Source organism: Stegodyphus dumicola, chromosome 3 (genome assembly GCF_044657685.1).
Source record: "Stegodyphus dumicola isolate Sdum_Otavi_A_Nest chromosome 3, ASM4465768v1".
Taxonomy (NCBI): Eukaryota; Metazoa; Arthropoda; class Arachnida; order Araneae; family Eresidae; genus Stegodyphus; species Stegodyphus dumicola.
Genome location: NC_140770.1, coordinates 191,590,955 through 191,735,133, shown reverse-complemented (window position 1 = coordinate 191,735,133; position 144,179 = coordinate 191,590,955). Strand labels below are relative to the sequence as shown.

Sequence of the window (144,179 nt, the reverse complement as noted above, 5' to 3'; positions counted from 1 at the left end):
CAATCAGGTAGTAAAGATCAAACTGTATGGCAAAAAGAGGATTTAGCTTCTGTTGATTTCTTTTTTATTCCAGTTCTTGTAAAAAATAATCATTGGGTTTTACTGGTAGCAAGAATTAAAGATAAAATGTTTCAATTTTATGATCCGCTTGGTTTTAACTCAGTTCAAAATTCAGTATCTTCATTAATTCAGCTGTGGCAAAAAGTCATAAATAGTATTTTAAACATTAGTGATAGTTGGTGTGTTTCATTTCCAAGTCACACTGTTCAAAATGATGGTACGAATTGTGGTGTATTTATATGCTATTTTGTGCATCAACTTAGCCGACATTTGGATATTGATCAGCCTTTTAATACATATGATTTCAGAAAGTTTATTTACACTAGTTTAGGTGGGAAGATAAATGAAGGAAATAAGTTTGCATGTTTTAATGATAAGAAACAGAAGACCAAGATTTTTGAGTTTTTATTCCTACACCAAAGTACATTAGTCAGGTTATATGGTTTCATCTTACACAATTTTAATCTGTTTCATTTTTTAATACCTTCATTATGTTGAAATAACAGTGGCTTTCTGAAGCTTGCCAAAATCTTCTGCAGGTCATGATTTAAAATGTTTAATGATTTTTTTAGTACAATTTAATATTCATGTAATAAAGTTTGTTTTAAGAAAATTTATTTTTGCTTTATTTGTATAAAAATACTGTGTCTGTATAAAAAAAACCATGAATCTGTTTAACCATAGTTCTATTGTTTGTAACCTTTGTTTATAAAATTTTAATTTTTTGTAATTTTTTGCCAAGCCATTGGAAATGATAAAAAAAATTTAAAGATTGAAAACTCAAGTAAATGGATGTGTCTGAGATAATGAGAGCTAAAGTTTTAACTAGTCTGGTTTTGAATGATATATTTAGTATATTTGTTTTTTAAAAATTTTAATTCTCTTGTAGTATTAAATTTATGTAAGTGATGTATTTTATCCTGTTTTTCATATTCAAAATAATTAATATGTCCTAAACTTATCTTTTTATTAGTATTTTATATCATATAAGTAAACACTTTTTAAAAAATTTAAACAGCTTAATTTTTTTTTTCTGAAACTTTCATTGTAATCCATCTCATGAAGTTAGTTTATTATAGGCCTTTAACAAACATTTTTACTTTGGCTAGCTACAAACTTTACTTTTAAAACCTAAATTATAGTAATTATGTAGAACTGAATGTAAAAATTAAAAGTTTTGGGGAACCATTATGGTAACGAGCTGACACAGTACCTCCTGGGTGGCCTGGAAACCTGTGTATTTTTATGCTATGCTATTTCTAAATATTAAATTTTGTAAGATCTATCTACTTTTCTACATACACTGACTTAGATCCTACGATGAACCTGGCAAATTGTCACAGGTGTGAAATAAATACCAGCACGCTAGAGGGGTGCAAAATAACCCTTTATTCACCTTCTAAAACTGGGCCGAAATTCTCATAATATAGACTTCAGACCGGCGTGATCCGAAACAGTTTTGCCTCCTCTTTGAAATTTCCTAATGAGAAAAGTCGTTAGTCCCCCCCCCCTATGGATACAGTAAAATTTACATGTTTGTCGGACGCTGTCCCATAGTAGATGAGTTGCTAGATTTGTGATTTTTTCAATATTTATTTTGCTTTCATTTAAATGAAGTTCTAAATAAATATGCAGTACTGGATGCATATCTAGTGCACTATTTATTTAGAACAAAATGTATGCAATGTTTATATTTCACTCACTATTTCTGATCAATCTCGTAAATAATTTGTGAATTTTTTAACTTTGTTTTCACTCTTCATTTATATTCGTGTATTTTCGTATTAGAAATAAGAAAACAAGAGAAAAATTTAACAAAACATAATAAATACAAACTAGCTTTGTAAGTCTGCAGGCTGGAATGTGATTTTTAATAACATATTTTCGTTAACAAAATAATGGTAATGACTAATTTAATGAAATAATAATAATAATATTTATTACCATTAGACGATTAGAATGAGATTCAATACAATTAGATTTTGAGATGAACTTACAGCAATAATAAAGCTTTATATAACAACTTTAAATCTGCTTTTTTTCGATAATTTTGTTATTATAAATCACAGAATTCTAATCAGTGTGATACTAAACGGATGAGGCCAAAAGGCTTACTCGAGTGACCGCGAAATTACGAAACGTGTGCTAGGCTAGCGAAACACGCTCTGAATAAACTGATATAATCACACATTTAAATAGCACTTCACTTAATTTTAAATTTATGTCCTGGAGAGAATGTGAAGGGAAATTTGAGAAGTTGAGAACAGGAAAACTTAAAATAAATATGTTATGCAAATTAAGAAAAACCATACAATTTGATACATTCAAAATTTTATATATTGAAATTTAATAATTAAATTGCTGTGATGAATCTTGTTTCGATTTCATATTTAGGCCTTGATGTCTGTCAGTGTCGGGACTGTTTCTAATGTTAATAATTTTAAAGTCTCCTAAAACTAGTTTAAATTTTTGTTTCAGGAGGGATTTTTTTTATAATCAATTTCTTTTTCTCTGCTGACATTTTTTTATTATTAATATTGAAATAAGAGCTTACATGATGTTTTTGTGTCTGTTTAAAGATATAAATGTAAATTAATTTACGTAGATTTCAATATAGTTTTGACCATATTTCATGAAATCCCAATGGCACTTGTTTTTATGATTGTCTATGTAGTACATTTGGATAGCTTTCAAAAAATAAGTGCTTTTAGGATATTTTCAGATTTCCCTTTTGTGAAAATTAGGACATCTTAGTTCTATGTCTGGTGTCTGTACCCTCCTTAGGATAGCAAGTTCACCTATGCTCAGTTTTGCTTTATTATAGTTTTTCTTGATTGTTATTTTATCATCTGTTGATTATTATATGAAATAAAAATATTTTTTTAATATAATGATATTTGTCAAACATCAGTTACACATGTGTATTTATTAGTAACAACTGTGTTTTATAATGAAATTTTGGTACTGTTTTGTTACCGGGACTGGATTCAGAAATGTACATACATTCATGTTTACATATATATATATATGCATACATGAACACATACATTTCTGAATCTGATCCTGATAACAGAACAGTACCGAAATTTTTGAAGGAATTGATTTTAACAAATGATAGACAAAAAAATATGTTAGTTTTTGCATGGGGTGAAAACAAAAAATGGAAATGTGTAATCACTACTTTCAATTAAAGTAGCACAAGGGAAACACTACATTTCAAGACATAAAAGAAATGGTAAGATTTATTTCATAATTATATTATGTTTTGAAAAATTACATAATTTTTTTTTTTTTTTTTTTTGACATTCTGACAAGGAATTGCAGATATTCCATTTTAAGTGAAGACAGTTTTTTTAAGATTGCTTGGATGTGATTTGCTGTAGATCTTTGAAAACCCTTTGGTAACAGCTGTTCTGACAAGAGAGATTGGATTAATGTGAAGGTGCTAAGATTCTTGGTGTAATGAAATGAATGGCTCAGGACATTATTAAGTAAGGAATAATTTTTGTTGTACTAAACAAGAGTCGCAATGTCCGAGTCTAGTTATGAAGAAAAAGTGAATCCTGTTGCAACTGTCGAATGTCGTATTGGTGATCAATATGATATTAATAGCCAGTCATCTAATTCGTGTAAAAGGTACAATGATGGCTTGCTGGTATGTGGCTGAACAGCTGCAACTAATCACATTTCCCTGCTTTCCAGTTGCAAATTGCTGTTCTACAACAAGGTAGTGAAATAGCATCTAATGGAAAATATTTGTAGGAATTAATAAATCTCAAAATGTCTGGCATACTTTATGTATAATCTAGCAAATCACAATACATGCTTTTGATCAATTTGCATTAAAATCTGTCTTGTTCATTCACAAATGGTACATAATTTTTCCTTTTATTTCTTTCCTTTCTCTTTGAATAATTTTCCTCCTAAATTAATTAATTTTCTTGTTTTTAGAGCAGAAAATGCCTTAACTAACTACTCATTTTCCTATGCTATTATTTTTTGAAAGAACTGTTAGTTTTCCATCATTTGTTGAAAATCGTGAATATTTTTTTATTGGCTTCACAAAACTGCATTCTTCTGAGGCTTTATATATTGGGATGCACTGATACGCACCGGAGGAAAAGTTTCCCAAATTATTTTCATATTTGTAATGTAGTATAGTTAGACAGCTGCTGATAATTTATTGAAATATTGGGGAAAACAGCCTTAATTCATCTGCAAAATCTGATACATTTTGGTGCTATGTTTTTGTTTTTTGTCTTTTATGACCAGGGTTTAGTTTCTAAAATGCCGAAGCCCTATGCAAGACCATCAGGAAAGAGGAACAAAAGTAAATAAATAAATAAAATGGCTATGAGAAACTTTAATAATTTAAAAACCTAAGTAGTTATAATAATAATATAAAATAGCCTGGATAAGCTGGACCCAACCAGAATTTTTGGTTATAAACTTCGATAGAAAAACTATAAATAGTTTTGTGGAAATAATCCACGCCTCTCACCTGCACATCCATGTCCATATTATTTGTCTATATCAAATTTGCGGCTCCGGGTGGTAAGAGTGGGATGACAACTATAATGAGTCTTACATCAGGAAGCAGGCAGATGAATTAGACTACAGACAGTACCTTACCAAATATGTAACACAACACAAACATTATAAATAAATAATGGAGTGTGGACTGCCAGAAAAACAAAACGATAGATTACTGTACTGGTTTGCAAGATAGCAGATAGTAGTGAATAAGGTAAATTATTAGTAGTAGTACTAGCAGAGCTACCCGTTCTGAGAATGGATTTTATAGTATTCATCTTTAAAAGTTTTTTTTAAGTATATATATATTTCATAAAAGTATTGCTTCTTTTAATCTGGTTACAATAACTCCTTGTAAACTACATTTGTAATATGTTCTTTTGAATCTACGGGCAATGCGATTTTTAAATTGTATCTATTTCTTACTCTACTTAATGTGACAAAAGGTTCAGCTAAGTGTATACCTACAGTTTTTTGAATGATTGTCCTTGTGCTTTAAGTGTAGTCATAGCAAATGCTGGTATAATTATTATTATTATTATTTTTAAGAATACTGTTTATTTTTATATATATTTTTACAATAAAAATTAAAATTTTGTTTCATTTGTTATCGCTCCTCCTTGGATCTGCCAGTGCCAAGGGGCCCCCTAGATCCTCTGCGCACAGCGCCGGAAATGAGCTTAAACCAGCACTGAAATGTACAGAGATGAATTAAAATTTAATAAGCAATTTTTAATATAATTTTATTGCTAAAAATAAAATTTTCGAGACCATATTTCTACTGAAATTATTGTTCAGTTACATAGAAGTGCCGGAGCGTTCTTATTTAGGACTCCGGTGCGCTCCGTCTAGAATTATGATTCATCTCAAAAAACCAAGCTTATACAATTTTAGGTCTGTTTATGACTATATACTGTTGGTTAGTTGGTGGATATTTTGGCACATGACTATAATGGGCCAAAAGCATGATAATCTATTCTCTCCTTTAGAAATGGTATGAAATTATAAAAATCAGCTAACACATGTTGAAAATGCATTATGTAATGAGAAAAATGCAAAACAACATAAAAGCAACAAAATAATGAAACGCCTCATAGTAAAACCGTGATGTGAAGGGATGCATAAAATTCACAAGATCAAATAAAATATAAAGCCAAGTAAAATCTCTAATTATTAAAGTACATTAAAACGCTTTACAACCACTTCAGATTAAGGAATAAAACCAGTCTCCCTTAAAAACTTAAATGGATTAATATCTGTTTATTGTTTTCATTAAAGTTAGGGAGAAAACATGAAACCAGTACCTTTAGTGCGGGCAGTAATCACTTCCCAAATCTATGATTTTCTGCCAAAGTTTTGGTAGTTTTTCGGCATAGAAACTTGTTGGCCAAGAATCCAAAAAACATCACCCTCATTTCAGACGTCCTGTACCGAATGGAAGATAGCACCAGCAAGATGTAACTGCAGATGTGAAAAAAGGTAGAAATCCGAAGCAGCAATGTCAGGGCTATATGGGGTGTGTGACAAAAGATTCCATTCGAGTCCTTAAAGAGTCCAGTCAGTGAAAGCAAACACATGTGGTCTTGTATTATCTTGATGGAACATTACCTCTTTGCTCCGGAAATCAATTCAACGTTTGCCCTTAATAGCAGCGTCAACACAGACTAGCATCTCGCTCTTTATCTTTTTCCAGATACATATTGCAGATAATACCCCGGCAATCCCATCAGATACAAAGCATTATCTTTTTGTTAGCCAAATTGCTCTTTGCGATGCTGCCGATGGGCTCGTCGGGTGCAGACCAACCCCTCTTTTTGGCCTGTGTTGTTGAAGTCCACTTTTCATGACAAGTGATGATCCGGTACAGAATTTTATCCTTGCATTGATATTCGAGCAGATTAGTGCAGGCCCAAACACGTCCGTCCTTATCTGCTTGAATCATCTCATGTGGCACCCAGCGATTCAACTTTAACGTCAAGTGTATGAGATGCATACTGCGATCAATGGACATGGCACTAACTCATTAACAAGCTCTCAATTGGTTGCATACTGCACTTCTTCCACATACTCTCGCAGGCGGACCTCATCAACATCAGTAGGCCGACTCGAATGCTCTGCCTCTTGAATGTCGTAATGCTTGTTTTTGAAATTTCGATACCAAACCTTCACCAGCACCAGATTTAGATTTGACGAGAGCCTAAGCTATTTGAAATATGGGGCCCTTTATGAGGGATATCAGTCAATTTTTTTATATGGGATATGCTACAATATTTCGGAGGGCCCTAAGCTATGTTCACCTTATACATAAATCCGGCACTGACCTTAACAATGTCAAACATTAGTAGTACCTAAAGCTATACGAGGTTCGAATCCCGCGAATGGGCTGGCTGCATGGGTGTTTTCGCGGTTTTCCCCATGTGTAACATGTTTACGAGACAGTTTCCCTTAGAAAGTCCTCCACGAAGGCATTCCTCCCCTTAGGCAGATAGCCCTCGAGGCTTTGCCATAGTCACACACACACCTAAAGCTATACACACGATTTGGTGACATTCTGTAGCTGACTTTTTGTAATAAAACTGGAAGTAAATGATAGTTTAAATCTCGTAGCGTGATAGTTCCATTTCAGACATCTTGTACATATAATAATAATGATATTTTTTTTACAAATTTCACAATATAGTGTTCTAAAGCAAGTCTCTTCCTTTCAAACGCCAAAAATTGTTTGACAAAATATGATTCAACACGTCAACGCGAACTATTTGCTCAAACGATATTTGCGGTGGCAGGAAATTTTCGTGAGACCCGATTGGTTTTCCAATTAAAAGTCGAGAGAAGTACCTGAAAAAGTGAAATAGTATTTCCTGAAGTCTATCAAAACGTGAGCATTTCTAACAAAATCTGTCATACAGAACATTAACTCCGATTCGGGCAACATTACCTGGCTGCTTCTAGAGCGCCTTAACATGATACAGAGGCCTTCCTCAGTTGACTGCGCTGGCGGGGCGCCAACCCACCGAACAGCCCGCAGGGACTTCTCATGTTCATCGCCATAATCCATCACACTGAGGGCTACGCGGGGAGCCTCCCCCCCCCCTCGGCACAGCACTCAAAATCTACATGAGAGCGCCCCCACAGCAAAGTACGACAGTACCAGTACGGTCCCTGCCAAGCCCGCGCCTACCATAGGATGGACCTGTGGTTCTAGTCCTGTGAAGTCTGATTATTTACCCAACAAATCGAAGCTGGCAGGACACAAGTCCAGCCAGTGGTCTGGGAGAACCCCGGGTCTCCTCCCATAAATGGTCGGTTCCGGAAATTCCCACCAGTCGATCCCCTGGGATTGGTTGCTTAGCGTCATTAGCCTATACGAGCAAAGGCTTGGACCAAGGCACAGCATAGTTTCCAGCGGGACCACGAGGAGGCTGACGCTAAGCTGTGGGAGACGCAAGCAGGCAAGCCTAAAGCCATTCCCACAGTCCCCGCCCATCGATCAAACGCCAGGTCTCCTGCCTTCCGCCACTGCCTACGACGATCTCAAGCGCACGGTTCACACCGCCTACAGTGGTGTCCAGCCGGTTTTGGACATTTGTCCTCGGGAGGCCAATCGCCACCCGCCAGTCATATAGGACAGATTAATATTACAACTGGAATATACTGGTTCACTATCCGCTTTTAAGAGATAATTGTGCGTAATTTGGAAGTGACCGTTTGTCAGACAGGTTCAAATGACTTCCTCCTACTCTGATTCCTAATATTTAATTCTAGGCATTATGCTTCTAATTTTATTATTCACTTGCAGGTCCTTGCCATAGACTCAGGATTTTACCCTTGATAATCACTTTAATATTTCTCAAAGTAACAAGCTGATTTAAACAGTCCCACGGCAGATTTTGCTGTGATATCTGCCAGTTCGTTACCCGTTATCTGTATGTGTCCAAGAACCCAGCAGTAAAGGATCTCATACTCACGGCTTATTAAGTTTTCAGGTAGTCAATAACACTTCTGTCACCATCGGTTTCTGGGTCTAGAGAAACTTTGAAAAGCTTTTTGTGCACTTAACAAATCGGTGTAAGTTGTACAGACATTAGGTTATTTCGAAGCAAGAGACAAGAAAAATGAGCAATGCTCTAGCCGGGACTCAAACCAAGGAATGATAGAAAGGCCGGAGAAATAACTTTATAAACTTTTTTTGGCTTAGATGAATATTTAACAGCGTCATACACCGAATTATTTAAGTTCGTAATACCGATACGTAAGTATCAAAGTAAATATACGAAGTAACTTGAATGTATTGTAATACCGATACATTCAAGTTACTTCAGCTTTAAATAGTCAGCAAGCACATTGCAGCCTTCTTTTCTCTACGTGACGTCGAAACGCAAATGATGCTTCCACATGACCTGCTGTTTTGTTGCCATTAATGTATATTGGAATGTAATTGCAGTGTTCGTTCCTTGTTCATAGAAAAGCTATTTGTAAGCTAACTCGTTCGTGTTTCTGTTATCATAATCGTAAAAGTTTCTATGAGCCGAATTTCTGGACCATCTCACGGTAGGATATCACGTCATTCTGCTCGGGGCACGGTTATTCACATCAAGCACTGAATATTTTTCTATCAAAGGCTCAGCTCTTGCAGGGAACGTAGGAATGCAGAGAGGCCGTGCTGCAAATAATAAGCTATAGCAGTCATCAAGAGTACTCAGACAAGGATGTTTAGGTTGCGACATTATACGAAACTAGTGATGAAGGGTCAATTGTTCACGTTTTAATTTAAACGATGATTCTAAGCAATAAATATACTGTTTTTATACAGGAGATATTCTAAAGGCTCTAGGGCAAATCCGCAGAGCTCAATGATGAATCGAATCAAGTTTCAATAATACAGAAGTCTCTACCGAATCATTAACTTCTGAGCCAGTCTAGACATCCCTGGTGGCTCTTGAGGCATCAACCACTAGGAGTTTTGACCTCTAGTTGGCGTTGTGCTCTGAGGCCTTTGGCTAGAAATAGAAGGATAAACGCTTTTGCGCGACTTAGATTAGTATCTAGATTAAGACACTGTATTCTAGCGATGAGGATTGAAAATTATATGCAAAGTATATAAATGCGCTAACACTAGAATAATAAAATGTGTTGAGAGTAATAATATGGGTTGAAGTAAGGTACAAACAAAGACCTAATCACGTTTTATCGGGAGTCCAGTCTAGAGCGGATGAATGGCCTATATATGCGGACAATGATCCCATCCTCTGCACCCCAAAAGGAGTTCGCCAGGACCTTTGAGAAGGTAAAAGTTCTGAAATGTTTCTTCCTCAGGTACATCATTCGTGGAAGGAAAGTAAGTTTCCGATTGAACAATCACTCCTAGGAATTTCCCTTCGGGCGTAGTTGGAATTAATGACCCTTCAAGTTAAATCTCAGGATGCAGATTTCCCTTTCTGCAAAAGTGCTTGTGACAGCCTTCCGTTTTGAAGACGCAAATCCATTTTTCTTTGACTATATCTGGATCTTATTAATAGTGATCCGTAATTGCCTCTCCACATATCTCATATCTGCCCCTTGGTAACTTGAAGATTGTCAATGTACAATTATCCTGAAACAGTAAGAGGAAGTTCCTTTAAGATACGGTTTATTTTTAGCGTGATTAAGATAACACTCAAAACACACCCATGAGCAAACCTCGTCTTGTTCAAAGTTATACAAAAAAAAAAAAAAAAAAAAAAAAAACAGAGCCAATTCTAACTTGAAAACTTCTAGCCTTAAAAAAATTTTGAGTGAAAATTGGAATGTTTTCCACGTCACAGAGCATTTATTTAATTACGGATAAAAGTTAACAGACTAAATAGATATATAACAGTTGTTTAGCGGCTCCTCGCGCTAGATAAACACAAGGAAATTTTTCATTTTTTTATACAGTCACTTCTTGCCCTCACGGAATCAGAACAAAATCGGAAGTCGATAGCCTCCACCTTCGCATAGTGTCTATCCTTGTCTGTCTCAGGTACGCAGGCGATGATCTGCCTATCATGTTGTTGGCTGCAGAACTTAGCGTTCTTACACACACACATTAAAAACAGTGTCACTTTCTGAAGATTTCCTGATGGATTACTAATTATCAGAAACTGCAGTTTATTTTTTATTCTTGTCAGAATTTGCATTTGTCTTAACTTTTATAGAAATAGGACAATTTTCATTTTGTTCATTTGTTTGTGTATTAGAAGCCATATTTAGTGAAATAAAAGATTCAGCCCCGGCAGCAGCCCAGCCCACCACAGAGTCCAACATAGGGATGCAAATTCCTGCAACAGGGTGAACTGACTTTATACGCAATCTGAAGCCCCACAGTAAGCTTTCCAAAAAAGCGGAAACACCCGAAACCACTGATACCAAGGACTAGTGACCAACCGACTGACACTACAGGGGACAGCTAAGAGCCTCCTGTTTAATTATATAAGCTCCTGCTTGTTTCTTCTGGCCTGTAAGGCAATATACCGGTCATCTGCGGGTGTGGCTCCTCGTGGACGACCACTACTAAACCCCCGGATAGCTGTTCTTGTAGTTTGAAATTGTCTCCAAAGTCGTGAAACGATGCTGTGAGCAATTCCGAACTCTGCAGCCACACTTGTCACACTGCGGCCTTCCTCCAACTTCCCAATGTTCGACCTCGGGTAAAAGCATCCAGATGTCGTCTAACAGATTGATTATTCGCCATTTCTCGCTGAGGCAGCAACTCGGTGTGATTTTAACTGCTATACGGCGTGCAATCTCTTTGCCAGAAATACTGATCTTACACCGACAACATGCTGTATAATACTCAGACACTTCCCCATTACGTCTACCTGCATATCTGCGCATGTGCTACCATACATCACCTTACTTAATCTCCTGATTGGTCTTTCTGTCCGCTCTGCCTCTTCGTTCAGCTGATATGCTAATTTTTCAACTTCGTCCTTAATTTTTGCACACCAGTGTACACAAAGCATCCTATGACTCTAAGCCTGCAGAGTATCCTATGATGGTATTGACAGTTCAAGAACACTGGCTACTTATATAAAGGCAAGAACCCCAGATGGCCAGTCATTTCCAATGAAATAGTGCAAAAATTTAGTTTCACATATAAATTAGTACCTGAGCTATAGGAAACTTGCATTAGCCCCTTATTAAATTTATATCTAAGCTATAATAGATACAACTTATTCTTTTTGTTTAGACTCAGAAAATGCTGCTGCTGAATCTACACATGCATGTATGTGGTTAACATTCATACCTATTTTTTTAAAACTATTTGAAGAAAGATTTAATTGCAGTTTGTTCACATACAGCTGGTGTGACATTAAGAAGGAAAAACAGTAGCTGTAATCAAACTTTTAGATATTTTTCTTAATATTGTAATTTATTACTGTATACTGCTTAGCTTCTTATTTACAGTAGTATCACAAGATTCAGTAAGCAAAACCATTAAAGAAATCATTTTGAAATATTTCTTGATACATTATATGCATTTTATCGCCAATCAATGAGATTAACCCTCCAAAATCAATGAGATTAACCTGAGACTGGTAATGGTAAACATATTGAAATATTTAAAAGTTGATATTTTGTGATTTATTGGTAAAAGATATTACGTTTTTCTCATTCATATACAATTATTAGTATTTTCTGTTTTTGTAAAAAATATAACAGTTCATTAGAATTGCATAAGTTGTTTATATAGAATAAAATGCAAACTCTTTGTCAAGTTTTTCATAGCTCACCACTGCATGTAATCCACAAACAGGATAGGTCTACAAATTACATTAGTAGCAAATATGTGTTCTATAACCAAACATAGGGAAGATTTTGCAATGTTGATTACAACTAAAACCATATTATTTACAGATGCTGCAATATAAATTTTGCAATCGTATGCATGGAAGACAATTCTTCCACTATCTAGTGGTGAAGCATTTGTTGGATAGGTACGTTTGTGTACTGGACATGGAAAATTGTCATGCTGTTACTGAATAGAAATTATATTTACTTGAACATTTTATATGCCATTTCACTGATAAAGGTACATGGGTCCTTTTTTTCTACAGAAACACTGTAAAAGGTATGTCAGATTTTAATACGTTATAGTTGTTATTTCTCTAAATGAAATATGATTCAGAAAAATACACATTTCCTCTCTGAAAACTGTTGTATTACCTAATAATAAATTTCTATCTTTTTTTTGGATTGATCAATATCAGAAGATGACTCAATGTTGTTCAGATGACCATGAGATCATTGACCATACACTCCGTAATCTTTTGCTTTTGGAATGTGCTTTAGACTATATTTATATGCTCCTATTGCTAATAATATCAAAACTCCAAGACTGCATTATAGCTCCTTTGATGACCATCAGCAGGGAAATTTTACTATGTTTGTGAATAGAATTGTGATACCCGGTCGATATGTGTCCTGTACCAACAGGAACACACAATGACCTTTATGGTATTATGTCAAATTTGATGAACTTTTATTTCATTTCATGTAGTAATCATTTTTTATCTGTAATATGTTACAGAATAAAACATTTTAAAACTTACAAATCATGTAATATCTGTATATTTATTAATTTCATTGTACTATAGCTCACTGTATGACTCCCTCTTGAATTTTTGTAGTAATTTAATTGATTTGATTAAAAAAACTGCACCAAATCACAAGGCAAAAATAAAATCCAAATATTGTAATCTGTTTTAGCAGAGTGAATGTACCAAGAAAACAGATAATTCACCCATTTAAATTTTTCATTCAACTCATTTAAGAAATGAAATACGCTCTTAAGTTTGTGTACGATAATTTTAATATTCAATCCTCATACCTTACCTGATTTCACAAAGTAGTTTCAATCTGAAGTATACATGGCTAATCATAATTTATCAACAATTCATATAAAAGAAAATAAAAATAGCAAATTATGTATCATATTAAATACATTTAGTGCAACTTTTTGAGTGAATTTGACATCTCGTGTAATTACTCATCCGTTTCCAATTCATCAGATCTGTTTTACTTTTCGTTTCGGAACCAGACAGCAAATTTCATTTTGTGAAACCACCAAGTCATTTATCTGAACATGATCAACCATTGACTACTTTTTGAAAATAAATAAATAAATAAACTAAAAGCTTTCAGATTTTATATTATGCCCTGAGGTTTTTTTTTTTTTTTTTTTTTTTAACATTTTGTGTTATCTTTATTTATTAAATATCATGTTCTTCACACTTAAATCATAAAATTCAATTCAACAGCAATATCACAAATATTTAAAAGAGCATGTCTTTTGAATTCCCAGTACACAGTCTCGCACATTGGAGATAAAAATGTTCCTCCTCCCATACAGAGTTGCTATTGCTCACTTTGAAATCATTGAGTTTCTTAATCAAAGACTTATAAATGCGTTACAAGATATGAAATAGATAATAAAACAAATTCCAAATTAGGGCTTCCAGATGCCCATATTCTAATGGAGACATACATTATTCAAAATTTGATGGCCCTAAACACAGTTGTTTTATCACAACATGAGAAACATACATACATTTATGCAGATTCTTCATTATTTAACTTCTTTAAATATAAAACTCTAATATTTGGTGGCAACAATTGAAAAAGTGATTCACCATTTATAATGAATCAACGCAAAGTGCCAAAACAAAATTAATAGCCTTTCTGGGCAAATTGCCCCTTTGAGCTAAAAAGATTATCTTCAAGAAAGCTGAAAATAAAAAAGCAGGAAAAAAAAGAATGGCCCACTTTGAGAACAGCACATGACACTTTAGGAGACATTAATTTTTCCTCCCAAAGATCCATCCTTTAAGGAGTTGGGAAAAAAAAAAAAAAAAAAAAAAGAGGAGGAAAAATATTTAAAATAGAAAGCAGATGTCAAATTAAGCATAGCAATGCATATCATAAAGATGAGGTAAATAAAGGTACAGTGAGGACTATACATGCTCTTAATAGAAAAGAAAATAATTATTGATAAAATATTGTAAGCAAAAGCTACAATATCATTTCATCAGAAGTACAGGCAGTTATATAAAGCATCGGTTAGAGTAGACTGAAGGGTACCCCTTGTATTATTGCGAAGATGTTGTTTCATTTATTGCCAAGTTGTTGTTTCATTTATGTTGATTGCTGAGTAGTTGAATGTTCTGTACATCCGTAAATATACTCAGTCAGTAAATAAAGTCAAGGGAGTGTTAACAATGCCAAGTTTCTGCAATTCTCTGGTGATTTTTTAAGTGAAAATAGGTCAACGTGTTCATGGATAAAGAAAGTCAAGGCAGTGCACAATGCCTAGTTTGTGCAATTCTGTGATGTTTTTTTCCATTAACAAATGTATTTGTTATACCAATGTTTTATTATAACTCTCTTGTTCTGATCATAATTTGTAATTTTTCGTGTCGCATTTATGTAGGTCAATGTGCACAAACTCGGTATCCATGTGCCGCCAAAAATCACCAATGGGTACTCGTAAATATACTTTTACCAAAACATCACTGTGCAAGTAGTAATACTTTATTGATTATGCCAAAGCATTCAACTAGTTGATTTATACATGTATAATGGAGAGAAAATTTATGTGAAGAGGTCCTTTGCGAATGATTAGCATACTTGATATAAAATAAAATAATGGCTGATAATAGAACATCACTAATAGCACATTTCCTTAGATAACCACTCCCATAATACAAATCTATTTAAGTAAGAGGTTATTACTTTGGAAAGTTCGATTGCATTTTCTACAAAAAAAGCACACACTGTTTTGCATATCATTACATTCGTCCATATCTGTGTTGATAGCAAAAACTGAATCATAATATTAAATGATGAGAAATATGCCCAAGGAAATTGCAATACAGTTTAACTAAATAAATGGTTGTATAATAGAAATATAAAATTGCATGTTTCCACAGGACTTTTATTAAGAAATAAGAGCTAAAAATTCAATAATAGTGGAGAGCATGCAGTTGTCATGAAAAATTTCATTCATACACAGTTTATGAGCACTGGGTGAGACAGTTTTGAGAAATAATAAGTAAGAAAGTTTTCTCATCATCATATTCAAAGACATTTTTTTCATATTTTGTACTTGGATCTGTTTGGGAAAGTGACTGATTTTGCCATCAGTAAAAGTTATCCTGCTTAAAACAGTTTATTATTGTGTTTTCTGAAACATGGTTTCAAAATATGTATTTAGAAGATGCAGAAAATACACCAAGGAGGTTAGTCCTTATTAATTCATTTGCACTTTCATCCAAATTTTCCACATTATGAAGAATACGGCTCACCTCACGAAGATCATATTCTTTCATCGCTCTATAAAAATTCCTTAATCGCAAACTGGAATAACAGATATCATGTTTTCTGCAAGGAATAAAATTCCAAATTTTCCTCATTATGAAGAATACAGCTCACCTCACGAAGATCATATTCTTTCATTGCTCTATAATAATTCTCTGATCACAAACTTGAATAATAGATATCATGTTTTTTGCAAGGAATAAAACTTCGGCATACTTTATGAAGTATGTTTTGTGACATGCAGTTGTGAATCAGATCAAAGGTAAAATTCTTTTCATCTTACAATTTCTAAATTCATTCATTAAAAATTTCTGTTATCATCTACACCATACGTTATTTTTTCATAATTTCAAATTCATCAAGAAAAAAATCAAATACATTGCAACATTTTGCTCACATTAAATGACATAATAATTACAACAAACGATGAGTTAATTTCCCATGTTTCTGCACAAGTGCCGATGGAACATTGACATTTTGATACACTTAAAAACTCGCAAAACATTAGAATAAATTTTTATTTCAGAGGCAGAAACAATTTAAAAAATCATCACATCTGAAATTTAGTGTCATTCACTTCACAAATGATGTTAAATTATGCGAAAGCACAGTCATTTTACGATTAACTAAATTATCAACAGAAAAAATGCGTTCAAAATTCAGTATTAAAATAGTATTTTTATAATTAAACAGTTTCAGTGCTTTCGTAAGAGGAAAAAAAACTCAGTTTTGTATCCCTGATGGTAATAGTTTTAAATCAATATGCACAAAATTTATTCATACCACTAAAAAAAATTATATGAAGTGCTAACAGAGATATTAAAAATTGAAATTGTTTTGTTCTTTTATTTATAACACGTTTAGCAGGAAATAAATGTTAATTCAAAGAACACTGCAATGGAAGTTCTCACATGTCCTATCTAACTTTTGTCAGTGATTTTAACTGAATTATCACCAGAAGAAATTTATTAATAAGCGAACACTACAACAACGAATATCTAAGATATTCTTTGACTACAACAACGTTTGCACCCTAACAAGAAATCTTCGATGTTTGTTTACATCGCACGATAAATTGTTAATCTTTGCCATAATTCACCGCGAAACATGATAAAAAGCCAAATATTGTAACCCATCCAGAAGCCCGTGACGTCACGGTAAACTTTTCCGTACACCTTTGGCGTGTGTCTGTACATAATTGTGACGGACTAGTCAACAAAACCCCATCTAGACTAAATAACAATCCTAAAAAATAAGCTCTTAATCAGAATAAACAGTCTTTCTCTAATTTTCAACATTTCTAATACTGCTATGATAAATTCTTCAAACACTACCGTAAATGAATTTATGGCAGTGATTATGAAATGAGTAATGAAATTTACAAAAGGTTAATATTTTAAATTACAAAATATAATATTAATGTATTAAACATTAATATTTTTAGTAGTTAGTTAATATTTATATTATATTAGTACTTAGCTAATATTTTAAATTTACAAAAGTTAATTTTTATGTTATGAATAATGAAATTTACAAGAGGTTCGTAAATGCATTTCAAACCAGCAGTATATGTTACTTTAGTTTCTTAGATTCTGTTATTAAAAGAAAATAATAATAAAAAAAAATATTTCAAAGTAAAGAAAATCAAATTAAATTATAATGAACAAGTTTTGGAGCAGTCTTAGAAATACTTTTTATGATTAAATTTTGTAAATGGTAAAAATATTAAGAAGTGTTTAATCCCTAAATTAGTAAACAAGTAATTTATGTTTATAATTTAAAAGCTAAAATTAAATTATCATAATGAGTAAATTTTGTACCAATGGTAACAATAATGATGATTTCTCTGAAAAATTCGAACAGTCATTGGAATCCACTAGTGTTGGAGTGATAAGCCACTGAACAGTGGTAGTTCAGGCTCGTTATATGGGAGTTTTTGTGGTTTTTCATACATGTAATGTGAATCTGAGCCAGTTCCTCTTAAGAAGTACTTTATGAAGGCATCCTTCTTCTGCTAGCCAGCGTATATATTTATTTTATATTCATAATCCTCTCTTATTTTCTTATTTCTTAATTCTAAATCTTACTTCTGAAGTGAAGAAGTGTTGCATCTATAGGTCGAAAAATATGGTCAATATGTTTGCAAAATCCTGTTCAGTTTTGGACAGCATTTAAATAAAATAAATAATTTGTATATGATGCAAACAAAAATGCATTACACTATTTCATGTAGTGAATAATTAATCAGGGCACAAAGTGTAATGTAACATTCTTTATATTGTAACCAGTTATTTTATGCTTGGGATCTTTACTATCAATTTCCTCCATCTATTTTCCCACCAGAATCTAAATGAAGTTTTTAGTTTGTAAAACAAACCGTGTTTTGCCTTTCGAGACCACGTTACTAGGTTGCTAGATAAGATAAGATTTGTAGTCTTCAGTCTTGCATTGTAATTACTGATAGTTGAATTCCATGCTGGTTAAGTTTTTAACCAACTCTGCATTAAATTGATTTATTTGAATTTAAATTTTACATTTGAACTTAATTGTTATCATAAGTTATCTTGCCACAAGTGGTTGACTGAGTTGTAAGCACAAAGTGTGCCTTCTGTTCTGTACATCTAAACTTTATAAAAGATAAAAGTATATCCTTAATAAGAATATATCTAAACTTTATAATAATAACATTTAAAGACATTGAAATCAGTATCTAAGTGCTTGCCTTGTAGTCAAATTTTTATATATAAATTGTACTCTTACATTTATTATAGAGTTTTTATTACAAAAAATTCAGATTTCTGTTAAATAAAATGTTTAAGTAATGTAGAAAATTGGCATAAAATTTAAAATAAAAAGTCGACTGTTATGTCAACATACTATTAATAAAAGTAATAATACTCAATGAAGGTTATTCATATACAGCTATTAGGTTGTAAGATTTACAAAATTTGAGAACTGTAAATTATAAGCAATATATTCCATAATCTAAGTAACATTATATTTTTTATAGTCAGTCAAATTATAAAAATGTTATAAAAGCAATAATTTTGGTCCTGATTTGAACCTATGAATTCATGCAATTATGTATCCCTTTAGTTCTAATATGAGGCAAAAAAGTATTTTTAGACCATGGTAATTTTGATCTCCTTAGCAAAGGAAACACAAAGAGTTTACCTCATGCTACTGAAAATGTTTTTTTTTGGGGGGGGGTAGAGTTTATAATAATATGCAGAGTTGACATATGAAAAAATTTCAAGACTCGTGTGATGTAATATTAAAAGCATCAGTTTTAACTATCAAATTTTAGCTTTTTTAAAAATATTTTAAATGTTGTGCTTTCCTAACACAAACGTGACTTTAAGAAAAACATGTAATTTATCCCTCCTGCCATCAAAGCTCCGATACCTACCAAATTCGTTAAAGTTATGTGGACAGAAATGGCGGCATGTTTTTCAGCTCAGTATTTAGGGTTACCAAGGTTATCATAATTTTACATTTATCGCTCCAAAATGTTGCCAAACAAATTTCTCGCCAAAAAGGACTAATACTAAAGCTGTGCCGAAGATTAGGTAAGTTAGTATTGTTACGAATTTGGTATTTAAAAAGCTAATATTAGTTCAATTATAAATTAATTGGTTTTATTTCTCGCGCAGTGCAGCGCGTGACGTATATTAAAAGAAGAAAGCTAAGCCAGAAAATTAAAAATACAAGAGCGCGTGCATTAAATAAATAAATATCTCTTTTTGATTTCGAGAAAGTACTGGAAAATTCTAGCGCGTGATTTTAAAATCTTATAAAAGGAGGAAAACATCTCAGTTTGTAGTAGTTGCTTAGTTTGTTGTTGTTTAGAAAACTACTGTTGTTGATTGTAGCGAATTCGCGGATTAGCGTTCTTTAGCTGTTTTGAATTACGTTCTATTGGATATTTGAGTAGTTAAAAGATAACTACTGTGAGATATTGTAATACTGCATGATAATTTGAGAAAATTTAAGCATTTTTGTTGTGATAATAATGAATTTTTGTTCATTTTTCATCGGACTTGTGCATTCATTTCATAACGAACCCGTACGCACGCAACAATTTTTGGTGTCAGAAGTGGGATTTGAATGCCAATAACAAGAGCGATGGATTCTTCCATCAAATGATGACTGCATTTGCTGCTTTCCAAGAAAAGATGGAAGGAGCCGTCAACTCCGTTAAAGAAGAAATTAAAGGCGAGATGAAATTGGGCCAAGAATCCGTTAAGGAAGAAATGAAGGCCATTCAAACTGGTCAATTAACTTTTAAAGACGAAATAAAAGTTGTTAAGGAATCTGTTAAAGAAGAAATAAAAGCTGTTCAAGTCAAGATTGAAGAAAGTCAATGCGAAATGAAAAGAGAAATTGCCTGCATAATAGAAACCAAATTCGATGCTATGGAACGCAGAATAGATGTGGTTGAGAATAAAGTGGGACAAATTGAGGAAAATGTTTCTTCTGCTAAAGAAGAAATAGAAGAAAGAGTTTGTTCCGTTCAGAAACAAATCGAACAACAAATTGATGGCCGGGTTTGTGCGGTTGCCAAAGAACTGGAAACTTTAAAGAAATTCGTAGCGACGGCTGGGAGTAAGAGTGATGATTTTAAATTCTTACCGATGCCTGCTCGTCCATCTCAGAAGCTATCCACATATGATGGGAAGACATCCTGGCAAGTGTATAAGACCCAGTTTTCTATCGTGGCGGATGCGAATGGATGGGATTCCCAAGCTAAGGCCTGTCATCTCGCCGCTTCTCTGAGAGCAGACGCAGCGGATATCCTGCAGACGCTTCCCGAAAACAAAAGGTTAGATTTCGAAGCTCTGTCCGGCGCCTTGGAGCTGCGCTTTGGCGAGAAATGTTTAAAAGACTACAGCAGGCTTCAATTAAAATCCCGTCAACAGAAGCCCACCGAATCACTTCAGGAGCTCGCCACGGATGTTGAAAGGCCTTTTCGGAGTGCCCGACAGAAACAAGGGAAATCCTGTCCCTGCAATATTTCATCGATGGGATCCGGGATCCCGAAATACAGAAGGCCCTACGAATGGCAGATGTAAAGGATGTAAAAAGCGCTCTGTTGTACGCCGTGAAATTGGAGGCAGCCCAGCAGGCAACTCTTAGAGATCGCTACCCAGTCAGAGCTGTGCGAGTCCACGACCCAGGGGACCAATTGATGGTTCGTTTAGATGATTTATCCAGACAAGGCGATGCTTTGATACGGAGTAGCAGTGAGAACAAAGTGGCTGTAAGATGTTGGAGATGTGGTTCTGAAGGTCACCTACGACGGCATTGCAGAACACCCCAGGGCACGGATAATAAAACGGATGAGTTGACAAGACCAGTGAATGCTTTAAGACGGAATAGTGGTAAAACAAAACCGACCCTAAAGTGCTGGAATTGCGGTGTTGAAGGCCACCTACGAAGGAACTGCAGAACTCCCCAGAGCACGGAAAATAAGGCATACGATTTAAACAGACAATTAAATGCCACGGGAAGGAAAAGGACTGACAAGAAACCAAAGTGCTGGAACTGTGGAGCTGAAGGCCACGTACGAAAGAATTGCAGAACACCCCAGGGTACGAAAATTGAGACAATTTCTGAGCAACGACGCAGGAAACAAATTAATGACCATATCAAGGAACGGAGGTTGCCAGATAATGAAAAACCCTGTTTTAAAGCGCTTAAAATCTCTATAGTGAGTGGCAACAATAACGGACTGTCCATCAATGGGAATATCGATGGGGTTCCTTGCAATATGATCATTGACACAGGAGCTAATGTTACCATCATTAGGAAAGATTTAGCTGAACAGTTTAAAGATAAACTTATTTGGACGCCATCCTGTGTTACCCTTCAGACTGCGTCTGGTGACAAGATCGACATAACTGGGAAGTTAAACGTAAACATCACGTTTGGAAGTGCCGCCTACCATCACACGGCATATGTGGCGGATATTACAGATCCATGCATACTCGGATTGGACTTTTTAAGGAAATACAATTTTTCCTTAGATTTCAAAAACAATAAGCTGCTTTCAGCATCTGATGGCATGACTATCCATCCTCAAAAGGGATCCTCGCCTGGAAATGTCGACGCCTTGTCCGAAAGATCGAGCTCGGGAAGCTGCCGAAATCATACCAGGGTCGAAAAGAAACTCAAGACTACCAGCTATTCTCCATCCCAGAAGCTCTTCGGTCGAGACCTTCGTCTGCCTTGTGACCGCCTGTTTAGTCGCCCTACGGATGCGCCTTCATCGCCTGAGGAACACATCCAAGATGCCCAGGCCCGGTTTGAGGGGATGCACCGTTCTGCACGAAAGCGAGTCAACTTGGCGACGGAGAAAATGAAGACCAGATGCGACACAAGAGCTACTAGACAGAGATCCAACAAAGGAGACAAGGTGTGGTTGTGGAACCCAATTCAACGAAAAGGACTGAGTCCTAAATTACAGTCACCTTCGGATGGTCCATATATAGTGCTGAACACGAATGATGTCGTGGTTCGGATTCGTAAGTCTTCGAACTCTAAACCTAAAGTCGTTCATTACGACAGGTTAGCTCATTACTATGGCCATAGTACATAATGTAAATAATTGTAAATAGTATCAGACCATGGTCCTTTTTTGTTTTTAAATGTGTATTTGATTTGATTTGTATTTAGTATTTGATTTGAATTTGATAGCATTTGATTTGTTTTATGTATTGCATTTATTGTTCATGTTGTTTATTATTGTAATGAAATGCTTATTAATGCATTTATGCCACAGTTGTAAGTTTAGCTTCCTGTCCAGGGATTGTACTGCCCGGGACGTGCAGTCCTTGGGAAGGGGGCAGTGTTACGAATTTGGTATTTAAAAAGCTAATATTAGTTCAATTATAAATTAATTGGTTTTATTTCTCGCGCAGTGCAGCGCGTGACGTATATTAAAAGAAGAAAGCTAAGCCAGAAAATTAAAAATACAAGAGCGCGTGCATTAAATAAATAAATATCTCTTTTTGATTTCGAGAAAGTACTGGAAAATTCTAGCGCGTGATTTTAAAATCTTATAAAAGGAGGAAAACATCTCAGTTTGTAGTAGTTGCTTAGTTTGTTGTTGTTTAGAAAACTACTGTTGTTGATTGTAGCGAATTCGCGGATTAGCGTTCTTTAGCTGTTTTGAATTACGTTCTATTGGATATTTGAGTAGTTAAAAGATAACTACTGTGAGATATTGTAATACTGCATGATAATTTGAGAAAATTTAAGCATTTTTGTTGTGATAATAATAAATTTTTGTTCATTTTTCAACGGACTTGTGCATTCATTTCGTAACGAACCCGTACGCACGCAACAGTATTTTTAATTATTTGAGGATATTATTTTTATGCATTGTTCTAAATGTAAGGAGTAAATACTAAATTAATATGGTATTATTGGAAAATTGTTATTAGCAATGATTTAGTTTAAAGTAATTAGGATTGTGAGCTAATTTTTATTAATTTAATGTATGTGCTTATTTAAAGTAGTGTTTTTAAATTTAATTATATTTTAATTAAATGATAGTCATTTTGTGAATTATATGTTTGTAGCAATTTGGTTTATGTTTCAATGGAAGTAAACGTGCATGGAAATAATTTAAATATTTGACACTAAGTGTTTGCAACCATTTTTAATGTTTGCGTTATAAATTCGTTGGTGACGTTTATAATAGATAATTTAGAGGTAAAAGTTTTTGGATATTTTATTTATTTTATACGTGCAAATGTTTATCCTTGGAAAGGGTATATACTTTTTCGCGATCAGGTAATTTCATATATGTCCTTTTTACCGAATTTAAAGATTCACAAAATTTTCATGCATTTTTCTAATTTATGAGAAAAAAGCAGTGTGCATGGATATAGTGAAGAGTGTGCGCAATGCCATTTTTGTGCAATTCTGGGATGTTTTTTTAAGTAAAAATAACGTGTAAATGGTTTAATTATATTTTAATTAAATGATAATTATTTTGTGAATTATATGTTTGTAGCAATTTGGTATACGCTTCAGTGGAAGTAAACGTGCATGGAAATAATTTAAATATTTGACACTAAGTATTTGTAACCATTTTTAATGTTAGCGTTATAAATTCGTTGGTGAGGTTTATAATAGACAATTAAGAGGTAAAAGTTTTTGGATATTTTATTTATATTGTACGTGGAAATGTTCATCTTTGGAAAGGGTATATACTTTTTCGCGATCAGGTAATTTCATATATGTGCTTTTTATCATCCGTGAACCTTTAGGTTCCTTTCGAAGGGCTCCCGGACTGAAGAGTCCCTATCCCTATCGACGCTGAATCACTTTTCGATTGCTGGAAGCATAAGTGAGTTCCGGCAGAATGTCAATAAGCAAAAATATGTCAGTAAGCAAGAAATATGGCATAGAGTCCAGTCGATGATGAGGTGGCGATACTTGCACTTGGGGAGAAGTAACCGGAGGGTATTTCCCAGGAATCAGGTCGATGCGATGAGAGAAACAAAGTTGAAGGCGGTGTCGATGGGCGGAGAGAAGGCTGGAGGTGGTGGAGAATCGTCAGGTCACGTGGTATGGAGTAGCCAGTGGTTGAGAAAGTGATTTTTTGTAAGAGAGCTGAGGGGCCTCATGCAAGCAGTGTATTTGTATTTAGAAATATATTTTCAATATTATTATATTATATTATATATATATTTTCAATTAGTTAAAGATATTTGCTTCTTCGCACATGTTAAATAATATGAGTAGCTTTTCCATGGGTGTATCAGCTGATTTGAGTTGATCTATATTATTTTTAAGAATTGAGAAGAATTTAAATATGTTGCTGTTTCCGAAAATGTTGTTTAGTTCTTTTAACGTGGAAAATATGTCTGTGAAAGTGTTGGTGTTAGGTGTAGTGTTGGTATTCTGGTTTCTAGTGCCTTGTGTGTTGTTTGATATAACTTGTGCGTATGTTCTGCCTTGTGTATATGTAGGTGCTTGCGAAGTAGTGTTTTTTGGGGTGAAAGTGTAATTTGGTGAGCTGTTGGTGTTTTTGTTTTTGGGGAATTTCTCGCAACCGCGATAAGAAGCTGGGTGATTTTTGTGGCAGTTTGCACAGATGGGATTGTCAATTTTTCCTTGTGTAGAGCAGTCTGTGGTTTTATGTTGTTGTGCGCATTTAACACACCTAGGTAGAAAGAAGCAATTGTCTGATGAGTGGTTAAAGCGTTGACAGTTGTGGCATTGTGGTGTAATGTTTTTGTTTATGTATTTTTCAACTGTAATGATGAACATACCTAGGTGTCTTTCACTGTAGATTTTGTCAATGTTGGGTGTCTGCATAAGTTGTATCTGAAATAGTGGCATGGGTTGTTTAGTTTTAAATCTTGTGAGCTGAACTACTTTATGTACTGTGTATCCTAGGTTTGTAAGTTCTGTGGATATTTCATGTGTGTCTGTGGTGATGGGATCCTTGACTACTTTAACTGGTCGTTTATGTTTAGGTGTAATGACATAGTGTTCGATATTGTGTTTTTGTAGGTCTGTGGTCGTCTCTTGTTGAGGGTAGTAATTTTAGGTATTCGCCACTGATTTTGCCATAGAAAGTAGCTTGTGTAAGTGTTGTGAGTTTTTTTGATGTATTGGTTGTGTGTGGCGCCATCTGTCGGCTTAACCATAATCGGTGTAGGTGTACTGTAATTTGGGAGTCTTGCATTTGGTGATTGTGTGCTATTAATTTGTTGTGGGGGTTGAGTAATGTGAGTGTTAGGTTGCGAGAGTGCTGTGAAGCTGTTTTGGGTGGGAATAGTGCTTGGTGGAATATTTACGGGGACCTTAGCAGTTTTAAGTGGTTTTTGAAATCCTTCCGAGTCATCTTCGCTGTCTGAGGTGTCACGTGGTTTGCGTTTCTGTTGTGCTATTGGCTGTGTAATGCTTGCATGGGAAAGAGCAAATTTCAACTTACCCCTCAGCAATTCTATCTTTTTCTTCTTGGTTTCCATTTCCTTTCTCACAATGTCCGTATGGTAGTCTCTGTCAGTAACTGGTCTACCAGCTGAGAGTATATCGTGGAATTCTTTTACTGTCGCTAATCGCTCTTCTGTTTCCTGTAGTTCCCATCGTATCGCCGCGATTTCTTGTTCCGTAAAAACATGTTCAGTATTCTGGTCCATATCAGTGGCCGCCGTATTCGAGCTGTCCGAGACCGGATCCTTGTCTTTATCGGGTGGAACCGCTTCATTACGAGGAGTCTGCTTAATACGTGCCATGACGACGACGACAAAGTAACGCTTTCGTTAAAACGAAAAAATGTGCTTTTTACGGAGTGCAAAGATTCACAAAATTTTCCTGCAAATTTTTAATTTATGAGAAAATAGCAGTGTAGATGGATAAAGTTAAGAGTGTGCGCAATGCCATTTTTGTGCAATTCTGGGATGTTTTTATAAGTAAAAATAAGTCGACGTGTACATGGTTACTGTGTATGTGCGATTCTGAAAAATGCGGCAAGGAGTTTGCGATTCTGTACTTTTCCCCAATTTTGCAGTTAATATTTGTCCTGATTAAGCAGTTTTGTTCCATAAAATTCCTAGCATAATTCGGCTAGCAGATTGTTGGAAAAGTGTTGAGTAAATAAAAAGAAAAAAAAACATGTCTTAAAAAAAAAAAAAAAAAAAAAAAAAAAAATAGAAAGTTGCTGTAGCAGAGTTGGTCGCCAAAAAATCGCCAAGTTACCATAATCCAAAGATTAACCATATTTTAATCTAATTAAACGTTGGCACGTTTTTATAGCGGTGCTTTTATTATTATTTTTTTTTTTTTTTGCTATATGAAAGTAATAATAGCCTTACTTTAGTATTTTATACTCATAGTAAATGCATTTATTTACACTTGCCTGCCATCTTAAAAAACATTTTCAACAAAAAAATTAATCCATTACTTTTAACGATATTTAATTTTTTTTTAAGTTTCGAATACTTTACTATGCGTAAAAACAGCGTTTTTCAAGATGGCTGACGATTGTAAAAATCGCGCCAACAATTACGCCAACGTAAATCGCCAAAAATCCGTGCAACCGTCTACCAAAGTAGCACCCTAATCCTATATGCAGATAGCAATATTTAAATATATTTTATCTGAGTGATGTTTTCTTATTGAAGAAAAAGGAAGTTTGCAATTATGTAAAAGAATACATTTTCAGACTATAAACTTAACAGTGTTAGCAAGTACTAATTTACTAAGTTCTCTTTAAGTAAATGAGCATCTTTTCAGAACTTAAATAACACAATTACTAAGTAAAGTTTTATACTCCAAGATACCACACCTTGTTTGAATTTGCAAATATTCTTAATTTACCAACTTTTATCATATTGCTAGCTGATATGTAAGCATACAGTGTATTACAGTCAAAAGTCGTTAATTCGGACACCCATAATCCGGACCTCAAAGCTACAAACTTTCTGCGCATGCGTCGCGTTGACGCATGCGCGTAAGACCTTTACCGCTGCGAATTTGCGTGTGCGCGCGCGCGCAAAATACGTTTACGAATGCGCGTTTAATGTATAACGGACGGGATAAACTAAGCTAAAATTATCTATTTCAGTTAATGTTGCAGATTGCGTTGTTCCTTAATCTTCGAATTGGATCCGGATTATTATTTTTTGCAGACTGTTAGAGCAATTTTATAAAAGTAAGCTTGAACTTTCGAATATGTCAAATAAAATTTCCGATATATATTTACTAATATGTAAAGGATATACAAAGCGAAAGTATCTTTCGGAATCCATTAAACAAAAAATGGAATTGCTGCAAAAAATGGATAAAGGCATATTCTTTGTTTATCTAAACTTTAACGTTTGTTTATCTAAACTTTGTTTATCTTTAACGCCGCGGCGGCGTGCAATGAATTGGAAGTTGATTTGTCAGCACTATCCTTATCTTAAGGGCAGATGTTTTTATTTTATTTGGCTTATAATTGCCTACTCAATGTAGTATTTCATCTCGATGTACTCCGTCTTTGATATGATTTAAATCAAATGCCTCGTCATTATAATTCGCTTCCGATAGCGAAGAAAGTGACATAGGTTATTGAAAACGAAAAAATTTCGATTGACAAATTAGTCGGTATTCTCGACACAGCAATTATAGGACTTGAACAGCGGAACTTTGTAACTGAACAAGAAATTATGTCTGTTTATAGAATTAAAGAGAATGTATTGTCACATAAAAAACGAAGCAACTGAAACAACTTACATTGAAAGAAATGTTTAATAAAGTAAACAAATAAATATTAAGCTTTTTTTTGTAAATTTTGATACCCTTTAGATCATAATTGTTCTTTATTTCGTAAATTACGGTTTCATATTTTTACTTTTATAATTTCTGCATGCCATTTTACCAGATTTAAACTGATGATCTATAATCCGGAAAAATCGATAATCCGGAATCGCCGAAGTCCCGACGAGTCCGGATTAACGACTTTTGACTGTATATATTTTGAGAGAACATTACTATGTTTATCTCATCACATCCTTTCAGAATCTCTAACACCTTTTTATTAAGCCAATGCTAAAACTTCCTCCTTCAACTACTTAGTGCACAAAGTCAATTTTCCGCAAGCAATTCATTTGCAATTTGCCTTTTAGACATACTAACTGAAGGTTCCGGGGCAACAATAAATAAAAATTAACACATAAAAACCCAATAAAAATAAATTTTGTAGTAGTTCTTTAATAACTAATGCTAAATCACATAGTATTCCAATAAGATCTACATAAACTCCTAAAAAGAGTTCCGGCATGAAATCAAAGAAATAGTATAATGGGCAAAAAGACGACACCTTGTGATGCACAACATTATTTTGCTGAACGTCCACCAAAGAACGTCTATGTAAAGAAGGAAAGGTTCCACAGACGTAATGTAAACCAGTTTGCTCTTATGCCATTATAAAGCAGAGGAAAAATTTCACCAAGGGATTTGGCATGTATAAACAGTACATATTCTTTGGTTCCACACTGTAGTGTCACTGTCTGCCTCTTTAGGCTTAGCAATTAATGTGCAAAATGAAGCACAAAATAAAAATATAGGCAGAAGCATAGCACAAAAGCACTGTAATGATACAAAGTACTTGAGCACGGACTAGAAAAACCAACTGAAGCTCTAAAAAAAGCTTTTAAATTAAAATATACACATTTATAAAATTGCTAAAAACATAAACGTGGAAATGAATTAAAAAATATTTGCTAAAATATACACATCACTATTCGAAATAGTAAATATATACTACATTACTTCAAAATTACGTAAAACTATATATACCATAAAAATGGTCATTTACCAAGAAACGAAAAAAAAAAAAAAAAAAAAAAAAAAAAAAAAAAAAATTTAGAGCAGACCAAAGATGAACCAGAACAGGCTTGTACACATGCAGAATTCCTGTATATGTAAAAATATGGCATCATACTACACTAAAAGGAATTTATCTGTGCCTGTAGGTGTGCAATTTTAACCCTTCATATAGTAAAACTGCACTTAAATTTGTCAGATTTTTATTTAAATTCCATACACACTAAAAAACTATGCACTGACATTTGGTCTCGATATACTTTTATTTAGGGCACTCCACACTTGAGAGTGCTTTTATCAAGTTAATGATGCAATACATTTTATAATAGATAAATATAATTAGAAGTTGGTACATTAATTATTAATAATTCTAAATATTAATTGTAATGACAACTTCATATAAAAATTTAAAAGCCAAATTAAATTTAAAAAACCTGGTTTAAATAAATAAATAAAATACGAGTATATAAACACATCATTATTTTTCCTTTAAAAAAAATTTTTTTTTGTTTACGTTTTAAATATACTGGAGGCCGTAAATTTATTGAAATTCTTTATTAGCTTATTCACAAGATTCATAAATATATTTTATAACATTACTCTAATTACTAATATGAGCACATTAGTTACCTGAACTGAATTACCAAAAGACTCAACATCCATAAATTAAAAACACATTAAAAGGTACTAAAATTTGAACACATTCATTTTGATCTCTTTCAATACTGACAAAAAAAAAAACCTTCTTTAGAATAAAGTATATTTGAAAGTATTTATTTTACACACCATGATATATTTTGATTAATGTAATATGATCATAATAATTTATTTATTCTAATACATCCTTTCTAAAAAGATCTGTTGGAATTTTAAGAAATTTTCCATGAATTTTATTTTTACTTTTGCAAAATTAGAGAAGAAAATCATAAATATCCAATGACTGGCTAAAGTAAATTATGTGATATATTACTCATATGACACATATAACACCGTAAACCTAGAATTTTCAAATGTTATGATTATATTAATTTTCAGAACATATTCATTCCTTTAAGTACTCTTAAAAGAACCAACTGTATCTTAACACATTAAAAATGCATTTTTGTAATATGCTATGGTTTCCTATGTTTTTAGAATTTTATAATATTTATTTACTAGACCATTTAAAGAAAACCTACCATATGCTCGACAACTTTTAGAAAGTCAGGGATGCTTTTTGTTTGCTAAAAAATTATATATTCAATCTATTAAAGAGCTCTCAGATGCTCCACATGATACAGTGATCTGTGAAATCTAACAAAATACCATATCATAAATTCCAGATAAAGCATGGATGCTTATAATAGTGTCTTTGCAAAAAAATATCAAGTCTTTTTGAGAAGTCAATGGTAGGAGGAGAGGGTTATAATATAAGATCCTCAGATTCCTTCCTTTGAAGTCTATTCAACTTTTGTTGTCATAATTTGCTTTCGGACTACATAAAAAATATCCACACTATGAATACTAACAAAAATATAAAGAAAACTTTAAATCAAATAAAAACTAATATAGCAAACATAATTTTCAAATTAAAGTATTATCATCAAAGAAACAGACCATAAATTTGACAAGACTTTCAAATCTTAAGACGATTGCCATTTCAATACATGAAAAATTTACTCAATTAAGTAAAATTTTATGACAAAGTAATTTTATAACAATTTTGGATGCAGTGAATATAAGTATATAACAATTGTTCATTTTATTCTTACATGTACAACAACAACAACAACAAAATTTGAAGGCTTTCAGATTTTATATTACATACAAAGAGATGTTTTTTCATTTACACACACATACAAGTAATGCTCCTTTGAGCTAAATATATTTAAAAACAGCACATCTTTTGAATTTTTGATAGATAATGTTGTCTGCTGAAGATAAAAATGTTTTACTCCTTGCCACTGCTCACTTTCAAATTTTTGAGTTTCTTAATAAAAAATTTGTTAAAGTTTTACAAAATATGAAATAGAAAATAAAACAAATTTAAAATTCAGGCTTAAGGGCGTCCATATTCAGGTGGAGGATTATTCAAAATTTGATGACTCTAGGTACTGCTGTTTTTTCACAATGCAAGAAACATACATACATTCATGCAGAATCTTCATCATTTAATTTCTTTAAATATATTAAAGGGCAATAATATTTGGTGCCAACAATTTGAAATGTGATTCAATGCTTTTAGTGATTTGATGAATAATTTTGATATGTTACATATATGTCATAAGATATGTTACATACATGTTATAAAATTTGCAATGATAATTTTAGTTTAAACATTTTAATGAAATACTATAGATCAGTGGCATTCAAACTTTAGGGTAGCGCAACCCCAGTTGAACCTTAGTTATATACAATCAATTTAGATATTTTAGGTTTTTTATTCATCTTGCGACCTTTTTGCAATTTGAATACCATTGCTATAGACTATACAACAAACATATGTATATACACAGAAGTAAATGAATGTTAGTTAAAAAAATGATAATATTTTACAAAAAACATATATTTTAAAAGAGGATTACAAAATACAACAAAAATTTTCAATTACAACATAACAAGAAACAATAAAAGGGAATTTGTAATTATTACATGCATAAAATTTTTTTCATTTATCTGTTTTAAAAACATGCTAAAAATTTACCCCATTTTAAAAATATTTGATCTCAATCAACCTATCTAACTCTATAAAGTAATTAATGTTAACTTTTTAGCACATGGTTCAGAATGTTCTGAAACTTCTTCCTGGCACCTTCTTTTAGAACTACTAGATGCCAATACTTTATCTTTTGAAGGATTATCACAATCTGCTTTAGTTTCACAAGGAAAGAAGTCAGTCATCTGTAGGTTCAGAAATAAAAACAGATTAAAGAAGAAAAAGAATAAATTTCATAGATATGTGTTTAGTAAGAACTTGCATTATATCTTCAACAAATGAATCTACTTTCAGAAAATGCCAAAACTTGAATAAAATATATAGCTCAACTTAATACTAAGGGTAATAATATAAATGGGATTTATAAAATGGGGGTTTTCAATGAGAATATGAATAGAAATGAATAAAGAAATTATAAGAATAAAATATGCTTCAATATATTTCAAGAAAATCTTTCATTAAGTAACAGTTGAACAATAACAAAGAATTTAAAAAAAAAAAAAAAGTTTAATGGATAATTTGGTTATTTTAAATTTAGAGTCTTGAATTTCTGAAGAAAATAAAATGATCTTTACAAGGTAGCTTTGTAAAAATACTAACACGTTTGGATGTTTTCAACACGTTCATATGTTTTGTTTATAAGTCATTTAAAATATTACTAATTTCAAAAGTCAACATGACAGGAATATCAGAAACTTTTAAACAGGATAGATTGTTAGGAGAAATACTGAATTAGTTAAAACTTCTTAATCTATGAAAGCATGGTGAGAGGGTAATCACACTGCAATGAAAAGGCAGAGCATATGGAAATTGTTTTGATTATGAATGGATGGCACTAACATCACACATTAAACGTGACATGCATTTTCCTTTCTCCAGACACCCTACTACATTTATAGTTCGATTTTAGATGCCAATTGAATAGGAACAATTGAGTTCCCCTACATTAGTTAAATTCTTTTATTATAATCTTTTGATTCTACTCAATTATTTTTAAGGATTTTTAGGGCTGAACTGTTTATAAATATAATTATGGATTATGAAAATATTAGATGTCTTCTATTCAACCTACACATGTTGATCTTCCTAATTGAATTTGAACAGAGTAAGAGTTGATAATGAACTTCAACAGCTCAAGTAGTACACTGTTTTAAATATTTCAGTTATTCATACATATTAAGGTTACAATTATGCACCTTCTTAGATTAAGATTATAGTTGCATTGTAGCTTCTTAGATTTAAAGGTCTATACTGATTTAATGTTTGTTAATTTGGAGAAGTATTAGTAAAGAATCAGCAAGCGAGCCCGTCAGACAAGCAGCCACAGTAAAATTTATAAGTTCTGTGAACCCCTGAAAAGAATGAAATCAGTTCATTCTTTCCAATTCATAAATTATTTTTACAACAGCCATTCATAACAACCAATTTGTAAATAATTTTTTCCTTGCCAAACCAGGAAACAGAAACTTTTGACACTTCAGGTTAATATACATACGACATCGCAATTCAAATTTAATGCAATATAACAACATTTTCTCAATATTAGCAAAAGAACTAATGTAGCAACAACATATTGTGTCAGTTATACTAACCTGAAACAAAAACGTTGCCAAGAGCAACTATTTATTTAAAATGCTGAATTAACGAAAAATTGTCGACAAACAATGACATCACATGCAGTCGCATGCTTTCTTCAACATCAAAATATGATCTTATAAAACATGTTTAACATTTGGCAATGCTATTTTTATTTCCTATTTTGTAAAACTTTAAAAATTTTTTATTAAAAAACTCCATGATTTGAAAGCAAGCAATGGCAACACTTTTTTAAATAAAGCAGATTTTTATCTCATGAGTGTGAGACTGATTCCACTTAAAAATATGAGGACGAAATTTCAGTTTTTAATTAATATTCTTGGCTGATTAAAGTCGTAAAAAGATGGAAAGGGCTTCCCACAAATTTTTGGAATCTGGTGTACCTCTCTCGAAACTGAACTCCCAACAGTTCCGGAGGAGATAATGTCACAAACAGTTGTGCGCAGATTTTAATAGCATAGATGACTACAATTTTAGCACTCTCAGAAAGAAGAGAGCTGATAGAGAAAACCTCTACATACCACTTTTTTCAATAACACCAATAACAACCTTTACATACTCCTTCTTTTGGACATCAGACTGCCTGCCAGAAATGATTTACATTCCACAGATTACATTTTGTTTTTATACTTTCTGTCTTCCACTAATTGTAACTTTTCTGCCTTACTACGGTCTCACAACAACATTCTTAAGTTTAACAAAAAATTAAAGATTCTACAGCCCATTTTCTATGGTATGCGTTCTTACTGCTATTAACTTAATGTAGACACCGCTCAAAACCTACCTGGAGACTGATAAAAAGAAGTGCTTGTGAATAAGTGTTTTGCTTAGTCTTTATAATGTTGGTGACTGCATTTCTGTTTTAAACAGATTGGAATAGCTAAGAATTATGGAATGGATATAATGTATGAAATGAGTGAAAAATTTAATGCATTTTAATTTCATTAAATATTTCTTTATTGTTGTTGAAGTATTTGTAAAATTGCAAGCTTAAAATATTTTCAAAATGTCAGACAGAAAAAACAAAAGGAAGAAAGTTTTGAAAATGCAGCTAACAAAGTTTGAGAAAACAGATTATGATAATGTTGAAGATGCTGCTTATAATTATGCTGAAGCAAAATTAATTTCAGAAAAATGTAAAATTTTTAAGCAAGATTTCAAATCTATATTTAATGATATTTATACAAATTGTGATAATGATAAAAGAGACATTTTCGTTTAGGAAGAACAGTGGATTTTAGAGAAAACTAAAGCGGTTCAATCAAAAATTACTCAAAAGTGAAAGAAAGAAAAACTCATAAATATAAATGGTGACAAACCTATTACACTGGATTCAATTGCTAAGAGTTTAAAGTTGCCAAAATTATCTTTAGCCACACTCAAAACCTCATTTTCTGGTACTTTTTAATGGAATAACTTTTACAGATTTATTTAATGCCAGTATTCACAACAATCTTAATCTTTCTAAAGCTAAAAATTTACAAATTTAAAGTGTTCTTTGAAAAATGATTCTTATTGTATTATTCAGTCAATTTCTACAGCTGATTAAAATTTTTGTGTTGCTTGGAATTTACTAAGGTAACAGATATTTGCTTTCATTCAAAGAATTCTTAATGTTTTGCAAATATAAACAGAAACTGCATCTGCAATATTAAATTTAGTAGATAATGCAAGCAAAATAACTGGCTCGTTGGAAATATTAGATCAAAAGCTAGATAATTTGAGTGATATTTTGTTGATGTATATAGTTTTGCAAAAACTTGATGTTTAGACAAATAGTGGTGGAAGTATCAATCAAGGAAAAAAGAAATATCAAAGCTGAATGGCTTGATAGAAGTTTTGAAGAACCATACTAGAATATTAAAGAACAGTAAACCTTTAATTAGTAAAATGCATAAACCAGATATACCAGTGTATAACTGGGTCACTTCTTCGACTACTAATTTTACTAGATTATTTTATAAAGAAGATAATTTTTTAGAGCAGTGTTCTAAATTTTAAACTTATCAGTGCAAAAATGAATATAGTTTGTTAAGACTTTGTTTTAATTGTTTGTCTAATATCAATGAAGTAAAAATCAGTAAGAGTGCAAATACTTGTAATCATTGTTTTAAATATCATTTAAGTATTTTCCGCATAGCAAATAATTTCAAACAAAAAATGTATCTAATTTCCCTTCATGGGAAACATAAGACTTTATTCCAAAATCAAAATTAAAAATTTAAGAAAACTTGAATAAGATTTTCTTCAACTGTTTGCCAATCAACTGTGAAAATAACCATTTTGCAGCTCATGTTAATTGTAAACACATTCATGTACTGCTTTAATTAAGGTTCAAAACTACAGAAATGAATTCATAAATTGTAGATGTTTGCCAGATTCAGGTTGCGAAAAATCATTCCTTTATCAAGAAACTGCTATCAATTTAGAACTGAGCATAAAAAAAACATTAATTTTATGTTTAGGAGCTTTCAATACAACAATTACTGTAGAAACCAACTTGCTGTTTACACCTGATTTCAATACTAGGTACAGGGTTCCCATGTCTCCTTAGATAATAGAAAAAATTACAGGAAACATTCCAACCTGTAATTTTTTCTATTAACATTACCTTTAAATTTAAACAAAAGTTTCCAAGATTTAACTTAAGAAGACGCTGAATTTAATGAATCAACAGAAATTGATATTTTGCCAGGAGTTAATGTGTTTTTTACTTTGATGAATGGAGAAGTAATTAGAAGAGACAAAAATTTTACTTTTGCATTTTGTTCTAAACGGGGATAGGTCATTGCTGAAACTACAAATTTTGAATTCCCAAACTACAAGCAAGTTTGTCAATATGCTAAATGTAAATATTGAGCAGTTAGTAAAACCATTTTGGGATTTAGAACAAATTCCCATCTCAAAGCATTTAACTAAAGAAGAAAAATTGTATAAAGTCTATTTCATGGAAAATTATAGTAAAAATGGTTATTATTCAGTAAAAGAAACATGTTAGGTATTTTCAGATAATCAGCTTTTTGCAAATTTCTTAAGTCTAGAACAAAAGCTCTTAAAAAATCCTGAAGTGTACCAACAACAAAGAGATTGTATGTCTGAATATTTGGCACTTGGATACATGGAAGAATTATCCGATGTGCATTTTTTTATACCTCATCACCATGTGCTAAAAGACTTAAGTGTTATCACAAAACTATGCACTGTTTTCAATGCTAGTGCCAAAATTATATCTAGGATATTGCTTAATGATACACTTATAAATGTTTGGTTCCAAGATACAAGATGACTTATATGCTGTTCTTTTGAAGTTTAGATGCTACCTCAGAACCATTATTAGTAACTTACTGAAAACGTAATGAGTTCAAATTCATGAAGAATATCTCGATTATGAAAATATATTGTGGAGAGATGATCTGTTGAGGGCCGTTAAACCTTACATTTTGTGCATGGTTATATACTGCATTACTTCAGATTCATATCTGGCCATTTGCATGCTCAAACACCTAACAATTGATGAAAGGGGTAAATTCCCAAAAGCAGCTGATATAATATTACAAAATTGTTATTTTGATGACATCTTATTTAGTTCAGACATAGTAGATAATGCAATAGAGTAAATTTCCCAACTGAGTGAATAGAAAGGATGGTTTTCAATTGCACAAATGTTGCATAGATGATCGCTCGATTTTTAGAAACTGCACTGAAAGCTCAGAACACTAATTCTTCATATGCAGTCATTGGTATGAAATCAATAAAATTATTAGGTTTAGAACGGTATACAATGCAAGATAAGTTTACTTGTGACTTTGAAAATCATGAGAACAGTCAGCCTTCTGTTAATTTATTTATCAAATACCTGGACATTGACCATCAAGTCATTAGGCAATGAGCTCACCAATACATCTTTACAATACAGTCCAAACTCTTTAAGTGTAGAGCACATGCCCAGATGAGCTGCATCCATGACTTGTCCAGAATCACACAAAGCACATAAAGGTAAGGCAGTAAGATTAAAATTAAACAAATGAGCACCAAGGCAGTCATGCCCAGTTAATAGTCTAAACTCAGCCACAGCAGTAGCACGAGGAGAGTCCGAGACACAGTCAGCTTTTAATAGCACCCTCCATAACTTTCAGTAGCACTAACAGCGGCATTCCAAAAGGATTTTTTATAAATCCTACTGATTTCAAGTTTAGCAGAGTGAAGAGATAGGTCACCAGAAGACTTTTGGAGAATATCTATACCCTTTTTTGAGATGAGAGGTCCGCCATCTCATTTCCCCAAAGGCCACAATGTGATGGCACCCACTGGAAAGCAACCTTTGTCTGAATTCTGCTCAACAGCTCCCTCCAGCTCGGGACATGAGCACTTTGTTTTCCTATGTTACTTGCTAAGGCTTCAAGAGCAGAACTCGAGTCTGATAAAATTACAGCCTTATCAAGAGGAGAGAGATGGGCAGAAAGCTGCTTAAGGGCTAAACAGAATGACTCTATTAAAAGAATGATTTTGTATTCTGTTTTAAAAATCTTGATTGGTTAGCACCATTCATAGTCACTGCAAGATATATGGAAATTAAAAGTTTTATTGGATAATTCCTTATCCGAGGAAATCAATTAAAGATGAAAAACCTACTGTAAAGATATAGCAAATTTCAATGCATTCACATTCCTAGAAACGTATCTTTGCCTAAAGCTACAAATGTAGAACTTCATTGCTTCTGTGACATATCAGAGAAAGCTATGCAATTATGCAATTGTTAGAATTGTTCAAAAGGATGAGCTTTTGAATGAATATAATCTTCTGTAGGAGAGCCAACTGTTAAACTCAAATAGCAAGATACTTTCTTTAAGTCCTTTTATTTTTAAGAATGAACTTCTATGTATCGAAGGAAGATAAGTTAACATCAAACAAGACAGATCCCACCCTATTTTATAGCACAAGAAATAACACATAACACAGATTTTAGTAAACTATTTTCATAAATCTCTTCTTCATGCTGAACCTCTGTTACTGCAATCAGTGATTAGATGAGAATACTGGATACTGGATATAAGTCAATTATAAAATAGCAGATTTGGAAGTGTGTGAATGCCATCATATACATGCTAAAACATGTACTCAAATAATGTTGGACTTACCATAATCTAGAGCAGCGATTCTCAACCGGTGATATGCGTAGCACTGGTGGTATGCAAAGAAACAAATATTTTACAATTAAAATTTTAAAAAAATCTCCCCCCCCCAAAAAAAAGATCAATTGATAGAAATTTCCTGTTAAAAAATAACACACTTGTTAACTTTTGGCTGATTCTCCCCCCCCCAAATAATTTACAGGTATTTCAAATAAAGCTATCAAATTTTTATTGCCTTTTTGCACAACCTATTTGTGAGAACAAGGGTTTTCTTCCATGTTATATTTGAAAAATAAACACAGAACAAAACTATAAGTGGATTCTAATTTACAGTTAAAGTTAAGTGAAATAAGACCAGACATAAAGAAATTGATGTGTCTTAAGCAGACCCAAATTTCATACTAAATTTTTGAATTAAAGTCTTATAACTTAAATTTTGATAATTAAAATCATAACCAATTTTTAATCTAATATTTTTTACGTGTGCATATTTAATACAAAGATTTTTGTTTAGATGGTAAATGCTAGTCAAAAGGTTGACAACTACTGATGTAGAGACATTCCAAAGGCTTTCTGCAATGTTGGAAATGATTACGCTGGACCCTTTCAAGTTAAACCCTGACAATGGGTTTTGAGGGGTAAAACCAATAAAAGCTAAATTTGTTTATGTGTTTTCCTACTAATTTTGAATTAGCTGGTAATCTAACATCAGAATAATTTGCTGCATCTTGAACGAAAGCCGATAGAATTTCATAGTGATTGCAGTACCAATTTTATTGCTGCTGATAAGGAACTGGAATGAATAATAAATTTTTTAATAATTTAGTGCTGTAACAGACCTATTTAAGTGTAACTGAACTATTTTATTCACGCCATGAACTCATGAACTGTAACCGAACTATTTTATTTAAATGCCATCTCGTGGCGATATGAAAAAACGTCAGTCGAACTCCAGCCGCCATGATGTTAGTTTACTATGTCTCTGTTATTCAACTGTTTGATGTTCCATTTGGTATATGTTTCATTTTTATGTATATTTCTTTTATTTGTAACCGTTCCTGTGTGCTCTGTTAATAAATCCTTTTAAAGCTAGCCGGCATTAGTGTCTATTGAGGAACGGCTACCTCACATTGGCGCCCAACTAAACTTGAATCCAAAATGGCGCAGCAAAATGTTTAGAATTTCTGTTTGGCTTTAACAAGCTCTTACTCCCGAATTTAACTTTTAGTTGCTGGAGATCGGCTCAGTTTCTTTTCAGGTGTGGACTACTGGTCAAATATTCTGGAAACCAATTCTGGAATTAAAATTGTCATACCGTGCTGCTAGCACATCGAATCATCAACTGGACAATTTCAACGGAAAAGATAAGTTTCGTTTACATTATCGTTTAATCTGAGTTTAAAGTTCTTTTAAACTGATTATTTATTATAAGCTGCTTCTTAAAGCAAATGTAAATTCTTTACTGAAATCTCATTTATTGATACTACATAAGAGTATTAAACGAAAGCAAACGGCTTTCTGTTAACCAAACGTTATTTCTTGACTTGTAATTTGTTATTTTAAAATGTTAATGCGCATAGTAAATTAATTTGTGAATAATATTATTTCACTGAATACATGTTTTGATGTTAAAGTTTGAATATATTCATGGACGTTGTTCATTAGAATTTATTAGTTTTGATTCTGACATACAGCAGCAGATGCACAAATTTTGACACACGAAGAATTAAAACATTGATAGCTCAAATTAAAGCCTGTTTAAATTCATAATCATTATGCCCAATGCCTAAAGATCATTCAGAATTTTCTGTTTTTACACGGGGCCCTTTTTTAATTGGAACATTGCTAACTATATTACCTGAAAAGTTTACTTAATCAAGAAATCCCCATTTCACAATGCTGGAAGCTTGTTCAGAAGTTGTTTCAAAATTTTTTGAAAAGATGGTCCAATGAATACATTTCTAATTTACAATGATGTTCAAAATGGTAAAAAGTGTGACCTTATTTAAAGATCAATGATTTAGTTACCTATAACTTTGTTCTTTGCTTCAAATATAATTAAGTTCCTGATTTGTATCAATGTTTCTGTGCATCTGTTCGAGAATAATTTTGTATTCTGTTTGTTGTATTTTAGTGTTCTTTTGCATGATTTAACACTGCTATGATAATTTTGTTTATAAATGGTATTTAGAGTTGAAATGATGTTTCTGTACCAGGAGGAATGTGTCACTCACCAGAGCAACTGGTTGTCTGTTTGTGAGAAATGATTTACATTCAGCAGCTCGTGTTGTTTTTGTACTTTCTGTCTTTTGCTAACTTTAACTTTTTTGCCTTGTTGTATTTTCAAAAAGATATTCTTAAGTTTAATGAAAAGTTAAAGACGTATGATTCTACAATCTACTTTCTATGGTATATGTTCTTACTGTTATTAATTTAACCTGAGGAAACCGTATAAAACATCCCTTCTTCACTCAACTTGTGTATACTATAAATATTATACCTGATTAATACAATACACATACACATACTGCCAACACATTATTTCCTGATCTAAGTATCTATGAATTCGGGTATTTATGAGCCTGCATAGCTACCTTTTTACTTCTTTGGCAACAGGAGAAAAAAGTATTATGTAAACACAACATTTTAAAGATAAATATTTAGAGTTTATTAAAAATAATTTGTTTACAAATTATTTAAACACTATCTAATAAATTAATATACACAATTAAAAAAACGAATCAGTCAAATCATTGCTAGATTCAAATATCAGAGGTGAATAAATTACATTTGAAATATTACACTGAAATGTAGTTGGTGAAGTTAATAAATTGCCCTGCAATGCAGCTGGTGATGCTAATAAACTGGCTTGAAATATATTTGGTGATGATGAAATATTTAGTTTAAAAGAAATCTTTTTTGGAGTCATTTCATTTAATCTAAGAGAGGGTGTGCTATTGAGGACTTGATTGCATAACAAAGGATTATGTTTTAAAATGTTTTTACTATTTGATGGCTTTTGGCTCAATGAATATAACAGTTTTGGACTTTCATTTTTTTGACTATTAGAAAAGTCACACAACCAATATTTTCTGACAGAGTTAGGTTCCTTTAAGCTACCTGCTTGACCTTTTCTTATGACATCTCTATCATACCCTATATGACATTTGCTATCATTAGCAGTATGAATATAACTACTGTTACATATTTTTGAATTAGATTTTATATAAAATTGCTGTTGGCTATTCAAGATGTCAAGAAAACTATCATCAGTATCATTAAATTCTAAGAAATGAGAACTTTTTGCAGAATTTTGAGGTGAATGAGTCAAAAAAATTTTAGATTTTGAATCGATATTATAGTTATGCAAAGAGCTGGTTTTATTTCCTAAAGGAGTAGCACAGTGATATTCATTTTGAACACTGTTACAAATTACACTTTTCCTTTTAACATTTGAATTGAATTTCAAGAAGTGTGTCTCCTGACTTTTCAGTATTTCAAGAAAACTATCATCAGAATCTTCAAATTCCAAACACTTTGAATTTTCCGGATTATTCTTAGATGAAGCATCAACCAAAGTATTCAAAACATGTCCCTTCACATAACTAGTGTTGCTAGTCAAATCTTCAGATTTGGTCAGAGAATGTTTTTGACTTTGCTTTTGCTTTGTTAAATTTACTGACAGCAGCTTTATTCTTTCATATAAAGGGACGTCCAAAAAGCTGTCAAATGAATCATTCTCTTTATTTTGAAGCTTAAATGAAGAACTGCAGGAAGGTGATAAGTTTTCTACATTATTGTTAGAAGCATTATGTTGATTTTGAAAAATACTTTTTACAGGCGTATACAGGGTATCTGTAAGTTTCAATACAGGTTCTGGTTTTACCTTAAAATTGTCATTAGCTGAGACTACTCTTTTAGTTTTGGATTTTTCTTTCTTCTTTTCTTTTTCTTCTATAAATAAAAGAAAAAATTAAATACATTTTTCAGTAATGATGCAGCATAATAAAATTAATGTTAGGGATAAGTAGTAACTACAATGTAACTTGCACTTGATTATTAAATACCAAAGAATGATTTTGGAATATACATTATGAATTTTCTCTAAATACTGATTAATATCGTAAACATGATTAAAGCAAACTTGTTATGTGTTTTACCTAAGTCACTGATTATTGGAATTTAGCTTTGAATGAATGAAAAATAATGATAGATTATGTCTAACATCAATTACAAAAATTTGGAAATTCAAGAAAAAGCATAATAACTGTGCAATAAAAATAGAATGTTGTGTATATCTAGACTATTTTAAACTATCTAAATAACAAAACAAAAAAAAAAAAAAATTATAAATGCATAAATGCAATGCATTGTATAACAATATTTTGTTTCTAGTAAAAGAAAATGAACTTTTAATTAAACTTTAATTCCAATTGATTACCCAATATATATTAAAAATATCAAAATTATTAACATTTAACAAGTCTTGTTATAACATGAAATGAGTTAAATTGTGCAGAGTTTGTAATAAACAAAACATCCATTTTATTCATAAAATTTTGTAGTAAAATTAATTCAACCCTTTCATAATTAAGAACCTGGGAATAATACCCACAGAGTCAACTTTTGGGAATGCTTTAACTAGTCAGTATTCTATACAAATGCTTTGAGACTCTCAAACATTTCCATATATCGGTATACTTGAGATTTGCAATTTATATATAAAAAAGGATGTTCTGTGTGTATTCAAACAATTAAATCTCACAAAGCTATTAAGGAGAAATAGAAAAGCATATAATCAACTTTTCATTCATTTGTGACTTTGAATGTCTTCCCCCCAATGGCAGGTACTTGCCTTCTTGACACTGGCCACTCCTAAGGCCAGAAGTGGTGGCCATTTTATTGTGAAGGCACCTAATAATTGACCACCATTGCCTCCTATGAAGGGATGGACAGTTACAACCATGCCTTCTCTGGGATTCGAACCTGCACCCTTCAGCATCGTAGTCAGCTCCCCTAACCACTATACCATCTGGGCAGTATTTTAAATATTGGAACTATTTATTTAATTATTATCAATGCACACCAAATTAACACAATGCAATGTATTTTGCTTGCTTTAATTTGTAACTTGAGGAATTTTATATCAATTTAAAGCAGCATGTGTGTTAAATACATAATGCAAAGCACCAAAAAAGTATTATTTACACATATTTTAAAAGAAGAGATAAATTATATACCCTTCCTCATGATGAGCATAAGAATATCAACAACAACAAAAAAAATCTTTATCCTGTAATAAGAAATATTATATATATATTTAAAAAAGATGAATTCTCAATAATACAACTATTGGTGTGCAGATGCAGTCCAAATTAAATTAATTTTAAGAGGATAAGGAAAAACGAATGCATCTTCATATCAAGACAATTCCTAATTCATAAAAAGCTGGAAAAATTATGAAGGAGGATCGAATTTGATTTGTGCTATCATCATTAATATGGAAAGTATAATAAAGCAATTATTTAAAATAAATTAAAATGTTTTTGAAATATCTAACACATATATGTATTTCTAATATTGGAAATATATGCTTTGATCTGGAATTTTTCACTTGTTAGAAATTTGCATTCCCTTTGTATCTAAAGATAATTAAATGATATGTTCTTCAGATTACCCTGTAGACTTCATATACTTTCTTGCCACATCACTATAAAAGTACAGTATTGGAAAGGTAATATAGGCAATGCAATGCATTATTATTTAAACTCGCATTAAATACATTAAAACTCCACTGAAAGCCTGTTTACTTGTGAATGTGGTAAATGCTCATTATTGCAATAACGGTCAGTGTCCACCAACAAACTGAATCTCAATTTTATGGATCACAAATGGCTGCTGATGAAAGCTATTAGTCTATTTGTCTACATAATTATTTTTTCTGAATCAGTTTGTCATAGCAAAGCAATGTTAATGTGATCAATGTTACTTTCAGTTTTTTTTTTTTTAAATCATCATATGTGTTCATCCTTTATTTGTAAATCAGTCCCTTTCTGTTGTGTCTAAAGACAGATGTTATGTTCTTCATATTACTATGTAAGCTTCATATATTTTCTTGCCATATCACTCTAACTGTGAAAACGTTTTGTTGTTAATATTTTTATATTCTTGTTTTTCATTCAATACGACTACAATTAAAGTGATCTCTTTTTAAAAATGCATTCACAGCCAAACCCCAAAATCTGACTACTTTTACATTGGCTTAATTGGTATGGGCACAGTCTGAAATGTATAACAATTTACTATTATTTCAGGATCTGGCTGAACAGTTTAAGGCTGGGCTAAAAGAAACAGCTAAAGTTCAAAATCAGATTTACTTAGCTTTTAGCGATTTCTTACTAAACAAAAGGATATTTGTTATTCAGTGATATTATTTTTTAAAACTGTATTTTATAATTAGCAACATAATTAGAATTATCTCTGAAGATTCTCAGCAAAGCAAAAATAAAAAAAAAAAAAAAAGAACACAACTTTTTCAGATGTGTTTAAACAATTATACTATAATATGGGGGGGGGGAGGACGATGATCTTAATACAATTTGATATACTTTTCACTTTTATTCACTTATAACTGGAGAAACATATATTTATTACTTTATGATATGACTGTTAAAAGCAATACTTTATTATTAACACCATCACTATTTATGAATTTATCATAAACGCCTATGACGATTTCCTTGTGTCACAACAAATAAACAAAAACACATAACACTAATATTTTCCAAAGATGTGAAAAATAACATTATTCATTTGTTATTTTTACATGTTACCAAATATGCACGCTATTGCATTGTTAAAATTCTGCAAGCAAGCAAAATGGGGGAAAAAAAAATTGTGTGTGGTGGTTGGGGGGAAGGTGGAATCATCATTATTTTATCTGTTTTCTGCAGTTTTTACATATTTGGGAAAATGTTTATAATCATATAGTTTATTTATTTGTATTTTTAACCTAAGTAAATTTTTACATAGATATTCCCAATTATACATTAATGATTTTATTTATTTAACTCTCGCACTCTTGTTTGGTCAAGAATTTGCGTTTGGTGGTTTGGGAGGGATTGAATCGGTTTTTCATCCAATAGGGAAGTTTTCACGATCCAACCGACACCTTGAACTTAGAGATGGGATCTTTTGCTGATACTATAGATTTGGTGTCAGTTTGGAATCTTATCTATTTATTTATTACTTACCTTTTACGGGAGTTACCATTTAAATCCCTTGATTTAAATGATCAAATGGCGGAAGAGTAATGGGCAATATTGCCTAAACTCTTTTCCTTCTTTTCATAAGAAGGAAGCGCCCCTATTGTTATATTATGTTATACATTAATGATAGCTAATTATAGCAATAGTGATAAAATACAGCATTTAACAATTGCATCATGAAAAAGTAAATATACTAAAACATTACTACCAAATAAAAGCAAAAAAGGAATCGCAGAACCAAGATGAGCATTTTTTTTATTCCTTTTATACTATTTTTACATCTTTGGAAATTTTCAAATAATAGTGCTTGAAGTAATTTATTATTATTTATTTTTTTTACTTCTGTTTTACATATGGAGATGCTTATAGAGTATGTGTTAATGACAGCATTAGTAAAATACATCTTGGGAAAAATAATTTCTAACCTTGAACTTTAACATTTGATAAAAGTTATATTCTTCTTTTAACTTACTTCTTTTGTCCAAACTTAGAACTTGACAAGACCAAAATTACAATGAATGGTATGTTTGAGATTTGGCCACATCAGCTGGCCAATGCTTGATAATAGTGCAATACATCAAATTACTTCTACTTGAAGAAAGCATGTATATATTGTATATACAGCACACACACATATAGCTTACCTTCACACTTTTCTTTAAAAGTCCTAACAATCTCAGGATAAGCTTTAGCAAACCTTTCAGTAAATTCATAAGTGCTCATGATTTCTTCAGGCATTTCAACTTTACAAATTTTGGCACCTATTTAAAAAAAGTATTAATTCTAGAAAAACTCATCATTAACAGCTCTGAATGAGGAAGTCATGAATCTTATTCTAAAAGTGCAAGGAAAAATATAAAAATATGTCCAATAAAATCTTATTTCAGGAAAAAAAAAAAAAAAAAAGGATTTTTTAACAATATGCCATGCAGGAAACAGGATGATTAAGCACCTTCGCCAATGATGACTATTTGAGAGGAAGCTGCTGATCATTGCTTCAAGTTTTCAGCATAGGAAAAATATAGAAATATGCCCAATAAAATCTTATTTCATAAAAAACAAAAGGATTTTTAACAATATGCCATGCAGGAAACAGGATGATTAAGCACTAAGCACCTTCACCAATGATGACTATTTGAGAGGAAGCTGCTGATCATTGCTTAGAGTTTTCAGCACTAAGTGATAAAATGACTATCATGCATTATATTCTTAAAAGCACAAAGGCTTGTCAAAACTATTCTTTTAAATGAAGGATACTTTTAAGAACTTGTAATAACACTTAACCATTCTTATAGCGGTCATAAAAGATCTTTCCTTTTTTGTTTGCACGCACAGCAATATTTTGTACAATTTTTGAGTTTTTAACTCTGCTAATTTCACCAAAGAATGACTCATAGCAGCAGTTCAGGCAGTTTCTCTGGGGCATTTTATAGTTAACAGAATCAGGTTTCAGAAATTCTGCAAACTCAGCTTTCTTAACACAAATGTCAGGCCTTCTCCTTGATCCAGTATTGATGTTAAAATCTCTGTTGTTTAACCATTCACATATTTTTTATTCCAGAACTCTTTGTGAGTGCTGTGTTAATGAATATTTTGAGCTCCTGTTCATTCCTTCTATTATCTAGGCAGTACATTATTGCAAAACATATAAGGGTACTGGGAAAGGAAGTTTTCATCAAGAAATTTCTGTGGGATACTTGCTTTGTGTTTATAATTGCACATGCCAGTGTTAAAAACATTTATTGAACTTGTCTGCTTTCTTCTCAGAAACATCTGAGAGTACCTGAGTTTTCCGGTTTTAGGCATTCATAGCTTCACAAATTGAAAGAAAAACATTCTTTATTTATGACTGACAGAAAAATGAAAGCCTGTAAAGACTTTCTGAGAAAGTATGCATATGTGATCATTTATTTCATTAAAGAAAATACAAGTCTCTCATTAAAGGACTAAGTCCACCTCAGCAGTCGACTGCTAGTGCAATGATCCGAGTGATTTGTCACACCTGTAGTGCCAATGGTGGAACCGGTCTGGGTCATAATTATTACCCCCTAAAAAATTCTTTCGTACATAGCAACTCAGAATTATGATCAGAATCTGTAAGCATTTGTTTTTAAACTTCTCACAGTTATAAGCAATGTGCTTCCTTGATGAACACTGCATAGAGCACTCCCCAGAGCTGGATTAAGCATTAAGCAAAATAAGCACATGCTAAAGGCATCATCAAAATTTTCATGGTCAGTTTTACCATGGAATGTGTGATGCAGCTAAACCAATGCTGAGGGATAAAAAATAGGAGGAAAAACAGTATGTATATTGGGGGACCAAAATCTTAAATTTTTAAGTTGAAGTTGGAGCTTTCTAAAGTCTTAATCTGGCCCTTACGTACTTACAGGTTCATGAGTTAATGTCTAAAAATTCTAATAATAAGCCTTGCATTGTAAAAACTCATATCAATTGATCTAATTATAGATTATTTATTATTATATATATTATCTAATTATAGAACTAAATTATTGATTATTTATCATTAAATTGATCTAATTAAAACATGTTTGAATCATTTAAAAAACATTTCAAGCCTCAACCACATTTGTGTAATAGTCTAAAATTATACATCATACAAGATTACACTCAACTCAAACTTACTGCATTTTTTAAGAACATTAGACCCGGTGTCATAACTAGGGCAGAGCAAGGGAGGGAATCTATCCCTGAGCACAGTAACCAGTGGGTGCCAAACTGATGTAAAGAAATTTTAGGTTTGGTTTGGTTTATTGAGATTATGGCAAAGCACACTAGGGCTATCTGCCTAAGGGGAGGTATGCCTTCGTGGAGGACTTTCTAAGGGAAACTGGTTCGTATATACGTTACACATGGGGAAAACCACGAAAACACCCATGCAGCTAGCTCGTTTGTGGAATTCGAACCTCGGACCGAACTACCAGTGTTCAGTGACTTTACTGCTCGGCCGCTATTGGGTCGAAATTTTAGAATGAAATATTTTCCATTCTTGACAATTAAGGATGCAAAATCTGCACTTGTTCCCGGGTGCTGAAAACTACAGCTATGGCTCAGGTTAAACCTCTAGAAAATACTAAAAAATACTACAGAGCACCAATGGTAGCTGCATTTACTCCTTATTCCCATATTCAGCTTAAGGATATGGAATCCGTTACTACACAGTGTATTTATTGAATTTTTACATTTTAATTTTTGGTATTAAAAGTTTACTGTCTACTTACGCCAATAAAGTAAGAAGATGTTTTTATATTTTAATGATTGAAAAATTGAATTCAAATTTGAGATTTATCAAATTATTGCAATATGCAAAAGGCATAAATTTGCATCTTTGCATTTTTCTAGGATATTTACTCATTAATGCAACTATCTTGGCCCAGTCTGGTGATTATTTTATGAGAAAAAGAATAATGATTAAAAAATTTAATACATATATAAGTGCATGTTTATTATTTATATATCATATATTTAAATTATGTATTTATCTGTAAAACCAGTCAAGAAACCTACTTACAAAAGCGTTTTAAGTTTCTGTTGTTTCATTAGAAATTGTATGGCAATAGCTCCTTTTAATGACTTTACGGCAAATTACAGTATTTCTACAGAAATTGTACTGCAATTTCTTCCATTACAAGCAAATTCCACAAGCAGATTTTTTTAAACTGATTTTTAAGACAAAAAATATTATGATGTATTTATTAATACCAATGAAACTTGCAAAGTAACAACCAGAATGTAAGCATTTTAATCCAGTGCAACCTCGAGATACGGGCACCTCTACATACAAGAAATTTGAGATACGAGGAAAGTATGAGCAAAGAATTTGTCTCTAAATACAAGCATTGACTCGAGTAACGAGCAATGAGCCAGGCTGTTGATATGTGCGGCGCCATTTCCCAATCTGCACAACTCGGGGAATCCCCTGCTCATATCACTCAGGGTTCTTTGATCTATGTGTTTGTGCACTTAAGAGTTAATTATTTATTACATTTGAGGTGAAATATTCCCAGGCATATTATTGCCCCAGATAGTGCCGCAAAGAAAAATAAGGAAGCCATGGTCATTGAAATTAAGAAAGAAATCATAGATAAACAAAAGTGTGGTGCAAGAGTGACGGAATTGGCAAAGAGTTACGGCCTTTCGACATCAACAATCTGCACTATTCTGAAGAAGAAGGAAGAAATTAAGAAACTTGATGTAGGCAAAGGAGTTACCGTTACTTCCAAGCACCGCTCAAAACTCCCAGAAGCTTTTGAGAAGCTGTTGTTGGTGTGAATTAACGAAAAGACGTTAAGGTTGGTGTCGGAAGCTATCATTTGTAGGAAGTTATCATAAAGGTAAACTAGGGTTATATTATTTACTGTTATTTATTATAAAAATTGATTTTTATGTTGATATTTTTTGGGTTGCAGAATGAATTAACTGGATTTCCATTATTTTCAGTGGGGAAGTTTGTTTCTAGATATGAGAAATTCATTATATGAGCTCAGTGCTGGTATGAATTAAACTCGTATTTCGAGGTTCCACTGTACTTATGAATATGCACGCAGTTGTCAGGATTCAGCACATTCTGGAAACATGAAGACTTCTATTAAGGTGGCTGCGCTAATATGTATATACCTTTAGTTTTTGATTTTTTATATTAAAAAAGTGAAATGCATACAACAGAATTACATAAAAGCCCTACCTTTCCTTTGCTCAAATTTCAGATTAAATGCATTTTTCTTGAAATAATTATTAAAATAACTTATTTTATTAAATTTTTTTCTTTTTAATTTTGAAGAAATAACACACTTAAAACAGTTAAATGAAAAAGAAGAAAGTACCTTTTAGTATATTTTCTTTATAACTAATACAAACACAGGAAAAAATATCATAAAAATATTTACCACTCTCTCTCCACAAAACTTCATAATAATCCTCACTTTTTATAGTATGTTCTTTCAAAATTCTGAAAAATAAATTATAAAGTTGCAAATTTAAAGAACATCAATAAAACAAATTTTAAACAAAAGAGTACACACTATTGATTATACTTATGCACAAGTTTAAAAAGTAGATACATATTTAGATTACACTACAAAATTAGAATATATCTTACTACCTTACTTTTCTGATTTTCATTCAACAGGTAACAGTACATATATATTGTGACGAATTGGAAAGACAAGAGGTAGCATAAATAAATTTATTTGGGTTCTTTCTAGGCTATATTCAAAAAAATAAAAAAACTTATAAAATATTGTTCTCACAGTAGGGTGAGGGGGAATAGAAATATAACTTCCAGATGGGAGAATATAGTTCCTGTTTAAAACTCAGCCAAGATGAAAGTTCTTGTTTGGATAATAGTTCAAGCTGAGGGTTGGTTCAAAATAAGACTTCGACTCTATAAACCAGTGGTTGCTGGACTGAGCAGGATGCTCTTCGTAAGGTAGCGGCGAACCCGGCTACCTTGCTGTAAATCTCTTGGCAGAGACATTAATATCACTCTATGCAGAGCAAAGCAAAAATTTGCTCGTGGCTGAGCTTAACCGAGAGAAGGTTGCTCTCTCTACTTACTGCAACTAACTCTCACTCGCTTTCCCTCTCTGGAACTGCGTTCCATGATTTTGTTCAAGTTGTCTTTTTGTTCAAGTTTTTCCAAATTTGGGCGTGTCGGAAAAACTTCTAGGATCCTTATTTGTCCGTAATTTTTAGAAGCGCTTCTTGATTGGCGAGAGCACTTTGATTAAAAACTAGATATGATGAAGACAGACTGCGAAAAAGTCCGTGAGAACTTTTTGATTCCAACTGGGGTCTCAAACCGGGTGGTCTGAGACAGTGAACCTATAAACTGATGAAAGGGAACTGAACAATGTCTCCTTTCGAACAACTATAAGAGCAACAAAAAAGGTGAGATTGTTTTGTGGCTGCTGATCACTTCCTCTTTCCGAGAATTCACTAAGAAATACTCTGTCCGTGGGAACTTTCGAGGCGGCCATTCTTTTCTTCAGAACTTCGTGGTGGTTGATAAAATAGCTTAAGACATTACAATATATACAGTCTAAAGAACTGTGCTTCATTGCATATTTTTTACAGTTATTATATATATTCAGGTTTAAATCCCAGTGAAATATTTTGAATTCGTAACGTACTGATAATTGTACTGTAATGATTTATTTTAATCTAAATTATTTTTAGCTTGACTTTCCTGTCTCTCCCGATTTCTGTTTTCTGCCAGAATGTAAATTTTGTAATGACATAGTATTCAAATTTAAACATGTTTCAGAAGCAGTATTTAAGCTGCGTGTCAAGAGTTCAAGATATGTGGTAATGAACTTAGTTCCAATGTTTATGCTGCGAGTTCGAAACTAGCTCTCTAGTTCGTGTCTGACACCATTCAGTTTATACTGATAGTTTTCGGCTTGGTTTTGTTCCATGTGGCCGATTTAGCATTCGTTAACCTAAGAGTCAGTCATTAGTTATCTTAAGTTAATGTGCATTTTACATTCTTATTTTCTGTTAATTTAGTAGCCACAAGTGGTGGTGAATTGTGAGCACCAAGTGCATGCATCTGTTCATTTTTAGTTAAAATACAAGATTATATAAAACCTTTGTTTGCAGTACTTACTCTCCAAACACAGCAAGAATTTGCTACTTTGTCTTCAACTTAGAGTCCAAGTTGTATGCTAAAAAAGAATACCCAGAGACTCTATAGTATAAAATGGTGTATAAAAAATAGCCCCATGTATGAAATGCAGTACAATAATTTTATTTGATAACATATAGTGTTCCTCAGCATATTTGTGGAAAATGGCCAAGCAACTGTAACTGTATGATGTAATGCTAAAGCATCATCTAGATGAGTGCGCAGATGAGAATGCAGATGCATAATAATTATTCTTTTTTCTTATCATTTTTAATTCATGTAAATAAATCACAGTTTAGTAATAACTTGATGCTTATTACTGATGTTTTTCTATATTTTGAGTCAGAACTATAAAAGTTCTTGTTCTGTATATCAATGTTTCGATTTTATGGATTGTGCTTAGCATAGCGTTTCTATTATCAATGGTAATGGATTAGTAATGCTCAACTGTTTTTTTTTTTTTTTAAATACATGTGAACGTTTTTCTTTCGTAACTTTCACTTTGAGTGCAACATTCTTTAAAAATATAAAACATGGCTTCTGATGAAAATTTTGACTCAATGAAACACTGAAATGAAAACAAACTGTCAAAAACCAAATATTATTAAACTAGTTTCAAGAATTGATATTGCCTTAATAGACGAAAATGTTACATGTGATATCTTAGTTTAACTCGTCAACATCTGAAACAATTTAGAAGTCAAACAACAAAACTCAGCATTATATTTTCAAATTTTCACAGGACTATTTTCGATGGTTTTACCAAACTATCATCCTCAGCTAAAACCATCGAAACTAGTCCTGTGAAAATTTAAAAATATAATGCTGATTTTTGTTGTCCGACTTCTAAATTAATACTTGTTCGGCATGTTATTGCACCTTAATCTGAAACAATATTAAAACACTTCATATGTTAACATAAATCTACCCTCTTCAATTAAACTTCTGAAGTTAATAATCAAACCATATTCAGAAGCCTGAAATATTGGAACAAATTTGAGAATTTAGTTGTAAACACTATCAATCGTAATGATTTTCTTTCAAAAATTGAAAAATCTGCTTATTTAAAAACATACTTGAAGAGCATTAAATTTAATATCTGGTTTCTAATTAAATGATAAAAATTCTGATAACTGTGTATAGTTACTCAAAGATTGTTTTGGTCAAAAAGCTATCATTGATTTATTCATGAATAAAATTTTAAACTTACAAATTATTAAAAAGTCTTCAAATGTTCCAGCATAGAGAAAGTTATTTGACGAGCTTGATATAACTATATGAAATTTAGATTCAATGCAAGAGGATTCAAAATCCTATGGTCCATTTTTGATTTCAATTGCCTTAAATTTACTACCAAAAAATACTGTTTTAGATTTTAAGAGAAACACAAATTCAAAATATGATGTATTGAATGTCAAGAACCAACATTTTTAGCTTCGCATGACAGAAAAAGTTTCTCAACAAATTCAAATTATTACCAGACATCCAAATTTAATGGATTTGGTCATTTATCTAAATTTTGTCCAGACAAACATCCTTCCTGGAACTGTATGTTTATCTTCTGGAAATTTAAGTCGTAAATCTTATCACATGTGCTAAAAATACTTCGAAGCAAAACATTGGGGATGGGGGTGGATAATAATATTGCAATATCTGAAAAAGGGACACTGTCACATCAGTCCAATTTAACATAACAAACTGAATCCATAAAGTAATCAAAATTAATGATATATCACTTAAGCTCTGGTTAACACAGGAAGTGAAGCTACAGTCATCAGTAACAATGTTTATAACAAACAGTAAATCTTTCTTTAAATGTATTTCATAATATGTTGACTAACTTTAGTAATGAAAAGTTTAAACCAATAGGTTATTTTACAAGTGACATTTTAATAGATATGGAGTTATTTCCTTTAATATTTATGGCATAGTAATAAAATATGACATGACCCTATAACTGTAATGGATATTTTTAAGCATAGTGAATTCAAATTAACAAAGATGGTATTCCTATTTCTAAACATATTGTTAAACAGATTGATCCGGAAAATGTGTGTATCAATAATATTTTCTTTAGTCAAACATTTGAATTAGAAAGAGGACCTATTGCTACAAAAGAACAAGTTACGTTCATTGAAAATCTCGTCTCCGATTACAAACCAGTCAAAAACAAAACTATGAATAATGAGCTAAAGTGAAAGATTAAACACTTATTTTTCACAGACACAGATGATTGCCTATTGTCAAAACAGACATTGAGGATAAACAAGTACACACACGGTTAGCTGAGGGCAAAACTGAACCATGTTCTTCCGAATATTCTAGTCAAGTTGCAGTAGTAAAAAGAAAGATAGTAGCTCTACAGTAGGTATATACTATCACAAATTAAACAAAAAGATAATTAAAGATCAGTATCCTTTACCATTAAACCCCTTCTTGGTCGGATTTGTTTTTGAATTTGTCACCCACAAAAAAACATTTCATTTTATTGCTGAAAATTAATATATGTTCTAACCTAAATTTGAAAATGCAAAATATTTTTGACAGTAAGCAGTTTTTGGATGGTCAAATATGTGATATCCTGTCGACTGATCACCAATTTTCCTTGCAATGCACCCAAGTTCTAAATAAAAACAAACAAAAAATGTGATATTATATTTATTAACTCTATTGTTTTGATGTGTTTAATATAAATATCTACATAAGTATAATTATTACAATTATGTAAAAAATGCTTTAGAAAATGGTTTTCTAACCTTACCATTAAAACAACTTTACAACCTGCTTTGGACATCAGAGCACAAAAACCACATTTATCACAAAACAAAAATCATTTATTTAATCAAAAAAAAAAAAAAAAAAAAAAAAAAAAAAAAAAAGCTTACCTTATCAAAAAAATTTTTCTATGAATATAAAAAATATTTTGAATGGTTTTTAGTTGAAATTCTAACAGATATCACGTGAATCTTCAATAACAGATATTCAAGGCAGGAAATCTCACTGCGAAAATTGTGAAGAAACTAGGACTAGTTGCGCTATCTTTTAGCAATATTCAGAAACAAAAATAATTGTTGAATTTAAAGTGATGTATGAGTAGCACCAAATTCAGCTTCAGCAATGGATTTTTGCTCACTTTGTTGCAGCAAGCAATGCCGACCTTATGGGTACAAAAACGCCGAACGTATGAGATGCGATTCTGACCTAGAAGGGGTTAATAGAAGATTTATCATATAAAGTACATAATGCTCATGTGTTTCACTACCATCGATTTAAAAAATGTTTTTCTTCGATGTTTGTTGACAAAAAAAGCTATCATTACAATTTGTTTGTCACCCATAATGGGAAATATCAGCCTCTACGTGCACCTCTTGGTCTTTGTACCTTCACCTTCTGTATTTAAAAGATTTGCAAATTCAGTTTTCAAGGATCTATCTTGTAAGGTCATTTGGAAGATATTATAATTCCTGCTAAGGATGAAGATGAAGGCATTAGGTGTTTGAAATCAGTTTTCTTAACTACTTCTGATTATGGACTCTTTAATTTTAAGAAATTAAAATTTTGAAGTCATTGAATTGAATTCTTTGGTCACATCATTGAAAAAGGTAAACTGTTCCCATCTCCTCTTAAACCAGCTGCTGCTATTAATTATCCTGAACCTAAAATCACAAAGACTTACAAAGCTTCCTTTGTCTTCCCAGACATTTTCATACATTTATTCTAAATTTTTCCATAACTGCTCAATCGTTAACTGATCCTTCTTAAAAGTAATGACTTCCACTTTAATGACAATGAAATAAAAGCTTTTAATCTTTTGAAATAACATTTACACAAAAAACTCATACTTCATCTACAATCAGTGCAACGATATTGAAATACACACAGATGCTAATGTTATTATGGTTGTACTCTCATCCATAAATAATAATTGTCTACATCCTGTTTATTACATGAGTAGAAAGACATCTGATACAGGAAAAAAGAATTTCCAGTTCCGAACTTGAGGTATCAGATATAATTCAAGCTTCAAAAAAATTCAGTGTATATCTTTTCACTTTGCAAAATTCTTGGCATTCTGCAAATACAAAATGCTCAAGAGAAAGATGATTACATTTGAGCTATGAAGGAAGTCTTAAAGGTTAAACATTATGATGACTACACTGTTAAAGTTGATATACTTTAGAAATTTGTAGATGGTAAAAAATTAGTTGTTGATCCAGAATCAATGCAAACTGATAGAATTAAGGACACACATCTTCATGGATTTTACTTCTAATTAAAGAAATTGTTCGCGCCTGCGCATCTGTAATGTAATCCACGCATGCACATCTGTAATGTGATGATCAAAGGAGTTTGAGAATCGCCATCGACGGTGTAAGAGGGCTGGTCACAGCTCTGAGTTAATTGTAATTAATTATGAGAATTAATAAAGAACCAAGCCAGCAAATTTATTTAGTGTGTGTTATTTGGGATGAGACTCAAACATATCTGGCCGTAGTCAACCGGAGCGTAAGTTTTATGCATGAATAAATAGTGTTTCGTTTTTGAGAACACAGGAGTGTTTGTGTTTGCCAGTATTCCCAGCTTGTTCTTTTCAACGAATATCGCTGATTTTGGATAAGGATATTCATCAAAAGTGAATCACTGCAGAGGTAAGTGATTCCTCTCTTGTTAATTCTGTACATTCTGTGCTTGCTCTGTTATAAATAACAATGTTATTTTAGGGTGCTAAAAAAGAAGATTTAAGGCTTATTGCCTTAGAAATAAATCTAAATGTTGACGAAAAAATAACTATTTGACTGATATTATTGAGAATAGTGAAATTTTCAAAACTAAACAAGATTTAGTAAAAGAGATAGATAGCAAACTCTATTATCGAAAATAGAAAACAGGAAGAGCAAAAACTTGTCGAGTTAGAAAAAATAACACTTGAGAGATCAAAAAATGAGTTAGAGTTGGCTAAGCTTAAAGCAGAAACAAAACTTGATGGTGTAAGCGAAACCGAAACAAAATCAGAGTTACTAGATCAATTAATAAAAAGTATTAGAACCTTAACTGTAAAAATTCCTATACGGCCTGTGAGTTGGGGATTTTTCTTTTCGTCATTAGAACGAGCGTTTATTACAAAAATTGTTTCGGAGGAATATAAAGCAGAAATTCTGTTAAATCTGTTAGGAGACAAAGCTTCAAATGTAATAACCTATTTACATGATAAGGATATCGCAAATTATGAAAAAGTAGAAGTAGTAGTAAAAGAAGGAGTTTCAGCTAACACCATATTCGTGTTTAGAAAACTTTAGAAAAACTGTTAAACAACCACATGAAACTCATGTGCAGTTTACTTCACGCTTAGTAACTGCCTGGGATTATTATTTAAAATTAAGGAAGGTAAGTGACTTCGAGACACTCAAACAACTAATAGTTTCAGATAGGTTATACCAATCTTTAGATACGGGAACGGCTTCTCACATTGCAGTGAGGCTAGGTGATTCATGGTTTTCACCTAGTGAGTTAGGTAAAGAAATAGATTTATATTTCACATCACGAGGAAAACCTCTTACTGAGAATTCTCATGTTAATCGTAAGTATAATAGCTCAAAAGGTGTAGCTAAAGTGTTTTTATCAGATGTTAAAACAGAGAACTGTATTTTATGCCACGAGAATCACGGATTGGCAAAATGCTCATCGTATTTAAAATTACCGGTTCAAGAAAGAGTACAGGTTGTGAAATCTAATAAATTATGTTTTAACTGTCTACATATGCATTCAGTATCAAATTGCCCATCGAAATATTCTTGTTTTTGTCAAAAACGGTACCACAAAACTATTCACTTTCAGAAAGCAAATAATATCGTAAAGGAGAAAGGATTGTTTTCATCAGAACAAAATAAAAATAAAACAAATGTATCTGACTGCAACGTTCCCAAAGAAGATGACTCATCGATCTTGAATGTTAATGCGCAGGAGTTCGTTCAAAAGGCATTTATTAGCAATTATTCGAATAAACAGAGTACAGTTCTGCTTTCAACTGTCGTATGTTTACTAATTGATAACGAGGAAAAAAAACACAGAGTGAAGTGTCTGCTGGACAGGGGCAGTATGTCGAATTTTTTGACTTTTTTGACACGGAATCTTATTGAGCATTTGCAGTTAGAGAAAGAAAAAACAAACATTTCCGTTTCGGGAATAAATGATGCTACTTTAACAATAAAGCATAAAATTAATGCTTCAATATGCAATAAAGAAGGAACTTTTATAAGGAATTTGGACTTTTTAGTAATTCCAAAAACAACTGCTGATTTAACACCTTCGCGCAAAATTAAAATTTCAGTGCCAGATCTTCCTAATTTAAAATTAGCAGATGAAGAATTTAATGTTCCAGAAAGGGTAGATATGTTATTGGGAGCGGGAGTTTTTCATGAACTTTTGAAACTGAGTCAAATTCGAATGAATAATCCTGATCTTATTTTTCAAGATACAGTTTTTGGTTTTATCGTGTCTGGAAGTATTCCAACAGAGACTGAAAACAGGGTTTATTGTGGGTTGATAAAGGAAGAAGACAACTTAGATAAAACTCTTAGAAAATTTTGGGAATTAGAAAATATTGAAACTGATAAACCCAAAAACAAGGAATTTTTAATTTGTGAGAAACATTTCGTAGAAAATTATACACGAGATAAAACCGGTACGTTGTTAAAATGCCATTAAAGGAGGATCCGGACACTTTAGGAAGTTCTAAACAAATTGCAACGAGTGAATTGAATTCCTTATGGAAACGCTTAGTAAAGAATCCCGAATATTTAAAATTATATTCAGATTTTTTAAAAGAATATCAACAGTTAGGACATAGGTTTGAGGTGAGTGAAAGCGAGGAGGAACGAGGTTCATATTACATTCCTCATATAGGGGAGAAGAGAAAAGTAAGTCGACTCCCTTGCAGGTAGTATTTAACGCTTCTTCTTTGACAACCAAAGGAAACTCTCTAAATTCTATACAGTATAATGGAAATGTGATACAAGATGATTTATTCTCAATTATGCTGAGATTCAGGAAATATATTTTTGCTTTCACTGCTGATATACAAAAGATGTATCGAGCTATTTCTATCCATCCAGATCAGTGGAAGTTACAAAGGATTTTATGGAAAGAAGGCATTGATAAGCCAGTTAAAAACTTTGAGCTAACCACCGTTACCTATGGAACTGTGAGTGCACCATTTTTAGCAATGAGAACACTTGTACAGCTGTCAAAGGATGAAGGAGATAAATTTCCTTTAGCAGCACCTGAACTGAAAGAAGACATGTACATGGACGATATTCTATTTGGAGCTGAGTCGCTAAGTTCTGCGTTAGAACTTCAAAATCTGTTAATAGGCATTTTGAAGAGTGGAGGTATGTTACTCCATAAGTGGTGTAGTAATGCTACTCAGGGCTTAATTTCTAAAATTAGAAGTGCCATAGCCCTATGGAAGACCATCAGCAAATAGCAACAAGAGTAAATAAATAAATAAAACGACTATTAAATTCATTAATCATTTTAAAATCCAATAGTCAATTGTTATCAAATTAATTAATAACTATTTAATTAATGTTTATTAATTGTTATTTAATCAATAATTATACATAGTTAATTATAATTTAATTGACAATTATTAGATAATTAATTAATTATTATTTATTGAAAGATAAATATAAATAAAATATAGTAATTAAAGATTAAAGCAATTAAATATTTAATTAAATTAAATGTAAAGATACAGTCAAAAGTCGTTAATTTGGACACCCATAATCAGGACCTCAAAGCTAAAAACTATCTGCGCATGCGCCGCGTTGGCACATGCGCACAGGCATTTTACGCGTGCGCACAAGACCTTGACTACTGCGCATATGCATGTGCGCAAGTGCAGAATACGTTTTCGCCTGCACGTTTAATGTATAACGGACGGTGTAAGCTAAAATTATCTAATTATCTATTTCAGTTAATGATTGCGTTGTTCCTTAATCTTCGAATTGGATCCCGATTATTATTTTTTGCAGACTGTAAGAGCAATTTTATAAAAGTAAACTTGAACTTTCGATTATGTCAAATAGAATTTCCGATGCTGGAACTTCCAAAGGATCTACAAAACGAAAGTATGTTTCGATGTCCAACAAACAAAAAGTGGAATTGCTGCAAAAAATGGATAAAGACATGAGGAATGTGACAGAGAGGTTAGTGAAAATGAAAAAATTTCAATTGACAAGTTAGTCGGTATTCTCGGCACAGCAATTAACGGGACTTGAACAGCGTAACTTTGTAACTGAACAAGAAATTATGTCTGTTTATAGAATTAAAGAGAAAGTATTATCACATAAAACGAAGCTACTTAAACAACTTACATTGAAAGAAATGTTTAATAAAGTAAACAAATAAATATTAAGCTTTTTTTTTTTTTTTTTTTTTTTTTTTGTAAATTTTGATACCCTTTAGATCATAATTGTTCTTTATTTCATAAATTACGGTTTCATATTTTAAATTTTAGAATTTCTGCATGCCATCTTACGAGATTTAAACTGATGATCTATAATCCGGAAAAATCGATAATCCGGAATCGCCGAAGTCCCGACGAGTCCGGATTAATGACTTTTGACTGTATAAATTAAAATTTAATAAGCGATTTTTAATTAAATTTTATTGCTAAAAATAAAATTTTTGAGATAAAATTTCTACTGAAATTGTTATTCAATTACATAAAAGAAGTGCCACAGCCTTCTTATTTAAGGCTCTGGTGCACTCCGGCTAGAATTATGATTTATTACAAAAACTAAGATGCACCTGCCCAATTTAAGCTCTGATCGTAGAGGGAAAAAGTTCTTTTATCATCACAAAAATTAAATATTAAAGGATAGCTAATGAAAATTCAGATAATGCTAAAAACAGGGCAAAACAGAATGAGCGCGTTAGGGTATGAGAGAGTGGAAACAAAAAATGAGGAGAATCTTGACGAGAGAGAATGTTTTCTTTGACCGCGGGTCTCTGCTGATAAAATATAGCCATCGAAAGGATGTGTGTCAGGGGTAAAATGAGTCCTCAATCTGACATTTAAGGATGAATGTAAAGTCGCTGGTTACACTTTTCGCCTCCCCCCCCCCCCGTATTTGGTTAAATTAGTGGATACTGTGGAAAGACGATGTATAGGATGTGCCTGAGCATTTTTTCTCAGTATTTCACTCTTATTGTACTCGCTGTCACTTAACGTACATTTAGGAACACAAATTTTCCTTCCTGCGAGAATAACTAACTGTAACCATCGATAACAATACACTAGATACGATAGCATGGCGAAAAATTTACGCGTTCCTAAACAAACTCCCCCAAATTTATTGCCCTTCATTTATTGCCATTCGAAAAGGTTTCCGAATGTGAGTGAGGGGACTTTACTTGAACGTCTCATGTTCTCATGAGTTCGTATTTCTAGGGAAATAAGAGTATTGCAAGGTCTGCTTATTGTTAAACTAAAACGTTAAGAATTCTAAATTCCCCCCCCTTTAAACTGCGGTTCAGTTTTATAAAAAGAAGTACCAGAGCTCATCTTAGTTAGGGCTCCGGTGCGCTCCGGCTAGAATTGTAAGTTATTTTAAAAATTGAGAAGTACTGGAGCTGGGTTCCGGTGGGCTCCGGCGCAATTTAAGCGCTGATGCTACTGAACTGTGTCAAACAAATGATAAAACATATCCCTTTGGTAAATAAGAAGAATCTAAAGCATTGGGTATTTTATGGAAGTCAAAAGGAGATTGTTTGAGCTTCAACGTTAAAATTGAAGACAACGTAAAGGTTACGAAACGGCAAGTGTTATCCGTCATATCTTGCATCTTTGACCCATTGGGTATAGTTTCCCCAGTTATAATTGTAGCAAAAATATTTATGCAGAAATTATGGCTATTAAAATTGAACTGGAATGATGTTTTGCCAGAAAAGGAAGCTAAAGAATGGAAAGAATTCTCCACTACCTTGCAGCTAATTAATAACATTGAAGTCCATAGATGTATTTTATTACCAGATAGAATCAAGATTGAATTACATGGTTTCTGTGATGCCTCAGAGGCCGCCTATTGAGCAGTTATCTACTGTAAAGCAACATCAGTAACAAACCATATATTAGTGAGGTTGGTGTACAGTAAATCGCGTGTCTCACCCTTAAAGAAGACTACAATACCAAGACTTGAGCTTTGCGCAGCAGTGCTATTAGCTAAACTAATGCATCGAGTGAAATCATCGTTAAAATTGGAGCTTACTGCTATCCACCTTTGGACCGATTCTATTATTGTGCTATCATGGATCAACAAAGAGCCACATCTGCTCAAGACATTTGTTGCAAACCGGATTTCAAAGATACAGGATCTGACTGAAATAGCACAGTGGCATCATATCACTTCTGAAGAAAACCCATCAGGTCTCATATCTAGAGGTATGTCTGCCAAAAAACTGCAACTAAGTCAAATGTGGTGGAACGGGCCTGACTTCTTAATGAAGGATGAGTACCCTAAAAGAGTTATACCTGAAGCAATTACTGAAAAGGACAGTAAGGAACTTAAAAACTTTGCTGATTCTGAACTATCTACATGTTTAAATCTCAATGTGAATAATTTTGTTAATGATTTATTGAATTGCAGTAATAAGTATTTAAAATTACTTCGTATTATAAGTTTTTGTTTTAGGTTTTACATGAATTGTAAGCAAGAACAAAAGAAGGTAGGTAATTTACAAGTGGGAGAATTGAGAGCAGCTGAAGAAACCCTAATAAAATTAGTACAGAGTGAGTATTTTATAAATGAGATAAATGATCTTAAAAATTAAGGTATTGTTCCAAGAAATAGTTCTATTAAAAGTCTTAACCCTTTCACTGACAGTAATGGACTGTTGAGAGTTGGAGGTAGATTAAAAATTAGCAATTTAACTTATGAGAAAAAATTTCCTATTATTCTGCCTTCTAAACATAAATTAACAGAGTTAATAGTTAATTACTATCATTTAAAATATTTGCATGTGGGTCCTCAATCTTTGTTATATCATATAAGACAAAAATTTTGGATTGTAAGTGGTAGAAATGTTTGTAGAAAAATTGTAAAAATTGTATAATATGTTTTGTAGCTAATCCCATTGTAGCTCAGCAAATCATGGGTGAGTTATCCAAGGAAAGAATCACGGCTAATTTTACATTCAATTGTACTGGAGTTGACCTCTGTGGCCCATTCTTAATTAAGTACAAAAACCAGAGAAAAGGTATATATCAAAAAGTTTATGTGTGTATATTCATTTGTATGGTTACTAAGGTCATTCATTTAGAGCTGATAACCGACCTAACATCTGAAGCATTAATAGCTACCTTGAAACGTTTCTTTGCATGAAGAGGTAAAAGTTTAAAACTTTTTAGTGATAATGCTACGAATTTTGTAGGTGCAAATGCAGAATTAAAGAAATTAAACAAACTAGTGAACGAACAAGAAGAGCTTTTAGCTGGTTATTTGAGTTTTGAGAATATCGAATGTAAATTTCTCCCTCCCAGAGCACCCAATTTTGGAGGCCTTTGGGAGGCTGGAGTTAAATCTTTTAAGTACCACTTCAAACGTGTCATAGGTAATGCAAAATTGACATTTGAGCAATTTTTAACAATTATGATTCAGATTGAAGGTATCTTAAATTCCCGACCATTGACACCCTTGTCTTCGGACATTGATGATTTAGAGGTTCTAACACCTGAGCATTTTTTAATTGGTAGAGCAATTAATTCGATCATTGAGCCAGATATCACGGAAGTTAACATTAACAGGTTAAAATTGTGGTAACAGATCACAAGATTAGTACAAATTATCTGGAAAAATGGAACTCATTATTTAAGTCATTTACAAAATTAAAGATAATTTGCCTTGTTGTAATTGGGCGGTTGGTCGTATAATAGAAGTATTTTATGGTAAAGATGGAAAGGTTTGCGTGTGTAATGTAAAAACTCAAACTGGAACTTTCAAATGACCAATTACCAAATTATGTGTCTTACCAATACAGAAATGAGTATTGTCTTTATAGTTATTGTACAGTATTGAATGTGCTTCACATGAAATGTCATTATGTAACTGAAATGTTATATTGTATTGATTTGAGTTGTATTGAGTATATGGTAAATGTCTAATTATAATAATGATTTTATGTAATAGTACTTATTCAAAATTGTTTATGATATACTTGTTTAATTTTTTTATGCTATATCTTAATTACAATAGTTGAATGCCAAGCATTGCAACGCGGGGCGGCATGTTCGCGTCTGCGCATCTGTAATGTAATCCATGCATGCGCATCTGTAATGTGATGATCAAAGGAGTTTGAGAATCGCCATCGACAATGTAAGAGGGCTGGTCACAGCTATGAGTTAATTGTAATTAATTATGAGAATTAATAAAGAACCGAACCAACGAATTTATTTAGTGTGAGTTATTTGGGATGAGACCCAAACAGAAATTATTAACCCTCTGAGCCACATGATCGCCTTTATCCAGTCATGAGATCTTTTGTCAGTTGGTATATATTAGCTTATTATTTAAGATATTTTGCTTTCTTACTTAAATACATGTCATCTTAATGTTTATTGGTGATATTTTTCTATATATTTGGTATGGTAAAAATATAGTATTTATTACTTATAAAGATTAACGTATTTTCACCTTTTTTTACCAAGCTATTTCATTTTATATTTCTCTTGAATCAAAAGAAAGATCTTAAAGTGATCTTATGTACACCACTGTGTATTATAAAAACACACCACTGAAATTTTTCATAAAAATCAAATTTTAATTTAATTAAAATCAAATTTTAATTTTAATGCTAAAATTTACCTACACTACTAAGAAGTTTAACAACTCCAAAATACACCAGTTACATTTAAACTTTAATTAAAATTTAACTTTTATAAATTAATAACAGGAAACTTACCGAACCGGTTCAAAGGATAAGTTAATTTTGTTGCACTCCTGCTTTTTAGTAATTTTCAGCTGTTGCCAGGAAGTAAAAATGGGCAAGAATTTTTTAAAACTGCTTTCAAGAGTCCAATTCAAATAAGTTAAAACTTTATCCTACATAAATCAATCATTTAAAAATCATAATTATAAACATTTTACAGATAACTAGGCAATTAAATATATAGGTTTTTGAAACAAATAAAATTAAGACAAATTAATATTAAATGTATAAAGTTTTCAACCTGAAATTCATCTAAATTTGGACATTTCCATTCTAAATTTTCTTCTTCAGGTATTTCATCTGAATAATTTAAATATTCATCTATAACCTGTAACATTAATAAAAAATTAGGTGAGATTGCATAACTTATCATGCAACAAACTGCTCAACATAAATGAAAATAAACTATATTTTTTATACAAATAATGCATATGGGGGGAGTTCTGAATAACAAACCAAAATTTTCAGGATCTACATTTGCATGACCCGGTCTGCTTTCAATGAATTTGTGAAATTTCAGTATTTAAAATTAGGCACAAATTCATCCTTATTTTGGCAGATTTTGAACAAAATGCTATACATTTTGATCCTTTTCAGAAAAAGGAAAGAACTTTTTTTTTTTTTTTTTTTTTTTTTGCAAAAGGAGGGATGACCATTTTTATACCAAAAGAAATAGACAGAGGAAAGTGAGTGCAAACAAAGCCTCATCTATCGAGAAAACTAGTAATGAAAAGTGAAAAACTATTTTCTTAATAAAGTAATGAAATACTTTCTTCGAAGTAATGACTTTTCCTCAAAAGTAATGAAATGCAAAAAAGTAAGATTTTTTTTTGTTTCATTTCTATTTTTCTTGATAAATGATACTATGTTCATGCTCTCTTTGCTTCAATCATTGCTTCCAGAATAAAAAGAGTTGTTGCTCTTCTCATTTTTCAAGCATTTATTTGCTCCTGAAGAAAAGAGCTGTGTCTGATCATCCTTGAAATTGATAGAATTTATTCTAAATCAAGGTTTCCTTTTGCCTAATTTTAAATTTTACATTCATGTGTTTTTCTTCCATAAGTTTCAGTACATATGTAAAATTTCTATTGATAATAATGCATATTTTTATTAACATACATTCAATAATCTGAAAATTATGAAGTCCAAGTAAAATTTGAACTCCATTCAAAATGAAAAGATATCAGGTTTTAAAAACGCTCCACATACTTTTAAGTTCCACTTTATATATCATTATTGAGTCTGCATGATATCATTCAAAATTTATGCATTTTTAATTCACATAGAACTTTGTAGTCAGTATATTCTTTTGTTAAATGTTTGTTTTGTTTACATACAAGAAGCTTTAAGTATGGAGATGACAGAGTTTTTTTATTTCTGTCAAATAAAGATGCTATTCAAGAGAGATATTTGTCAATGGAGAAATTTAATCGCTGGAAATTTAAAGGACACATTTTCAATGATAAATATCTATAGAATTTACATGTCTGTTGGAACAAATTGCATTGCTTTGCTCATAACTTAAATCTGCATCTATTAAATAAACATAAAATATAAAATACCTGCAAAGCTGGGAAAAAGACATACAAAAAACAAACTAAAAGAAATAAAATTTCAGTCTCATTAAAACAATGCATTAAACTATACCAGTTTCAAAATTATACTGCATTCTTCCTTTGGCAAATGGTAAAATAATAAGTAACAAATTCTATGCAAAAGTAAAAAAAAAATATTTAAAATAACAGCAGAATAAGTAACAAATTCTATGCAGAAACAAAATTCCAAATAAAAGTGTTTTTGAAGTGCTGCATAACATCATCCAACCCTTAACAGGTTCTTTCTTTTTTCCCTCCCTTGGAAATAAATTTTTACGTTCTTTAATGCATAATTTTGAAGTTCACATGATTGATGATAGTACACAGCAAATCATTCTAGTAAGAGATGCTATAAACATCAAATGAATTCCTACATTGAGAAAATCTTTTTCAAGGATAAAATTACAAATTAAAGATTATATGTAATTTTATTACTTACTACTACTTATATACACTTACAAAGAGAAAAAAAGGTTACTGACAAAGTAAAGTTTGAAAGATTATTGACAAAGAGAAACAAGGAGATTAGAGTTAAAATTGTTATGAACATTTAATGGAGGAACGACTTTTTTAGTCTAAGAATGATTTTTAATTACTTAAGTAATGATCTGAAACAAAGACAGCTTTGTAAATGGCTCTTACACAATATTTCTTACGAAAATCAAGAGTAAATCTTATTATTGTAATCTCAATAAACAAGAGATTCAAAGTCAAGACACTGTGATTACACAAAATTGAAAAAATAAAAGAATCTACAATTTCTTTGGCAGAACAATAGAATCCAGCATATAAGCATATGGGAGGAAGTAAACTGATAAAGATAATGCACATATTGTAGCCCTAAAACTATAATTACATTAACTGTAGATATCAAGTAAAGCAACAGAATAGATCATTTAACAAAAGAATATACTGACTACGAACAGCGTTCTAGTAGTTCAAGAGTGAGTAGTGTAATAAAATGGATTGATGTCATAACACATTAAACTTGAGTGTAAACCTTCTTATTTCCATTAAAGAGAGCAAGAACTATCAGAGCATTTATTAGACTGCAATTCCTTATGTATTTTACCAATGCCTATTTTTGCCAATGTCACCAAGCTGTGCAATAATGGATACATGTTCTTCACAGCACACTCATAGGATGTAAATAAAAAATAAAAAAATAAAACTTTTTGAAAGATACAGATTGAAGTAAATATCCAAATAAGATTTCTATAATGAAACACAGAAAGGATTATCAATCAAGTAATAGTGTTTTTTTGGTTTACTGCAATTCTTAAGACATCCTTATGCTGGGACCATTTTCAAAATATAATTTCTCTAGAGAACCTTCAGTTATCTTTTGCTTCAGTTGAAAAAAATCTCATTTCTTGTTGCCACTGTCAAACAGAATTAAGCTATTTAACAGTGAAAATTGGAAGAAATCAGCATTGCTCTCTGCCTATTTTCTATGTGACTAATTTGCATGTGAACTAAGCCAGCCTAGTATTTTTAAAGAAGGCTGTAAGTTAACTGCTATTCCTCTATTTTGCATTTGAAAACATATTTAAAATTTGGGATCTGAATTTTACTAGCAAGCAGTGGGGTTAATTTCAAAATTATGGGTCTAGTTATACACCATTTAGATTCATAGCTGAATGAATTTATGTGGTGTCACGTTCATAAAGATGATAATTCCAAACTTCAACAGAGACTTTTGACTGCTGGAATGATTGTGGCTAGTTTTAATGAATTTATTTGTCAGATAATCTTAAAGATCAAGCTCATATTTATTTAAGATTTGATAGTTTCTGATTATCCATATCGTCTGGTTTTAGTATTCAGTAAAATAACCGTGTGTTTGATTTATTTTCAAATATACATACAACCATATGCAAACATCATACACACAAAAACACATATAATTATTTTTACTATTGAGGATGATTTCATTTTATAAAAAACAGCTACAGTGTCAGCTGAGAGCTGAACTGCGTCAACTGCCTGGAAAGCAGCTCTGCTAATCATTATCGATGGATACTGCAGGTGTAGAGTATTCATCAGCTATAAAAATATAAATATTGTTAACACAAAATATAATACTTTTTTTGGTACTTGTCTTCTGTAGTGGCTTTTGTGAGTAAATATATTTAGCACATTTCTGCACTGGTGAAAAATAATCACTAACTGATTTGAACAGGTGTGAGAACAAACAGTTACTGATTTGTGCATGAGTAAGAAGCAAACAAATAACAATCTAACTAGGATTAAGACACAATAACACGCCGAATAAATACTAATTCAGAAGTCAAACAACAAAAATCAGCGTTAGATTTACAAAATTTTCACAGGACTAGTTTCGATGGTTTTACCGAACCACCATCCTCAGCTGCAAAACCGTAAATGAACAATCTAATCTATTTAACAATCTAACTAGTCTTTCATAACTGCATAAATACAGCAGCAAAGTACTCATTAAGCTTACTATTTTCTGTTTTCCATTAATGAAAAAAGAAGTTATAGTTGATGTTTGAGGTATTTAGCAGTAAGTTCTGTAGAACTATGGCCAGCAGAAAGAGTTTGTAAAAAATTTAAAAATAAATTGCTAATAAAAGTTATTAAATAAAATAATAACTAGAATTTTGCACCATGTTTATAGATGTTGCTATTTTAAACAAATTGCTTACATTATTTTATTAAATATGATAACTAATGTATATACTGAATAAGTTCTGTTGAATCATATTGTTATCTTAAATAAACTACTGGCAAAATTATATTAAATACTATAATAAATACAAAATTATATTTAATAACTTGCGTTGTATGGATATTGAATGAACTGCTGATTTATTGTCTTATTACACTTTATAATGACAAATTACACTTTCTTAAGCCCAGCTGTCTTCTCTCGCCAAGGTTGCTATAGATGAAAAGTACCTTTTTTAAACATATAAATAGTTTCTTCCTTATAAAAGACACTTTTTTGTTATTATTTATGAACAGAATTATACATATGAGGCACAAAGACAGTAAACAAAGATTATCTGCCGATTCCCAAAGTTGCCAAAAAGTTGCAACATTTCACGTAGGGGGCAGATAATACAAAAGTACCAAGTTCTTACATGCCATTTTTGTAACTTGTATTGATTGACAAACTAATTATAAAAAGACTTGTGATTATCTAACTAAATAAACAGTAACCTGTTCCATCAAATTTCCAACAGAATGCATGGTGCAATTTTGGTAGGATCTTTCCCAATTTTTACGGCTAGTGGGAAACTGCACTAAGTACCAAATATTATCAACACTGGGAAAAGCTAAGATATATTAATTTCATTTATGTTCAAATAATAATACCTTTAAATCTGGAAAATTACCCATTTTCTTAACAATATTATAAATTTTCAATTCAGTTTTTCTTTTCAGTTCAATTTCATTTTTCTTATGCCATGAACAAGTGCAAGGTTTGCTAACATCAGGTAAATAACAGGTAATTTTACTTTCACACATTTCACATCCTTCTTTTTTATGCTTTGAGCTAGAACCTGAAATTTTTATAATAAATTGTTAGCAGTGAAGATAACCAAAGATACTAATTAAGACATTCATAATTAAAAAATATATATGAGAAAAAGCACTGTATCTGAAATACTAGCTGGTTTGAAAAAAAAAAAAAAATTAAAAGTTTATTTCATGCATTTAAACATAAGGACTAACTAATTTAACTAATCATTATTTTTGAATTTAGAAAAATTCAAAAATAATGATTAGTTTAATGAACTGCTGAGTAGCAATTTTTATTTTATACCTGGATAAATGTAGTGTCAATTTTAACAGGTCACATCTCACATGCACACTTTCATTATAACTCTTATTGGTGAGCTGAAATGTACAAAATTATCTGCAATTGCCTAAATACGGAATTTTATCCTTGGTGCATTTACAATAAGATTTTAAGGAAGATTGCTTTGCACATCTGTGACAGGCAGGCAATTGTAGCTGATTAATAACCAGATGTTTTTTCACATTTTTTTTTAAAGATTATGTCTTAATGAAATTTGTTGTTGCACTCTTTATGGCTATATGATTGATTTTCTTTGAAATGAGAGAGACATTGGTTTAATTTTTGGTCTCTATCAGTAAATACATTATTCTGTGTTGTATCATCTTTTTATCTCCCACCAGCTTATATACATAGGTAAGAGAGGTAATGTTTTTGGTCCAAAAATTTGATAGTGAGTTTTCTGAGAATAAACACAAATTAGGGTCCCCACATAAAGTCCGTCTGTATGCCTATCTGTTTGTGTGTATGCATGTGACGATTCTTTTATCCATGCAATCCATGTGATGATTTTGGTGAATATTGAATTGACCCCAACAATGAAAATTTTGAATTTGAAGATGACTCTGTTTGTATTTGATCAGCATGAATTGAATGATTTGGTATGAGATTTGGGACTACACAAAAAAAGCTTCAGAGCTGTTAGCATCAAGACTGCATGAGAAAAACTTTCTTGAAAAAGGAGTTAAGGTTCTTACTTTCAATCAAGAGAAAGTGTGTTTCTTCAACACTTTTGAAATGACGATGGCTTTGTGTATTGCCATTGTGTATGTGGTTTAATAAAAGAATTGGCAATTTCAGCTTATAATGCAACTCGTTGATGACGGCTCATCGATAATTCGAAGTGGAGCTTGAAGTATGTTCTCCCTACAATGGAAATTTATTTGGTGCAGTCCCAGTAGACTATTCAATTTGTTTGTGTGAAGATTACAAAGACATTCAAGAGAGTCATTGATTTGTTGAAATATATGCACCAATGGTTCATCTGTGTTGACCATAAATGGTCTGTTCCTCCTAGGCCAAGCAATGCGGATATACCAAGTATCCCTGTTAAGTGCATGTGGGATACTAGAGCTTGTGAAAAACACTGGATGCAGTTGAATGGACCACCAAGATCTGACCCGAAAACTGATGATCCAAACATTTTACATCAGCCACTTACTGACAGAAAGAAAATTATATTTCCACCTCTGCATACAAAACTGAATAATGAAGCAATTTGTTAAAGATTTTGCAACTGAAGGAGACTGTTTCAAGTACTTCATTTTCACATTTCCTAACCTGTCATTTGAAGAGATAAAGGCCAATGTGTTTGATTGTCCAGAGATTTGGCAGCTCCTTAAGATGAACATTTCATCAGAACAATGACAGAACTTCAAAACGAATGCCTGGTTGGCATTCAAAAGCATTGTCAAAGACTTTCATGGAAATACATGAGCACAGAAATACAGCAAAACTGTCCAGCAACTTTTGGAGAACAGCTCCGTGGAATGGCATTACACACCAAGACCCTACCCATAACTGAATACAGTTATAATTTTGAATAAATTCCAAATTAACTTAAATAAATTATCTAACATTTTTTTAAAATATAATTATATAATATTTAATTAAGAGAAAGTGACTAAATATTTAAGGAATCCAGAGAAAGCCATCTAGCACATGGAAAGCCACAAGGGCTGGTGTGTAACACATAAGTAAGTACAAACACTCAATGCCAATGAAGAGCTTAATACATGTAAATAATTCTTAATTAATAAAAATACAGTAAAAACAATGAAATTGCAAGTTATATAAATAATACAAGTGTTAAAGTTTCTACTAAAATGCTGGGATTTAATACTGCCATTTGCTTTAATTGTTATCTGCATTACAATAATTATAAATTCTAATTTTAGGGTTGCCACTCAAACAGGAGAATGAAATTCCCTGACTTTTCCAGGTTTTCCAGGTATGTTTCGAGAAAATTCCAGTCTATCCGCGTAATGTACGTTGGCTGTGCTAAGAGGTAAATTAATTATGGTATTACTTGTACTGTGTAGCAAATTCACTTAATTATTCAATAAATCTCAGAGGACATTTATTCTTAATTATTCTTGGTACACCTTGTTTGATAATTTTGTTTACTTTTCCACTTAAGAAACTTAATAAAATTTAAGATATATACATTGGATAACAATTGCACGTTTTATTTAATTATTACTCATGAGCATCACCAGTTCAACATGAGGCTAATCCGGTTCTTATAAATCACAACGCAATGCTAAAAGTCAGGTTAGATTTTAGGTAAATTTAATTTGTGTGAGGTGTCTTCTTAAAAGGCACCTTAACACTTGAAAACACAAATATAATTATAATAGGAGTTGTTTTCTCCACTGAAGATTGAGATTAGAATCTTCCCAATCTGGAATAAAATAAGGCTTTTTTTGCAGACATTCTGCAGCTAAATGAAAGAAAGAAATCTATTTAATGATATTTTTTTACTAAATTGAGGTATTTTATATTTATTTCGCAGCATACATAAGGAAAAAATATGTGCATTAAATTTCGTGATGTCATCATACTGCTAGAATTAATTTCAGGATTATGCCAGAGAAAATTTCTTGAAATTTGGAAATATTATTTACTAATGATAAATAAATTTAAAGGGAAGAAGCAACATTAAATGATATGAATAACATAAAAATAAAGATAATTGCTTAAAAATTGAATTAGAATAATGAACGATATTTTAGCGAATATAGTTATATTACATGGTTAGCCTAGATGACTGATTACTATTTTTTTATTTTATTGCAAAATGACAAGGTATTTATTAAAAAGAAAAGGAAAAAAAAAAAGATTTTGTGGTAAAATCCTAGTATACGGTACGGCCTACGCACGATTTTGAAAATTGTCGCCAAGAACAAAATGACTCGTTTACCGCTCATCATCATGTCGCCAAATCCCGCTGTACCATACATGGAGATTATTCTAACCAAAGACCGTCTATGTAAAGAAGAAAAGGTTCCATACACGTAAATGCTATTATGCGGCTAGAAAGTGGAGGGAAAATTTGCCAAGGGATTTGGCGACGGAACCTGGTGGCCAGAATTTCCCTCTCCGCGATGTGTACAGGAAATTGAGAAACACGTGTTAAGAAGAAACGTTCTTTGACAAAAAAAGAAAACTACGAAAATCCATTTTTAAATTATTGCGAAAAATCCAAGAAGAAACGTTTTATCAAAGAAAGTTTTTTCTTGGATTTTTCGCAATAATTTTAAAAACGGATTTTCGTAGTTTTTTTCCCCCCCTCAAAATAACTAATCCATGAATTAATTTACTTGTGCAAAAAGATATTTTCTTTTCCTTTAGATTATTAGAGTTTAAAGAAATTTTAAACGATATTCATTTTATGAATTCTTGATAACGTGACCTTCGAACTTCGACACCGGTTTCGAGCTTTGGCGACATATATATCGCGCACGCACACCTGTTTCCCTCTATGATGGAACGGAGCCACGTCTGTTGCAGAGAGGTTTTCTTTCTTTACAATACATATTTTTTGATTCTAACCTTCATGGTACCGTATACTAGGATTAAACCCATTTTGTTTTATACGAGAACAGGTACTTTTTTTAGTTCATGCACTGCACATGCGATTCTTGAGGTTACTGGAAACCAAAAGCTGCGGGAAACTTGATTTGCCTTTCTAAAAGACAATCAAATTGGAGCTGCGAAAATTCGCTCTATGCCAGCTGCCCGAATGACACTCACGTGATACACAATTCGCTAAAAAAGTGATTTCTTTCGACGTCGGCACAAAACTCGCCTTTTTTGGCAGGATCGTTGTATGAAATTCCCTGACTTTTCCAGATTTTGACTAAAACACTTAAATTCCCTGACTTTTCTCTGAATTTTTTGGTCAATTTCCGAATTCCCTGACTTTGGCAACCCTGTAATTTCTAAGTTGAGAATGCTCCTCATCTTAATGTGAAAATTTCTAACGCTAAACTGATAATTAAAGGTGCGAAGCTGTAAAAATTTGAGTTCCTCACGGATTGCAACATTACGCACATACCATGGTGCACCAATGATTTGGTGGAGAACAGAGTTCTGCACTGTTTATAATTTTCTTCTACATGATTTACAAGAATAGGACCAGACTAGACAGGCATAACAAAGCATGGGATGCAAAGTGGGTTTATAAATGAGTAACTTGTTATCTATAGAAAGAACGCTGTTTTGAGCAACTGAAGGGAAGAGTTTAGCTTTATGCACTCAAAAGTTCTGGATAATAGCTTGAATCTGTGGGTAACATGTGAGAGACTTTGTGAGGATTACCCTATGATAAGTGACTTGCTTAAGCCTAGGGCTAAGTGTTACTATAAAATTTAAGATTTTTCCACTATTTTTCTTCTTTGTGAACATGACTGCCACAGTTGTATGCAGTAACCACGTTATGTGATAGGTACGCATAATAGTATAACGGTTTAGTAACGCTTGATCATTGTGCATTATTCTTAGGAATAATTCCACAGAAATATCCATAAAGGCTTGATGGTATTTTCCTAGAACTTTGGACTCTCCACTTTTACTTTACTATGACTATGGACACATTTAGTGATTCAAACAAGAAGCCATATTATTGTTAAAAGTAATTCCCCCCATAAATAATTGTAGCATTCCTATTCAAGGTGACTAAGCAACAATAACCTACCCTGTCCATAAAACTATTCGTGACAATGAATAAAGCTACGTCTGCCGATCCTACCCTAAGATTCTTCCACTGAACAGGCATCATTCTGCATGGATTTCTAGGATGGAAGCCTGCTCCGTGGCGTACAGTACATACAGTATTTTTTCCCTCCTTTCCGCATGCGCTCGTGGTGTAATTGGAAGCATACTCAATGCGTAATTGAGAGGTCCAGGGTTTGAGTCCTGGAGAGGGCATTGCACATTTTTTATGTCTCCTGCTTCGGGGGAGGGGGAACCCTAACGACCAACAGTGACTGATTCCAGCAACATTTGAAGGTCATGGAGGCCTGGGATGTATATATGACACCTAACAAATATTGGAACGTCACAGGAGAATGTTCACAGAATAAAAACTCCACAAAAAACAACAAGTGAAAATTTTTACCTTAACATGAGGTTAACTAATAAGTAACACAAAATACACTATTTCTGAGCTCGTAAAATTGCGACTACCAGCTCTGCAAAAATAAATTATTAATAAAGATCAATGAATCTGAATCTATTTGAATTTAATCTGACAAAGTTAATGCCATTCTGGTTTTGAATAATGCTTTACTCTCACGGGAGAATATTATTACTTATAATCTATCTGCATTTGAGAAGATTTCATGATTGTGCATTTATATATATATTTTTAAAACTCATATTAAAAGAAAATTGAAATGCTATCAGCAAGGTTATATGGAAGAAATTATTTCTATTTTCATGCAGGTGCTAAACTATCTTCTAGACCTAGTTAACAGGATAACTCCTCACTTTTCTTAATGATTGAGAGCAAGTAAAGAAGGATTATCTTCAAAAATGTTTTTAAGCAATTTCTAATAATAGTGATAATAAATATATGAGATCATTATAGAACAACAAAATGCCAATCCAGGAGAACTTTCTGATAAGTGTTTTATGATTACAAAAAAATTACAACAGGATCAATTTCCAAATGTTCAAACTATTCAAATTTCTATTAGATCAGGAATTGATTGTATTTTCAAATCCTTACAAAACTGCCTATAGCATCACATTCTGGAACCAATTCAATATCTATTACACAAGATATTGCTGCATTTTTTATTCTTCTGACATCAATTGTTATGTTATATCCTTCCTTCACGTTCGTATGGGGTTCATAGATTTAGAGTGAATAATGACGACACGTGATGAAGTATCGAAACACACTTTATTTAGCCAATATTAATCAGGATAGCTCCAATAACACTTTTTACAGTCGTCGAAGATCTACTAAAAATATGCTGGAACAATCAGCGACACAGCCTTCATACTGTCAGGCAATAAAAATGGAGACAGCTTCCTGCAAAGCACCAGAGTACAGCTTCCGACTCTGCTCGGTCGTTCTCGGAACTCCACGTACTCTCGAGACTCTCCACGCTACAACTCGCAATGCACTTGACGACACACAGATCACGGCTCTCGACTCTTTGGTTCAGTCGTTCCCGGAGCTCAACACGCTCTCTCGACGATGCACTAAGAGACTCCTTCGGTGAACTCGATGACCCACTCGGAACTCACTGCCCGGCTGTCAACTTGATCGCCTCTGCAGCGATTGACTCGCTAGACGAGACACACTCTCGATGAGAGACACATACTAACTGACTGCGGACCAGCAGGGTTTATATAGCTTTTAGCTTGTGTTCGGGAACATTCTGGGCTAAACCGGTAAGAATTCGTTCCAGAAGGTTCTCCATCCGTCCATGGCATATCGCCAATTTTGTCGCCAAATGTGGCAACCCTGCCTTCCCTTGCCATTTTATGGCAACTCTAAAACTGCTTTGCGGGGAAGCCATCTTATCATACATTTCGTAACAATATACTTGAAGAAAAGGTTGCTTCATTTACAATTTCATGTAATAAAGATCGTGAAATGCTTTGAAATTGCAATCACAAATCACATACCATAAATCGCCTATTAAACTTTTTCATCAATGCAGAGCACTAATTCTTAGGTGATCCACAATGGGTGTCCACTGTACTCCTAATTGTGGACATTTTCTCTTCCTTCATTAAACATCCTAACTCACTTTCACACCATACCTTCACTCATCAAGTTCTCTTTGTAAGTTTCACTTATCTGATGATAAATTTCAGAAGGTCAAACATTTCTCCCATTAAAAACTTCAAAAAAGCTCTAATTTCACATTTAGTGAGCTAATCTATTGGTTTAAACATCACTACCAATAAACAATGACATCAAACATTAACATAAACACACAAAATAGATAGGCTAATTCATTGAGTTGAACAATGTAAATATGCATGCACAGCTAATGTGTTGTCAGATGCATATGAGATCTGCGCAAACGGTACTTGCTTTCTGAATTGGTTTTCTAAATGCCCGTACATACTTAAGGCTTATCAAAGGTTGGTGCAAAACACCTTGCTACCTGGTTCAATCTCTGCAGGTCAGAAATTCTCCATCCACCACAGGTCAAATAGTAAACTCCCTGAACATTGGGGCCCACCAGCGTCCGAGCGGTAAAGTCGCTGAACACTTGTAGTTCGGTCCGAGGTTCGAATCCCGCGAACGGGCTGGCTGCATGGTTGTTTTCGTGGTTTTCCCCATGTGTAACGTATTTACAAGCCAGTTTCCCTTAGAAAGTCCTCCACAAAGGCATCCCTTCCCTTAGGCAGATAGCCCTAGTGTGCTTTGCTAAAATTAAATACACCACACCCTGAACATTGGTAGCTTAATCTGGGTTCGATTACAAGTGAACAAATTGGCTGCATGTGCATTACTGCAGTTTTCCCCATCTGCAACATGTATATGAGTAAGTATTCTTTCTCCATGAAGGCATCCCTGCATTCTAAAGTTCTCTGCTATAAATAAATAAATCTAAACTTAAGTTCTGCTGCCAGGCGCCACCCTAAAATCGAAAAATTTCACCACCTTTAAAATTTGCATCCTAATGGCTTCCCTAAATTCTAAAGATTTGGCCATTCCTTAAATTTGTTGCTTGGTGCTTCTCTAAATTCTAGAAATTTTGCCATCTCACTTGCCCTCAGCTTATCTGAATAACAAATCAGTTACTATTACTTTCAAACATCACTAAATGTAATCTCTTGGCCAATGAGTATCATTTACAAAATATATTTTGTAGCATATAGAAAGAAATTTCTAATAAATTTTCTTCTTGGCAACACACTCATCACTTCATAGCACAGTTGGCTGAAGTGTGTAATTATCGCTAAGCAATAATGTCGACGTAAAATGTTACTACACTCCTTAAGCTGCCACACTTGATAGTCATACCATGAGCAAAAAGGCTGCTACTGAACCAAATTATTGATCATAGAGGCTTATGTTAATAAGTACTAAAATGAAATCAAGAATCAGTACTCACCACATGTTTTATTATGAAAAAATATTGAATGCGCATGTGTGAAGCATTAAGCATAGAAAAAAAAAAAAAAAAAAAAAAAAAAAAAGTAAAGAAAAAGAAAAAAGTGCTGGTGGTGGGGAGGTCTGGATTTTGGATCATTTCAGATATTCTATGTTCGGATTTCAGACTTTGTACTGTCCTTTACTTCTTGAATCACTTGGGAACAGAGGCTTGTGAAATACCATTCTGACGCTTTAGGAAGCCACAAAATAGTGCAGCAACATCAAATATCACAATTACAATTAATCTGCCTTATGTATGTGATACAGCAACTGCTTTATATTGTCATGTATTTCTACATGAAACAACATCATTTGAATGCTTTTAAAAATATTGATCATTCCAGGTTGACTTAGTGAACTTACATTATTAAAATAAAATCACATTTTTGAAATACAGTGGAAACTCAGATCATGGCCTCATTTCATGAACAAATAAATTATCAGAATACACACAAAGCAAACAACAACAACAACAACACACACACACACACACACACACACAAAAAGACCGCTTTTGGATAATGAACAGTGCTTGAAGTTTTAAACACTTAAATTGGCAATATATATGACTTTTGAAGGTGTTTTGTGTTAACGTATGCCACGTAATTGACACTCGGCCTCCTGAAAATATTTTAACATTTTCCATTGCTTATCTCCGATTAACTAAGCCTAGAAGTAAATGACTTAAAAGATCATGGCTTCAGCTTGGAAGATATTATGACCAGGTTGGGTTGCAGGCACAGAATTTTGAGCACTTTGACAACTACACCATCTTTATTTTTTGCAGGGGGAAGGATTTGTTTTATTATCAATGATATTGTATCTTTATACAAAATAATGGGCTAGGAAGTTCACAATCAAGATGTGGAGAATTAACCCCTTCAAGATGGGCGTCCCATCCACGCATCGCTAGAGATTGCATTCAGAGGACGGGTGATGCGTACACGCATTTTAAACTGGAACGTTTTTCTGAAGGCCACTAGATAGCATTCTATGTCCATTACTTTTGAAATGAACACAGTTTTAAGTTCATGACCTTGAGTTTGATATATTCTGCTTGACTTTGGTATTTTACTCATCAGCTCTTGCGAGGGTGGGGGGAAGAGAAAGCATAAACAGAGGCAAGCTCTTTAAATTGCTGCATGCTAATGAAAATATTCGTGTGTCTGATTTATATCCAATTCCTTTTTTTATTCCTTTACTATGTACGGTCTTTTAGGGTTAGTATGTGGAGTATTATTACGTTTCGCATTGCCCTTCAGATATATTTCCGTTTCTTCTCTTTTTATTTTGTAAAGCCTCACCTCCAGTCTATTATGGTGGAAAGGCGCTATTTATCAGAGAAAGAATACCCTCTTATGATCGATGAAACATTTATTAACGCAGATGAAAGTGATGATTCATTTTCTAAAGAGTTAGAAAGTGATACTTCTCCGTGCTTCGAGATTTACCACAGTCTTCATTTTAAATTTTGTTACTTCTCACTGTAAATAGTCTTTATTGTGTTGTTTTATTAATTTAAAACTTTATTGATAGATTTTATCAATTAAAACTTTGGAATAATTTGAATAGCGCTTCCAAAAATTATTTTACAAATTAAGCAATTTTTTATGTATATTTTCATGTAAAATAAAGAAAAAAACATTATTAGGTGCTAATTTTAACATATATAAGAGCTCAAGTAATAATCTAAAATGATACAAAAAATTATGATGTTAGAAGCGAACCTTTTTTTTTTTCTGATTTTTTTATAAAATTAGGCTTTGCAATGCAAAACCTCCGTCCTGTACGGTGACTGTCTTCGATTTCCTTCCATCCCGCACGAGCGTCTCAAACAAAGGTGCGCCGTCGCGAAAAGGCTAAACTAGAGGATCATAAAAATGAGCTCATCAAGAAAGAATTACAACTTTAGAAGTGGCTATGAAAGGCAGTTGTGGAAGAAATAGCTTTTGATGAGAAAGAAAGAAGAATAACCCTTGTTCTCTAAATCATAAAATCTGTGCAAAATGGGGTAAAATGAAAATATTTTATATAACAATATCATTTCGATAAAACATAGCAAGCTACAGCATGAGCATTTTTAATGATGATGCCATGTCTCACCTTAAACATTTTAAAATGTAGGAAACAACAACAACAAAAAATCACACTGCACAAATTTTGAGTGAAAGAGGTCCAGCAAAGCTCAAACAGAGTAGAGTGGGGCTTAGAGACAAAGAAAAGATAAAAGTAGATGCCGCTTAGAGTTTTTTGATGTTTTTATGGAAGAAAATTTCATATCCAAACAATATCTTTCTCATGATTTTCACTGATGCTGTATTCTTCATACACTTGCTTTGAAAAGGTACAGTAAAATTAAATTAATTTTTCACTACTTTAGAAGTTTGATACTGTGTTTATGCTTTTTTATATTTAATGATTTCTATTAATTTGTTCACAAAGTGCTTTTGTAAAAATTAAAAGGCAATCACATTGGTAAACAAATGGATTAATTTCTTTAAATAAATAAATGAAGTGGGAATTTGCATGTATAATTAAAAACTTATTATTCTGTAACATCTCCAGATAACCAAACAGTTGCAAAAGGCTACCTGGAGATTGTACTTATAGTTCCATTAAGCAGAACTCTTTTCCTGCACAAACAGGGTTAACCTACAATAATACTTCTTGCTTTTACAGCAGGCTTCTGTAATTTTGTTACAATAAAAGTCTGAGGTAGATTTTAATACATACATTAAATTTTATATGAAAGAAAAGTGACCTTGATTTCTTAATTTTCTTCATATAATTTTATTAGAACTAGAATTTAATCATGTACATTTTCAGCTGAAATTTTTAACCTCTCATCTCTTCTTATTACATTTAATAATTAACCTAGTTTTATTAAACAAAATTTTAGGTTAGATGACTGCATAATACACATTTTAGTTATAGTTAAATTAATTATGCATTTCAAAATTGTAAAAAACAGAAGTAGATTATTACCAGTATGATTGCATCGACTACAATGAGTTGATTTCTTAAGTGGTTTTGAATCATATCCAGGAAAAAGGTCAGATTCGCTTAACTGTTTCCAATCTTTAAACCTAGATGTTAAGAAAAGGTTATATACATATCATGAATATATTATCGCTGCTAATAAAAAGTCTTTAATAAACTTGAACACAGAAGTAGTTGATAATAAATAATAATACATCATAAAGTATAATATAGTATAATGGTAATCCTGTATATAGTGGTGGGAGACTATAAAAAATTATCATTTTAAAGTTTAAACTGGAAAAAATAAATGCAGTCAATGGACAAATGTTTTTGCCAAGAACATTTATTGCTCCTCATACTGCACAGTTCACAATAATTTTCAGATTGGCATAAGGCTGCATTCACTAACATCTTACCAATTCTTCAGCTTGCTCTTCTATAGTATGAGAAGCCGTCCTTTTATAACTGTGAATTTACATATACTAACTAATATTGTGACTATTAAATTTATCATTCAGAACTCATGTTCACACTCACTTGTTAAAACTGGGACATTCTACATCACATTTAAAAGAAACATAAGATTTCATAATTTGATATTCTCAGAAGCCCCTTAGGATTTGTAAAAAGTCTAAATTTTTCTTCCAAGTTCATCATTCCTATTCCACCAAAGGTTAAAAGAGGATTATCTGGTTATGTTTTGCAATCCAACACTTTGACCCATTGTGGAATTTCAGTATCTTTTCTTGCTTAAAGGAAGCTTCTCCTTCTGGACTGTCATAATATTTTAATGGGTTGATATGATTTCTTTGTCAATGTCATTAACCCATTTTCTAGTGAAACTCTTTAAAATCTCCAACATTTTTTTTTTTTTTCTGCACCCATTTTCCGAAAACTCTTCTCACCCTGCTTTTTTAAGGCTTCTAAATGTCTTCAATGTCTAATGCAACTTCAGACTATTACATACTTATGATCATATAAACACTACTTAATAAATTCTGATGTTAATATAATGAATAATGTTTCTTATCATACTGCTTTATGAAAACTGATGGCTGCTAAGATAACCTTCTGCTGCCATTTGTTTGCATGCAACACAGCTAATTTGTAAAGTTTCTTTGTTCCCCTGTGTATAAAATTTATTTCTACATGATTATTTAATATACAATTTTGGAATATTTACACCCTATTCTTGCCTCTACACACACACACAAGATAAAGGATAAAACTTTATTACTGATCATTATAATGAATTTACACATTTACAATATTTTAAATGTGAAGAAATACTTTTTGCAAATACCCAATTTATCTGGGAAACCAGAGTTAAATGAAGAGTCAGTTGAAACCTCTTCTAAATCAACATCTGAGTACTCATACAACAAATTGTCCTATGTACCATCCAGAGTTTCCATGTTCTTTAGCATACGCAATCACATGTAGTTTATATGACATGTTATAGCAACGATGATGTTGTTTTTGAGCCATACCTTGCCAAGAAATTTAAGAAAATTGAACAGTAGAAATTTCACACACTTAAAAGCCATTCACAAAAATTGGAATGTTTAATGAACCCAGCTGTGATCATCGATGACATCGCATGTGCTTTCACTGAACTCAATGTAACTGTAATATCCCTACACTCCGCAAGGAAACAAGAAAAAAAAAAAAAAAAAAAAAAAAAAAAAGCATAACTCTGAATAGAGGAAATTTCCAGAAATGAAATATCGACGTATAAGACCTGTTTGTTCTTCAGACCTATTTTCTAGGAAAAAAGTGCATCTTATATGTGGGCAAATATGGTACATACAATTACTAACATACAATGAAATATACACACAATAATATATTTAAATACAATGAAATATATATACAATTACTAGCATGTAATACATAAAACTTAAAAATCATATAAATATCCATAATATGTTCAGAGTTTGTTTAGCATTTTAAAATTTTTTCTTCTGCCCATAAGATTTATAAAATGTTTAGGTGATGCATTACACCCATGGGGCAAAAAGAGCATTATATATAAATAAAGAAAACAGGTTAGTCAGAGCTTAAAATCTCCTATTTCTGTTTATCCAATGCACTGCATTTAATGATGTGAATGTAATGCTAAAAAACTGACACACTGTTAACAACCATGAATGGATTATTTAGATTATGGCGAAGCACTGAAGAGCTATTTGCTTAATGTCTTCATAGAGGTCTTTCTAAGAAAATTGGCTCCCATTTACTGTACACATGGCGAAAAACAAATCAAAACATGAAACGATACGCAAAGAAATATCTGCATGCTTTAATGATAAATGGAACAATCAAAAAAGATTAAAATCGACGTAAAGATAAATAGAATAATGAAATCTGAACAGAATAAGAAATCATCAAACATTAATGATGCTAAGGAATAAAAGGCAGAATGAGAAGGTAATTAGTTCTTCAACACTTTTGTAAATATGAAATACTTTTAATATATAACACATCAAAATATGTATGCAGTTGTAGAAAATAAGCACTCAAAATTTATCAAGTAGCGAGCAGTTGAACATAAGCAAATATACACATATATGAAATATATAAAATCAAACATACCGAATTAAAATACAGGGACCAGAAAATTTCAAACCAAGGCTAAAAGAACGGGGGTAGAGGAAAAGGACATATAAGAGAAATTAATACAGAAAAGGGGGAGAAACACAGCAGACTTATTTTTATTTACTTCATGCTTTTAAGTATCTATTATTATTAGACAAAAAAGGCTATTAGTCTCAAAACATGTTTATGCCTTGATTCACTTTAAATACTGTCCACTGTAAATAAACTGTTTCACTTCTACTGCCATGTGGTAAAATGCAAAAGTTTTTGTCTGTTACTGAACAAACTAAGCTCTTTAAAAGCAATAGAAGCAGTTCTTAAGAATGTTATTTTCATACTTTCTCATCTGACTGATTAAAATAAAAATATATTTAATTCATGATACACCTAATTTAAAACATTAAACATCTTTTTTTGGAATTACACTATATATTTTTTCATTTTACAAATAAATATATAGAAGATATATAATGTTCTCAAGTTAGTCTAAATACTTAATCATCTACTATTCTATAAAATGTTTTGCTATTTTACCTGGGCAATCTCAATTGATAGTCTCTACAGATAAATCACATAAACAATTGACAGCTTAATACATTTCAGAAAACCTGCCAAAAATTGTCCACTTTTGTAATTACAAAATTTGAAAGAAAATTATGTTTTAGATGAATTATCCAGGGAAAAAAAAAAGTCATTTATACATAAAAAAATACAGTTACCTCTATAACATGGCCTTTTTACATACAGGTAAGCATGAACAGTAAGTTTATTTTACATAAAATACCCCTGTAATATTGGCCTCTTTTTTAATACTAGTAGGTAGTAAATAATATTTTACATTTACATAGTTTTACATTTTGTATTTATTACATATTTGGTAGTTTTAGCTTTAACTTAATATTTCATCTCAGTATGGTCTTAAAAGAAGGAACAAACAAAAATTGAAACATGAAGATTACAATGATATAAATAAAAGCTATTTCATATGCTTTTAATAATAAAATTATAAAAGTTTATTAATTTGTAATAAAACTTCACTAAGCATTATGTGTAGCAAGTACAACATAACGTATCTGTAAGAAAGCAGATGTTTCACTATGAATAAGAAAAACCCTACAAATTTGTTCTTGAAGTCAGCTAATGCCATCCAGAAGCAAGAAAAGCAAACTACAATAAATATTATACAATAGACAAAAACTAAAACTTGAATGAGATCCCAGTATCTATGAAAAACTAGAACTTTGGAAATGAGATGCTGAGTACCTATCAAAAACTAAAACTTTGGTAATGAGATGCCCATACCACATACAGACAAAACTGTTACACAGTTAAATTTTAGAAGAGCCCTTTATGAAAACTGTTAAAATATGACTCCTTTCATGTTTTTTATAAACACTTTCTATGCATTTAATTAAAAAAATTTTTAAAAACTATTTTAGGCTTTAGTTTTAACTTTGCATTGCCATCCTGGACTAATAAAATTTATTTTCCATCTTACATCAATTACATTTTATAATACAAACATAAAATGAGTATTTTTATTGCATTTTTATTCACATTTGATATTACCTTTGAAGAATATCAGTATCTTGAAGTTCAAAAAGTAATTTCACAGCAGCATCTTTGCCAATTCCAGGAACACCTTTAAAATAGTCACATCCTAAAAGCAAAGCCAGGGCAACTAACTTCCTCTGATTCAAATGTAATTTGTTTCTGCTAGAATTTAATCTGTACAGGTTTACATGGGAATCCTTTGGGGGAAAATAAAGGTAAAATGTTAAACTAAATATCATATGAATTCAAGAAGAAAACAAACTTCATTTATAAAATTTAAAAATTTCTCTATTTCTTAAGTCTGAACCATAGAAAATTTCAAAAACAAAAGTCAAAAGGATAGGAAGAAGCCAGCTAATATATAGTTCGATTTTTTTTGTCATGTTTAATGCAAAAACACAACAGTCAAAAGAAAGAGATAGGAAACAGATATTAAAATATATATAGAGAAGTAGAAACAGATTTTGATATAATATTAATAGTTGCATATGCATGTAAAATAAAACTTTGCATACATGCATTACACTTTGTATGTATGCATGATCTAACAAGCTTTTGTTATGAATTTTATATCTAAATAAATATTTTACATTAAGAAATACTGTGTTCAAATATTTGAGGACAAACTCAGTCATTTGGAAAAAATTTATAGTAGTCATTTCATAAAATTTCTGAACCTTTTTTTTTTTTTTTTTTTTTTCTTCCAGCTAAGCCAAGAAAGGATGCTAGGTATTAAAAAAATGCAGATTAATTAAAGATTTTAACACAACTTTTTTTTTTAAATTTCAACAAAACAATATTCTTTTAAATTAGATGATAATACTCAAAGAAAAATATTTTGCTCTAGTAAACAGCAGGCAAAGATTGTGAGTCATTTAGCTTACAGTTCTGAAAAACTATCTGTTTTGTTCAGTTGGAAGTCTGAAAATAATTCTACAACTAGCAGAAAACAAACATGAACTTCAATCTATCTCACTGACTAATTACGAATTCTTTTCCCTTCAATATTTAGAAAATGAAAAGGTTCATTATTTATTTATTTGTTTTACTAAACATTTTTTTTTCAATATAAGTTTTAAGCATTTCGATTTGTGTTAATACTTTCTCTTTAATACTATAGACAGGCGTAATTTCTTGTTCAGTTACATTGTTCAAATACTGTAATTGCCACAATCAAAATTGTTTAATTTTCAAAAGCCTTTTTATCAGTACTATCAGTAGTGATATTTCCCAGATTTAAAACCAAACTATAGATTTTGCCATTCGTTTATTGATTAATGATTGGGGTATTGTCACTGCAATGGAAAACTGTTACATCATCTTCACTTCTTTACATTTCTTCACAAACTCTATTAATTTAAAATTTTGCCTTTTGCTATAATATCTAAAAACCATCAAATTCACAATCATCATCATCCCCCTGAAATATAGCAGTTGGTCACAATTTATGTTAAATGCACTTTTCAAAATATTTGCAAACCATGTTCTCCAATGAATTTGCAATACTCTATACGGCCCATTTTGCATTAAAATTTTTCCAAAATTCTTTAATGGTCTTGTTGCTGTTCAGAAAATTTAGAATAGATTTTAAAAAGGTTACTTGGTATCTGCATTTCATCACATCCAACACTGATATCCAATAGCTGAATGATGAAAGTACAATTTAGTAGAAAAAATAAAACAGACACATTATCTTTTACTAAAACTTTTATGTGAAGTATGAGATGAACAGCCACCTATAATTAAAGACAATTTTCCCATCATCCAGTAAACTAACCAATTTCAAATGCTGCCAAACCTTGGGTATGAAATGATTTTTGAACCTATCATTCATCAATACTTGTCATCCATACTCTTTTATTTGACCAACAAATGAACCAAAGGTCATGTATTTTGTCTAATTCCAAAAAGTTTACATTTGTGTGTTCTTGCAGCTTTAGCACTTGTCAGAATCTTAGAAATGGTAGCCTACAAAAATAATAAGCTGGATCATATTAGAAAGAAGAATGCTGTTTACTATGTTAACTGAACTTAAATTTTTTGGAATATAACTCTTTCTCTCTTCTCCACTGCTTTTTCAATAACAACAACAAAAGTAAGAGCAACATTCCATTTCAAGCAAGTATGTCTTGGGGCTTCATTTATTATTTAGGTTAGATAGAAAAATGCTAACTAAACTACACAGAACTAGTCAATGGTCGAAAGTGTGGTCATAACTAACATCCAATAAAACATGAATCAAATGCACGATCATTGACCACAATGCGATTGATTCTCTAGCCAGCAGATGTTTAAAAGAAATGCACAGGAATCTCATATAATTGAGAGGGGATTGCTTTTATGGCACACTTGTTTTTTTTTTTTTTTGAATATTTCATTTCTCATTCTTCGTAAAGGAAAAATAATTTTTGATGAAAAAAGTGCCGGTGGTTCAGAACTTTGGATATTGGAGGTTCAGATTTTGAACATTGTATTATACATACAAGCAGAGTTTTCTTAAAGTCCGCATCCCCAAAAACATACAAAATTCCTAAAATAAAAATCATCTTACATTTGGATCAATACTGAAATCTCGAAATACAACATTTGCACCATACAAGAAAGCATCATTATCTTCAGTTATCACACCATCAACAACCTAAAAAGACAAACACATAATATTATAAGTATTATATTACAAAATTAATATATGAGAAAACAAAATAAATGGATTATAACATTCTAATATCAACAGACAGAATTATAGGTTTAGTTGATTATGAGAAAGCACACTAAGGATTCTGGCTAGTGGCGAATGCTTATGCGGAGAACTTCCTGGGAATGCTTATGCGGAGAACTTCCTTTGGAAAACTGGCTCACATGCACATCACACATGGGGAAAACCATGAAAACAGCCACGCAGATAGCCTGTTTGCTTGGATCAAACCCAGGTCAGAACTAGCAGTGTTTAGCGATTTTATTGCTTGGCCACAAGTGGGCCTGCGGGGAGGAAGGGAGAAAGTTAGTCCACTAACCTCTCTCTTAAAATGCAACGAATGTTTCCACTGAAATCAATGCTAAAACATTTGATTTGGCCAGCACATGGTCTCCCACAAATTCTATGTTAAGACATGGAAATGGCAAAATAGCAAAGAGCTTTGAGTAAACTATAATCTTCCGCTTGATCAGTCATTAATAAAACTTAATTTTTTTATAAATTTTATGGCTTAATAATTACTATATCATTTATAGCTGCTACCTTATTTATTTAAAAAGTAATGTGTAATGATAGTGTTATGTATTAACAGTTCTTAATAAATTTATGAATGTTAATACTTCTGAATTAATTCTTAATACATTCTTCTTATTTAAACTCACATTTCATTTGAATATAGTAAAGCTCTTAATAAGATAGCAAAAAGAATTGTATTGCTAAAAGGCAGGTGATGTTCGTTCCCACGAGGCTACCCACTTGGGCGTCATTCAAACAAACCATCAGTAAAACCGAACAGAACTAAATTAAGTTTTTCAAACAGAAATTAAGTTAAAACAAATTCATCTTTAAGTTAAAAACTAACAATATCAAAATTAAGTAAATTTCAGCTCCAGTCAATTTTTAAATAACCAAATTAACAAAACTAATCAGTTACTAAAATTAATAATAATCAAATTATGTAACAGTTACAAAACAAATCGGGAATAGTTGGGTATTAATTTACAGTGCTTAATGAACTTATGAATGTTAATATTTGTGAATTAATTCTTAATATATTCTTATTTAAGCTAATTTTTCATTTGAATGTGGTAAAGCTCTTAATAAAATAGTGAAAAGAATTGTACTGCTAAAAAGCGGGTGATGTTCGCTCTCATGAGGCTACCCACTTGAGGTCAATCAAACAAGCCACCATAAAAACCAAACAGAAGTAAATTATGTTAAAATTAATTCATGTTAGTTAAAAATTAAAATCGTAATAGATCGTACATTAAAAATTAACAATATTAAAATTAAGTAAGCTCCAATTAATTTTTAATTAACCAGTTTAACAAAATAATCAGTTACTAAAATTAATAATAATCAAATTAGGTCATTGTTACACAATAAATTCTCCCTCGTTCTGAATTTCAAAAAAAGAATCAACAGTCCTTGACTTTACAATAACTTATTTGTAAGTTACATTCTAAGTCGTGGGGACAGTGGTAACCAAAACTTGTACCAAATAAATTGAAGTTAACCTATCACCTACTACTAAAAGTTAGAATAACCCTGGAAGATTGACAATAAAACAACTTTCACTCTTAAAATAAAATAAGCAAAACCATGAAATTTACCTGTGTAAATAAAACTTAACACACACTTCCCTCCCAAATGGGGGTTAAAAAGAAACATGAGTAACAAATCCCCCCCCCCAAAAAAAACTCTAAAAAGACACTGTAACCATGCACAACCCAAAAAACAACCAAAATAAGCCATGATGACATAAAGCATGACATTTAAAGGTGGAAAAAAATCCTAACCTAAAATACATGAACCCAACCAACAAAGACAAATATAGATATCTCAAAATCTTAAATAATCTCAAAACAACTACATTATACAAGTGCATATCTACAATGGAATATCACAGAGTTGATTATTGTAAGTTGTTAAAAAACTTGCCATCAAACTGATACAAAAATAAGTGTTGGTTAATGTGAAATAGATCAAAAGCACAGAAAACACATGTAAATAAAAAATAACAACCCCCAGTGGGAAAAACAAGTCTGAAAGCAAATGTAACTTGAAAGAGAAACAAAGTGGCCAGCTGCCAAGGTCTCAAATAAATAAATAAATAAATAAATCAGTATTTTGAGACAAGAAGTTTGAAATTCCTGAAAAACAGGAAAATGGATGAGGTCATAAACAACCCAAGTCAACTTAACTAGTTGGGCAGCAAAAAAAAGTAAACTTACTGGATTAAGTAAACTTTTACCAAACTTAGTAAAAAACAATTATTAACTTTAACCCTAGGATTATGTACAATAGTGCAATGTTCAAATAACTTAGTTACAAATCCATGCAAGTCTCTAGGCCTTAAAAATTGTATGGTGTTAGTAGAGAAATGTCACTAGAATGAAATTGTTATATTGGGGGGGGGAGTTAAATTTTTAAGCTTGTTGATGCAAATTTGAACCTTATTGTTGAATCATGAAGAATGCTGAGACAACTGAACAACTGGTGCCAGACAACAAAATTAAAGTAAGCTCTCCTAATAGAAATTTAATGGTGACTGAAGATAAACTAAATTACATAAATTATTAACTTTAATAAATTATATTACTTCAAAGCTCAAACTATATAAGTCAATACTTAAGAGATAATATCATCCCTAGTGTTTTGGAATAAAATCAAAGGACTATTAAAAAAAAAGTTTTCAGATTTTACATCACCGCCAAAGGGGGCCTGTTTTTTAACGTTTGTGTGTTACCTTTATTTATTAAATACCATGTTCTTCACACTTAAACCATAAAATTCAACAGCAATATCACATAGTAATTTTAAAAAAGCACATCTTTAGAATTTCCGATACACAGTCACGCGTGCTAGAGATAAAAATGCCCTACCCCATACAGTGTTGCCAGTGTTCGTTTTGAAATTGTTAAGATTGTCAATCAAAAACTCATTAAAGTGTTACAAACTATGAAATTGATAATAAAACAAATTCAGTGGAAGATTACATTATTCAAACTTTGGTGGTGCTAAATACCGTTTATCACAATGTTAAAAACATGCATACCATTATGTAGATTTTTTATTATTTAATTTCTTTAAATGTAACACAGGACGATAATATTTGGTGGCAACAATTTGAAAAGTGAAATGGAAATTTTTCAACGTAAAATGCCCAAACGAAATATATAGTCCTTCTGGGCTAACACCCTTTGGGCTTAAAATAATAATAAATAAATAAAATAAATAAATAAATAATAATAATAAAAAAAAAAAACCTCCTGAAAGATTTCAGATTTTAAATTACATCTAAAGGAGCATTTTTTTAGCATTTTGTCTGTTACCTTTATATATTAAATATCACATTTTTCGTACTTAAACCATAAAATTCAGTTCAAGAGCAATATCACAAAATAGTTCTAAATTGAGCAAATCCCTTTAGAATTTCCGATACGCAGTCTCACGCGCTTGAGATAAAAATGCTTTTTCTGTACAACATTACCATTGCTCGCTTTGAAATCCTCGAGTTTGTTAATCAAAAATTTGGTAAGATAAAAATCTAAAAAATATGAAATTGATAATAAAAACAAATTCCAAATTTCAAATTTTGGCTTCCACATGCTCATATTTGCAGTAAGATTATGTCATTCAAAATTCGATCGCTCTATGTACTGTTGTTTTATCACAATGCAAGAAATATACATACATTTATGCAGATTTTACATTATTTAATTTCTTCAAATATAATGCAGGACTCTCACATTTGGCGGGACCAGTTTGAAAAGTGAAATGGACATTTATAGTGAACCAATGCAAAATCACAAAACGAAAACAATAGTCCTTCAGGGAGAAAGGCCCCTTTGGACTAAAAATAAAAAAGCAAAAATGATATTCAGTATCAAATTCTACAAATACTGTCTCTCAAAATAAAATTACATCCTCTGACTTTCCTGAAAACCCATATATCCCATATGAAAATTCTTAAACTCAAGAGATAGACACAAACTCTTTTTATCTTTAAATACAAATACAATGACACCATACACAAATTAATGAGCGATTGGTGTTTTCATACTCAAAAGCTTGTTGCAAAATTAAATTTAGATTGGAATGGGTCAGAATTTCATATAATACCTGATATTATAATCGCCAATCTAGAAATATGAAAATTACAATGTTCTTGCATGAAAACAATGAATGAATTTCAAAAAGGTTTCTATGTTTATTTCAAAAGAACTTGTAATTCACTTTATAATGCAGGAGCTAGATAACTGAACTATTTATAATACAATTCTGGTGTAAAATATATAACTATTTAATTAGACATTTCAAATTTTATGTTCTTCAGCTAATTTTATTTTGAATTTTCTTACACTTTTACAATCAGAAAATCCTGAATAAGGAAGAAAAGCTTTCATTTACAAAATAAAAATATTTCAAGTACATTGAAAATAAAATTAATTTGCAATGTATGTACTACTGTTTGCATAAAATTATTAACTTAACATTGGATGAGCCTTTACAAAACATTCCACAAATGTCTACAACAAATTAAAATAATCCACATCAAATAAAATTTGAAAAGAATAATTATGCTGAAAAACAATGAAAGTAAGGGCGTGGAATTTGCACAATTCCAACTTTCATTAATTCAGTAAATTTCATTTATTGCTGGAAAACATTTTACTTAGCAATGGTTAAAACTGAAATAAATTAGATTCAGTGATCTAGTACATGCAAATCTGAAGATATGGAAAAAAAAAAAAAAAAAAAAAAAAAAACTAGGGGAGCTTGTGGCTATGGATATCTTTTTCAGATTCAGTTAAATTTTCTTTTTCAAATTTGGATGCATTCAATATATTCCTTTGAATTCTTTTCTGATTTGAATCACAATTTTCTTTAGCCAATAATAATTTTATGTGACTCTCAGCTGGTAAATATTAGCTATCAGACTGACTGTTCAACAATTATGAACCCATAGTTCCACAATACATGGCTCTACTTTCATGCACAAAGCATCACACAACAAGCTGCTGTCAAAGAAGTTTGTAATATAGGTATACACCTCCAAAAACACAACAGAAGACCACCACTTCCAATACAAAATTTCAGTATTACACTGATGGTTGAGGCCAAGATAATAAAACTGGCTATGCCTTTTCAGTACACTCACAAAAAAGAATTCAACACATGGAAAGCACATTTTTTTCACCCAAGAATAGCAGCTTCCAGGTAGAACTGCACTCACTAGCAATGGCAATAACTCATGCAGTAAACAGTGGACACTACAATGCCAGTTTTTACAGTGACAGCATCTCAGTGCTACATGCCATCCTAAATCCTGTCCACAGTTCTCATATCATCAGAAATATTCAAAACTACTTATGGTGCTTCAGACACCTTAATTTCCACCTCCTTTGGATAAAGGATCAGACCATGGCTCATTTCCAGTCTTTTTTAAAAAACAATACCTAAGCAATATGGACAAGTGCATCTGTGGTAGCACAGGAACTCTCAAACATTACCTGACAAGCTGCTCACTGACATACAACCACCAACTCAGATTTCTGGACGGTACAGATGACAGAATCCCGTACCAATGCTATATCTTCAAACAAAAAGCATCACAAAAATCAAGGCTATCATGGCAGCAGACAGGTTGCATCTGTGTGATGTCACTTAGTTTTGCCTTTTGTACAGTCGCACATTACACCCCCATAGAAATATCCTCTTTTTTTTTTTTTTTTTTTTCAATAGTATATCACAAACTATTACTGCAAACCACAGTTTGAAGCAGATTCTAGCACAGCAGGAAGCATCAGACTACATCTGTCTAACTGTCAAATGTGATGGCAAGGACTGATGTCCCCATCTTCTGTCACCTGTTGATGTATGTCTTATAAAATATAAATTGATTCAAAGATTTTTTTCACTTTAATTATTTTTCCTTATTGATAAACTTTATTGGTTATTATAACATCACATTACACATACTCTTCCATAACACTAGAAGAAAAACATAACATCTCAAATATCATAATCTAAATTACATAAAAAAATTGACCAATATATAACCAACTAACATTTATTTCTTGATGATTACATCTACAGATACTAAGGGACAACTGCACTAATATCTGTACTGAAGGAGCAAAGGCCATGAATGGCATAATAAATGGGTATGTACAGCTTATTAAAAACATCATCAAAACCTGCTCTAGTAACCTTTGCATGATGCTTAGGCAAGTACTGGCTGCAAAAAATTATCCAGCAATTTTAAGATTGTTCTTGGTAAGCAATCTTAGCACTTATAAGATTGCTCTTATAGGTTGTCAACGTCATTTACTTTATAAAACCTCGGCTACTAAACAATCATTTATTGCAAATACTATGTGAGGACATGGGAAGTGTATACAGGGTTGCCACTCAAGCAAGAGAATGACTCCCCCAGGTTTTCCAGGTGTACTTTAAGAAAATTCCAGTCTATCTGTGTAGTGTGGCATCAGCTGTGCTAAGAGGTAAATTAATTACGATACCACTTGAAAACACAAAAATTTGGCAATTGCATATTATATTATACATATATTATAATTGCCAAAGCATTACTATTATAACTATAATAGGAATTGTTTTCTCAATTGAAGATTGAGAGTAGAATCTGCCAAATCTGGATTAAAAAATGTATTTTTCGGAGACATTTTGCAGCTAAACAAAAGAAAGAAATCTCTTTAATGATATTTTAAAATAAATTCAGGTATTTTACATTTATTTAGCAGCATACCTAAGCAAAAAATATGTGCATTAAATTTTGTCATGGTATGTCATCATACTGCTAGAATTAGTTTTAGGAGAATGCCAGAGAAAATTGCCTGGAATTTGAAAGTATTATTAACTAATAATAAATAAATTTAGAAGGAAAAAGCCACATTAAATGATACAAATAACATTAGAATAATGTTGATTAATTAAACACTAAAATTGAATTACAATAATCAACGATTATTTGGCAAATATAGTTATATTAAATAATTAGCTTAGATGAATTATTACTTATTTTTTATTTTACCGCAAAATGAGAAATAAAGTATTTATTATTAAAAAAAAAAAAAAAAAAAAGTGGGTGGGGCTTACAAATTTTGTGGTAAAATCCTAGTATCCTTGGCATGATTTTGAAAATTGTAGCCTACACCAAAATGATTTGTTTACTGCTCATCTTAAATATCCGGTTTACTGCTCATCATAATGACACCAAATCCCATGTCCACCATACACTAGGATCAAACCGATTTCGTTTTATATGAGAATGGAAAGGTATTTTTTCTTTCATTCAACATGCTTTGAACATGCGAGTCTCTTGATTCTCAAGGTTACTGGAAACTTGCTTTGTCTTTCTAAAAGACAATCTGATTGGAGCTGCCGAATGATGTTCACACGATACATAATTCACGAAGAAAGTGATTGGTTCCAACGCTGGCGCAAAAATCGCTTTTTGGGAGACTGCCGTATGAAATTCTCTGACTTTTGCAGATTTTGACTAAAATATTCAAATGCCCCTGACATTTTTTGGTAACTTTTCGAATTCCCTGACTTTTCCCAGTTTTTCAGGTAACGTGGCAACCCTGTGTACATGTATCTCTTTCTTTATATATTTAAGTCAAATCGTTGTCTCAAGCAAAAATACTAAAATACTCAAAGAAAAATAATACAAACAAATACATGTATTTAAACTGCTTACAAAAAAATTCTTGCATTCCACAAAAGGATAGAACTTGGACAATTTCTGTGCACTCAAATGACTTGCTTCCCAACAATAAAAGGCTTCTCAGAAAATGAAAGGTTGAAATAGTAGAGACCTTTATTGAAAAAATTATTCAGTACCTGAAAGGTTTGAGTGAAGCTTAATATCAAATGAATTGTGGATTAAAAGCCCATTTATTGGCAATGCATGAGCTTCATCAATGTTACCAGAAAAATACGTACTTTTTGTTTAAATGACATCTGATTCATTGTTTCAATGAAAATTTAAATTAATGGCATTAAAGGAATTCATTCTAGTGCAGTTTAAAGGATGAAATCTTAACTTGCCAAAACGGGCAATGTTGACACTTTTACCAATTGCAACTGCACAAAATGCTGTTTTCAGCTTTATGTGTCAAAAAAAAAAAAAAAAAAAAAAAAAAAATACCGCAACAGACATGATGCTGAACATGACAGAAGAATTTAATTTCATCCATAAAGCCTAATATTAAAATATCTGCAATAACGAAAAGCAGTACCATTCATCTCATTAAAATTTAGATTTAAAAGTCTTGTTTGAATAGGGTATTTAAAATTATTTAATAAACTTTTGCATTAATTTTGAAATTACTTTTCGGAGGAAATAAATATTATTTGAAATAATTGTCTTTGTTGCAAATAACCATTTGCAGAATGTTGTTGTAAAACCACACTATTGAAGCAAACCAGGAGTTTCATGATAAAAGTGACCATTAATGAGGACTTATCAAAAATATTAAGAAATGCTGATCTATGACAATACAGTACAGTATTCTGTACACCCTGTCAGAAAGTAGGCTAACAAGCTTAGGCAGGGGAAAGCATCACTTGAAGATAGTCCAGACTAAGCTGTAGTATGGATGTGACTACTGATGAAATGTTCATTATTCAAAGAACATGCAATGGAAAACAAATGAGTGAACACTTTCTCAGAGGACTTTGGAAATAAACACTAGTGTTGAATAAGTGGAAAAAATTCGGGTATGAAAAATTGAGGATGTTAAAAGTCTGCATCAGATGAGTAACCCAGAATGCTGATGTCAAAAATAATTCTTCCTTCCCCTTCTTCCACAATAAATGGATATACTCTAACATCTGTTTGAACATCTATTAGTGTTTTTATGACCAAAAACACAAAAGTTCAACATATTGGATATCGAACATGCAAATGATTAAAGTTTCAAGGCACATGAACAGGAATTGCCATCATAGCATGCATTTCTAGTGCATTTGCAATTCGCAAAGTATAAAACCAGTAACAGAGGTGGAACATTTATCTTTTTTTGTTGCTGCCATTGTAATTTGCTGTGTGAAGATGTTGGCAGCAATAATTGCTACAAGGAAATTTCTGACAAAATGAAGGCTCTGGAAGGCCAAGAAGCACAAATGCAAGGCAAGATAGGATTATTGTTCGCCAGGCCCAAACCGCCCCAACAGTATCACTGTCGACTATTCAATGCACTACAGCCACGTCTATACCTCTCGTGGTACCATCCATCATCTCACAGTGCATTTCTGAGGTTGGGTTACACTCACAGAGGCCTTTGACCCCACAACATCGGCATAGTCGTCTGGAGTGGGGTCACAGCCGATCATTATGGCTGCCATCAGACTAGCATCAAATAGTGTTTAACAATAAATCCCGCTTCCCTCTTGAAGCATATGACCACCATGTTCATGCTTGGAGAGGACGGGGCCAGTGGTGCCAATTAGCCTTTGTTTTACAAAGGCATACAGCTATAACACCTGGTGTGATGGTGTGGGGTACTATTTCTTATGACAGCAGATCATCTTTAGTAGCTCAACGATATGTTGATACCATCCCGCGGCCGGTTGCATTACCTTTCATGGCACGTCATCCTAGGGCCATTTTCCAACAAGATATGCCAGGCCACATACCACTCGCATATCTTTGGACTGTGTCCGTGCAGCTGGTACTTCTCCTTGGCCAGCAAGGTCACCAAACCTTTCACCAATTGAGCATGTCTGGGACATGGTAGGGCGCCAGATTCGGGCACCACAAAATATTGCAGATCTGGAGCGACAACTGATGAGTAGAATGTGTCGCAGAATGACATAGGAACCTCTACCACACCTTGCCTCGACGAATTCAAGCATGTATTGCTACCAAGGGCGGTTCGACCAACTACTGATTTGAACACTCAATGGGTGATTGTGAGTTGTGAACAGGTACTAAGACCTTGATTTTTTAATCATTTTATTATCTGTGTATGAGCTATACACATAAATATTAATTCAAAGCTATACAAATATTAGAAATGTTACATAAAAACACAGTTTACCCCTTTCAAACATAAATATGCACATAATGCTTCAGCTTCACCTGAGCTCTTAAGACAAGGAACACCCAGTGATCTGAGTAACTGTTCACACTGTAAAGAAAATAATAATCTGTTAAGTTTTGTTTGAGCAAGAACACATTAAATAAAATAAGCCTTTTCATATTAAATAAATTTGAATCTGAAAATTTCATAAGTGTTTGAAGAAAATTTAAGTTAATGTAGGACAGGAAAAAATTACAACTGAAATTTAGTTTGCACGTAACTGAAATTTAGTTCAGTAAATTTCAGGTCAGCACTTGTTAATTAAACAGACAAAACGAAAAGACTAGACTGCTTTCCAGGATGCATCACAAGCAGGAGACCGGACAGTAATTGCAAATGGCTGGCTAAGAGCAGAAACAGCCATGCCTTAACCAGGATTTGAATATTAGTTTACCAGCATTGCAGTTGTCTACATTTATTATGGCACAAAGTGTCAATTTTTAGCTAAAAGTTTACTCTCAGTTTAAATTTAAAATATAATTATGTTGAGTAATTTAAATTATATAAAAAATTAATCCTTATAGTCTACTCTACAGGCAGAAAAGAAAAATATTGCTAAAAATGAGCAAAGTTTAAGAAGCTTAGTCATCTTTCAAATATAGGGTCATGCAAGATGTTCTATTGGTTTTTGATGATGAATAAAAATGAAGCAACACAAAAATATATACACATACACATAGATTCATTGAATCGCATAAGTAGTATTTTGTTTCTTGATTTTTTGTACTCTCTGGCAGTTGGAAAATTCCTTTTTTGATAAAAGTCACTCGATTTATTCGTAAAGACATCGTGACTATTTGATAGTGTCTAAAGAAGTAAACTCGAGGACATTCAGAGAATTCTCAAGTGAATTGAAGAGACTTAATATACTCAAAATAATTTCTGATATTTATCGAAATGTGGGGCAAGCACTGATATGAAGGACAACAACATCTATACAACTGGTCAGTTCTAGGTGCTTTGCTTCAATTTCTGCTTTTAAAACTGCAATATGAGAACAGAAATTTTCAGAATTTATTATTTAATTTGATCACAACAATTCAAAGGGCACAATTCACTTGTAATTCCACCATACACAAAGCAATACTGTTTGGAATGTAGCCCTCCTCTTGATGTTACTCAAGGAAGCTGGCTTTTCCCCTGCTTTCCCCCCTTTGCCTGTGTGTGTTATGCTCAGCATGAGCATGTGCTTGGAAAGTTTTTTGACCGTGTGTGCATAATGGATAACAATGACTGCAAAATCCTTTTGGACATTGTATCAGAGGAACTGGATTATGATTTGGATAATAACACAGACTGGGTGCTGGCTTAAATGGATACTGCCAAAAAAGACATAACATAGAAGTAGACTTTATAAATGGTGTGACTTTTTTCAGGAAATTGGTTGGTTTTGAAAAAAAAAAAAAAAAAAAAAAAAAAAAAAACTCATGTCGGCTACAGATAAATTTTTAAAGGAAAATCCAGATGAAGATGTGAACTTGCATCGCAATGTGGTTTGTGCTCAAATCAAGGAGATAAAAGCCCACTTGGATGTTAGTGGAAATTTGGCTGATGACTAATTTTCTTGACAGTCACATATTTATTTATTCTAGTAATATTGTTAAGCCTAGTACTAGTGTGATTTCTATGAATGATTAAGTTCCAACATCAGAAAATGTTTCCTACTCGAATGTTAACTCTGATTTAAATACAGAAAATTTTAGTAATCCCCCCCAATAAAATGAAAGTCTATGATTGCAAAAAAAAAAAAAAAAAAAAAAAAAAAAAAAAAAAAAAAAAGTCTAAAAGCAAGATGTGTACTCAAGTGACTCAAAGGGAGGAGGAATTTTCTTTCCCTCAGAAGATAGCCCACTTTAGTTAGATAGCCAATTTACTGGAATAATTATTAGGTGCACTAAAAATAAAATATTTCCTATGATAGTCATTGTTACTAGTTTAGATGGCCTTGTCATTGTGCATAGACTGCTGCTGTTCCCACACAAAAGACCACTCAGTTGCTTTTTGCGAACGTTATTTTGTTTACATTCTTTCCCTTGAATGGACCTACACACCTTATTCACCCTAAACGAGATCTCAGAACAATAACATTCTTCCCCCTTTCAAATCAACATTCTCATTAGTTTGAATAGTCTCTCTCCTCTGCCATTCCATGAATCTTCCAGGACCCATCGTCTCCCCACCCCTGCCTTTTCTGCAATTTTTTTTGAAAGACGGACATGACTCCACCTGCCTCGCAATAACAAACTCTTATGTATTTCCCCTTTAGCATGAATTGATTTTTCTTTGCATTCTGCCAGATACAGATCCCATCAGTTTGGGTATAAGTACTTGTTGGATGGTTTTTAAGAAAGAAGGGAGCGGAAAATTTTTGAAAATGTCACCTAAACGGCACAGAAGCTATACTGCTGGTTTTAAGCTTAATTTAATTTCACGTGCTGAACAAATTGGAAATCGAGCAGCAGCTCGAGAGTTTGAAGTGGATGAGAGATGTATTCGACACTGGAGAACTGAAAAAGAACTTCTTAAAAATATGCCACATGTAAGGTGGCCAAATCTAGAGGACGACCTTGCAAACTGGATAAAGGAGCAACGAGGAAAGGGAATGGCAATTTTGACTGTAAAAATTTGCTTACAAGCAAAATTTATAGCAAAACGAATGAACATAAATAATTTCAATGGAGGTGTAGCAGATTTATGAAAAGAAAAAATACTTCTGTGCATACTAGAACAACAGTCGGGTAACAATTACCAATGGACTGGCAGGATATCTTTTCTAAAAGTCATCTTTTCTAAAATATGTGACAGATATTATTGATAAAAAACTTCTTCGGTCACAGATAATAAATATGGATGAAACACTGTTAGCTTTCGACTCTTCTGCAAACAGAACTGTTGATGAAACTGGTGCAAAAACTATATCTATGCTTACGACGAGGCATGAAAGAACGTCATTTACGTGTGTGGTAGCTTGTGGGGCAAACGGTGACAAGCTAAAGCCGATGATCATTTTTAAACAAAAGACTATTCCAAAGGGAGATTTTCCTAATGACGTAATTATTTGTGCAAATGAGAATGGCTAGATGTGCGAAACAATCATGCATGAGTGGCTACAAAAAGTTTAGCAGTGTCGTATGGGATATTTTTTCCAACTAAAGGGGTTATTGATAATGGATTCTATGCATGCTCATTTCTTTGAGTCAGTGAAAACCAGATGTCAAAAATTGTCTATGACCGAAGCAATAATTCCTGGTGGTTTGACAAAAATATTACACAACCGTTAGATTTGTCAGGTAATAAATCCTTCAAAGCTGAAGTCCGAAAGCGGGAGTGTTCAATGAGTGAAGGATTGCATATGTATACCAAAAGCGGTAAATGCATAGAGCATCTTATGAAGTTGCAAAGCGGGTAGGAAGTGCGTGGAAATCGGTAAAAACATCGTCAATAATAGCAGGGTTCAAAGAAGCTGAAATTATATCCTTAGATAAAGAGACTGTAAACCAAGAGGATGAATGTGACGATCTGGAAGACTTGGACTTAGATCAGGATTTACTAAATCTTTTTAATTCAGATAGTGAAGAATCAGATTTTGATGGCTTCATATGATGTATAGTTTGCTGTAATTCCTTTTGTAAGTAAAATTTAAAATTTCCTTTTGTCATCCAAATTTAATATTTCGTTGTTGCAACATTTTTTATAATATAGCCTGAGTATTACAAATATGGACTTCTTTAGTGGGTAAATATAAGTATATATGTGAAGGTAAATATATTTTCCACATTTCTTATCTTTAATTTATTTTTGAGTTATGGTTTCATTTCATGCATTTTTCTTAACTGGTATGTCATATATCAGGACTTAGGTTGAGATTTTGCATCTATACAGCCCAGGACGATGTCACGCGCAATTTATTCTATTGCAGCATTTACGCCGATGCTGCATTTTTGTGTAATTTTAATTTTTTTCCTGCCATTCTTCTCAAGTGCGGCGTTTACACTGATATGGCCTTTCTTTCAGAAATTACGGTATATTCAATTTCAAAATGTGGAATGGTACAGCAAAACAAAGATAATCTGGGTTACAACATGTATTTCATATACACATCCTGTATATATTTATGACATACTGGATACCTAAAATAACATAACCAGCTACTACATAGAAAGATTTCTAAGGAATGCCAGCAGCTGAATCATTATGGCTTTCACTTCAAACAGCATCTGAATATTTTCTTGGTAAACAAAGCCTTTGAAGAATCATAACAATGAGAAATAACATTAATTTATATTCGGAAAGCAAAAAACCCATAGTTCTAGAAAACTTCAGCAAGTGTTGCTAAGGTTGGTACACAAGGTTGGTACATTCTTTCTACTCTGAAGGAATTTTGGTCAAATCACAACATTAAATATAACCACTAAATGTAAGTCAAGTTTTTTAATGTAGCTTAATTTTTTATGGGTATACAACCCCTTCCTCTATTTTGTCTCCTTGCTAATAGGCATTCAAAAAAATACACTCGCTCATCTAATACCATTTATTAAATAACTGGGATATGCTGCCAGTTTGTTCAGAAAACAATTTTCAGTTTACATAAATCATTGAAAGATTTATTTTTATACATATACATTGTTATGCACTGACCCATTTTAGATAATTGTTCTCAAAAAATATTTTACATGCAATGATATCAATAAAAAATATTACTAACTGTATATAATACATGCACACATTATCTGATGTTTCAAATAAAAACACAACAATAATTGGTAACAATGGTTAATAAATAATTTTTGTCAAATTCTGAAATATTAATTTTACCATAAATCATTAACTTGAGAAAATATAGCCTAAAATTTAAATTACTTGTTCCAGAACCCTGTCAAACATTCCTCTTGACACATGTTCTGAGTTAGAAAAATGTTTGTGTGGATGAGGCTGTCTTTGTTTAATAGCATCTCCTTTAAGAAATGGTGCATTACCTTCCAAAATGAATACTGGATGTGCACCATTTCGCAGAAGGCGGGATACACGAAAAAACAAATTTCTATAAAATACAGGTAAAATAATTCAGTAAAAATTGTAAATTCTACATATCATATAGCATTATAGAATTCAAAAAGTTCTTTTTGTATTACATTATACTGATATAAGCAATGCATAAATATAAAATATGATTTGGAGAGAAATGAAGACTGAAAATACTTACAAGAAATAAAATAACTATGCAAATAACATATGCTGCATAAAAACTAATTATTATTAGTAGAAATTTTGAACAGAAAAAAAGCAAAATATATGGGTTTACTAAGGAAATTTTGATAGTTAATATACTATTTCAATGCATACTTCAGGTTAAAGACTTTTTGGAAGTTTATATATGCATACACAGAAGCTTTAAAAGATTTCACAATGATACACAAATTCTAAACATGACTTGAGTAGCACTAAAAAAAGATTAATGGCTGACAATACACTGATGAGTCAAAACATAATGACCCTATGCACACTATAAGACTACATTTTCAGGAATGATGTAGATGGCACATGTTAAGGAAGAGACTTTATTTAATTGTTATTGAGGGTACTGAAGAGTTCTTTTATCAACTAAATGTATGTGTAATGAGTAATGTTGTTGATTTGAATTATTTTGGTCACCTCCATTATAGTTAAACTTCATAATAGAAAAGCACCTGGGAAGGACAAAATCTCTAATTCAATGATTAGACATCTGCCTGGTAATTTCATTAATGAAACTCTGTAGCATTTACAAACAGTAAAACCATGAAACAGTACCTAAAGTCAGACAAGCTACATAATTGGGAGTTTGTTTTAACAGCTCTCTTACACGAGGACCTCACATTTCTATGGAAATCAGGAAAGCCATGAGGGTCTCTAGGAAGCTCCAAAATATTCTTGATGCCTCCTCAACCACTGGATCTTGCTTGCAAGAAGCTAATTTACACATCACTATTAAGACCCATCTTTATATATGCCTCCCACCACTGGATTAAATAAAATGCAAATTTCCTAAAACAACTATTTATGAAAATTCACAGGAGAACTCTGGTTCATTCATAATGAACAGCCACGCAGAGACCTTAAACTTCAAAGTCTGGCATCATTCATCAATAAATTAAAACTATAACTATCACCAATCCAGAGGTAAATTATTCAAGCAATTTTAAATACCAGCTCCTAGAAATAGACATCAATTTAACCTACTTTTATCGGAATATCCCATAAAATTTTTTTATTTCTTCCACCCCAAAAAATATGCAGCATTCCGGGCTTAGCACTTGGGTAGATGACCACACAACAATGTGAAAAATTTAAATAAGTAACAGATGAAATGACAATGTCACATGCAAAGCAAGGAAAATGAGCATTTATATTATAAAAAGAATGTGTCGAAACATTTTCATTTTTTTTTTCTTTGTATTGTCTTATCTTTATCTATTTTTAGATACATTGTGTAAAATATTTGGTAATTGTAAAATTGTTATAATAAGTTAAAGAAATACTACATCTGCTAAAATTTTTGGCGACCTACTGCTGCAGGTCCTATGACCCCCAAGGGGGTCATGACCCACAGTTTAAAAAATCCTGCTATAGAGGACACGTGAATATAGGCCATGAAACAATGGAAAAATCCACCTGATAATTTTTTTACATACTGAGGATAAAGCATATCATCTTTCTGACAAAGTTGATCAATACATGTGCCACCATGACCAGAGCAGAGGTGGAAGTAATTATGCTTTGAGAGAAATTTCCCCAGGCATCCATAGGACCTGTAGTTCCTATAGACAGGGTTGTCATTTAAACAAGATAACAAAATTCCCTGACTTTACCTAGCGTGTTTTAAGAAAATTTTAGTCTAGCCATACAGTGTGCACTGGCTATGCTCAGGATAAATTATATATTTACTCTCAGCACAGCACCATTTTCACCTCCACTTAAAAATACAAAAATTGGCTGATCTTTAGAATATGGTAACTGGTAGTTTGGCGACATTTTGGAGGCGATAAAGGTTACTACCTGGGACTTTGGTAATAATGTGAGCAGTACTCACTTCCGATTACGCATTATTTTGTGTGAGGGAAATGAGAGATCATGGGATATGTCATGTGATATTAATGGACGAATTACGGTTCTTTAATCGGAAAAGGGGGGAAATCGGGAAAAAATCTGGAAATTTTGTATTTGGCTTTATTCTGTGTTGTGTGAAACAGTGTTCGTTAATTTTTGGATCCCATGGCCCTAACTGAAGTGAATTCGAAATGGGTATTTAGTGGGATTGAAAGGGGTAGTAATAAGTGTTTCTTTAAGGTTGTGCGAGATAAAAGTAAAGATGTTTTATTAAGTTATTTATTTTACCTGGTACCTTGGTGTGAACTATAAGTATGATTTTAAAGATCCTGAAACAGAAATAAGAAAAGTTTATCGGACACGTAATGAAGATTCTGAAGAAGAATAGGTAAGTTAGTATTTTTAATTATTTGAGGATATTATTTTTATGCATTGTTCTAAATGTAAGGTGGAAGTAAAGTAATTTGCTTAAACGTGCATGGAAATAATTTAAATATTTGACACTAAGTATTTGTAACCATTTGTAATGTTTGCGGTATGAATTAGTTAGTGACGTTTGTAATATAATAGATAATGTAGAGGTAAAAGTTTTTGGATATTTTATTTATTTTATATGGGGAAATGTTCATATTTGGAAAGGGTATATACTTTTTCGCGATCAGGTAATTTCATATATGTTCTTTTTACCGGGTTTAAAGATTCAGAAAATTGTTATGCATTTTCGTGAAATTTTTCTAATTTATGAGAAAAAAGCAGTGTACATGGATATAGTGAAGAGTGTGCGCAATGCCATTTTTGTGTAATTCTGGGATGTTTTTTTAAGTAAAAATAAGTCGATGTGTACATGGTTTAGTGATATTTTAATTAAATGATAGTTATTTTGTGAATTTTATGTTTGTAGGAATTTGGTATACGTTTAAGTTGAAGTAAACGTGCATGGAAATAATTTAAATATTTGACACTAAGTAATTGTAATAATGCTTGCGGTATGAATTCGTTGGTGACGTGTATAATATAATAGATGATTTACAGGTAAAAGTTTTTGGATATTTTATTTATTTTATATGTGGAAATGTTCATATTTGGAAAGGGTATATACTTTTTCGCGATCAGGTAATTTCATATATGTTCTTTTTACCGGGTTTAAAGATTCAGAAAATTATCATGTATTTTTGTGAAATTTTTCTAATTTATGAGAAAAAAGCAGTGTACATGGCTATAGTGAAAAGTGTGCACAATGCCATTTTTGTGTAATTCTGGGATGATTTTTTAAGTAAAAATAAGTCGGCGTGTACATGGTTTATGTGTATGTGTTATTTTGAAAAACGTGTAAGGAGTATGGTATTGTGCACTTTTTCCCAATTTTGCAGTGAATATTTGTCATGATTAAGCAGTTTTGTTAGATAAAATTTCTAGCATAAGTGTAATTCGGCTAGTAGATTGTTGGAAGAAGTGTTCAGTAGATAAAAAGAAAAGAAACATGTCTTTACTGGCGGAGGGGGGAAAAAAATAGAGGGTTGCTGTAGGAGAGTTGGTCGCCAAAAAAACGCCAAGTTACCATAATGTAAAGATCAACCCAAAAATTTCTTATTTTTATGTCCCTAAAGCATTACTATTACAACTATAATAGAAGTTGTTCTCCTCAGAAACTTTCAAATTAAGTTTTTGCCAAACTACAAAATCTTGCTATATAATATATACTGAAACAACATTCTCTTCAACAATGAATTTGACAAAATTAGTCAAGTCCAAAAAAGTTCCCCTTTTAATTACATGAAAAGAGTACATATTACCAGAAGCGACTGTTAGTACATTTGAAATATTTGCAGCCATTGATAATGAAATGCATTTAACATAAAATGTCAGAACAAATATAATTAATTAAAAGCAAACCTTAAAAATTAATTTTACATGCTTAAAGACATATGTTTACAAAGAAATTAAATACTTGCAATTCTAACAAGTAATAAACAAAATGAGATATGAAATTCTTTGATTTTTCAATGTTATGTATAAACTCTTAAACACTGCATTTTTTCCACCATTAACTGTGATAAATTTATATCCTGAATGACAACTTTATTGTTTTAAAAAAGTATTACAAATACAGGGTTCATAGCCACATTTTAGTTAAAAAAATAAGCACTTTTCAAGCACATTTTAAGAAAAAAAATAAGCACCTGTCTAATTACAATATACACAACTGCATAACCTTAAAAGAAAAAATTAGACTTTAATTTAAAATATGAGCAATGCAATATTTATTAAGAGAATGAGCATTACCTCAACAATGGAAAACAATTAACTTTTTTTTTTTTTAAATTTTAAATGACAGTTCAATTTACAGAATTAGTTTACAATAAGAGGGAAAAAAACTATGCAGAACTAAACTATATTACAAAATTTAATGATGATATTTCAGTTGAAAATATAGAAAATAAATAATAATAAGCCATATTAATTGTATTCGTTTGGCAACTAATAATAAATACAATTTATTTTTCCACTCTTATTAATATTTAAATAATTTAACTTAAATCAAAATTCTGAACATTTTCTAAATTTTCATTGCATAACAGTTTTCCCTTAACATATATCCCAAGCAAAGTAATTTAAGTAAAAAAGAGGCACATTTCTGAAATCAGAAGATGGGAAATTGCTTCATTTAGTCATCCTTTAACAGTAAAAGCTTAACTAACCAGCATACTCGGAAATTCCCGAATTTTCCGGATAGTAACTGGAAAGTACTGGAGTAGTAGTCCAGTTACTATCCGGAAAAAGAGGAGTGGGGGAGATTGTAGCCGTTCTTTAGATTTAAATTTAGGTTAAATAAATGATTTTGACATTTCGATATGTGCATCATATAAAAACCAATGGAAGTGAGAAATATTCTGCTTAGAAAGCACAGTAAAACTCGGTTTAATCCTAGTATCCGGTGCACACGGGATTTGGCTACTTTTGGCGACTTTATGATGAGCAGTAAAAACGGGACATATACGATGAGTAGTTAACGGGTCTTTCAAAGAAAATATATAGTTAAACATAGCATATACTATGTTATATACACACATAGTATATAGTGTGTAGTATATATATAGACGTTCTTTGGATCATTTTTGGTGTTGGCGATAATTTTCAAAGTCGCGCCAAGGCTGCACCGTATACTAGGATTTTACCTAAAACTCTTTTAAGTGTTCATAAACAAATCTCAGACTGAACATCAAAATTAATTACCAATGCAAAATACCGCAAACGTTATTGCGCAATACGTGCGGCGTAATTCTTCCATATGTGATATTACGCAATCGGAATCAACACCTGCCGGTATTCGGAGAAAGAACTAAATAAAGGAAAAGAAAGAGACTTACTAATCTGGGGTGTTTCTGATTCTAATTTTCACCAGACTGTATTAAATTTCTGGAATAGAATCAATCTTTGCTTGGGTTGGGTAGACCGCAAAAACTTTTAGTCCTATTCAATCCAGATTGGACAGTGACAAAAAAAAAAAGTCCGCTGCTTCAATATCAGAGATTTTACGGAGAAACTCCCAACCTCCGTACTGTATAATGTATTGGCAAAGAAAATGAAATTATTTTGACTATTCGATTACTTTCCTTTTATTTAAGCCATTCCGAATATTATTCCTTAGAAAGCTAATCTGTGTAAAAACACACCCATTTTTGGAAGTTTATCTATACTTCAGCAGTTATTGCAACTATGTTATTATAAACATTCATACATATGCTCATAATATAAGCATAACGATCATAATAAACACGAATATGAACTGACCAAGCAGAACGAGAATGCAAATTTTTAAGATCTTGATAGAAATTCAAACGTGTATAGTATTTGGGTGGGAGGAAAAGAATGCCGAATGTAGCGGAATTTTCTACTGCTTTTGCAGTTCTTTGACCAATAGAAGGATGGGCACCTGTCTGTACTCTTCGTGCACACCAAAGGTTATGTTAATGCAGAGAAAGGGGGGAAAAGCTATTTCTGGGAGTATGACTCACCATCTGACATTCCATATTAGGAAGAAAAGTTGTTTATTTAGTTTCGGCTTTGGTACGGGGGAAAATAGCGCTTTCATTAAAAACAAAGGATTAAAATAAAAGCACTAAAAACAAAAAAAATAAGGGCTTTAAAGAAAAAGTAAGCACCTATAAGGGCCTTTATATTTTATTTTCAAATATAAGGACTTATAAGCACTTGTAAGGACGGCTACGAACCCTGAAATAAATTCTGGAATGGAAGTTATTATTCACAAAATGACAACGGGGAAGCAGCTATATCTATCCCATTACACAATATACAGGGGTTGGACAAAAATATGGAAACACCTTTAAAAAAACATGTTTCTTTGCTTAATATGGTGTAGGAAACCCGTTGGCATCCAAAACAGCTTGCAGTCTTCTCGGAATGGATAAATACAGTTCCTGTATGTTTGCCAAGGGAATATTATACCATTCTTCCTGCAAAACGGTGGCAAGTTCAGATAACGATGTTGGCGGTGGACAACGAGACCGCACTTTCCGTTCCAATGTAGACCACAAAGGTTCGATAATATTCAGGTCTGGTGACTGTGGTGGCCAGGGGAAATGGGACAACTCATCCTCGTGCTCAGAAAACCAGTCCTGGACAATGTGAGCTGTGTGAACATGGGCTTTGTCGTCTTGGAAGACACCATCACCATCGGGAAACAAAGTTTGTACCATGGGATGAACTTGATCGGCCAAAATGTTCACATAAGTCTTGGCAGTCATGTGCCCTGACACAATTATCATGGGACTAGCAGAGAACCACGATATGGCTGCCTAAACCATAACAGAACCCCCGCCATGTTTCCCTCTTCGCAACAAGCAGTCTGTATTATAGGCTTGAGATGGTGTTCTCCAAACGTAAACTCGGCCAGAAGTGGGAAACAATGTGAAAGAAGACTCGCCAGACCATATTACTCGCTTCCACTGCTCTATAGTCCAGGCTTTATGACTTAAACACCACCTTTTCCTGTTACGGGTATTAGCATCACTGATGAGTGGCTTCTCGATTGCAGCACGGCCAGCAATTCCCTGTTTATGAAGCTCCCTTCTAATTATTTTGGTACTCACAGGGTTCGGTAACACAGCATTCATTTCAGCAGTAACTTTTGCAGTTGTGGTCTTCTTATTTTTCGTCACAATTGCCCTTAATGATCGTCTGTCAGGATCACTCAGGACACACTTTCGTCCGCGCTGTGATTTAGCAGATGATGTTTTTCCGCTTTTCAAATATGCGGAATAAATCTTCGATACAGTACCTCTTGAAACACCTCGGCTACCTTGCTTACGGAAGCACCTACCATACGTGCTCCAACAATTTGCCCACGTTCGAAGTCTGTTAACTCTGACATAATGCAATGACAACCTCACATAACAGTACTCCGACAACAACTGAACTGTTTAGCACATTTACGAAGTTGTATAGGTGGCGTCAGTAGTCAAAAACGCCAGCGCCACCTACATATTTTATTAAAATTAATCTTTCTTTTCAAACATGCATTTCACAAGGTGTTTCCATATTTTTGTCCATCCACTGTATAACTGCTGAACAATTGCATCTCTAATATTAGAGATTATTATGTAATATTACAACAGTTGCTAAATTCTGAAAGGTTAAAAAAAAAAACAGCTTTCTTTTAAGAACTCAACAGAATTTTCATAAAAAAATTAATATAAGCATATATCATACAAATTAAATGTAATTTTTGATCAGAGTTGAAGGAAAAAAATTAGAACATTTAAATAAAATTTTATAGAAAAAAAATGCTAACAACAACAACAACAAAAAAAAAAAAAAAAAAAAAAAAAGCACAAAACTAGATCTGTTGTTTTAATTCTGTAATTTGCAAGTCAGTCGAAGAAACACCTCCCGCCAATTTTTACTTTTTTGACTGCAAAATTTTTATCCGTGCTTGTGCATTCCTTTTGTTCAATAATTTTTTTTTTTTAATCTTCACTATCAGATGGCTTTTGTCTTTGAGTGCTTGATGATATGTGCCACAAGCAGATCTGGCACAGCCATAATATATCAGGAGTTATATTAATATTTATCCCATCTTCATTTACTTTTGTGGCATCATAAATATTTTTGCACTGCTGCTAAAGAATTTTCCTGAAGGTTTTCCACCAACATATCATTATTAACTGAGAAACCACTTTCTACAGTAGGAATGCAATGTGACAAAATCAGAATTAGTTTAATAGCACTCCAAAGTTCTTCAAAATCTGAATTATTAATCAAGTAATTATAAAACAGATCAAGTCACATTGCAGCATAGTTAACAAAAAAGTCTTTCCAAACACCCTTACTTCTGAATAACCAATTCTTTAAACTGCACTTTTGATATATCTGCAACTGTGGAATTTACCCATTCACTTTCATACAGTTATACAGTTTAGCAGTGATCTCTCCATCTTTTTCTCACATACAAATAAATTCATTAAACGTATATAAAATGTATGTAATGAGCTTAAGGTATAGTGAAGAAATGTATTTGACCAAGCTATACTTAAATGGGCTTCTTTCAACATATGGCTAGAATTGTGTTGCAGTGGCTTAAAGATGTTGCTGATGAATTCCAGTTGATTTTCCAGTGTGTGGATACATCATTGTTTATTTCTTTGAGTGCCCTGGAAGAAACTCAATCTGATACAATTTGAAACTTATTTGAAAAATCTTAATTTTTGAAACTTCAAAAATACCTGTGCTTTAAAAAAAAAATTACAAAACAAATAAAAATTCCATTCTTGCCTTAAATGAGGATTTTTGGCTGTTTTCAATCCATTACATCGAGCAGCTTCAACAACCCAGCCACTTAAATCAACTGCAACTCTTTTGCCATTTAAATAAGAAAGAGGCTTTTTTTCAGCAAGTTCACTCAAAAGGGGCCAAAGCCCAGTAACACCCATCTCTGAAAAGAGAGAAAATTGACATATTAAGACATATGTGTAAAGCTAAAAATTAACATTTGTTTCCCATTGAAGCAGAACAAATATGTTTAATACATTAAATAAGAAAGAAATATAATAATTGTTAGTTAAAGATGGTGTAAAAAATATTCAGTACTTTCTGATTATCTAGATACCTGGTTTCAACATAAGGTAAAACTTCAGTATTTTGGTTAAATTTTGAGAGCACAGGTGACAACAACCAATCCCTGAGTGTATCAGATATGTGTTTAAGTATGCCTGGTTTTACATGCTTTATATTTAACAGAACAGGCTGTAAAATTGCAAATGACAGTTATGTAAGTTTTTTTTTTCCTAAATAAAATGATTTACATTATAATAATTTATAAACAGGACAGTACATATAATTTGTAATGATAGTCAAACAAATATTGGTACTTTTCCGTTTCGCCGGCGCAAATCTCGCCAAGCAGACTTTATTGGCGACAACATACAGTATACACATAAAAAATATTAAAAAAATGTTAGTTCTAAGAATTCCTTTTTTGAAGGCATAAACATTTTAATATCGCTTAAAATTTTATAAAAAAGCCAATAAATAAAGACAATAAATTTGTAAAAAGACATTAATTTAAGAATTTACTATGCTTTCATGGTTCAACATCCTGATTCGCCGGTTTATATCACGTGACACCAAGCGATCTCATCTCACGTAAACTACTCTACAAAAATCTAATGCTCTCAGTAATTATCTACATTAATTTCAATTAAATCTTAATTTGGAACACAAGTTTAAATGCAAGAAATATTTCAATTTGTACTAATAGCTTACTCAGAAATTATGTAAAACTGCAGTGCTTTACTTCGCTAATGCATTCTCGTTAGAATTGATGAATTTAACCCTTGACTTTACCTTTTCTATATTTTCGGCTTCGGGTTAAGCGCTGTGATTGCATCCTGATTGACTTAATTACCGAAAATGGCCTTAGACATAAAACTGAACTATCTGATAAAAATTCTATGTAATTATATGCCAGTATTGAAAGAAACAATCAATCTGATAAGAAAAAGCTGCGACTTGTTTTGAAAATGAGGCTTAAAAGGTTACCAGCGAGAATATTCCGTTTGGCATCGGTTGTACCATTATTGGCGACTTTATCGCTTGCGCCGGCAAAACGGAAAAGTACCCAAATATTTTTCACTAATTAACACTGTTGTCAATGAGTTGCCAAAAATTTTTTGGAGGTATGAATAATCAGAAGATAGCAATTGTTCTCAAGAAAAAAGAAAATAGAAATCTCACTCCACAGGCAGCTAAATCAAAGCAATAATCTTTCTTAAGTAGCAGCAATGGGACTTCAATTTCAGAATATTTAATATCTATATTTCTAGAATTTAATCATTCATGTTTAGTGATACGATCATGTTTAGTGATGTTGAAATTGCAGCATGCAAAGTCCACTGATCATATTCTTTTATCCATTGATTACAATTAAGTAAATAATATTGAAAATCAAAAATTAAAGCACATACACAGAACTTTTAATTTCAGAAGTATATATATATATATATATTATATATAATTTATCAAGCAAAGCAGTAATAACAATTTTTAAAAAACCAATTTTGGTCTAGAAAACATCTTGCGCAATATGCTGCAAAATAAGTAAAATATAAAAATTGTACATTTTGAACTGATGCTACGACTTTGAAAACCTTTATACATCTCTACCACTCGAAGAAATTTTTACAAGTTTACTTGCTTTTCCAGATTTATTTCCACAAATTTCTACCATTCTCAGCAATGAAAAATGGCAGCTATTCCTTACCAGCGTACTCTTCAATAATTTTATTCAATTTGACAATTACATTTATAAACAAGTTCAGGGAATACCTATGGGCGGGAATTTTTCAACTTCAGTTTGTGAATTATTCCTGTTTACTAAAGAACTGACCTATGTACGTTCACTCAGTACGGAAGAAAGTTTTTTTTTCCAACACATCTATAGATATATTGATGATGTCATTGCGTTTAATAACTACAACAAAATAGAAATCGCTAATATCTACCCTGCTTGCTTAAAACTTAATAAAACCAATACAGAACAGCATAATGTAGTCTACCTTGATTTACATATTATAGATTACCATTTTATTAAAGTTTATGACAAAAGAAGAGAATTTAATTTTTCCACACTTAAATTAACTAACTGGAATTCAAATATTTCCAAAAGAGTCATAATCAACACAATTTATTCACAGCTACTTAGAATAAAAAGAATTTGCAATACTGCGGAACACTTACAAGAAGAAATACTATACTTCGTAACTATTTTAAAAAGTAACCAAATACCACATAAAATAATTAAAAATTCCCTTACCAAAGCTGGCATTAGCCTTACCTATTTTTAGATTTTTTGAATTAGATAATGATTTTTTATACCTAAAGCTACGGACGGTTTAAGAAGGATGACTAATTCAGAGAATCTATTGTAAAAATGTACAGATAATTATTGTTTATTCATTCTCTTTCCTCCAAAAAAATTTTGGCACTTTAATCTTAAATACTATTGTATACATAATCTTAAATACTATTGTGTACATAATTTTAAATTTCTGTAATGGCCAATTTTACTGCTTTTATTAACAAATCGGGCTTTTTTCATTTTTCATAGTAGCTTGATAGCCCGCTAGCTTGAAGAATTACGACTTTTTTTAACAAATGACTGTTTTTTCCTTTTTCTCTTGCTTTAATGGCCAAGTTTTTATAGTTTTAGCTGAATTAGCCATTTTCACTTCGAAAAATTTTTTTCCATCCTACTACAAGCCAAGCGCCATTTTTGAGATCTTTACACGGTTTCCGGCCCCCTTCGATAATAGGAGATGAGTTGCAGATAACGAAAATCTCTTTGCATTGGCTAAACGCCCACAGCACTTCGCTCCCCCCTACGTACGTCATCCAAATGAAGACACTAGAAGTATAGCAGCCATTTTTCAACAAGTTTTAAGAGGGACAGCTTTGCATCGCCAAAGGTCAGTTTTTGTTTCTTTTGTTACAACTTTTTCTTGGTCTTAGCAAGACCCACTGAGTTTGTTCTCTTCTTAATTTTTGTTTTATTTTATATTAATTACAGGTTTTCATTAGAGTTTTCTAAAATCTATTATTTAAAAATTAAATTGTTAATCTTTAAGCTTGCAGGCCCAGCCCGTATGTTTTTGTATTTTTAGGACTAATAGCTCATCGCTATTTATTTTCGTTTTTGATTTTAATTTTAGTCTAGATTTAGGAAGTTTAGGTTTTGATTAACATATTTTAACACCTTAATGTGTCATTCTGTGCGGACGCGTCGGGAAATTGGAACAGAGAATTGAGACTATTAAAATTTCCAAGACACTTTGTCTAAATTTAAAAAAAATTTTTAGCGAAAAAGTTTCAATTGTCTGTTTCGGCGAAACGCGTAATGGGGTTAGCTTGATTCAACGTTCAAATAAATGAAATTTTCCTTGAAAAGCCTGTTTGGAAGTCGAATTGGGCTAATTTACCATTTTCCACTTACTTTTTAACTTTTTCTGTTTTTTAATTTTATTAATGTTTTACATGTCTAATGATTTGATTTTCATGTGTATTAATTTTTTGAAAACGTGTTAAACCTTTTGGAGCAGCAGCTCTTGGTAACTTTTAGGCGAGCTTACTACAATTTTTATATTATATATATATATATATATATATATATATACAACATTTTAAAGTTACCATACATGTTATTGTAGAAAAGTTATAATTTCATAGTGTGATAGCATATGCATAAGGTCCATCTGCTAACAAAATTGCTACCACAGTTTAAAAAATTCATTGCTCCAAAAAGTTCTTACAATGAAGCTTCATAATACAACATTCTGACATAGATAAACATTCCAACTTGACATACATGAGCATTGCAACCAAGCTTGGAACTTTTATTCACTAATACCGAAAAGGAACATAACACTAAAGATGTCGGCTATGCCACAGGTGCAAGATATCTTTTAAAACCAAGAGAATTTCATCACTCAACTTGTTACTTACGTTTTCCAAGCAAAAGAGAAAGCAAATATGGCATCTTCGAATGTGTACTCTTTCTGAAAATCACGGACACTACCTTAAGAATTCACACATCGAAGTATAAAATGAAATCGGTAGATAATCTTTCAAGGGTAGAGTAGACTTTAAGGTACCCCTTGTATTATGGTGAAGCTGTTGTTTGATTTATCACCAAGTTGTTTTATTTATCATAGCCTGAGTAGTTGAATGTTATGGAAACCCTACTGTGAGGTATTCGGGTGCATGATTCTGGGAAATTTTGAATCATGGGATGTTTTGTAAACATTTTTGTGGTGTGTGTTGGTTTGATTCTTTAGACGGTAAAATGGTCAAATGTAGTAAGATTAATTTGAAGTCTCTGTATGATTTGGGGCGAAAGGAGAAAAGAGATTTAATTGACTGGTGTGTAAATGAAGGTTTACTTAGTAGCCATTATAAGTGTCCTGTGTGTAGGAAGGATAGACATCTAGCCGAAAGTAAAAATCTTTTAGATGGATTTGAATTGGGTTTGCAGGAAGAAAGGTTCAGATGGTCACTATGTGAAGCGTTCGATCAGAAAGAGTACCTGGTTTGAAAAAAGTCATTTGAGTACGATTGATATTTTGATTTTTACATGGCTCTGGGTGTACGAAGCGAACTCGAAAATCATGGTAAGTGAATATTTACTTCTGGTAGTGCTTAAATATATAACGTTTTTCCTTTTTTATGTTACTTTATTGTTTGGTTTAAAATGTATTTTATTGAGATTATGTACCTTTTTGTTTGCCTATATTGTAGAATTTGGTGCTCCTTTAACATTTTAAGTGAAAATATAATGATGTGTACATGGACAAAGTAAAGGGAGGGCAAAATGCAAGTTTGTTAAATTCTGGGATTTTATTTTAAGTGAAAATAGGTCGAAGTGTACATGTATAAAGTTAAAAGAGTGCGCAATGCCATTTTTGTGCAATTCAGGAATTTTTTTATAAGTGAAAATAGGTCGACATGTACATGGATAAAGTCAAAGGATTGCGCAATGCCATTTTTGTGCAAATTGGGGATTTTTTTTTAAGTGAAAATAAGTCGATGTGTACATGGATACCGACTTTCTGCAATTGTTTGTCTTGTTATTTTGGCTTTGTGTAGTGGCGCGCTTCGCAAGCCAAAATAACGAGTCAAAGAATTGCACAAAATTGGTATCCATGTACCACCGAAAATTGCCTAGGGGTACCCTAAACTATACTTTTAAATTTACCATGTCTATAACAACACAACCTCTGGATATCAGCACTGTACGAAAGATAAAAAATTACAAGCAAAAAGCAAAATGTTTCAGATACTTGCAAAATTTTTAGTGATATATGTAAAAAAAGACTTTTGGGGTTTTCATCCGTTTTCATTGGCGCTTCTGGAAAGAACCCATTGGGCCGTTGCATTTTTACTCGGCAAGCTCACGAGCCGAGCCGTAAATGTTACATTTTGTAAAAGTGATTTTTAGTGTATGTAAATTCAAGTTAGCATACAAAACAATATATTAAGCATATGGTAGTAAAAATTCACAGATAATAAGCACGTAGATGTCAAACTAACCGGTTAAACGTGATATACGAAAATAAATTTGTATTAAATTCAAGTTAGCACAGAAAACAATATATTAAATATAAAGGGAAGTAAAAATTCATTTAAAAAATAAAAGTTAGTATTCTTATACTTACGTTTACATTGTACTTATATGGTACTCTGCTTGTTGACTGATGTATTTCGGTAAGAGCCATGCTCATGTAATAAATTAATGAATGCATGACCTTTAGTACATCCATTTTACAAAAAGTTTTCAGTAAAATATATATATCTTTTTCAAGTAACTTGCATACAGCTTAAAGCATTTTACGTTGAAACAAATACCAGTCTTTTTCATAATATATTTCACAATACAAATAACCTTCAATAGTAATCAAATTTTCTTCGGTAGCAGCATTCTTAATAAAACTAGAATTCTATACATTTTATTATTTTTCAAGAGTCATTTGAACTGTATTCCTTACACCAGCAGTGGTTTGCTAATTTTGATGACCATTTAAATGGGAAATTTAGAATCATGGGATATTTTGTAAGCATTTTTGTGGTGCGTGTTAAAACCGTTTAGATGGATTTGAATGGGTTTGTAGGAAGAAAGGTTCAGATGGTCACTATGTGAAGCGTTCGATCAAAAAGAGTACCTGTTTCGAAAAAAGTCATTTGAGTATGATTTATATTTTGATTTTTACGTGGCTCTGGGTCTACGAAGCGAATTCGAAAGTCATGGTAAGTGAATATTTGCTTTTGGTAGTGCTTAAATGTATAACATGTTTTTTCTTTTTTATGTTATTTTATTGTTTGGTTTAAAATGTATTTTATTGAGGTTATGTATTTTTTGTTTGCCTATATTGTAGACATTGGTGCTCCTTTGACTTTTTAAGTGAAAATATATCGATGTGTTCATGGACAAAGTAAAGGGAGTGCGCAATGCCAGTTTGTGCAATTCTGGGATACTTTTTTTAAGTGAAAATAGGTCGACGTGTACATGGATAAAGTTAAGAGTGCGCAATGACATTTTTGCGCAATTCGAGGATTTTTTTTAAAGTGAAAATAGGTCGAGGTGTACATGGATAAAGTCAAAGGAGTGCGCAATGCCATTTTTGTGCAATTCGGGGTTTTTTTTTTTTTAAGTGAAAATAAGTCGATGTATACATGGATACCGAGTTTGTGCAATTGTTTGTCTTGTTATTTTGGCTTTGTGTAGCGGCGATTTTTGGCCGCTATTTTGGCTTTGTGTAGCGGCGATTTTTGGCCGCTTCGCAAGCCAAAACAACGAGTCAAAGCATTGCACAAAATCGGTATTCATGTACCGCCAAAAATCATCAAGTTTTGGCAAGGGGTACCCTAAACTAAACTTTTACCCAGATCAGATAAGCGATTTAGCATACCAGAAGTTACTTAAATTTGAATGTGGCAAATTTGAGGTATATTTTAAAATAAAAATAAAGTTAATACCATTTCTCACACGACAACGCATAAAACACTTAAACGTATACAAAATGAAACAATTGGAGAGATTTTAAATCGTTAAGTATTCGATGCAATAAATCGTTAAGTATTCGATGCAATAAAGTTACATACAATATACTTAATAATCACTTTCAAGCAATAATTCTCAAATCTACCTGAGTCAGTATCAGTACCAATCAGATCACAATGTTGATAACTTTCCTTTATAGATCACGTAAAGTATTATTCATGTTAATGATAAAAACTTAATATTTTTCTAAATAACAGCAATCATTACGTGTAAAATATCTTTGAAAGTATATTATAATAGTCTTTTCGCACATGCAATACAAGAATCGCTGAATGAAACCGAAACAAAACTTACACAAAGAGCGCGAGTAAAAAGGAGCACTTTGTTGTGTTGCCAAGCATGCGAAAATAAATACAACCACTTGATTTTCAAAATGAATTAAATGCTAAAGGCTTGTCATACTCGCAGAATTAAAAAAGAATTGAAAATACATAAGATGTATTTTCAATAATTTTACATAAGATGTATGTCCATAAATGCAATATTCTCATTAAATGAAAAGTACCCCATGAAACTAAACTTCAGTGAAACAATACTCCTATTTTGGAGAAAAACATTTAATGAATCTGTTGCAACTCCCAGGGCTACAACGTGCTGGTTACAAATTAAATAATCACAGCAGGGATTATTAATATAAAGATTTAATATGGATATCTCACACAAGCTGAAAACGTTACATTACTCTATTAAGTGCATACATATAACTGAGTGAAAAGGGAATTTCCCCGCTTAGTTCGCAGTTAAAGGAAAAAAATAATATTAATAAAAAATAGTCCAATCAGATGCGGCGCTCCTTCTGTTGACCTTCGCCGAGCCGTTATGTAATCGTCTGTTTGCAGCCGCCATCTCCAACATTCTCCCCCTCTTTGAGTCGACTTCAGGTTGGCTCAAAGACATACAGTACCTGGTCGAAGAGATGCAATTTCTGAGGCACCTTGATCCCATGTTCAAATCTTGACACTTTAGCACCTTGCAGGATGTTACTAGAGTCATTTGAAGAATCATTAGAATCTGAATGCTCATCAGTAGAAATAGAAGAAATAGGATTAGTAAAAGAGTTATCGTTTATGGAATCAGTGGGTGTGTCCGTTAACTGCACTTCCAATGGAAAGACTCGCTGAATGGGACGAAGCAGCGTACCAGCTTGAGTCTTCAGTTCTACAGTTCTCACCTTCCCATCTTTCCCAGGAATTAGTTGAATGACCTTAGCTAAAGGCCAATGCATCCGTTTTTTGATGTCATCTCCTATTAGGACAATTTCACCCAACCGTAGCTCTGACGATGGATTCTTCTTATTTTGGACCAGAAGGCCTAAATATTCTTTCCTAAATCTACACCTTAAATCATTAAGTAGTTTTTGGCGATGTCTAGCCCTTTTTCGAAGACCTTTCGAATCGCAGAAATCTACATCAGGAACACTTAAGCTACGATTCTCGATGAGAAACATGGCTGGGGAAAGTGGGATTAAGTCATCCGGATTTTCCGACACATAGGTAAGAGGTCTAGAGTTAATTATTGACTCGTAGTCGGACAATACTGTGTACAACTCCTCGGTTGTAAGAACCGCGTTACCGAGTGTCCTTCTCAACAGTTCCTTTACTACACGAACTAACCTCTCCCACCAGCCACCCCACCAAGCGGCTGTGGGAGGATTAAAATTCCTCGTTGTATAGCCGTTTGCCTCAAAATTTGTTCCCAATCAATGTTACTAAGTTCTCTTTGCGCTCCTCTGAAATTAGTTCCGTTGTCGGAATAAATTATTCTCGGCCTCCCCCTTCTGGCTACGAATCGTCTCAATGACAACAAGAATGCGTCGGTAGAAAATGAGGAAGTCAGTTCCAAATGAACGGTTCTATATATTGCACATGTGAACAAAACAATCCAAACTTTTTCACCTCCCTTCACATACAAGGTTCCTGCCAAATCAACTCCTACCACCTCGAACACCGCTGCGTCATTGACACGTTCGCCTGGTAGCGACACCGGCTCGCAACCGGGAGCCTTAGCCTTGTATCGATTGCATCTTACACAATTTTTTACAACTTTCCTGACCGCTTTTCTGCCTCTCACTATCCAAAATCTCTCCCTTAATATACCAAGTAATATTTGGGTTCCAGCGTGAGAATTTTGTAAATCATAATATTCTATCAGACGCTGGGTGAAAATACACCGGTCTGGTAAAATAATTGGACAAATAAATTCAGGGTCGTCTAATCGCTCTGTAATGCGCGTTTTCACCCTTTTTATACCCTCTTTATCTGAGATGACACTCATATTGCGAATAGAGTCGGCAGAGGGAAAATACTTATTTTGTACAAATTTTACAAGAGTTTTTTCTGCATATTCCATCTCATGAACGGTTAAATCTCCAGTCTCTAGAAATGCACGTTTACTTTTTGCGTTTTTCACAAACCGCAATATTCATGTGACTAATCGAATGATGGATTGAAAATTCGAAAACCTAATTGCATACCAAGGTATTTCCTCTTCAAATGAATTAAGGTTACACAATCTAACCTTCCTTTTTTCTCGTTCTACCTCAGAGATCTCGTAAGCTAAACGGTCTGGTAGCCAGTTATTATTAGGTTCCAGGAGCCAGGACGGACCCTCCCACCAAAGAGAATCTAAAAATGAACGTGGTGAACTGCCTCTTGAAAGTATATCTGCCGGGTTTAAATCACCTGGAACATGGCGCCAACACTGAGAAGAAATCAGACTGTTTATCTCTTTTACCCTATTCGCAACGAAAACTGACCAATCACCACGGTTCTTAATCCACCAGAGTGCTACCATAGAATCACTCCATGCAATAATTTTCAAATCAGGCAAATCCAAGGCGACGTATACTGAGTGAACCAGTCTCGCGCCAATGCAACAGGCCATCAATTCTAACCGAGGTATTGTCAGAGATTTTAACGGCGCTACCCTGGATTTGGCTCTGATCAATCGAATTTTGACTCCCACGGGCGTCACATTTCTAATGTAAATACATGCACCATAGGAGCTCTTACATGCATCAACGAATAGATGCAGCTCTAAATTCTCATTTATATCTACATATCGTGGAATACTAATTTTCTCAAGATATTTAATTTCATTCTGCCACTTCTGAAAAATTTTCTGAATGTTCTCTGGCAAGGGATCATCCTATTTTAATTTCATAGTCCAAGCTTCTTGTAATAGCAACTTAGGTAACAAGGTAGTTGGACTCAAAAAACCCTGCGGATCAAAAATTTTATGTACCATAGCCAAAATATTACGTTTACTTATCTCATTATCCATTGAATAATTAAGATTACATTTCAATGTATCGTTATCCAAATTCCATAAGATTCCAAGAAGAGAAGTTATACCTGAACTACGGGAAATACAATGACCTGGAACATTACTTTCCCAACTCCGTAGGTTAAAACATCCCCGAGCCGTTACTTCTGTAGCCTTAACTATAAAATGTTCTTGCTTTTTGATATCTTGAACCCCAGTGACACAATTGGTCAACATAAAACGAATGCTTTAATTTTTGAGTCACATCGTCAAACTCGGCAGGGGAATTATCCAAGAGATGCTCTATCGATGCAGAGAGTTGGAACGGAGACGAACAAACGCCGAACACCACTCTGCAGTGTCTGTAAATCATAGGTTCTTCAAGAGTTGGAAGAAAAAACCTCAAATAATATCTATGTTCTGGGATAATACTCAGCTGAAGAAATGCTTTTTCTATGTCCGATGATAAACCAACAGAATACAATCTAAACCTGTCAATTATATCAGGTATGAGTTCAATTAAGTTCGGCCCTCTATTTAAACAATCATTTAGGGACGGTTGATTTCTCTCTCGGGTTGAAGCGTCGAACACCGGCCTTACCTTCATTGTCTGGCTAGTATGCTTTATAACAGGTCTATGGGGCAAATAATAACTCAAATTATCAATTTCAGTTTCAGGAACCTTTTCTATTATTTTTAGGTCTTCCCATTGCTTAAAAACTACCTTATAGTCATCTAACTGATTTTCCTCATTAATTCGTTGACACATTCTTTGATGCCTTTTAAAAGTCATAGACATATTGTTAGGTAACAGAATTTCAGATTTAAAGGGTAGTGGCAATTCGTATCGGCCATCAGGAAGAACATTTAAATTCTCAATAAATTGCTTAACGGTGTCAGAATGAGCAAGTTTACGTTTAACATCTTCAGTTGGATCTGTTATGCCAATGGCATCTAAATTCCAGAGTTCAGTTACGCTAAGATTAGCACAATGCAACGAAACTACATTATTGCACAAATTTTTTTGTAGTAATGCTGGAATAGTAGCTGAAGTAGATTCTTTAGATAAGCTGTTTACTTTACCAATCACAGTGTATCCGAATTTAGTCCCAACTACAGTTATACCAGAGTTCAGTTTCAGAGAACTGCCAGTAATAATGTCCCCGATGGCATCTGCTCCTAAGAGCAATTCAATGTCATATTCTTTAGCTTGCAAATCAGACAAGGTAATATATCTTTCTTTTAATTCTTTTAGGGTATTGGGATCAACTACTTTTGGAACACATCCACATATTTTGTTCTGAGAAAGTACTTCAAAGTTATGGTCATAAGTGCCCTCAAAATTTAAATCAGCGTCACTAGCAGCGTCATAATGACGTTGCTAACCTGTAATTTACCTGGTGAAGTGTGTTTATGAAAGAGTTAATACACACGTTTTGAAAAATTATGAGTCACCTTTGAACAAATATCATTTCGAACCTTTAAAATATTTATGAAACTTTAGAATGTTGAAAGGTATTTTCTTCATGAATTTTACTCATTAGCGGCTAAGTGGTGAAGTCGCTACTATACTACAGGTCAACCCAAGTTGAGAACACTGGATACAGTAGAAAGTGTATGCGTGCGCCGAAGAATGTAGTCCTACCGTTTAGAGAAGTAATATTGTAAAAATTACGCTGTGAAATATGAATACTGCTGAACAAAGCGAACGTAAGGGGAAAAATGTGAGAAACTATCAATTAATTGAGATACAATAATACCACGAACATATATTAATTTACAAGTCAAACAACAAAAATCAGTGCTACATTTTCAAATTTTCACAGGCGATGCATTCACAGTTTCCGATGATTTTACCGAACCATCATCCTCAGCTGCAAAAGCGCAAATGTTACTTTGCGCTTTCAGGTTCTAGCCTTCTCAGGTTAGCTTATCGTGAAGTATAGTAATTCGATCAAGGCTTAAATGCCGATGCACGGGCTGTTTGCTTTGGTGGTTTTTTGTTTCCTGATGTGTAACGTAGATACTAGGCAGTTTTTCTTACTCAACAAGTCCGCCACGAAGGTATGCATCCCATCAAACGGGTAACTCTCATATGCTTTACACAAATAAAACAAAGTCTGCATACACTCTTGAAATACTTAACACTAATTTTTGCAAACTAAAAGCATTCGTACCAGGGCCGGATTAAGAAATTTACAGGCTCTAAGCACTTAAAAGGCTTTGGTGACCACACATAGGTTTACGCCAATGTTTTCTTCATTTCTTCTCTCTCTCGGTTTCGGTTTAGCTGCGACATTCATTCCATGGCAAAACTCGCCATGAGAAGTTTTTTGGTGTCACTTTTTTTGAATAACCTAAGGGCGTTATTGCAGCGCTCCCTTTCTTTGATGCTATCAGCACGTGCTAAATGGTTAATCCAACCCTAATTCGAACATACCCACAAGCAAATGCATTAGTAAATTCTCAGTTCTTCGACATACTCTAATGCTGATAATATTTAAAATGTTCATTTCTTTATTCTGTACTAAATTGTACATAGTTTTCCTTTGCATTTTTCTTTATATTTTCCCTTTGTATCTTTTGTTTAATTTTCACGTTGTTCCTTTGCTATCCCTCATCACATTTCAAATAGATATTACAAATTCTGCAAAAATTAACAAAACATCTAAATTGAAATATAGAAACTCAATTAATTACACTACCAGTTTTGCCGAAGCTGTAAAGTCTAATGATACCCGAAGTCCACTTGAATAATTAGAAACTAGAATTAAGCTAAGACGTACGCTTAATTTCTGCTGTAGCTACGAAATATAGAAATAGAAAAGAATGCTAGATATTTCTTACAACAATGGTTAAAAAAAAACTTCTGAATTTACAGGTTCCTTCAAGAGCTGAAGAGAAATATACAATGTCTTCGGACTCCGTAAATTGCACTCATGAATGTTGTTACGAATTTTCAACATATGAAAATCATTTTAGTGAAGTTATGTGTGAAACTGTAAATTTTTTAATATAATGTAACATGAATAAAGAAGCGGAGCTTTGCTGGAAAAGATATAATACAGGGACAAGTCTATTTAACACTAAGTTAATAGCTATCTCGCTAAATTGGCAAAATATCTCGAAGCTAAAAATGGTTTGGCGACTAAAGTTTGGCGTCAAATCTGGCGAGAAATCACCGAAATTCGCCAATCTTAGAGACATTTTGGGACTGCCTCTGTGTAACTGTAATGGATATTGAATAACTGTAATTAATGTTCTGCGTAACTTTAACCGCATTAGGCCTTCATATGCCTTCCAATAATTTCGAGAAGCAGAAAGTGCTAGAAATATCTCGGCTATCGGGTGAAAACTATGTAGGACCGGAGAGAGGATCTTTGCTCAGTTGTTAGTTCAGAGCTGAATTCGGTGTATTTAGATATCAGCGTTAACTTCACTCTTTAGATGCGTTTTGCAGTGCATTGTGTTTAACGTTCTTGGTAGTTTGAAATATAGTTATTGATTGTAGTCTGTGATACTGTGAAGAGCTGTACGAACATTTCTGTGGAATGTTCCAGAACTATGAAATGCTTCTTTTTACAGAACTATGAAATGCTTCTTTTTACAGAACTATGAAATGCTTACTTTTTACTTTAAATAAATTTTACTAAGCTATCATGTTTTTATGTGTATTCGATCTGTTACGAATGCATAAGCACGCAAGAATTTTGGTGTTAGGAGTGGGGTTGGAAAGAGCGATGAAGGAACAACTAAGACAGCTCGTTGCCGCCTTTGCTGCATTCAAAGAAGAGATGAAGCAGGATAAGAATCCGTTAAGAAGGTATGGAATAGGGCAAAGAGGAGATAAAATTGGGTCAAGAATCTGTTCAAGAAAGATGGAAAAGGCCGTCAAATTAGTTCAACAAAAGATTAAAGCAGGTCAAGATGAAATTAAAAGAAGAATTACCTTAATAATAGAAAACGAATCCGAGACTATGCAAGGCAGAACAGACATGGTTGAAAATAAAGTTGGAGAAACTGAAGAAACTGTGAAGAACTGTGTTTCTGCTGCCGAACATCAACTCGGAGAAAGAGTTACTGCTGTCAAACAACAAATCGGAGAAAGAGCCTCTTCTGTCAAACAAAAATCAAAGACAGAGTTTCTACTGTCCAACAACAGATTAGTTACAGAGATTTTACTGTCCCTAAAGAAGTTGACACCTTATTTGTTGTTCAGAGGCCAATATTTAGAGTAAAGAAGCCATCGTAGGACAACACACTTTATTTACATGAATAATGAATAAAAATATCACACAGGAAATCATATTGAGCATCAGACAGCAAATAACATATCAGCATCTCCCTACGCTCGAAGCTCGAATGAAGGATGTGTCGGTAGAAGAGACAGCTGCGCCATCATAATTAATACGCATGCGTATAAGAAAAAACGTTCGCTCGCCTCTACCCAACACACCCCTCCTGCGAGCAACATTTTTTCAATACAAAAATGAAATACAAACAATATATAACACATTACATTAAGAAATTAAGGAAATTGCTTTCAATGTATACATTAATTTTTCTTCACTGACACTCTTAGTAAGAAAATCTGCAATCATATTATCCGTTTGTGAATATTCCAACTTAATAACATTGTCCTTTGTTAAGTCCTTCATAAAATGGAAACGTAAGTTCATGTGTCTGGATTTCGTAGAAAATCTTGCACAGTTGATCCACTGGATGGCAGCTTGACTGTCTGTATTCAAGACCACTGCACCATTCAAAAATTGTTTACATTTTAATTCTGATAATAAATTTACAGTGCAAATAATATCCTTACAAATTTCAGAAATAGAAAATAATTCTGCTTCACAAGTAGACAGACTAACACTTCTCTGCTTACGACATTTCCAAGAAATCAATGAATCACCTAGTAAAATAGTACCACCAGAAAATGACTTACCATTTTCTGCATTTCCCCAGCTAGCATCAGCATATGCATTTAAAACTTCAAAATCATTACTATAGAAAAGTTTTTTATTTTTTGTACCTTTTAAATACCTTAATACCCTTTTAGCCAAAAGATAATGCCTTTTTTCTTGTACATGATTAAATTGTGACAAATAAGTTGTTACAAATGATATACCAGGACGCGTTCTATTCGCTAAATATAGAAGTTCCCCAATTAATTCCTGATACAAAATTGCATCAATTTTTTCATTTGTACATGAAAAACCTTTATCTGCCCCTTTAACGATTGGCGTTTTCACTGCTTTACAATTATCCAGATTGTGTTTAGTCAATAAAGATTCAATATATTCTGTTTGAGACAAACATATACCATTTTCAAGTTTTTCTATTTGCATTCCCAAAAATTTTGAATTAGTATTTTCATGTAACTCAAATACATTTTTTATTTTAGAAACAATATTTTCAAGCATTTCTTTATTATTACAGAATACAGCTAGATCATCAACATACAAACACAATATAAAAATGTTTTTGGTATCATTATAAATGAATATACAATTATCAGATGCTAACAGTACCAGCCCAAGTTTTTCTAAATCATTTTTTATTTTCATATACCAATTTCTACCAGATTGAGGCAACCCATAAATACTTTTCTTCAATTTACATACTTTACCTTCTCCAATCAGTTTTTCATAACCAGGTGGAGGAGTCATATACACATCCTCGTTTAAGTCACTGTACAAGTAGGCTGTTTTTACATCATAAAATTTAACAGTCAAGTTTAATTTAGCTGAAAGTGCAAGCAATAATCAAAAACATTCAATGTTAACTACTGGTGATTATGATTCGGTATAATCCTTATTTTTATTTGATTAAACCCAGCCGCTACTAATCGCGCTTTATATTTTACTTCCCCAGAGTCTCCTTCCTTCAAAGTATACACCCACTTACTTTTTACTAATTTTGTTTTTTCAGGCCTCTCTACTATTTCCCACACTTTGTGTTTATGTAATGAATCTATTTCATTTTCCATTGCGGATTTTCAGTCATACCAATTAGCACTTTGTTTTGCTTCTGAAAAATCATTCGGAACATTACTGATTATACTTGACGCTAGTTGTTTTGATTTGAGCCTCTCGGATCGTCTTAATGGTATTTTATTTCCATATTTATTACTTTTTTCACAGCTATCAGATGTTTGGACTTTATTCCCCCTGTCATCACCCCGCTACAACGGCTCATATCGACGATTTCGAAATTCGATGAGTCATCATTAGTGATGAGCAACTTCGGTACATTCTTGTACCCGTTACGAGAGTAACGGGTACAGACAAGTACCCGGTACAAAATACCCGTTACTCAAGTAACCGTTACTTTGAAAAGTACCGAAAACCGATTTCAAGTACCGAGTACCCAAGTAACGATTTCGAGTACCGAAGTAACGAAATACCGGAGTAACGGTTTGCTGTACCGGAGTACCCTAGTAACGATTTGGAGTACCAAAGTACCCTAGTAACAATTTGGAGTACCGAAGTGCCCTAGTAACGATTTGGAGTACCGAAATACGCAGCTAACGATTTTGCGCACTGAAGGAACTCTGCCACGTCACCACGTGTTTGATTTTATCTGTACGAAGTAAGATTTTTAATATCAGAAAACATGTCAACTACGGAAGTGTCTGAGGAGCAGACCATTCATGGACACAAGGAGCGCATATCACCATTTCGCAAATACAACCAGATACTACTGTCCTCGTACCAAAACCGAAGTGAGCTGAACCCTCATCGATCCTCCAGTAACGAATACCGAAATACCGAGAAGAAACGCATATTTTCGTTACAAAGTAACGAATACCGAAAAGCACCCTCTTCGGTACAGAAGTAACGAATACCGAAAAGTATCCGTTTCGGTACAGAAGTAACGAATACCGAAAAGTATCCGTTTCGGTACAAAAGTAACGAATACCGAAAAGTGCCCGTTTCGGTACAGAAGTAACGAATACCGAAAAGTACCCGTTTCGGCAGAGAGTAACGAATACCGAAAAGTACCGATTTCGGTACTGAAGTAACGGGTACTTGGATGTACCGATTTTCAGTACCCGTTACAACTAAGTACCCGTTACAAAATACCCGGTTCGGTAGTACCGACTCATCACTAGTCATCATATTCGCTTGCTTGGGTATTTTCCGTAACAACCAATTCGAGGTGTGGTTTATGATCTACTTCGTTTCCCTTTCCTTTTAATTCTTCAATATCCCAAGTTTCTAAGGTTTTATTTTTTCCCATATAATTACTACCCTTTAAAGATTCGTTAAATTTAACTGATCGTTCTTCAATTATTTTATTACTTCCTATATCATAAATACGATATCCTTTTCTTTCTCTAGCATATCCCTCTTTTCCCTGGTATGTCAAATTTGTTTCGCATCACTTTCGGAATGTGAAAGTATGCCACACATCCAAACCTTTTTAGATAGTTTAATTTGGTTTTTTACCAGTCCAAATTCCTAAAGGAATTTTTTCTTTTCCTTTCCGGGGTGTTAAATTTGATACTTGAGTACTAAAATTAATTGCTTCTGCCCAGAATTTTACCGGAAGCTCACTCTCATGTAGTAATGTCCTAGCTCTTTCTAAAAGAACTCTGTTTGCCCGTTCAGCTTTCCCATTACTCTCACTGTTATATGGAATTGTTTTTTCATGAAAAATACCTGAATTAGCAAGATAATTATCTAATTGTTGATTTAGAAATTCTAAACCATTCTGTCTAACAATTTCATTCTGTCTACAAATTCTAAACCATTCATTATGTCTGTTCTCAATTCTTTTACCAGTTAAATTTTCATACTTAGCTTTAAATTTACAAAATGCGTCAAACACTTCACTTTTACTTTTAAGAAAATAAGTAAAATACATTCCAGAAAAATCATCCACTAAGATCATAAAATATTTAGACCCACCAATTGATTCAGTTTGAACAGGGCCACATAGATCCGAATGAATTAATTCGAAAATTCCTGTACTCTGATTAATGTCAATAGTTGGATGACTTTTTCTAGTTATTTTACTTATGTCACAAGTTTCACACTTAAAATCACTTCACACATTAATATCAATGTATTCTTTCATTTTAAGCATATATTTTGGATTTAAATGGCACAATCTACTATGCCAAAGTTCATAATTATTACCAGTACAATCATTAGCAATGCAAGATTCGGAATTATAATATGGTTCTAAATTAACTTCAAGCCTACCGTTATTCTTAAATGCTTTAAAAAGTAATTCATTACACTTACTAAAAACTAGTACAGAATTATTCCTTGATTCAATCTTACATCCTTTATCCATTAAGGCAGTGAGTGACAATAAGTTATTTCTTAAATCAGGAATATAACTAACATTACTAATAGTTAAATTAATAAAACTAGAATTCTTTGCATTTATAGCTTTTACTTTAACAGTACCAATACCTTCTGAATATATTTTTGAGTGTTTACCTGCCTGGTAAATTTCCCTCACCTCTGGTGTAATATTTTGAAACCAAAAGAAGTCTTTTGCCATGTGTCCAGTTGCACCACTATTCAGCAACCAAATTTTATCACATTAGTAAAAATCCTTTCCTCATTTCAATATAATGGATATTGAACCTTCTAGGAAGAACAAAGGTAAATTTTCAGAATGAACAAAATACTTTTATTTGAATTTTAGAACAGAACCAAAAAATAAAATGCTGCCGCTCTTAACTATTCAAATTTTAAACTCTTAACTGCTACAGCTAAAACTCTTACAACTATTAAAATATTAAAAATCTTAAACTCTCTAAACAAAATATATAAAAATCTTCCGAATCTTCTTCTTGTTGCCACACCGTAAAACGCAATTTCTTGTCCTATTATTTATATTTCACGTTCTCTTTAAGTCACGATCTTTACAAGTCATGATCTTTACAAGTCACGATCTTTACAAGTCCCCCCCCCCACAAGAAGCACATTCGTCACCGTAGAGACAATGCTGCTCAGAGTTCATTGAGAGAGAAAGAGTTAACAGCTAACCTTGACAAAGCATCAGCATTCCCATGTGGACTTCCTTTGCGGTATGTCACAGTCATGTTATACCGTTGTAACGCTAAGGCCTACCGAGACAGTTTAGCACCATGAGGGGCGCTTTGGATTAAGTAGGTGAGGGGATTGTGATCAGACACAATTTGCACTTTGGCACTGAAAATCCATGTGTCAAATTTTTTGAAGGCTTCGATGACACAAAATGTTTCTCGTTCGATGGTTGACCATAGTTGTTGACAGGGCGTTAGTTTCTTGCTGAAAATGCTATGGGCATTTCTTTTGTAAATGGCTTATCTTCATTATCATTCTCACCTATGGTAGGCAATCCTAGTAGCTGTTGTTCCTTATCATCTTTCTTCTCTTCTATCTTTCCAATGTCTTTGTCAAGTAGCTCACACCATTCATCAATTGTTTCAGCTTTATCAATTTCTTCAAATATGGGATTTCTGTGCTTAGTGAAAGTCCTATAAACTAAAAAAATCTCAGCAATTTTTTTTTCTGCTTTTTCTAATAATTCTTCATCAACATGATATAGATCGTCTACCTCGGACTCGGGCTCTTCTATTGATTCAGCAATTCCTTCCGTTTTTTTCTCATCTTCCAGTTCTTCGCTGTCATCCGAATAACTTTCTGTTCAATCTTCCATGTTTTTACCCTTGAACTTGAAAGGTTTCTGTGGTTTTCAGTTTCATTGTGGATGGCATTTTCCTTTTCAGTTTCAACTTTAGTTGTATAATCCACACTTTCTTTTTCATCTCCCAGTTCAACAGTATCTATGCTGTCCTTATTTTACTTTTTGTTTCAATTATGATCCAGAATTTCTTTTTCAGTAAATTGTAATAGTTCACTGTTACCTGCAAGTTTATTTTCAAGTTCAAGATCTGCCGGTTCTGTGTGATTTACATTTTCATTTTCAGTTACTAAGTCAGCTTTCACACTTTCCTTATGGATTATTAAGTCGTTCTTTTTATCATCTACTTTTTCCTTCTCGTTTCCAATTTCAGCAATATATTCTTTCTCTTCTATGTTCTCATCATCAAGATTTACTTGAGTTTTATTGTCATCTGCGATTATTTCTTTTTCAGCTGCAGTTTCAGCATCATCTGTATTTTCTGTTTTGGTTACTGGCTTCACTTGAGTTTCACTTTCATTGACAGTTTCTTTTTCAACTGGGATTTCAGTCTCACCCATAAATTTGTTTTTACTTTCAGGTGGAATAATTTCTGCATCTGTTATTTTGCTGTCAATTAACTTTTCCTCTTTGAGTTCATCTTCTGTTTCTACCCTCTTAGTTTCTTCAGTTATAATTTCTTCCTTCTGTGCTTCCTGTTCAACAATCTCTTCTTTCTCCTTTCTTCGCTGTTCCTCTTCTTTTCTTTTCCTCTCTTCAATAATCGTTAAAAACACTTCTTTAGCAAATGCTTCATCATATGTATCACTTTGAATTATTTCATTTTTTATCGCCACGATTTTCATACTTGGATCTACTTGAATTTCTAATTCAGCAGCTAAAACCAGCAAATCCTCTTTTTTCCCACGTCCCATAAAAGCCATGTCTCGATTTTATTCAGTCAATAGACTCTTAGTTTTATAAAAAGCAATTTTTTTCTTTCTCTTTTTTTCTTTATCTATTTAATAATTCACAATGAATTTAATTTTATTCGGCACGAAAGTCAATCAGTGAATCAATACTTAATGTGTTGTTCACCTACTCTGGCGAGTAAAACGAAATTACATTTGAATACTGGCGTATTCATTACTTTGACAAGTAAATAAACTAAGATTCCATGACGGAAACAATAATTAACTTTTCGTAATCTTAATTAATTATTTTACGTTTACAAGGTAAATTGAGATCTCACCTGAGTTACTTTGGTTCGTAGTTATATGCGGGGAAACTCCGATCCTACCGACTGCGCCAGTAAAAATCCTTTCCTCATTTCAATATAATGGATATTGAACCGTGTAGGAAGAACAAAGCTAAATTTTCAGAATGAACAAAATACTTTTATTTGAATTTTAGAACAGAACCAAAAAATAAAATGCTGCCGCTCTTAACTATTAAAATTTTAAACTCTTAACTGCTACAGTTAAAACTCTTATAACTATTAAAATATTAAAAATCTTAAACTCTCTAAACAAAATATATAAAAATCTTCCGAATCTTCTTCTTGTTGCCACACCGTAAAATGCAATTTCTTGTCCTATTATTTATATTTCACGTTCCCTTTAAGTCACGATCTTTACAAGTCATGATCTTTACAAGTCACGATCTTTACAACATTCATCATTTTTCCACGCATAAGTTGAAGAGCAAAAACACTTTCTTTTTCATCAGAACGAGATGAAACGTTCACACTCGTAGGTTGCGACTTCTTTCTGTCCTTGGTACCTTTGGATAACTCACATTTTGAATTCTTGTTTCTGTAATATCAGTCTTTCGCGATATGACCAGGTCGTCGGCAAATGCAACAATTTCTTGGCTTATAGTTTTTATTCCTTCTTGATATGAACGCCTCTGCGTTGTTTCCATCAGGTCGTTTCCCATTCGTTGAATTGTGAACGGACTCTTCCTCACGGAGTATTTCGAGTACTTCATCAATTGTTTTTTCACGCTGAGTTTTTATAATTTCCCTAATTCGAGAGAATTTCCTACGATGTCCACGGACTGTGTAAAACACCAGTTCCTGAGGAGATACATCTAGTCCTAGCGATTGGCACTTAGTTGTTATTCCTTTCGCTCTTGCGATATAATCATTAGCCGACTCATGCAACTTCATTTCTAAATTTTTTAACTCATTACCAGCACCTATTTTTCGATCTTCGGCTTGTCCCGTAAATGTTGACTTTATTTTTTCCCAAAGAATTTTTGCATTCTCTTCTGTAGAGAACTGAAGCGCCTGTTGATCCGATAGTGAAAGTTTTATATATGCTTCGGCGTCAGCGTTTTTCTCATTCCACAATCTTTCATCTTTCTCGTCTAAATTTTCTGGTTTTACTGTTGAAATTACCGAGTCAAGTCTTTTCAGTGATAAGGCAGCTTTAATTTTCAATGACCAAATAAAATAGTTCTCTCTAGTTAATTCGGGAACGTTCCACTTCTCCATTCTTAGTTTCCACTAAGACACTTTTGGTTTCGACTTGGTATTTTATATCCAATTCTTCTTGACAAAACCACGGACCTGCTACCATTTGTTGTTCAGAGGCCAATATTTAGAGTAAAGAAGCCATCGTAGGACAACACACTTTATTTACATGAATAATGAATAAAAATATCACACAAGAAATCATATTGAGCATCACACAGCAAATAACATATCACCATCTCCCTACGCTCGAAGCTCGAATGACGGATGTGTCGGTAAAAGAGACAGCTGCGCCATCATAATTAATACGCATACGCATAAGAAAAACGTTCGCTCGCCTCTACCCAACATTATTAAAATTCATAGCGACAGCAGGAAGCAATTGATTGGTTTTAAATTTTTACCCGTGCTTTCTCGACTTTCCCCCAAGCTGGAAAGACCACCTGGCAAGTACATATGATTTAGTTCTCTTTACAGGTGAAGACAATGGATGGAGTTACCCAGATAAGGCCTGCCATCTCACTGTCTCTCTGATGGCAGATGCAACGCGAATATCCTTCAGACTCTTTGTGAAAACCAAAGGCTATATTTCGAAGCTCTATCCAGGGCGTTGGAGCTACCTTTTGACAAGAAGCATTTAAAAGACTATAACAGGCTTCTGTTAAAATCTCGCCAACAGAAGCCCAAGGAAATACTTCAGAAGCTCACCACGGATGTTGGAAAACTTTTTCATCTGGCCGTTTAAGACTGCCCAAGAGAAACAAGGGAAAACATGTTCCTACAGTTTTTCTTCGATGGCATCTGGGATCCTCAGAAACAGAAATAAACATCCACCATTTGCAGAAAGCCCTGCAAATGGTGGATGCCAAGGATTTAAAAAAGCGCTCTTGTATAAGTCACGAAATTCGAGGCAACGCAGCAAGCAACTCATACAGACTGCCACCCAGTCAGAGCTCTTATTTAAGTCCAAGAGCCAGTGGATCAAATGACTGCTCGTCCAGACTATTTAACCAAACATGTTATTGCCTTAATACTGAATAGGAGTAGCAACAGACCTACCGTAAAGCGTTGGAACTACGATGCTGAAGGCCACGCACAAAAGAACTGCAGAACACCCCAGGAGACTCAATCTAAGAGAGTGCTCCCAGCAAGAATAAAGAAAAATAATTATTGTCCATCTATCTTGACGAAGGTTGCCAGATAAGGAGAACTCCTATTTTAAAGCGCTTCAGATTTTTGCAATGAGTAGCGGCAGTAATGGACATTTCATCACGGGACATATCAATGGAGTTTCTTGCAATACGATTATCGATACTGGAGGCAATGTTGACATCATTGTGTAACTACTGATTGTTGTCTGTGATACTGTGAAGAGCTGTACGAGTATTTTCATGGTAAATTCAATAAGTGCGAAGTGTTTCTTTTGGTAAAATAAATTTTATCAAGCTACCGTCGGTTCTGTCTCCATTCAATCTATAACGAAACGTAAGCATGCAACAATATTATCTTTGAAAAATATCTGTCTAAACTTAAAACTTTAAACGAGGTTAGAGATAAATTATATTTCTTACTGTACTTATTTATATGTACTTAGAATGATATGAAAAAATAAGGAATGTAGTTAAGATTAGAAACTCGACACTTAATGCCTCGATAGGTAAAATTGAGCTATTTTCAGAGTCTCAAAAATCAAGTGCCAGAGCGCGTACTCAATACTTTTCTGGCAGTTTTAGAATTGCTGCATGTTACTGTTCTTACAATTATCTTTTTCTACGCACTTATGGGATAACTTTCTGCATAATTATCCCACAAATTATTGATTTGTCATATCTTGACTAACTATTAAATTTTTAACTGTAAGTTTCTGCTTAGATTGTTATCGTTAATCATATACCTTAAAACTCAACTGCTTAACAGCAGGTTTTGACAAATTATTTCAGTTTCCCCGTCTAAACTGCGTAGCTCTGAGTATCTGCCTAACTACTAATCGCTGCGCTACATAAAACTGGAACTACAGCTACTGCCGATACTTAAACTCCTGCTGCGCAAATGACTAGATCACTATTCCCGTGCTACATCTCTTATTTAACAGTAAGTGGTACATACGCATTCCTAAAGACAAAGCCATTCTTAAGCCATTGGCTGCCCATGTACTTTCCTAAGACTGCAGCCCCCAAATTAAAAAAAAAGTGCTCAATGTTTAATGAAATTTTTATTTCATACTAAGTACTTACATATGACAAATTGTATAAAAATACTTACATATGATAAGTACTTACAACGAATTTAAAATACCTAAGCGTGGTATCGGGAGAGTCCGGCCGTCCCTGATTTTCTCCGCCCGCATACTTTTATGCACTGCACACCCGCTAAGAACGGCCCTGTCTACAGAGAGCAACATTTTCTCACAGTCACACAAGCTTCTGATTAAACTTCTTATCCGCATTAATTCGAGGACACATATATATATATATATATTTATACATGTTTACTTATGCTTGCATAACAACAATATGTTCTGCTGTATACGATGCCCTCCATAGGATAGGACTTCCTATTTTGCTACTTGCTTCCGTGAAGATATTGTCACCCAATCAGGATTTATTAACGACCAAAGGTAGTGGAGGTCATAAAGTCAACATAAAATAGAGACTTAGTCCTTTTGAATATTACCTGGCAATTATAATGCAAAACAGCATGGAACTGTTGCATTCGACAGACATAAAGTTATCCGACCTATATGTTATGAATTGCAAATTAATTGAGCTCTCTATCTTCCGCAAAATGAGAAGTATCTCTTTTTCTCAAAACCCAAATTGGCTTTTATATCTGCTAACTTACATGTGGGAAGAGAGAATGATTTGTTAGGAAATGAAATGAAATTTTCAAATTACTTCTATATATGTCGTCATGTGGGAGGCAAGTGGTATTCAGAAAAGACTATTTTCATTTTATGGAAAGAATTTCTGGCTAAGTATGCTACAGTAAAGGATGACGAAAAGGGAGTGCATTGTAAGTAGACCAGAATTTTAAGGATTTTTTTTTAATGTTTTAATGAAGACTTATACAATAGTTTCTCTGAATGCGTATAATTTTTAATTTCGTGTTTCAGTTTTTTCGGCAATACTTTTTTTCTTTTAATCAGTGTTGAGCAATGTTTTTGTGGCGTATCGAGATTACGGGACTTAATCGGAATCGAACGGAGAACTGGCGCGCGCCAAGCGAATGTGAACCGGGAATGACACTATGAAAGTCGGTCGTTTAGTTGCACGCGTTTATGTTGAGAGACATAATGCCACATACTAGACCACATTTCAAATGGTTTAAAGCACACATCGGTAATAGCGGCAACGAGCGCACAGATGAACTAGCAAAAGAGGCAGCAAACAATTCTTCCCTTCCAAATTACTCAATTCCATATCCAATATCATTACTGAAAACAAAATTAGAAACAGAATTAATACACCTACAGAAGCAAACCTGGACTGAAGCAACAACCGGCAGAAGAACATTTACTTTCATATCAAATCCTTCCAGATCATTAATATCTACCAACCGTTCAATTACATTTTCCCTAACAGCTCATGGTCCATTTACAGAATACCTTCATAGATTCGGACTTCACAATACAAATCTCTGTACCTGTGGGAATGAAGGCACAATAGATCATTATCTCTTTCACTGCAACCTTACTAAAGATTATCACCTTAAACCATACAATTTAACTTCTGCTCAGTTATGGTTTCAACAGTTATTAAAAGGTAATATTCTAAGAAATCATCTTCAAAATATAATAAATTATATCTCCGCAAACATCGATAATTGTAAAGGAACTTGAAATCATATTATTCTATGTTCATTTACCTTACCTAATACGCCATCCTTTTTGCTACCTAATTTTAATGCTTTCGCTCAAGACCATTTTTATTTAAGTATATATTCAAGATCTTCCAAGCTCAATCAAGAATTTAAGAATATTTTCTAACTCCATCTCCTTAATATATTAATCTTAAATATATTAATAAAGTCTCAACTCAAGATCATTAGTCAAGACTTTTAATCAAGAATGACTCTCTATCAAGAATTTCCAAGAACGTTTCGTTAAAGTCATCCTAATTCATTCAAATACTATTTCTGATCAACTTTTATTCAATTACTGCTCTTCATTCTTCATAGTCAAAAACTATATTCTTATTCTAAAATCTTTACAAAACTTACATTCTCAGCCCCTACTATTCTCATACGCTATGTTGTTCATTTTCAAAATTTATAATGATCTTCTTAAGTATTTATTTACATATTTATTTTTCATTTACTTACATATTTATTTAGGTATTATGTATTTATATATTTAATTTTTTTAAATTTGTATTATATAATTCTCAAAATTCTAATACTATATTGAATTCATATATAATAACATTGTATTTAGGCATTTATCTAATTCTAAATTTTTAATTTTTATTTATTGTATCTATTTATGTATTTATATATTTATTTCATGATATTTAATTTTTATTAGGTAATTATCAAATTTTTAAAACTTTATTGTATTTTATATATAACAACACAGGTGGTAGATGATTCCATCAGTTGAGCATAAAAGCTGATTGTCTTAAAGGTGGTGCAGCTGCTCAGCTGATGGTAAATAAATAAATAAACAAATGACATAATGCACATGACGAATGACTACTATTGCGCTATAAGAGTATGAAAAATTTATGGACTATACGCAATATAGCAACTTATTGTCATACAACTTTAGAGCTCCCTGATACTCTGTGCTCAAGATCTAACACAAATACGTTGGACTTTCCTTCAACAGTGAGGACACCTTCTAACTCTGAGCACTATACGTATCATTTATGCTGACTCGATTCTTTTTTTAGACATTAATGCGAAGGACTACTGTACCTTGCAACATGCGAGGAATTTCATTATTCTCAGTCTATGAAAACTAATAATGTGGTTATATATTCTAACAGGTGCAATTCTATGAGATCCCACCTGAGATATATATCTTATTCTTAGGTGATTTTTATTTATATAAAGTCGAAGTTGGTGTGAATTATGCACCAATTTACACATACGTCTAATGTATTCGTTGCAAAATGCAAAGATGTCATTGTAAATTATTACTAAACTGTGCGTAATTTTTTTGATTTTGATAAATAAATGCCTCTGGTCTACTAAGCACGTCCTTGCTGTGGCGGTAGCTAGCATGTTAGATAATTCCACTAAATCCGGCATCAATTCCGTTTGGAAATTTTTACCTTAGGTCGGAAGCCTGTATCAGTGGTGTCATGTGGTATGATCCGCGGAACGCTAGAGGGCGCTGAGAGAGCCATTGCCTGTGTTCAGGTAGTTGATGGAAGATGTGACGCAGTGATGATGTGAGATTTTTGAGATAGTGATATTATTATATTTAATTAAAGTAATTTACATTTTATTGATTGTTCATTTATTGACATTTGATGGAATATTATGATTACTGAACCACCACATATTCGAAAGCTGAATAACCACTGATGAGCATTATGTATAAATAAAGTGTCTTATAAAGTGAATAAAGTGTCTTGTAAAATGAGAATGTAACGACGACACAACAAATATGGGACGATGGCTTCTCCAAGAATCGAACCTGGACTCAACGATATTAGTACCGCAAATCCCGATAAGCGGCTTTCCGATCAAGGTGGCTTACATTTTCAGAAATTCTTTGACAGGATTAATGTTTCAGCAAGATTTGCATTCAGCTTAGTGAATGACCTGTTGGTTTTCAGATCCTGAAACGAAGACACATGCTAAGATTGGTAGTTTCCTGCATTTCCATCCGCGAACATTTTGGTATTATGCTGAGAATTTTTGAGACTACACTGACATTCACTTGAAAAGAAAAAAAAAGCAAACAAAAGTTCTGAATAATCAAAGAACGGGGAAACAATGACAAAAGTTAAACAGGTAAAATAAGAATCTCTCTAATAATAAAGAACAGTGCTTTTTAAGTAGGCTTTCTAAGTCTTTTTTAAATTTATTTATTACTTTGTTACACACATCTCAAACCCTCTTTATTGTAATAATTATATTTTTTGTAAGGCGCTATATTTTAAAATACTTTTATAGTGATAAGTGATCGCCTTTAAATGACTGTAGTCATATTTAAATTGTTTACCCTGATTTTCTGGAGAAGTAATCTTAACTGCAAACGTAACTGAAATGAATGAATAATAATCTTTTATTAGAATTTGAATCTTCTGCCGTTTTCACTCCTACTTATCTCCATAAGGAGAAAACACTTATATCTTTACTACACTTTCATTTAAAATTAATTATTTTGCAAATGGAGTTTTGCATGCATATGAAAATAAAAGTCAAATTTTTCGACATATGACTGAAACAGAGCATGCGACTCTGAGAACACTAGCATTGTTGTTTAAAACAAATTTTCGCATTAATCCTTGAAATAATTTTTATTGGATTACGTACAACAATCTCAAATATTTATATGTATGATTAATATGTTAGGTAAAGTGAATTAAAATCTGTAGCTCCATTATAATTGGAATTTTAAGTAATATTATTTAAACAAAGAACCTTTGAAAATGATCACCTAATGTAGCCACCCAGTTGTATACAAAATAAGTCCTTATTTTCGCAGTTAAATTTACGAGAACACTACGAAACAAATAAATGCGTCAAGCAATGCAAACATGTGCATGCAAAATATATCATTTGCATTGTTTAAGAATACTAAGGATGAAAGGGGCTAACTCCAAAGTGTTGCATATATCATCATTTAAAGTATTTATCTTAGCGAAAAGTACCAGTTGCAGAGGATATTTCGTTGAAGACGTTCTTCAAGAGCATGAAATAAAAATAATAAATTAAGAATTACCGACATTTCTTATAGATCTGGCTAAACAATACTGAGTTGGGATGTTATCCCAAGAGTATTTGTTTTGTTCAAGAGAATTTTCCATAAATTTTTTCTCGTTTGAACTGTCCCAATGGACGTCTCGAAGATAAAATCTACAATGTTTAAGGAAACGAAAAACTTTTCCACAAAGGCAGAAAGTTCTTTTGCATTAGGAGATGTTCTATCAGTTTTATTTAGGAAGCAGTGAAGGGTAATTATGGTTTCGAAGGTTGCTAAAGAATCACATAAAGCTGCAGTGGCAAATAAATGCGCATAATTGCTAATGGCGAGGGAATATATATATATATATATATATATATATATATATATATATACTTTTGATAAAATATAGCTTTTGAATTTCATTTTCAATGCTTCTGATATAAAATAATATGATATTTCTGAAGACATTGCGAGATAAATAGACAAAATTTGCTTTTGCCTTAATAATAAAAAGTTCGTTAGTAAATCACGGCACTGCAATGATTTTATCCCAAATGATACCAATTTAAAAATTTAGGGATGCAGAACAAGTGCGACAGCTGATAAGCGTAGTGTGAAGTACAACAGTTTCCAGCTTTCAGCATAAGCGTTTTCAGTTTTCCACGTTAACTTGAAAACTTGCAATTCCAATAAAAGTTTTTTTCAGGCTCCTGTGCTGTAATTGGTCCTTTAGCATGCTCTTCTTTGTAAATGTTTCCCGCCAGCAATTTTCGTCATAACTCTTCCAACGGCATTTATGGTTTCTAAATGCATTGATTAATTTGCACAGGAAAAAATGGATGCTATCATTTGAAAATGTTTCTCTGTAACAATAATCATGAGGGATCTGACGTTTCAAATCATCACAATATCAAGCGCATACCTTAAAATAACAATATTTGGAATTTCATTTCAATTGGTTGAGCGAACGGCGGCCACTAGGAGTTTATACATAGGGGAAGTTTCTTTATGACCACCCTGTATACAGACAACTAGCACTAAATCCTTGGAACGGAATGTATGCGACTTAGGCTGCCTGCATTTGGCAAAGCACACAAGGGCTACTTGTCTCAGACGAAGGGTGCCTTCATGAAGGACTTAATGTAATCTAGCTCCAACTATGTTACCACATGGGAAAAACTACGAAAGCCAACCAGACAGCCGTCCAGCTCACGCATTCGCCTAGGAGTTGGTGTTGAACTCTTAGTATTCAGCGGCTCTTAACCACTCGGCCACTGGTAGAACGTGTACGTTCCTTAATCCATTGATACATAAGCGGTTTAGTATCATTTAATTGGATGGTAACTGATGCAGCATGTTTTTCTTCTTATTGCAATTAATTATTATTGTAATTAATTAATAATTCTTCTTATTGTAATTAATAATTGCTGCTGACCACATGACCCTTCATGGACGTCCATTATTTTTATGTGCAGCATTTGCTAGCCTTGAATTAATATGCCTGTTATTCTTGTCTGAAAAATTATTCATTCATTATAGATTATTTTTAATTCCTTAATCATTACTCATTGTTCGTTTGCATTGTGTTTCAACGATCTTTAAGTGCTTTCTTTCATTCATTCATCTTATTTCTACAAATTACACAAAAAGAAATAAAAACTTA

The 144,179-nt window shown here is 32.6% G+C and overlaps 1 protein-coding gene and 1 long non-coding RNA gene across 6 annotated transcripts; one reads left to right on the top strand and one right to left on the bottom strand.

Moving 5' to 3' along the window:
• The first annotated feature begins 10,701 nt into the window (after window positions 1-10,701).
• On the top strand, window positions 10,702-13,169 carry LOC146998232 (uncharacterized). Its single transcript, XR_015040384.1, has 2 exons — window positions 10,702-12,685; window positions 12,825-13,169. It is a non-coding gene; the product is annotated as an uncharacterized LOC146998232 (long non-coding RNA).
• A 15,455-nt stretch (window positions 13,170-28,624) lies between these two features.
• On the bottom strand, window positions 28,625-120,695 carry Gen (XPG-like endonuclease). Of its 5 annotated transcripts, XM_035368622.2 has the most exons (14): window positions 120,376-120,578; window positions 112,955-113,114; window positions 103,937-104,117; window positions 99,035-99,124; window positions 88,821-88,907; window positions 86,285-86,466; window positions 82,121-82,221; window positions 70,521-70,708; window positions 65,825-65,911; window positions 65,557-65,696; window positions 50,858-50,919; window positions 46,595-46,711; window positions 42,569-42,636; window positions 28,625-32,139 (listed from the first exon to the last, which is right to left on the bottom strand). In XM_035368622.2, exons 2-14 carry the CDS (start codon window positions 113,110-113,112, stop codon window positions 31,984-31,986), a joined length of 1,617 nt encoding a protein of 538 aa, XP_035224513.1. In that variant the 5' UTR covers window positions 113,113-113,114; window positions 120,376-120,578; the 3' UTR covers window positions 28,625-31,983. The 5 variants fall into 5 exon arrangements, with proteins under 5 accessions (XP_035224513.1, XP_035224510.1, XP_035224509.1 ...); XM_035368619.2 differs by lacking the exons at window positions 28,625-32,139; window positions 120,376-120,578 and adding an exon at window positions 120,585-120,695 and having other exon boundaries at window positions 41,327-42,636; XM_035368618.1 differs by lacking the exon at window positions 28,625-32,139 and having other exon boundaries at window positions 41,327-42,636.
• Between the last annotated feature and the right edge of the window lie 23,484 nt (window positions 120,696-144,179).

Excerpts from the sequence above, each read along its gene's own strand:
- Gen (XM_035368619.2), bottom strand. The coding sequence starts at position 113,112 with ATGGGTGTTACTGGGCTTTGGCCCCTTTTGAGTGAACTTGCTGAAAAA. Across the intron at positions 86,467-88,820 it reads ATTTCAGTATTGATCCAAAT|GATTCCCATGTAAACCTGTA; the intron begins GTAAGATGATTT and ends TTTCCCCCAAAG. Across the intron at positions 46,712-50,857 it reads AGTTTTGTGGAGAGAGAGTG|GTGCCAAAATTTGTAAAGTT; the intron begins GTAAATATTTTT and ends TTTTTTAAATAG.